The 115,619-nt window shown below is 34.9% G+C and overlaps 4 protein-coding genes and 1 long non-coding RNA gene across 7 annotated transcripts; 2 read left to right on the top strand and 3 right to left on the bottom strand.

The window, feature by feature from the left end:
• Positions 1-26,721: 26,721 nt before the first annotated feature.
• Positions 26,722-38,673, bottom strand: LOC138706044 (protein lethal(2)essential for life-like). 2 transcript variants are annotated; one of them, XM_069834949.1, is made up of 3 exons: positions 38,520-38,673; positions 32,460-32,669; positions 26,722-28,019 (listed from the first exon to the last, which is right to left on the bottom strand). In XM_069834949.1, the coding sequence occupies exons 2-3, from the start codon at positions 32,667-32,669 to the stop codon at positions 27,696-27,698; spliced, it is 534 nt and encodes a 177-aa protein (XP_069691050.1). In that variant the 5' UTR covers positions 38,520-38,673; the 3' UTR covers positions 26,722-27,695. The 2 variants fall into 2 exon arrangements, with proteins under 2 accessions (XP_069691050.1, XP_069691049.1); XM_069834948.1 differs by lacking the exon at positions 38,520-38,673 and adding an exon at positions 35,192-35,328.
• A 263-nt stretch (positions 38,674-38,936) lies between these two features.
• Positions 38,937-42,661, top strand: LOC138706043 (protein lethal(2)essential for life-like). 2 transcript variants are annotated; one of them, XM_069834947.1, is made up of 3 exons: positions 38,937-39,143; positions 39,766-39,984; positions 42,138-42,661. In XM_069834947.1, the coding sequence occupies exons 2-3, from the start codon at positions 39,766-39,768 to the stop codon at positions 42,465-42,467; spliced, it is 549 nt and encodes a 182-aa protein (XP_069691048.1). In that variant the 5' UTR covers positions 38,937-39,143; the 3' UTR covers positions 42,468-42,661. The 2 variants fall into 2 exon arrangements, with proteins under 2 accessions (XP_069691048.1, XP_069691047.1); XM_069834946.1 differs by having other exon boundaries at positions 38,937-39,148.
• Positions 42,662-46,408: 3,747 nt separating this feature from the next.
• LOC138706042 (uncharacterized) lies at positions 46,409-47,173 on the top strand. Its single transcript, XR_011333881.1, has 2 exons — positions 46,409-46,818; positions 46,907-47,173. It is a non-coding gene; the product is annotated as an uncharacterized lncRNA (long non-coding RNA).
• A 938-nt stretch (positions 47,174-48,111) lies between these two features.
• On the bottom strand, positions 48,112-111,224 carry LOC138706040 (periodic tryptophan protein 1 homolog). Its single transcript, XM_069834943.1, has 10 exons — positions 110,768-111,224; positions 107,244-107,302; positions 69,860-70,161; positions 65,363-65,470; positions 61,783-61,957; positions 58,953-59,111; positions 58,067-58,175; positions 56,553-56,643; positions 53,776-54,009; positions 48,112-48,449 (listed from the first exon to the last, which is right to left on the bottom strand). Exons 1-10 carry the CDS (start codon positions 110,855-110,857, stop codon positions 48,199-48,201), a joined length of 1,578 nt encoding a protein of 525 aa, XP_069691044.1. The 5' UTR covers positions 110,858-111,224; the 3' UTR covers positions 48,112-48,198.
• Positions 87,166-91,087, bottom strand: RYBP (ring and YY1 binding protein). The gene has a single exon (XM_069834945.1). It carries the CDS (start codon positions 88,850-88,852, stop codon positions 88,307-88,309), a length of 546 nt encoding a protein of 181 aa, XP_069691046.1. The 5' UTR covers positions 88,853-91,087; the 3' UTR covers positions 87,166-88,306.
• Positions 111,225-115,619: the final 4,395 nt, after the last annotated feature.

Here is a 115,619-nt window from a genome sequence, read left to right as displayed (position 1 = left end):
TTGGGCTCTCCGGACTTAACCGAAATTCACCGCAAGGGTTAAATATCAATTCTATCAGGGTTTTTGACCCGATCAGAGACCGGGAAATTCCAATTAGCCTTTGTTCCCCTAAGTGAGCTTATTGGGAATTAAATCAATGGCTTTCCCAAAATAAGCTATGAAATGTTTCATATAAAACAATTTTTATCTCGAAAAGGGAGCAAAAACGAACGAAATTGTATTACACTTTTTGTTTGAAATATCTCAAAGAATAACCCCTTAAATTAATGACATTACTTACGGTTCATTCTGTGTATGTATGTATGTATGTATGTATGTATGTATGTATGTATGTATGTATGTATGTATGTATGTTCAGAGACTACAATATTATTAGGTAGTTACACAAACGACAAACACCGGTACCATTACGAAGACTTGCCCAAGACTTAAGTCACATTGCATCCATTGTTTCGAGAAATCAAATCTATGCAAATTTGGTAATAAATAAAATAAATACCCTAATTGAATTTATACAATTTTTCTTTAATACCATCTTTAACGTTGTAACCATTTTTGACGACGGCTTATCAACATTACATAGGCCTAAAGAAAATATTATTTTCAACTTGTAGTCCATCGTGGACTTACTCTTAGAATAGTTTGCATTCATAGATTACAATACCGGTACTTAATCAATACAATAATAAAAACATAAGTAATTGACACATGGCCTATATTAGTTTAACACTAAATTTAGGTTCTATTGTACCTACTACAATAGCACATTACCGTCATTTTAAATAGCACAGAGAAATTATAAAATAAAATATAGGCCTATAGCTACCTTACTTTCTTTCTGAAAAGCTAAATCAACTCACTTAGACCTACTAGGCCCACTACTATAACGGACGTATAATATTGATTTTCACACACTTTCCAAGACCAAAACAGAGCAAGTAGGAGGCAAGGACATGAAACGATTCCAGATTCGCAAGACTACCCTATTGGTTATCTCGACAACGGACTCTGTCTATTCTATATCCTACTTCATCGCTTTGAGCAACGGGCGTCAAAAGAGTATATTACATCCACTTGAATAATGGCGTTTTCTGTGGTACCTACAGACAAAATTTTCAATAGATACCAACGGACAAAGAGGGTTAGAAATATGAACAGATGTTGGTTGGGTGCCTTTTAGTATTTTTTTAAGTTGTTCTCTATACTTAAGGGAGAATAAGCTGAAAGAGTTCGTTACAAGGAACAAAAAATAGCATTGCATAAAAAAGCGGCTGTTACGGATTTAGGCCCTTATAATATAATTTTGTGTAATTAAGCCCTAATTCTGAAGCTCCATAAATAGAGAAGTTATTTGTAATCTTGGCCCAAATGCACAAAACAATTATAGCGCAAATAATATGCATTGATTGTACAGTATTTAACACTCGTGGAAAGAAAAAATTGCCGGCTTAGAGAAGTCTTTATGGCGGTTATGTAGTACATTAATTTGTACGTAAATTGTAAATCATGCTATCGTTGTGGTTCCGTTTACTATTTTCCTTTCCACCCTGTTGTGCCGTTAGGCTATCTGTTTCTGATTTAGACAATAAAATAACTGCAGTGCTGTAATTGGACCGGTACGGGACGGTACGCTGTACCGTTTAAAATAAAAACTCGCTGTTACAGACGGAGCAAGGACGAATTAGATTTTAATACTTACAAAGTTTTAAGAAATAAATGTAATCAAGCAGTAAGAAATGCTAAATTACGCCATGCACATTCCCTTATTATACCTTCGGTCAGTGCGAAAGAATTGTGGCGTAACCTTAATAACCTGGGTCTAACAAAAGCAAAGCCTCGGGTAGATAACATCAACTTGTCACTCAATAGCCTAAATGAACATTTCGTCACTGCTCCACCTGAACCATTACATAAAAAAGAGACTCTTGAATTTCTCAGATCTTGCCCCCAACCTGTATGGGATAAATTCTTCTTTAAATACATTAACCCGACTGACGTAATGAAGACGCTGCGATGTATGAAATCTAAAGCCCAAGGTGTAGACAATATAAATATCACTCTCCTGTATAAAATAATAGATGTGATTCTGCCGACCGTCACCCATATATTCAATGCATCTATTATGACTGGGTCCTACCCCTCACTCTGGAAAATGGCATTAGTGAAACCTTTACCTAAATCTAACACACCTTCTACAGTAAACCAATACAGACCGATATCAATTCTTCCCACTCTTTCAAAAGCATTAGAACATATTGTACACGGACAACTTACGAACTATCTCGACGAACACAAACTCCTCGATGACTATCAATCGGGTTTTAGGCATGGACACAGCACTACTACAGCCCTACTTAAAGTGACCGAGGACATCCGTGAAGCTATGGATAGGGGTGAAGTAACGGCACTAACTCTTCTCGATTTCAGCAATGCCTTTGGTTCTGTTGATATCGACTTGCTTCTTGCAAAGATGAAAACTTTGCACCTATCAGACAATACCCTGAGCTGGATGGACTCCTACCTACGGGACCGCCAACAGTGTGTTTCACTTGATAATCAATTCTCCCAATGGCGATACACAAAGGCGGGAGTGCCGCAGGGCTCCGTATTAGGACCACTACTTTTCTCTATCTACATTAATGACGTATCAAAGAACTTACAGTATTGCCGATATCACCTCTATGCCGACGACCTACAACTTTACATACATTCCAGACCCAATACGATCAATGAATCGATTGACAAGTTAAATTGTGACCTAGCCACTGTCTCCACTTGGGCGGCCAATTTCGGACTCGCACTTAACCCAAGTAAGACTCAAGCCATAATTATTGGACATAAGCGTGTAGTTAACTCCCTTAATAACAGTAATCTTTCAGTTGTTACCCTTAACAACACGCTAATCCCTTATTCATCTGTCGTAAAAAATCTTGGCTTCTTTTTTGATAATAATCTAAGTTGGAATTTTCAAGTTAAAGAAACGATAAAGAAAATCTGTTCCTCCTTTCACTCTTTGAGTCGCTTGAGAAACTTCTTGCCCCAGCAACTAAAACTTACCCTAGTACAAACCCTAGTAATGCCGCACTTCGATTATTGTGACGTTTTGTTAAGTGATCTAAGTTCTGAACTGTCAGTCAAGTTACAGCGAGCTCAGAATATGTGCATCAGATACGTGTGCAACATCCGACGATATGATCACATATCACCGTCCTTCGCAAGTCTCTCGTGGCTCCGACTTAAAGAACGCAGAACTTTACACTCTTTGTCTTTACTCTTTCGAATTCTGCACACCTCAACACCAAATTACCTTTCGTCTCGTTTCTCTTATCTATACTCTAACCACGACGTAAATACCAGATCACTTATCTGTGGCACGCTAAATATACCTCTTCATAGAACATCTTGTTATTCCTCATCTTTTACAATATCCACCTCGCGTCAATGGAATTCCTTGTCACAAAGTATTAGGGGCTGCAAGACAACAAACACCTTTAAGAACAGCTTAAAAGATAACCTTATTAGCATTTCACTCCAATCATACTGATTTAAAATATTACTGACTACACTGTTGCTTTTTTTCTTTAGACATCATCCTGATTGTGCTGCATTTTCAAAATTGTCTCATAATAATCTCTTTCTATTATCTAATATAATTTGAAATATATTAACATTCTATGTATTTTAGTTTAATTCTGCTACCCAGTTTATTTCAGTGTTTAATTAATAGTTCATAGTATTTTGTTGTTTAATTCGTAAATAACTCTTGTATACATGTAACTCTCATCTAAATCAATTTGTTGAATTCTTTGTAAGTTCATGCATATGTATATACACTTTTTGCTGGTTGTGTGGAAGAGAAGGCCTTACGGCCTTAACTCTGCCAGCTAAAATAAATCATTATTATTATTATTATTATTAATATATTAATTAATGTATGTTTAAATAGTCTTTTAATATACTTTGAAATGGAGGATATTAGCTATTTGAAAAACATTTTGATTTTGATATCTGGCATAAAAGTAGAGACTGGCATCTCGTATCCTTTGCTTAAATGCTTGCCCATTCGTTGTTTTATCGAAAACCATCGTCTGGCACTTCAGGAGTAGGCTAGTTGTGATTTGTTAATTTCAAGCTTGCATGCCACCATGTTTATTTCTCAGTGTTTGTTTATTTGACTATGTATGTTTATTTGCTCATAACTATTTGTTTACTTGTCTATATTTATTTGTGCTAACTTTGTTTGTGCATGTGTGAGTGTATGTGTGCGTGTGTATATTATCGAACCTGACGATGTCATATCCAAGCCTTGTACACTGGTTTCTGACAAATAAATATTATTATTATTATTATTATTATTATTATTACAGTATTATTATTATTATTATTATTATTATTATTATTTCTATAAGTAATTAACATTAACTTTATGGCATGGAGCCTCAAGAAATCTGCTACATTGATTCGCTAATTTCAAAACGTGCGTAGATATCCTTTCGCATAACACTAATTTTATTATGTGTCGCCTCAAAAACTCTGTTGCACTGATTCGCTAATTTTGAAACTCACTTAGATGTAATGCTAGCAGTTTGCTAGAGGAGGGAAATATTGTTACTTTTCGTGTTTTCATTAATCTTGAGTCCAGTTACGTATTATAGATTCTATTCCAATTTCAACTAAAGAAAGTGAATGAGCATTACTGTAATTAACGGTATGTATGTATGTATGTATGTATGTATGTATGTATGTATGTATGTATGCATGCATTTATTAACACTACAATTGGGTATACACCGGGTGGCAGTGATATATAATATACAATAATTACAATTACATGAAATAAAATAAAAGTAAATAAAATAAAATAAAATAAACGTAAATCTATAAATAGTAGATGCAATAAACCTAGGACTATAAATAAAAACTATTCTATAATAACGCCTACGATAAGTAAAAGTAAATCTAACTTACAAGTACTTCTATTTCACCCAACTATTGCCAATTTAAATAATTACATATCACCTTAATTAATTACATACCAACTTAATTACATATCATCTTAATTAATTACATATCACCTTAATGTATTTACATATCAACTAAATTACATATCATCATAATTATTTACATATCAACTTAATTAATTATATATCAACTCAATTACATGACACAACTTAAATAATTACACTGCACCTCCAATTACATTTTCAGTCTAATTTTCTCAACCTTTCCTTAAATGTATTTATTTTAAGAGGACCACTCTGAAAGATTGCCGCAGGTAAGCTGTTCCAGTCTACTATTGTGCGGTTAACAAAGGAAAATTTTTCCACGTCCGTTCTTTGTTTTCTACATTTAAACTTCCTAATATGATCAGCCCTTGTTGTGCACATGGTGACAATGTAGACGCCTCTTGTGTTCTAAAGTTCTAATAGGCACTTATAAAGCAAACATCGAGCGACATTACGACACAATGTCATAATGATTATCACGAAATCATAGGTAAACATGAACATATCCAATGTAATTGTAAACGGAAATGTATACAGTAGAAAATAAGGATAAAAATATAATTGGTTTTTCGGGACTGGACGGAGCAAAGCAATTAAAACATAAAAAACTAAATTCAAAAATAATAGTTCCGGTCATAGTGAGTAGTCTTATCGATCACTGTTCTCACTAGTCGTATTATTTAAATAACTACATATTTGTGGCTGATTGAAGGTTCATTGCAGAAGTAAAATGCCTTAGATAAGACACTGAATTGCAGGGCATAGCAGTGGCGTAACCAGACTAATTATTTTGGGTGGGCCAGATATGTAGGGTTTTAGAAAGTACGTGACCCATCTCCTGACAACGCCGCTGCCGTCAACTCTATTGAAACTCATTCTCGGAAATCTTATTTAATTACATGCAAAATTGAGGGGCTGGGTACAAGAAGGGCATTTTAGAGTATGTGCCCTTTTTGAGTAAAACGCTTTATTGTGTTCTCTGATCTGTTATGCATATGATCATCAAGTTGTAGTTCAATACTGTGATCATAGAGGTCAGGAGTACCCAAAATGTAAAGGCTTGCATAGGTAACATTATTACGGTTTGAATTTTCAACATCAATTTTCTCAAAACTTGCATTTGAGAAAAGTGCCTTTCTTGCACCCAACCCCTCAATTATGATAAACAATCATGCAAGGCATACCTATAAAAACAAGGTGAACTGGAGCTGTCAAGATTTCCTAGCAACGAATCAGTCGAATCTGTCGATCGCTGATGATGGGTTCTTCAACAAATCCCAACTTTTCTCCCTCTCAAAGGATAGAATTGCTAGATTACAAAGCCTTGTGCTTGACATGATTGTCGAATTTTTCTTCGTTTCAGAGCTTTGAAAAGTTTTATATCATTGCCTTAATGAAGGACGAACATTTACTAATATCCATTTTTGGAGACTGAGGTGCTTCCGATAATGAATTTGCAAGAGCAAGAATATCGTCTAAACATACCAAATAAAATAAGGTGTCAAATTTTTCTAGCTGATGTAACAATTCAGTAGCCTCCACGGCTTGCTTCTTTCTATCGCTGCCAGACAATTTTAGGCCCAAGCCAACACAGTTAAATTGGCTCTTGAAGAAATGAACGCATTTACCTTAATGCTATCGACTGTAATTATTGCTTTGGATCAATGGTTTAGTTTTAATGTTGAGTATTTTCCATTAAAAAACGCAAACATTCGCATATTTTTTGGATGGGCCTGGGCCCACCTGGCCCACCCGCTGGCTACGCCACAGGGGCATAGTTGAGGATAAAAAACTAATATTTTCACTGTCAATATAGACAACATTACATATAAATTGTGTAAAATAAACATAAACGTGGCAAATACTGAAAGACACTGCAATACCAAAAGACACAGAAAGTGTGTTGAACGTAATCAATAGAATCAGTATCATCACAATCTGAAAACTATGAAGATAATAACTCGATGTTTAGCATGGATTTGTGTAGCCTACCATGATGTTCAGTGCCAACATCCCAATTAATAAATGAATAATCTACATTTTAGGGAATTTCTAGAGAAGTACATAGAAAATTAGTGGGTTTTCAGTGGTGAGCGACATGCAATATCCTAATGAAACACGAAAAAAATATCAGACAATAGGACAGTACTATATCAATCACCAAAAATGTCATGTGCCATTGAAAGAATTTCTTACAATATAAAATCATTTCAAGTTCCGTCATTTACGAATGCACATTATTATTATTCACTGCAAAAATGAACATTACTGCTCAAGCACGTGTTTACTATAGTCCCGACGCTGTTATTTTCGGCGTGACTCCGCCACTTTACTTACATCTTAGAAAGTGAAGGCTCTATAAAGTCTAGGTAGATAGTATTGTTTGCCATTTTTGTTCTTACGTTGCCGAGCTACCATACGAGGAATCTATTTGCCACATCATTGAACATTATCATGTCGTAGCTCCTATGATAATAAACCAAACACATTGTAATTCAGCAAATAATTGAGCGGCAAATAACGTCTTCATGTGCTTTCTGCGAAAGAGCTAAAATGGCGGGCGATTATATTAAGTATTTATAGAGCCTTAAGAAATGAATCAGCGAATCACAAAACGCACACGTTTAAATGAAGCCGACCTGCAACGCGATTGGCTGCCGGAAATTAGAGCGACGGGACTATAGTATAGCTTCAGAATGTCGGGAGTAGACTGCACTCCACGAACACGCAGCGACGACCTGTTTGTTTCTATCTTTATCCGTTGCATTACCTGTGTTCGGCCTACTATATACCCGATGTGCCTTTAACTTCAGTATTTAGGTAGCTGGAATCAGGGGCGTATTTTGCGGACTACCGGGGCTACCGGCGGTAGCCCAAGGAAATTACAAAAGAAAAAGTTTATAATATAACATAATGTAATAATTTTGTATTATTAGTTTTACCATAGTAATTAAAATTAAAGTAATTATTAGATTTATATGCGCTCTCTGCTCTCGAAAAGAAACAAGTTGTCAAGGCGGCATCGCTGGAGAAACCGCTTGCTACGTGAGGTAGCCTGTGATAACGTACCGCGCACGCTGTCTTGTCGCACAACTGCCCGTCCCCCCCGCTCCCTTCTGTTTCTATCGTGCAGTGTACGCGGGCGAGTTGCCGCTCTCGTGATCGGTTTCTTCGAAGGCGCGAAGCAGCAATACGCTTAGTACGCTAGCAATTGAATGTGATTATGTTCTTGCAGTGCATTATTTTAAATCTGTGATTACTTCGAGTGTTTAAGAGTTATATTAATTGTGAATTATTAAGTTTTTAATTTCCCAATTAAGTGATATTGTGAAAAATATGGCAGAACAAGTTTCTGGAGAGGTTTGTGTTGAAAATGACTGTGTAATAGAAGGTTTATTAAAAGTGACTTTTAACCGTCGTACATAACAACGAGAAAGTTGAAATTGTGAAAATGGAAAGACCAACTCCTGAGTTAAATTTGTCCATGAACGTAAAAGAAAAACAGCGAGAGCACACACGCCATTTCACTTCAACATCATATGGTAAGTGGAATTGGTTGTGTGGTACTTCTAAACTGTCTAAACTATTTTGTTGGCCATGTTTGTTATTTAGCCGCGAAATTAATGTGTGGTCAAAAGAGGGGTTTTCTAATATGAACTCCCTTCGAACGGCAGTCCTAGAATACGACAAATCAAAAGCTCATATTTGTAGTAGCATGAACTTTGCAAACTTTGGGAAGACAAGAATTGATTTACAGCTAGATAAGCAAAAAGCTCTACACATCAACCAACACAATGCTCTTGTGAAAAAAAATCGGGAGATTTTACTGCATCTTATTAACGCAGTCTGCTTTCTAGGAAAACAAGAATTGGCTTTTCGGGGTCATAACGAGAGTGTGGAATCAGACAATATAGGAAATTATATTGAATACTTAAGTTCCTTAAGTGAATTTGACCATTTACTGGCCAATAATCTTGAGAGTTCAACAGTATTTTGTGGTACTTCTCTCGCAATTCAGAATGACTTAATATTTGCTATAAGTGGGGTTATGATAAAGAACATAAAACCTTTTGTGGCCATTGTTGTTGATGAAACAAGTTACTGCTCTAATCAGAGTCAATTGTCCACTGTTTTAAGATACGTCGACAGTACTGCCAATGTTCAAGAACGGTTTGTAGGATTCACAAATGTCAGTTCGGACAAAACTGCTGCTGCTTTGTTTCAGCATGTGGAAGGTGTTATAGCAGAATACAATGTCGGCAATAAGTTAATTGCACAGACATACGATGGTGCTTCAGTTATGGCGGGAAATATTAATGGCTTAAAAACAAAAGTTCAAGAAAAGTATCCTCAAGCACTATTTGTCCATTGTTACAGCCATGTTCTCAATTTAGTTTTGCAACAAACTACTTCATCCATTCCAGAATACCGCATTTTTTTTTCAAAACACTGTCGGGTTTAGCTGCATTTTTCTCATCATCTCCTAAAAGATCAGAAAACTCAAGAATTTATGAACAAGAAACTCCCAAAAGTAGCACCAACTAGATTGAATTTTACATCTCGGCTTGTAAATACAGTAAAGGAATACAGAGAAAAACGGACTGCTTTCTTTAAAAATATCATTTGTAATGAATGACTCTGAAGAAAACTGGGATGATGCTGTAAATGTGCAGGCTCAAGGATATTTGAATTTTTTCACACAGTTTCAGAATATATTTCTTTTTGAAGTCTATGCTAGAGTGTTCGCACATACAGATGTGCTCTACAATATTCTTAGACAAAAAGTCTAGACATAGCATACTACTTGCAAGAGGTATCAAAGTTAAAAAAAATACTATATCCGAGTTCAGACGTAGTGGGTTTCCGTCCATATGGAGTAATATGGAAAATGAAAATTCTTCAGCCAATACAATGGAACCACCATTAAAGCGAAGAAAAGGAGATGATGAATTGAAATACAGGCAGCTGTACTACAGCATACTAGATCGTATGCACATGGAAATTACTGACAGATTTTCAGATTATGAAAAGCTTCAGTTCAAACATCTTCTAGATTCTCAAAAATGTTCTGCTTATAGAGAAAACTTCCCGAATGAGGCACTAAACAAATTATTTCAGTCCTATAACAGTCACTTTGATCAAGTACGTTTGAAAAATGAATTAAGTGTAATATATTCAGCAGAAGTCTTTGATTTTTCGAACAAACCTATCCATGAAATATTATCTGCCATATATGAAAACCAGCTGAACCAAGTTATTCCTGAAGTCCTTAAATTGGCAACATTAATTGTGACAATACCAGCTACGTCAGCATCGGTAGAAAGAACATTTTCTGCGTTGAAGAGAGTAAAATCCTGCTGTACTGTAGATCAACCCATACACAAGAACGTTTATCCGGCTTGGCACTGATGTCCATTGAAAAGTCATTTCTACAGAAACTTTGCAAGTGGCCCAACTATAATTTCAAGGACGAAGTCATCAACGTATTTTCGTCCCAATCAAGACGTCTGGAATTCACATAAATATGTAAGGAATTTTATTATAGGGATTTAAAAATATATTTTGTGTAATAATAGGGTCAGTGGTAGCCCAAACCCTTTAACCAGTATACGCCACTGGCTGGAATACAAAGCCTAATTATTGATTATACACATATCACTATTCCACTAAAACCTTCCGAAGAGCTTTTTTCTCAAGCTTTGGGTGTTGCAATTTTGTCTTGTTTTGGCAAGAGGGTCATCAATTAATGCATTTTTATTATTATTCAGATTATTTGTTTTTATGTGAAGCCATTTTACTTGCAAAAACTCATAAAATCGTAAAAATTCATTCATTTTCGTAAGCTTCCTCTACTTCGTTGCACTTGACAAACTGATATAAAATATGATATACTATTTTTATCTTCGTATATTAAGATTAGTTTGTAGCTAGAAATAATATAACATTATTTGAGAAAGCTGCAGCACAACCTTAGCACAGCACTTAATACACATAAATGGAAGGTGACACCAAACGAGGGTGAGTCAGATCTAGAAACTTTTCACAGCATTGGATTGGATGCCATGTGTGCAGCACACTTGAGAAAGTTTCAGTGTGGTACATTTTACTCCGTGATAGAACTATAATAGCACAATATCTTCACAAAACGGTCTAATATCATCTAAACTTTCATTCATTAAATTGTACGTTTCTCAATGACAGAAACAAATAAACCGGTATTTTTTCGAATAGGGTTTATCGTCCCCTTTAAAATGGTGTGTCTGAAGATAGGAGTGCAATTTGAAACCCAAAAGTGGCGTGGGAGTGAAGGGTGGGACAAAAAATTCGATCAGCAGTGATTTTGAACGTCCCTCTCGAAAACTAAATGTATTTTTCTTCAAAATTGTGTCACCTGCACTTCTAAAATTATTCAAGCAGAGATGTTTTGAAAAAAAAAACACACGGTATGATAGAGTATTGAATATAGTGTCATTAATGTTCTAGGATGGTCTACCGCTGTGGAGTAATGGTTAGCGCGTCTGACCGTGAAACGAGCGGGCCTAGGTTCAAATCCTGATTTGGATAAGCTACTTGGGTGGAGATTTTCCGGGGTTTTCTCTCAACCAATTGAAGCAGAATTACTGGGTAACTTCCGGCGTTGAACCTCGGATTTATTTCGTCATTATTAATTCATATATCACATCATCATCATCATCATCAATACAATAGCCCGGGTTAAGTTCACGATTTGGCGTGCTGTACTTGTACAAGAGCGTGGCCGTTGAGCTATCCAACCATTCACAGAACAGAAGTGGTAAGCACAATAAGCCTTAGGCTGCAGTGTAAACCTTCGAGTCCCTTAGTCAAGGTAGTCGTAGTCTAGCCAAGCGGCCCAGATTCGATTCCCGGCAAACGATCTCGTAAATAATGAGACTGGAAAATAAGCATCGTTGTAAAAGAGTGTTTTTAAAATTGCTTAATCACTAAACTGAAAGATATTCCGTAGCGAAGCTCTTAAAGGATTTTGAGGCTTAGCCTACCCAAAAAAATTGAGTTATTTCTAGTAACAGTAGTTCTTAGCTCTATAAGTTCGTAATAATAATAATAATAATAATAATAATAATAATAATAATAATAATAATAATAATGTATCGTAACACTTGGTTGCACTACGATCCTTCCATATATTAAGTTCACTGTTGGCAGTCATTCCAGTATGGAGAGAGCAGTGCGAGCCGCGAGACTTGTGGCAAAAGCCTCTAAACTTTAGAAGCAGACATGCCCAGGCGAGGCAAACGAGGTGCAACAATAATATTGTAGAACCTCAGAATACTAAGCAGGCACAGGCATAAATGATATTCTACATCACTGTCGCACCTCCTATGAAGGCTAGAGATGCCCCGGCTGGGCATGTCTAGTCTAAAGGCTATGACCTTGACTCGCAAGCTTGAGGGGGACCGGGGAGCGGGTATCGATTCGCTACATCTCCGTACGAAACGAGGCTAGCCTTTCGTCACAATATTATATTGCACTATATTGGTGTTCTCTGAAAATGCTGCGTTGTTGAGTTTAATTTAATCAAAAGTCATGCGTGTGTGTGTTTCACATATTAATTGTGCGTAAAATGGCTCATACTGAGAGAACATTGAGGTCATTATTTGTGGAATTGAAAGCGAAACCGTTTTCAAGTTAGACGTATGAAACAAAATGTGCTTACAAAGATAGAAGATCGACGCCACATTTACATATTAAAGTAACGGATGGAGGAAGACAAAATAGAAATTTTCCAGTTTCATGGTATAAGAAATATTCTTGGCTAACAAGGTGTTCTGAGACAAATAAATTACATTATTTTACCTTTATTCTGTTTGGGGGTGAAAATGATAGGTCATCATCTTCTTGTGTGGTCTGCCACAAAAAAAAAAAAATTGATAGAAATGCCGATAAACATCTGCTCTATAAAGAGATAAAGTGAGCAGATTTTTTCAATCTATCCAGTATTTACGCCGTAGCTTCGCCACTGGCAGGCGTTTAACATAACAATGATAGGAGGTATGCCGAGATCATGAAAAATTATCTTACTATCAATTTTCGCTATACGCAGGTGTGGCTATGTTACAAGTAAATGATTTCGAATATGAATATAATATGAATACAGCATTTTTCATGAATCTTAGGCAGTTCCTTAATGCCAGCTATTGCGAATATTGTTAAAGATGACGAGTGAATATTTGTATTACGCCCGTAGCAGCTCCAACTGGGTCTGGCAAGAAAGGGATACAAACGCTAGAATTAGGGGGGTATATAAGAGTTTTGCGTACATTCCATGCCCACAGATTTGTCTCTCGAAAAGTAAATCGGATGTAGCCTACTATAAAAAAAATACACAACTCTGAGTGATGAACCATAAAAATGAAACTTAGGCTCCACTCATAAAGGCAGCCATTCCCACCCCTAACTTTCTACAACCGTCAGAGCCGTTAATTCCTAACGGACAAGTTGAACGACTGTGAGACTCACTCCGAACTAGTAGTAGTAAAGCTTCTCCACACCTGGACAAGTCAGCTCAGAAAGCGGATCCCTTCTTTTGTCTCGTATATGCGAGTTCTCCCTTTTCCCATGGGTCTTTTACAACACAAGAAGAGGAATGCGCTTAAATGATATTCTATTATAATCACACCGACGAGGGTGACTCTACCTGGCCCGACATTGTACTTCCAAATAACATAACCACCGAAATTCTAACCCATATGTATTAAAACTCAATAGTGATTGGAAGGTAGAGTAAAAATATCACTGGTGACGTGATGAGAAATAAGCGAAAACCTCATTGGAATTTATGATTGCACACAGAGCTAAGAGATTCAGTACATTAGAAACAATTCTTAACTCATTGATTCTGGTTCACGTTAACACTTTGTTTAAAAAACTTAAAAGTGTTAAAATTTTCATAAAAGGTTATGTACCTTAGACGGCCCGTTTCGACGCCGGTTCTGCGTCACCTTCAGTGTCCTACGAACTACTGATGTTCATGTTGATCTTGCATACTGTCATTTACATTCGTCAGTTGTAGGGGTGGAGGTGTGTTGTTCCTATGGTGGGGGGATGGTTGTTTGTGTGCTATGTGTCATGATATCGAATATTGTGTGGGTATTGAACTGTAATTGTGTATTAAGTATATGTTGTGGGTGTGTTATTGTATGTTTGTATATTTCGTATTGTTCTAAGATTTTTGACTGTGGACTTCTTTGTGTGATGTGTAGAATTTTCATATCTGTTTCTATATTATTGTAGTTAGTCATGATTATTGTTGATAATATGTTCTACGTAATTTGATGTTATGTATTATTTGGTTATAACTTTAATGTGTTCTTTATATCTTGTTTGAAAGGTTCTTCCTGTCTGTCCTATGTAAAAATGTGGGTAACTTTTGCATTTTAGTTTGTAAACCCCAGTTGAATTATATTTATTTGACTGTTTGATGTGATTATTTAGATATTTCTGTGTTGTGTTATTTGTTTTATATGCTATCTTGTATTTTAGTTTTCTGAATGAAGTTGCAATTTTGTAAGTATTGGTATTGTGATATGTTAATGTTATGTATTCATTCTCACGCGGTGTTTGTGTTGGTTTGTTCTGTTCCAGATTTTCACTTTTCTACTTTCTCATTCGACAGAGGTGCCGAAAAAATCTATAGCCAAATTTTCGCGAAAATACACTTCTTCAGCATCCTCGATAACGAAAATGTGGTTGTGGCTTTGTCATCTATTTGTCTGTCCGTGTATAGCGAATTCTGCTCACCGTCGGATGGATTTTGGTCATATTCAGTATCATTCACGGCAAAATTAAATGTTTGAAATAAAGCTTCTACATTATAAAAAAAATAAGGCAGGAAAATGCTATCTATGCTTCATTTTAAAAGTAAATCTGTACGAATTATACTTTTGTGATTGAAACGTCCAGTTTTATCTTGTCTTTTTCTGCATTTTTAAATATAAATGCCTAATTTACAAAATGAAGCTTTTTTTGCCTTTATTTGATTATTTATTAATCTATTATTAAAAATTGCCTACAGGTATATTTTAATTTATTTATATAACCGCTACAATGAAAGTGACTTCACCGAATGCATATTATTGTCTTTCAGTCAGTTCATATTCTCTTTGCAACAATGAGTGCTGCCGTGCAAAAATGTATAACAGTAAGCATTTTAATTATCGCTTGTGTTTATTTGACAAGGCAACAATTAGTACAGGTCTAACGTTATTTTTAACGGTTATTTTTCTTTCAGTTTTCACTGTGCGACGTTGTTGTAGCTAACTAAATATTTCATATCGCAACATATTAGTACAGGACATCACTTTATTTTTACCAACATTTTTTACATTAACCTGGCTATACCTACAGGAGTTTGGAGTTGCTAGTGCATTATATAAACAAATCATTTTACTAGCTATAGGAGGAGCGAAAAGTAGTGTATCCATTTATGTTACAGGGAAATACAGTATTACTATTTTCAATTTGATCATTACTTTTACAGTATTTTATATAAAAAAATAGTAGAATAGTAACAATTTTTTTTCACTAACTCAACTCTTCAGGCGGTTATATTCATTATGTAATGTCTACTTTATTCAGCATATTACTAACCTAATTTATTCCTGAGAATTTTGTGAGCACTTCCGTAAGAAACCCCAATTTCTACAGCTAACTTCTTGACTGACTTATTAGGACCTCGCTGCACCCTTTCTACAGCATCTTCTGTCACCTTTGTTGGCCATATTACACTTTTCTTCCTTTCTGTACATTCTGTTGCTCTAAATTTACCTACCAGATTAATGACATTTCTACGAAAATATTCCGTAATGATATAATCAGGAAATTGTGAAAAAAAAAATTTGTTCACGTTCGGTTATATGTAATTCCAGTTTCCATCATCGTCCTTCATACCTACAAACAGTAAAACAAAACTCTTGTTTAAATAATGCTGTTAAGTACCGCACCATATTATAGGGTACCGTACTTTCGGTAACTCTAATCTTCACTTTTCAGTCCACACAGATAAATTGAGTTATGCTACACACGATACCTGTGTAAAAATAAACTTCAATAATATAAGCTCTTTCTTCTATAGAAAATCCAACATATTTCTGAAACACACTGTACTCTGTATTGTTTATTTCACTGCTAGCAACAGCGGCCGTAAGTTTGTGTGACTGACGTTAGCAAGGACATTAGTGAAAGGGGTGGGAGTCAAGTACATTTAGAAACGCAGGTACAATAAAAATTGAAGTAAAAATAAAATGATGTCCCCGTACAACCAAACACAAACATGCACTTTCCAAGGCTACGGGGAAGAAGATTTCTTTGCTTCCAACAGTAATTGCAACATCGAGTCGAAAATCTCAATTTGCATTCGACTTACGTAAAGCTTTTCTTGCTGCCGAAATCCCTCTGTGGAAAGTGCAAGGTTGTGGGTCCAGTGCAAGTTTTTTGTAATTGCCTTTTATTGTGTATTTCAGCTATTTATAATGCCTTTTTCCCTGCCTATTTTAGCTATTTATGATGCATTTTTGCCTGCCTATTTTAATGATTCATAATGCCTAAACTTCCGGTCTCTGCTCATGAGCAACCCCTTGCGGTGGTTGAGTGGTCAGACCTTCAGTCTGTCACGCAGGCGGACCGCGTTCGAATTCGAGTCCCGGTCAGGCCTGGGAATTTTTCATTGAAAAAAAATCCACAGTCACACTGGCGGACGAAATCGCAGTTGGGGGTTTTCTCGGAGTTGTCCCTTTTCCCCATATTAGGCATCTACAACATTTCTTCATTTCGTCATCATTCCATATCGTTTTCCGAACACCGACTGGCGACGCACGGACGCAGCTGGCCTAGGGACGTGGGGGGGGGGGTTGCCTGCTCGAAACCTGGGTACGCAGCGAACCTTAGTGTAGTCAGTCGGTGTGGGTTTGTGAATGCACCTAGATTGAGGGTTAGCGTAACAGATCGTAAAAGGTCGCAGTGCTGGGTCATAGTGCCCTCCTCCCTAAAATTCCATTCCATTCCACACTCATGTGTATAATATTATACATCCCTACTCAAACATTGATAAAAGCAGTGGGTGTGTAAATAGTCACAGACATCAGAGGCGTACCCTGAACTCAACTTACGTAACAAGATAACCAGATATATCAGTACTACTTAGTCACTCCGATGTCCCATTCAACACGTTTCAGTAAAAACTTAAATTAAACAACAAAGTAAAGGACACGTTCATTAAAATCATCACTACATAGAACACACACTTTTTACTTTCTCATTATACGAAGTAGGCCTAAAAGACTAAATATTGTGATCCTATAAAAATAGATTTCTTGGTTTTCCCCGAAATACAAGTTTACGGTACCCATGGTAACGAAAATGTGGGCTGTCTCTCTCTAAAGAGGTTTTTCCCAACCTACTGGATGAATTTTTATTCATATTTAATATCTACGAGTCAATTTATCCGGAAATTACTCATGAAATATTGTATTATAATTTTAGTAAAAAATTAATAGTCCTTTATTTTAAGTCAAAAACAGGAAATAACGATTAACTCGAAATCAGCTCAAAGATTTCTACTTCCAATTTTGTTTCTTGCATAACATGAAGTGACAATGGAATGAGCTGGGGAGTATGTTAAATCCCAAAGTTTCAGATTAATATTAGGCTATACACAGAATTATTTATACTTTCCACTGCGAATTTCGTGAGAGTGCGTAAATTCCCTACACCACACCAAGCTAACAGTAAACCAGATATAGTCGCTATTGTTAGTGAAAAGCTCGTAATTGTAACAGGATTATATCGCTTGTCAAACATATTTGATACCGAACCACTTTGAAAAGCTGAGTTTCATAAATATAAAATAGTGATTACAATATGAGTAAACCTGAGTTGTTTTATATACATTTATTCATAATTAGTTACAAGTATGTACTCGTATTTGCTTAAACATTATAATGCATAAAAAGTCTAATAGCTTATTTTTGATAGTATTTAAGTAATTTGTTTGCAATTAATTACAAGTATTTACTTAAATCTATAAAAAGTCAAATGTTTTATTTCTGGTCTTGTAAGTAAGTAATTTGTTTACAATTTTATTAATTAATTACAAGTTTTTACTTAGGCGTATAAAATAAGTAAAATGTTTATTTTTGGTACTGTAAGTAACTAATATATTTACAATTAACTACAAGTACTTACTTAGGCCTAAATGTAAAAAAAAGCAAAATGTTTTATTTTTGGCATTATAAGTAAGTAATTTGTTCAGTGGCGCAGCCAGAATTTGGTTCTGGGGAGGGGGTTTGATTTTTTTTTCAAAAACTATTTTCATTAGGCCTACTTATAATTACAGTTTGAATGAAACAGAACTTCTCATTGGACTAAATTGATCCCCACTAAAGCTAACAGAAAACTATTTGCTGCTGAGTCCACATGACCACAACCATGCAGTTACGCACAAGTGCAATGCGTCATCACGACAATGCCAGTACCATAAAAAAGTCCTTTTGAAATTTATCTTTCACAACACGTATAGCTTATTTTGCTGATTCGTAAACATGAAATACAATTTTTTCTAGTTGCAGTGTATTTCCTCGCATTTTACCTTCAGAACATACTTACTTACAAATGGCTTTTAAGGAACCCGAAGGTTCATTGCCGCCCTCACATAAGCCCGCCATCGGTCCTTATCCTGTGCAAGATTAATCCAGTCTCTATCATCATATCCCACCTCCCTCAAATCCATTTTAATATTATCCTCCCATCTACGTCTCGGCCTCCCTAAAGGTCTTTTTCCCCTCCGGTCTCCCAACTAACACTCTATATGCATTTCTGGATTCGCCCATACGTTCTACATGCCCTGCCCATCTCAAACATCTGGATTTAATGTTCCTAATTATGTCAGGTGAAGAATACAATGCGTGCAGTTCTGCGTTGTGTAACTTTCTCCATTCTCCTGTAACTTCATCCTGCTTAGCCCCAAATATTTTCCTAAGCACCTTATTCTCAAACACCCTTAACCTATGTTCCTCTCTCAGAGTGAGAGTCGAAGTTTCACAACCATACAGAACAACTGGTAATGTAACTGTTTTATAAATTCTAACTTTCAGATTTTTGGACAGCAGACTGGATGATAAGAGCTTCTCAACCGAATAATAACATGCATTTCCCATATTTATTCTGAGTTTAATTTCCTCCCGAGTGTCATTTATATTTGTTACTGTTGCTCCAAGATACTGTATTTGAATTTTTCCACCTCTTCGAAGGATAAATCTCCAATTTGTGATAGTGCATCTCCCTGCTTTAGCCCGCAGTGAATTGGAAAAGCATCAGATAGAAACTGACCTATACGGACTCTGCTGTATGTTTCACTGAGACACATTTTAATTAATCGAATTAGTTTCTTGGGAATACCAAATTCAATAAGAATGTCATATAATACTTCCCTCTTAACAGAGTCATATGCCTTTTTGAAATCTATGAATAACTGATGTACTGTACCCTTATACTCCCATTTTTTTCTCCATTATCTCAGTAGGTTTAATTTCATCGCACTTCTTCTTTTAATTAAGGTACGGTACATTCAGAATTCAACATGCTTGGTTTGACAACACTGTACGGTGTACGCTAGCATGGTCTATCTTATAGTTTAAATAAATTTTCTTTTACAGTTTTAAATAAGTGTGTGTATTTTAATCGTTTAAGATTTTATACACATGAACTTTGAAATAATCAAAAGTAACAGAGAACAAGGTATGGAAGTTTACAGTGAAACAGAGATGATAAAATAGAACATATTAAACGTTGATATAACAGGGTATCATGTTTATGAAAACATTTCAGCATATCTAATAATCCATGGCGCTACAACCCGTGAAGGGCCTAGACCGATCAGCCGGCTGCTGGCTTCACGCCCACATGCCGAAGCAGAGGTGGACGATCATCCAACCAGAATGGAGGTATCGTGTGGTTAGCACGATGATCCCCCCAACCGTTATAGCTGGTATTCGCAACCGGATTTCGCTACCTATCGTAGCTCCCCAAGTGCATCACGATGCTGGGTGGGCACCGGTCCCATTTCAGCATATCTAATTAAAAAAAATTCATACAGCATTGAAAAGAAAAGTAACAGGTGGTTTATATACAAAACCCTTAAGCTGGGCACCCACTTGGGCCAGGCTAGGCTCTGTGCGAAGCGAATCGAATAATATTTATTTCACCAGAGAAACTTACAGGTAATAAAATTACATGTAATCAAATGGCAGACCGCCTTGCCTACTGGAGCGACGCGACGCGAAGATTCGTCCTGGCGATCCAGGCGGAGTCCCTTCACTCGCTTCCCGACCCCGTCGCGTTTCTTCTCCTCGCTCGAATGTAGGAGAAGAGAAGAGATAAAATTTCCATCTTCGTCACCATTCCGACACTTTCGGGTCTTCGTCGAATAATTTCCTCTACATTACCACTCGCCAAAGAATGTACCACATGCCACATGCACGCATTTTAGTATAGCCTTGTCCAGTGGAAGTCTTCCTCACTATTTCATGCATTAATTTATTATTTAGTACTGTATGTAACAATATTTATACCCGCTTGAATCTGTCATAGGGAACAAAGATTTAGAAACCACTGTGTAAATAGTTGTATTTTATTTACCCTCTGTGAACTTCATTTCAAATATTTTTTATAACTTTTCTCCCATTGTATATTTCATCCAATGGAAAAAAAGAGTGTATATTTCTTTAACTTGTATTTTTGAAGATTCTGGATGTCTTGCTTCGTATTTTCAGTCTTGAAGTGGTTCTTGGATGTTAGTGTCACTTTTGGCATGTGTACATTTCGCGTATTGGTTTTGTGAATATGCATAAGTGAATATCTGTAATAGTACTGTCTTTTTATGAATTCCTTAAAAAATAAATAAATGGAGATATTTTTTCAAAATTATTAAAGTGACATTGAGACGGAATGTTAAATTTAATCGATAATGTACAGTCTTAGACACAAAAAATGACCGATCTTCTGTAGCGTAAAATTTGTCTAAGTTCACTTCGGGCAGCGCCTGGTCCACACGACTAGGGAAAGATTAGTTATTTTGCACCTAATTTTACTCCTTGAATATATCTATAAATGGACAGAAAAAGAAACAAACAAAACAAAGGAAAAACAGAGCGGTGTCGTGCATAAGAAATATCTCAAGCGTAAACCTAAACTCCCACGGAATCAACCGAAGTCTTCCGAAGAAGATTTACCGTATGGTAACAGATTATTTTTTTCTAAGCTTGTACATTCATTTTTAGAGTAGGCTATTATTTTAAATATGAACTATGCAATTTAGTTTCTGCTAAAATGCTTCGCATAGAAATTACGAATAATATATATATATATATATATATATATATATATATATATATATATATTGTATTTAAGTCGGTCAGTTAAATAAATATTTGTTCATATGATACTTTTAAAATATAGAGTGCTTATACTATTAGCAAGGCATTACAGTTATTCTAACCAGAATACCGGTTTCATATTGTTCAGATTTTATTTCAGGTATGTTGTTCATATTTAACAAATCAGTAGCTCACATCATGGTTATTTAATAAAGGTTGCGCTTCGCGTCGCCGCGCTCCAGGGAGCGGACAACCCAGAAATGACGCTTCGCCTCGCCTAAGTGAGCGCCCAGCTTTAAAGTTGATTAGAGCCGAAATTAAATAGAATAATTTTTTCTGAAATTCATCCATTCAGACAGGCAATTTATAGGAAACATGTAAAATGCCTCCTTCTATTCCTTTTTCAATCCAATAGGCCTTATAATAACATGCTTCATGAATGAGAAGTGTAAATATGGCCAGCTATTAACGACGAGAGGATAACAAGCCCTATTTTAAAAGAACTGTTAATGACCAAGTGTGTACGGTATTTTGATCCCTTTTTTGGCGTGTTAACATGAAGTAACGGAGTAAACGAAATTTTAACTGATTAGTTTAATGATATTTTACATTAATTTTTGTGGCCTATCGAATAAGCGACACTGCGCTGACTCCATAACTAGTGTAAGGGATAGCGTCCGCCTATTGCCGAATTTGCCGTTTTACGGCCGGAAGTAAATTGTTCACCCGGTATTGATAAATTACGACATACACTGTATTTTATAGGAACAATTGCAAGGATGACTTCTCACTAATACGTAACATTCGATTACGGAAGATAAGCCACAAATACAGACCAGAAGGGCAAATACGACCAGAATGTCCTATGAATAAAGGACTTCTGGAAGCGGAACGAAATAATTTGTTCCCAACCTTGAAATGCAGCCAATGATGATGCAATAGTACACACAATAATGCTGTCTTCCTGCTTTATTTCCATTCAACTGCCAATTTCTTTAATGTCACGCACTTTCTACCAGAAAGTTGGAGAGTAGGCCTACTGTGCGAGTTCTTTATCACTGTCTTTGAGCTACGTCTTTCGTATCAAGCTTATGTGGTTTATCTCGGTCTCAAATCAGACTTGTGTTCATCATAATACATGATGGGATGACGACAAATAAAGGGTGTTTCAGAACTCTATGAAATAAATTTAAAGGGTTGTAGAGGGATCCTAGATAAGTATTTTGAGGTAGGAAACTTGGAGTCTGAGGGTTCAAACTTGCACGTAAAGGCGTGAAATATTTTTTGGACCAGAACGGCACAGATTGAACCTGCACGTGTCACAGCGATACATCTGGAAATGTCGCTTCTATTGTACTTTTCCTGACAATTTCTAATGTGGACATGTGTTTTCTCCTGCTTTGTTTTGCGCTGTTTCTTGCTAGCACCTCGAATTTTCAAATACGTTTCTGTTTGAGCTTTTATTAAGACATCTATGGCTAAGTGGATTGATTTATAAAAATTATCTTTAAGATATTTATGATAAACTGCTACGTTAGTTGTGCTTGGAATATCAGAATTTAAGAAAAGCCCACAGTCCAGGAAAAAAGGTACTTTTTTCGGCTATGTAAGTTTCTAGAATTTAGTCACAAAAACTGCTTTAATGTAGTGCGCTTTCAAAAACATCTAAAACTTTCGAAACAATGCCCTTTCAAAACCATGTAAAACTTTCGAAATATCGACTTTGTGCGCTTTCGATGCGTACTCCTTTCTATCCTAGTAAAAATTTTCTGCCGAGTTTTGTTATTTTGACGACGTCCCAAAAGAGGAATAAGACGTTGGGATTTTCTGGCATAGTAGCAGTAATAATTATGATGATGATGATGATGATGATAATAATAATAATAATAATAATAATAATAATAATAATAATAATAACAACAACAACAACACTGCGATTGGACAAGATAAGTAAGTTTGGGGCCAAACATTCCATGAAGGAACAAGCCCAAACAGACGAGTGCTGCTTTTATATCCACATGCCTCAGCAGAAGTAAATGTTCATCCAACCAGTAGCTTACGGGAATCGCGAGGATCGACCCCATCTGTTATCGCTAGCTTTCGAAACCGGATTTCGCTATCTATTGTAACTGCCAAAATTAATCATGATGATTGTTGTGCACCGATCCCTTACAGTGAATACAAAAATGGAAAGAATGCTATTAACAAACCTTGTACTTGAGATTGATTAGTAACCCGAAATTATTAAAAACGAAGTCCACAAAATCAGGAAGCTGCATAGAACACAAATATAAAACTAAATGGGAGTTCTTCCAGATCTAAAATGTACAATCACAAATAAAAGTGCATTAATTATAAATAGTCCCTTTTCAAAACCTAATACGGTAAATAGTTTAACATATCTTGGATATTATACGTGAAATAGTTGCACTTTGGTATAGAAACAGATAGACCTATATAGTTGTTAAAAATCTCAATGTTACTACAAGACTTTCTGTTTGTGATACGGACTTTGCCATTAATACGTCTTACTTTCGTATTAAAGACGTTAATTTTTTCAATAGATAATCGAAATCATTCTCTGAGATTCTTATAAAAGTTTATAGCATTCTTGGTCTTTCCTATACAACTCGTGAAGCCTACGTAAGGCACCAAGAACTATGAAAGTTGCCTGTAACGAGTTGCGCTTTATACAGTAAATGGCGTGTTGTGTGTAAACGTTAAATGAAACTTTTATGTAGTCATGCCATTTTTTCAAGTTATGCAACTCGAATTTATGCAAAATGTGCAATTATTGGCTTAGGTGTAAACACGATGTGCAAAATTTGTTGTGCAATTAAAAATTACAAGTTTCATGTTTGTCGTGGTAACAAGATTTCAAAACATCAGATAAAATTACTAAACATTAACCTGGTAAAGTTTAAAACTTTCTGAATCGGTAAATACCTAGATTTCCGTTACTTTTAATCCACAATATTTATCTTTCCATATAGCAATCGCTATCCATACATTCTTTATTCTTCTATTTTTTTAAGGCAGCACTAACCAAAAACTTCTCATTTGACATTCCGAGTAGAACTGTTGTGTAACTCATTTTATATGTGAACGAAAGTAGTCACGCAAAAGTTTGTTTCAAATACTGTATGCTATTAGGGCCTACTATCAGCTTCTCCTTTAAATGCCAGTAACTAGTTACTGAAACATATTACACTATAACATTTAAGTAACTTCAGAGTTTAGACGTATCTTAAACGTATAGCTATTTATAACTCTTTCTCCACTGATTACAATATTCTATCTGAATTTAAAGCAATATTTTACACCAAGTATAACTCTTACCTTACATATTCTGTAAAGCTGACTTCACAAAATCAGGATGAAAATTTCCGCATTCATATCCAATATGTAAACACATAATGAAAAGGTCGCAGAACGCTAACTGAAGTTGACGTAAGTTATCTAACCTGATCCACTTCCAGTTTCAATTTTGTTGCGCATAAAAAAAATCATAAAGTGATCACCTCACGCGATCATCATTGCCCTTGGAGCAAGTTACTTCAAGGTATTTCCATCAATCGATATAACAGATTTGATAATCGATATTTTTCATCAGATTAATGTTTTATAGCGGTCTAGTATATACAGTCACGAAGCTTGAGTTGTGAGGGTGCTAGGAACAATAGACTGTGCAGGTAGGCTACTATTTCGCATTGTCTGTAGTGAGGCGATCCTAGCAACTATCTATGGATGCATATTTACTACGCATTGATCTTTGTGACTGTACAGTTGTGGCAAAAAAAAAAAACCGGACCGACGGAATAATCAATCTATGGATGCATATTTACTACGCATTGAGCTTCGTGACTGTATAGTAGTGGCAAAAAAAACCGGACCGACTGGATAATCAAAGTCCCCGAAATGAGCCACTGCGCATGCCACGCTCGCATTCACAAGATAGCGAGTAATCTATTGAAATTGTTGTAGTTTTGACTGCTGACGTAGCCCATTTCGAAAGCCATTAGAAATAAGCTAGTAAAATTCATGTTCTGGGAATAATAAGTTAATTAAATAGTAAAATATCGCTGCAATCGAAAAGTATTGGGAATAAATTTGAATGAACAAAAAAAAGTTTCATTTCCAGGCAGGATTCGAATCACGAAAGTCTTAGTTACCAGTCTATCGTGCTCTGAAGTGAACAAGGCTCTGAAATCAGCTACAAGGGTCGGTCCGTTTTTTCTTGCCACTACTGTATATACAAGACTGGTTTTATACTCTCCGACCATCTGTATTGCTCATACGCACGAGTGGATCTCACCCTTGGTTCTCTTCACTGTGCATGCGCGGTATGTGACGAGGTTCGCGGATTACTTGAGATCGTGGGGCCGCGGATCTTAAATCATCGAAATCTTTTCACAAATTTCTCGGCCTCCCGTCACTTAGGTATCCCTTCAACTAATCCACTGACCTTGTAAAAGACTCAGACAGCTTCGGAGCAGACGAATACTAGACATTACGCTAATATGCACAGACAGTGCATGCGCAATGAAGAGAGCCGAGGGTGAGATTTATTCACTCGTCATACGCTGCCAACATTACTAGTCTATTCAAAATACTGTACTATTAGTATTCCTGGTATGAGCCTAGCCTAATAAATATTAATAAAAGCTTCAACAATAGTTTTAAAAAGATTTGTATTCATTCAAAAGGACAAAGTACCGATAAAACATTGTTCAGATCGCTTGCTGAAGTGACTCAGGAAGCCAAGAAGCTGAAACTGACAACTTGCACTTTGTTACATTTATTAAGTTTCAATCAGAGTGTTTTTAAAATGTTAATATTATCTGCGCAGATAATTTATAGAAATACAAACTTCAATTTTAAACGTTAAGCGGAATTTGAACATTCACTTTTCTAAGTTCTAACTATATAAAAGTTGCGTGAGAAAATTTTTTCGTGACAAAGTGTAAGTAAACAAAGGTGCAACTATTGTTCTATTCCTAGTTATGTGCAAGGATTGGTAATAACTGGTGGAATGTACTGCAGAGGAGGCAAGGCCTGTCCTGCGAACTTGTGCCGTGGCTATATCGCCAGTGGGTATAAAAGGGAAAAGTAGGTTTTAGTCCGAGATGAACTTCCATGTTGATACCTATAATATTAAAAAACTGATAGTTCATTCTTTCCCCACTCTCACAGCTCACATGCCAGGTCTCGCCTTATCTGTAGTAAGCATCTTCTCTACATTTCATTTCAACCCACGAATAGGAAGTTAGGAACAGAAACAAAGTTTCTAAAATTATTAACACAAGTTGCAGGGTATACAAATGCTTTATTTTTCTGGAGATAAGCTTACATTCTCGTGTTCTAGTAAGTTTGGCTTACAGTCTTTGTGAGCTATATTTCAGTCTTATGTTTATCAGTCTTTGAAAAATTAAATTTACTATTGAGAATACTAATGTAACGGGAGTATTTTTTTTTTTTTTTAATCTTTGTACGCTGTTTGTGTATATAAATCCATGAAAGTTTACGTGTTGTGCTTTCCAGTACAGGAATTGCACGAACAAGAAAGAGTTATTTGTTATAAAGTTTTGCGTGATCTGTTCTCCAGTATAGATGTGGATAAGAAGGTGCATATTAATGTTCATGTTACAGTTTATGAAAAGGTGGGAAAAATTAGCAACATGGTGAAAAAATTGAATCGATACAATTGGAGAGTTAAATTCCTCGAATAATAATTATACTAAAATCACTTCATTACAATGCAATCAATAGTTACGGGGTATATTACTTTAAAGAACATTTTCCAGGAACAATATAGTAACTCCATGCAAAAAAAATTTACGTCACTCGAATGCCTTTTCATTGCCTAACAGTACCGTTAATCTTACCAGAGAACCACAAATCCTCTGTATTTTCTTGCCATTTATCTTTCGCAAGCCATGAAATTTAACAAATTGACAATATGAAACCTTAACCCCTGGTCAACACTTCAGCATGCACACTATTAACCTGTCTAAATATTTATGTAGCACAATGGACAGAGATGCGAAAGAAATTAGAATTCATATAGTGAAATCTAGTACTATCAGATTCATCCTAGTTTTCTATATTACAGAAAGGCTGAAAAGTTGCGATAGACCTATGTATCTCTATTTTAATATTTATCGCAATGTAGACATTATATAATACAAAATGTTACGATTCTTTGCACCCGACTGTCCAATTATAGCAAGGCTTAATACTGAGTTGAAAAATACAGGGGTTAAGAGTCACAATAACTCTGTTACTGCTCCATCTTCTCCTGATTTTCTGCGGCCTTTACAGCTGGAGTATTTGTCTGAGTTATTGGAATGACACGTTCGGTTCCAGAAGATGGAGGCAGGGCCTTCTTTGGTGCAGTGATTGTAAGAACTCCATCAGAAGACAGTTCTGACTTAACTGTTTCAGGTTCACACTCAGCAGGCAGCTTGTAGCGACGTTGAAAATTACGTGATATGTATCCATGCTCGTCTTGACGCTCCTCATGCTTTCCTTCAATTACAACGAAGTTGTCTACAGTTTTCACCGTGATTTCCTCAGGAGTGAATTGTTGCACATCCAAGTTAACCTGTGAACATTTAAATTTGTACAATGGAGCTATAAATTCAACTTTCCTGGAAATCTGACAAATCCCGAAGCGTTTTTTTAAGACACTCCATTCATTCTATCCATTTCTTACATCATGTAAAATTTGTCAAAGATGTGTATCAGTTTTCTTTAGGATTAAGGCTGCTGCAAGGTTAAGGTTCCTAGTTTCATTGCAATTTTACCATAACTTAACACTATCTTAAAAATAGGTTATGTAAGGACTGTATCAACTACACTTATCTAAGCACAACTGAGTTTGTTATAGCGGAATTCGAACCTATTCCCTGAAATCTTTGGGGCAAGTCCAACACCATTCCACTCAATCCGTAACCCGAAAGTATTATATCGCACCCTTAAAATAATACTGTCGAAACTACCAAAAGTTAGTTTTGAATAAACTCAAGATAAACATTTCAAAGTCCTATAAAAACTCAAGATTACCAAGTATCAGTATGAGTCTTTCAGACTGCACTTCAAGCTTAGAGAGATACGACAGTTCTGTTTGATAGAAGATTAAAAAGATTACAAAACTGCCTGTAACTCAAAATTTAATTTTTGGGAATTATGACAGTATTATTCTAGGGGTGCGATAATTATGTACTTCCGGATTATATGCATTTCAAAGACGCTATAAAAGTCGTCTTCCTCTTTTACCCGGAATTGCAAGAAATATGGCTACAAAGCATTTGAGACTGAAGATTCCTTTCTGGAACTATTAAACCGCTACACTAGTCTATGAAGTATGAAACATGGAAAAATATAATATTTTTTCCAGTGTTTAAATATTTGATCATGGTTTTTCCCATAACCTCTAAGTTCCACTTCTCCCAAACGATATCCTATACGCCAGCAATAAATTGGCAGAAACGCCTAGGATTGCGAAATGAGTAAGACTTCAAGAGAAACTACATGATTGCAAATAAAGAGTATTTTTGTTTTAATTATATGTAATTATAAGTATGAACTTAATTGAAAGAGATCCAACAGTCAACCTCACACTACAACAACCGTACTCAGTTTGTAACTGGCATATAGTAGCTGCATTGGCAAATCAAAATGAATTGACAGTTTGTCATTACTAGGAACGGATTAGACGTTCCTAATGGTGAAACGTCCATTGAAACTAAGGTTTAAAGACTTGGAAATTAAGACAGTGGCGCTGTGATAGCTCGCCGCCTCTTTTTTTTTTTTTTTTTGGTCCATAAGTTTCTAAAGTTTAAGGAGCCCCCAGAAATAAGTGCTGCCCACTCCCCGAAATTTTAGACAATTTCGAATGGAACAGTCAATATCAGCACAGGTATACAAAAGTAAGAGACACAAAAGAAATTTAAAAGATCATACAAAATCTTAAAACCGTCCGAAGCTTTTCATGTTGAAATATGACTGTCCCTTCCGCCAAAACACGATGTTATCAGAATAAAGAACAGGTTCTTTAGCATAGAAACTCAAGTTACATACTGTAATCTAAGTTATTAGAATGCAATGTAAATTTATGAAGTCTTGCCACATCTACTGAATAATCCTGATCTCATTCCATCGGTAACGAAAGATTCCAGAGTCTCTCCGATAATTATGCCATGAAAACCCAATAAGAGGTTCAGACCGACAACTATACCCTTTTTCATAAGAGTTTATGGAGGGCGCGACTTTTTATCCGCCCAGAACACGAAGTATACGTGCTTAAGCAACGCTGTACAGTTTTGTTAAGACTCAATTTATCGCTGTTAGCAGTGGTAATTTAAATATTACCTGTGCCCAGACAAAATACTGTAACCATGAAGATTAGACACGTGAACTAAGCCGCGTAGGAAGCATTATTCTGCTTAGATACGCGCGCCGAACCCCGTATCGCAACCACGTCGTGCGCCATAGTTACGCACGGTGGTTGCGCAGTAAACTTTTTCAAACCGCGCCGGAGTCCGTAATACTGGTGACAAAAGTCACTAATCGCGATCGGAGTTGCAGTGTATCACCGTCCTATTTCGGTAATCACGGCCTATCCTTCCTTGGCCCTGCGGCCCATCTATTGAGAAACGCGAATAGAACCCGGAGCCCCAAGCCCTTAGAACCTAGATCAGCATCGGGAACCCGTATACTTGCCATAGGTATAGTGGCATCATTTTGAAACGCACCTTATTTGCGTAAATACTGCGATTTAAAAGACGGGGGGATAGCCAAGTCACACAAGGCCAAGGAATGTGACATGGTTAGAGTGCGTTAGATGATTGAACAGATAATACTACAGTGGGCATATTACATACCGTTATGAACTAAAATCTCGCCTGCATTTTCCTTTTGTTTCAACAAGGTCTAATTTGCTTATCGCTTCGCTAGTGGTTTCTTGTCCCCCATGGCCATTATAGCTTTTTTCGTAAAATTGATAAACAATGTTAAAGCAGTATACAATTTTATGGCAGCTGAGGTTTTTTTTTTTTTTTTTTCGTAGAACTACTTTCTCTGAACTAAAAATACAACGCCACCGTGGTAATAATTATGTACTTAACGCTTTGACGAAGACTGCCCCGAAATTTGATTTTGTCGGTTTCAATTATATTCCCTCAATCACATATTTCTCCTTTATTTCATTGTAATAACCTGATATACCTTACTAAACCTGTATTTTATTTTAGTGAATTCAAAAGACCGTCGTTAACTCCGTAAACCTTGCACTTTAAACATTTCTTAAAGAATATAATCACGAATTTTACTAGCGACATTTCGATGTCTTTTTTCCCCCCACGTATTTCGGTATGCCCGTCACTGATGGCCAGCATAGTCAACGCTGCTGTGCGGTCCGCCTTATGCAGTTGTTCCGAGAGCTGAAATGAAGGGGAAGTGAAGTGTTGGAATGAAAGAGGGAAATGAGTACTCTGAGAAAACCCCCTCTACAATATTCTGTTTTTTCCATCAAATTCCAAGCAGACCTAACCAGGGATCGAACTCGGACCGTCTGAATGGAAGGCCAGCGTACTAGCACTGTAGCCACACACGCGGCACGAATAGGTATTAGACGTCGAAGTTCTATGCACGTCCACACTTACTGCGACTTGAGCCCGCTGGATCCTTTGATGTTACGCAGAAAAAACCGACAAACAATTTAACGCGGCGCACCTCGGTCCGTAACGCTCAGATTACGCTCCGAAGTTACGAAGTACCGCTGTTGCGGTAAGAGGTTCGATTGCAAGACTGGAAGCGGCTTTACAGGACTATAGAACATACACAGACTCAAGGTCTGGAGCACAGTCTAGTATATACAGTCACGAAGCTCAATACGTAGTAAATATGCATCCATAGATAGTTGCTAACCACTAGGATCGCTAATATCGCCTCATTACGACAGTATTGTTCCTAGTACATTCACAACTTAAGCTTCGTGACTGTTGTGGTCTGGAGTTTGTTTGAAGAACACTAAAGCCTCGTTCACACTTTTCAAGTAACTTGAATTCAAGTTTCAAGTGAAGTTGGATCCCTTTGTACTTTTTACTTGACTTGAAAGGACACTTGAAAAGTGTGAACGTCATTTTATAACGAATTCAAGGAGAAAAGCGCGGGAATTTAAATTAACAGCTGTTTTAAGAGCGTTAAATTAACAGCCGATTGTTTTTCTGTTCTACTGGGAATGTAAAAATAATAGGAAACAGTAGTAAGTGAAATAATGACCACATATTTGAGTTTCTGAAGTTTTATAAAATTCACGAAGGCCTGCGGATTATAGAAACTGCAGTTTCGTAACAGAAATGCAAAGGAAGCTGCCAAGGAAGGAAGAGTTCATTGAAGAACTGAACAGCAGAGATTTTAACGTGGACACATGAGATAGCCTATGAAAGACAAAAAAACAAACTGTAGTTAGAGAAGAGTGAGGAAGATAAGAGGGATTAAAAAGAGAAGAGCATTGCTTGAAGGGATGACGTTTATCGCCGAAACTGGCATGGTTCAATGTGATTGATAGATTTTTGGGGAACTGTAACAGCTTCAAGATAATCATTTTTATTATGGTAGATCAGACTTGCTTATATTTTATTATATTTACTTAAGAATTATTAAATCTGCTTTAAGATTTCATTTATTCTTACTAATCCAATTCCTAATCCATACTAAACGCTTCTTCCATTTCTTCATTATATTTATCATTTCCCTGGCGGAGGCTTGCTACTACAGAAATTCCTAATTGCACAACATCCATCGACGCCATTTTATCCTACTTGAAAACAAAATACCTTGAATATGTTTGAACTGAGACTTGAATTTAGTTACTTGAAATCACGTGACTTGAATTCAAGTTATTTGAAAAGTGTGAACGAGGCACAAGGGAAAAATGTTTGAAATTTATTTTCTTGTCTTCAGTAGTAATCGACTGTGGGGAGGAAGAAGATCCCTAGGAATTGAGTGCAGGTTATGTATAAATACTTTTTGTACTTACCTTAAAACTTTCTTTGTCATTCTTGACGTTGGAAACTCCGCTCCTGCGAGTATGCTGGTGACGCCACGGGCGGTAATATCCAAGTCTCAAAGGTCCTACCATGGAATTGAGTGGGTGTACAAGATCGTCAGTCAGCATTCCAAGGCCGAAGTGCTGGTCGAACAGTTGACCAGGGCGGATGTCGTCCAAAAGGAAAGGCATCAACGACATCTGTAACAAAGTTTCCTCTCAATACGACTAATCTAATGTTTTCGCAATCTATTGCACTATATATACACCGGGTGTTTCAAACATCCATATCAGTTTTTTCCTCCAAATTATATTTTTGTTATTTTATTGGGTTATTTTACGACGCTGTATCAACATCTCAGGTTATTTAGCGTCTGAATGATATGAATGTAATAATGCCGGTGAAATGAGTCCGGGGTCCAGCACCGATAGTTACCCAGCATTTGCTCATATTGGGTTGAGGGAAAACCCCGGAAAAAACCTCAACCAGGTAACTTGTCCCGACCGGGATCCAAATTATATGATACTGGTTGTTCATAAAAAAATTGATTACCAAAATATATGCAAAGAATCGATTGCTAGTAGTACCATTTTCCGTAACAAACCGGAAGCATGGGTATATGTGGTCAACTTCGAAATTTCAAATGAGAACATGTCATTAAAGGTACCATTGGAAACTACGTTTAAAAAGAAAACTTACTGAAACTCGATTTCAGGTATGTTCGAGAAGTTTTTGTGACCTATTACAAACCTACGTCAGAGGACTATTCCCAGAAATTCCGAGTGAATACGTCGGAACTTGAAAATGGGCAATTTTTGCAATTAAAATTTAGCTTCTGAAAATAATTTTGGGCTACCCTAATTTTGCATATGGCTATAGATTACGCAGTAGTCGTCCCAATAATTTCTTCGAATATGCGTTTTTAATTACCGAATTGATGCGAATCAGATAGGAGCTGTTCCTTCGTAAAATGAGATCGCAGAAGCATTTCATGGGAAATTAAAGAACAGGAAACGTTCATCATACAAGTAAAATGCAATCCCTATTGAAAATTCCATAGTTTGACATACCATGTTGAGGAAAGATTCAGTTAATCTAAAACCTTAAATCGGCCAATTCTGTCTGCTATGGATAGAGTGGTCAAAATTTATAATCAATATAGGTCAACAGTTAAATAGTTCGCTCAGTTATGTCCAATATTAAAACGCTTGCATTTTCAAAGAATGCCGTAAAATTAACAACTTTCAGACAATTTAATGTCTAACTAAATCTAAACTAAATCATTAATAGCAATTAAATACATTCAAAGGCTCTATACATATGCATTTGCTAGGAATTTTCTTCAGTGTATAAAAAGTGTATTTAGAATAGTCAAAAACCAAGACACCGAGCGAGTTGGCTCAGACGGTAGCATTTGAGACTCATTCGGGAGATCCCGGGTTGAAACCCGTGGCCGACCAATCTGACTAGGGTTTTTCATGATTTCTGCCCCCCCCCCCCCCAGTCATAAAGGCAAAGATCGGATTGGAAATTTACATTCCCATGACTCATCGCCTCAATCACCAATATCATGAAACATTAATCAAAATCTATAATCAGTCACAAAGTCATCTACAACATATAATAGAAAAGGAATTCAACAAAGTAACAACGGCCTACTGGTATATCCACAGATTCTAAACACACGGTATGACCAGATTTTAAAGCGTGTATAAACAAGGCCTTTCCAACATAATATTTTGAAAAATGTACCCAACACTTTCCTGAACGGTATATTCTCAACTATTAAGTTTTAAGTACACATCTACACTCACTATCGATTAAGGTTTATAGGGAAAATTTGCAATAGATATCGATAATCGTAAGATAGTGTCGTGGAATCCTGCAAATCCGGTCTTTACAATTCAATCCGGTTCAATCCTACAACAATGCTGCAGATTACAGTGTTTGAATTTGTCACGACGTTGCGAAATGTTTGACATAGATCGTTTTAGTCAATTTAAATTCTAAACAACGAATTTTGTCCAAGTAAATTACCAGCAGAATAACCTGTGGAAATCAGTATCAGGATTTTTACAATTCGAAACTCAAAAAATTAAACGCTATTTAACATTCCGTACTCACAGCGTTTTGAAATCCAGTATTCTTTCAGACCAGTAAAACGTCGAACGTATACGTGGCATTTCAACTGATATTCCACTCTATTTATAGACAAAAGAATTTTACTATCTGCCGAGTATCGTTTGCTAATTACCGGTATAGCCTCAGGGCAAGAGAACGTAAAAAATTAGTTAAGCGTAATTTTATTCATCATTTGTGTTCTGAAATTCGTAGACTAGACACCGAACGTAAATATATCAAACATGGAGGATATAAAACGTTAAGGTCAAAGAAAGGTTAATAGATGAACTCTGAAATCTCAGCGGAAGTGAAGATCCTGTAAATCGACCCGAAGCTTCGCCTTACAGTACACTACCAGATAGGAGATTAACGTAGAAAAATATTTAATCTCCAGGGTAAGTAAAGGTCTATTTCAATAATGAATTTGATGTCAGATTTCTTGAATTCAGTTAACATTTCATCCTGAAGAATTATTACTTTCAAATTTTTTATGCACCTTCAACGCTAATCAAAATTTCTCAAGTTCAGTTTTCAATAATTTAATAAATATGCAACAAAATCATTTCTAAATCCACTATTACATCAAGACTCGATAACTCACCTTTACAAATAAATTAGTAGCAAAATGGCAAAAGAATACTTGGCGCTTAGTAAGGCTCAGCAAATTTCCAACCTTCCTTCCTGGAGTTGAGAGCGAGAATGATGGACGCCAAAACGAGAAACAACCCTCGGCTCACAACGCGACAACAGCGCCTCTACAGTCTCGATTTTCCAGAATGTCATCGAAAGTTCCAGATCTTTCTCTTTGTATTATATAATATACAATAGACACGTTTATATATTACGCACTGTCACGCAATTTTATTTTGGATTCTTTTAAATGTTTACGTAAAATGATTGTTCATCCTTCTTAAGAAATGGAAATGTAATACCTCTACCAATGACAAATTGCAACATCAAGAGGGTTGTTATTCTTAACGAAGTGCGCATTTAAAATTTTTTATTACTTCACGTACTTATGAACAAGAAATAAACTACCTCTAGAAAAACACCCGAAATTAATTTATTTTTCATTTACTTAGATTAGTAAATTAGTGGACTAGTAAAGCACTAACTGTTAAACTAGACGTGTTACACATGGCTAGCAAACTCGCTGACTCCCATCTGTTGTGTTTTGAAAACAAAGTCTTTTCAAACTAAATATGAAATGAAACATGATCACCTACTAGTGTCCTACAATGTTTGAACATGAGAGAGGCAACAAAGATAGTAAAAACTTAATCTTATTTCATATGAAAAACTAATCGCAAGAAATGGGCTAAAATGCTTGTGATTAAAATGAGCAAAGGACTGTAAATATGTTTGTAACAAGGTGGAACAAACACGACAGGCCTCCTTCTGCAGAGCGAACATCGGCGAATATCGAACTTCGCTGTACTCGACAAACTTGAACCGAACATAGCGTCTGTAATGCACGACGCTTATCAGTACACAAGAAGCTTTAGGAAATACATGAATCTTATAATTAGTGTAATGACACAAAATATATTTAAATAGGCCTAGTGAATTAGAAATAAAGAAAACCCTAGAACTAGATGATTAAGATGCAACTTTAACGCCGCTTGAAAACCAAGATAGTGGGTTCAAATCTCACGTAGGATACAATCGTCCTCCGTAGTATAGTGGTTTTTACGTTAGTCGATAGATCCGAAGTTCGCAGGGTTCAAATTCGGCTGAAGACGATGACTTCTTGGATGGTTCGAATCCCAATTAGGAGGCAATAGGTAGTATAGCGGTTACCATGCTAGCCGATAGCTCGAACTCTGTGCTTGATAGAGGGTCCTTCTTGCATAATCCATACTATTATATAACCATGTAGTATGCCAATAATTTTCGTCAATTTGATATCCTGTATTGACTTAGATGAAAGTACTCACCCTATGTCACGGGAGTCTCACCGTATTTCCGTCCAGTGTAGATTTAAAAATAAAGATATATGCTTACAATTAGGGAAAAATTTGCTGGAGTATGAACATTTCTAGAAATTTGAAATAGTCTATATGACAGAAAAAATGGAATTCAAAGACACTGCTTAATCGCTAGTAAAACATCGCATAACGAGAAAAGTTTAATTTTACTTTTCGTAGTAGAGATATGGAACACCAAACATCTAACGAGGATCTTTTGGGAATCGAATAATGAATGAGCTCTCCCATGATATGCGCTTATTGTACTAGGACTAGTAAACCCGTTAGCGAATAGCAAGTTTGTAACTTCTTTTGGTAGTAGGTATCTAGAGATATGTAGTAACAAGAATTTAATGAGGACCTCTGGATAATTACAATGAATTACCTAATTAACTCTTCCACGAGAAACATTTAGCACTGATTAACGGAGAACTATGGGCTAGTAGGATATTACTGTAATTAGTTAACTAGTTTATACACTTTGCTAGTTATGTAGCATGTAGGCATGTAGTCATTAATAAAACGACCGTAACTAGTTTTTAATATAAACGTCACAAAAAAGGCGAGTACAGTTCAAATGTGTTTTCCTTTAATTGTAGAAATTTTGGATAACACATCAGCACAAATTTCATAACGATCTTCTGGAAATCTAACACTAGTCTCTTTTATGAACATTTATTAGCTGAACTGGTGAACTATCCGGTGAATTTTATAGAGTATATAATTATTCAAACGAGTATTTATTAATAATTTTAAAGTGGGACTACTGTAGTAACTAGACAACGACTTCACTAGTTATGTAGCCACTAATAAAATGACTACTAGTTTCTAATGAAAATGACACAGAAAAGCGGGCAAAGTTAACATATTATACAGATTAGCACAGATTTCATAACGATGTTTTGGAAATCTAACACCAGTCTCTTTCATGAAAACGTAGTAGTGAACTAGTGAACTAACCGGCAAATTTAATATCGTATCATTCATAATTATTGTCCAAGCGAGTAAAATTTATTACAGATAACAGTTTCAGTTTCATGAAAAAAAAAAAAAAAATTATTCAAATCCCTGTAAGAATATTTTAGCTAATTTCAACATTAAAATCTTTTTAAATTTCTGTTTATCCTTGCATATATCTTGAAAACTATTTTCAACAGCAAGAGTTCTCAAATTATAATTGTTCTGAAATCGAAGGACTACAGCTAGCTGAGTACTAACGTTCGAACACAGTAAGGTACACTATTTAAATAATTGTTGCACTTTCCTAAGAGACGCATAATTTAATAAACGGGGAGAGGGGGAAATAAATTTCCAGAATAAATGTCGAGGACGTCTAATACGCGGTCATTTTTCTGTAGAAAAGAATATACCGTGACAATCTGCAGCTTAGAGTAGATATTAATGCAAGGTTACTGATCGGAAGCGTAGAAAATAGATTTAATGAAATCTTTTACAGCGAAATTAATCACAAGTAACAAATTGCTTTATGAACTAATTATCGTGTAATTTGTAACTGATAATGCAAGAGGCATCATTTATAAAAGTAGGCCTGTTTATAAGCTTAATAAAAAGTTCCGAGACGACATAATTATAACTATAATTATATACTCAGTCATGATATTTCGGAATCATTTATATTGTTGAACAAGTTATTTTCTGTTTATACCAAAATATTGTAATTTTTTAAATGTTGTAAACTTAATTTTGAGCGATATGTACCTATTGGCAAATCCAGTTATGGGACCTATTCTAACCATATAAAATTCAAAAAGTAATATATTGACTAGAAATGCAGAAATTAAATTGAACGAAATCTTTACAGAAAATCGAATTAAAAGGAAGAATTCGCTTCTTGCACTGTTAATGAAAATGTAACTGATAAACCAAATTAAATGATACGAATAAACAAACATTCATAAAATAAAATTGGAAACAAATTCTAGCTTCATAATTTCTACTTACTTTGAATTGGTTTGTATTCACAGATTTATCCCAGAAAAAACTGTTGTTCCAAACAATTGTAACTTAATGGCGCACGTACTCTGTGTCCGCTCTGTTACGACAATCAAACCTTCCCGCTCCGCCAAGCGACTCTGCTTATATACTTCGTACTACTTTTCCCATTATAACGTCTTTGCTTTTCCCCAAAGTTCGAGTGCTTTCGCGTTATGCAGACTTCTGACTTTGCGATAAAGACCGAACTATCTCGAATTCTACCGCGCATGACCGCTTTGGCACAGAACGTTCGAGTTTCGTGCTCAGACTTCAGACCATATAATTATATCTGTGCTTCTGACTTGGCGATAATAGCCGAACTATCTCGAACTCTACTGCGCATGACAAACAATTTGGCACAGAACCTTCTAGTGAGCTAGCGTGAGTCAATACGTGGTGGTTTCGAGAATCTTTGGTTGGATCGTGCGTAGAACTATATAGAAAGCGGTAGAAGCGCTGTTGGAGGGCTATATAAAGACTTCGCCTGGAAATACCGGCAACAGTCATTAGCAATAATAGAAGAGAGGTAACAGAAGTTACAAGTGATTATAATACAAGTTCCTGGATATTGTGAAACTTGTGTTCAGTGAGGTAGGGTAAGTATAAGATTTTAGGATGTTGTATTATTTTGCCATTTTATTTCAATAGGAAAACCGTGTTTTCAAAGTCGTATGAAAATAAGTTAACTTAGTCGAAATTGAAGGTAATATTTTTCGAAGCAATTATAATGTGAATTTCTTAATCACCTAGAAAGAATTGTCTACTTTGTTATTTTTATTCACAGCTTTCAGTAATATTTCTGAAACTTTGTTTTCAAGATGTGTCTGATTCCATTGTTAATTTTTTTTTACTATTAAGTATATTTAAACTAAAAACGTGCGTTAATACATGAAAGTCCTTGTTGAAAAAAAAAAACGTTATATAATTTGGAATCTCATTTAATACGTACATTCATTAAAACATAACTTGACAAAGTTCCAAACAAAAACCATGACATCACAACAATACTTAACACATTGCTATTGAATTAATTGAATGACTTTTTTTTTTAAAAGATGGAGGTGTGGAAATAAATTAATAGGAATCTGGGATTATATTATTTTCAAATGAGAGTTCTTGATCTGAAAGATCTAGATAGAGCCAATTACGTCACTGTTCTTTCGTTCAGAACTTTGAGCTAAACCCTGAAACTTTGTATGTTTCTTACTTTCAGATGTCTCTGATTCCATTGCTATTCAGTGACGTTTTGGATGACCTGAGAAGGCCTGTAAGTCTGTTCGATCAACATTTTGGTAGGGGAATGTTTCCTGAAGACCTCTTAAGTCCTTCAATTATTGCCCCTCTTCGTATTGGTTATTATAGACCGTGGAGGAATCTGTCTGCTCACAGCAGTGGAATGTCCAACATTCAGAACACTAAGGATGGTTTCAAGGTAAGAATGGCTTTTTTTTATACATAATCTAAACTAGTACTTCTTTATCTTAAAATGGTATAGATACGGAATTAAAAAATGAGCCTAGTCTTGGTACAGGGTTGCCAGATCTTAGTTATACCAAGGCAGGACATCTTTTCTTCATCATATACAGTACTTGTTTTGTAAAAAAAAAAAAAATAAATAAATAAAATTATCCATCTACATGCAGTTAAAGTGACTAATATGAATCTCAAAATTGCAGTTTTAATAAAAGAACATATTGTAGGTACAGGTTTTCATGTACAAAACAATATTTATCTGGCTAACTTGGAGCCAAATAAATATTGTTTTGTACTAGTACATCAGGTTTCTCTCGCATCTTTCTGAAGGGCTTGTGGAAATAATATGTTATGCCAAATTATTAACGTAATGACTTAATTTCCCAAGCTGTTTATTACTGATTGTGATTGTAAAAGCACAACTTCCAAAAGATGGCATCACATGTCACAAAATACATTAAATTTCAATGTTTATTAATTGATTACAATGGCATAAAATTTATTCATATTTATTTTGTGATTTCGCATATTAGTGCTCCAAACCCACCATTTGACATACAGTATACATTTTCAGAGTTTATATACATAATCATCCCTGGACTTTAGCATTTTCAACAAGCTTTTTTCCGTTTTCTGTACCACGAATGTCTCTTTTTAAATGTTTGGAAATATCATATTCACCACTGAATTCTCTGTCACAAGCCTTACACTTGCCAAAATATTCGTTTTTTTCCAATGTGCAAACCTATACCTATTGTTAAGAAAATTAATTTAGATTTAATGTAATTATTTAGACCTACAAGAAAAAGTTAATAGGTAATGAGAAAACTATACAAGTGATGTTAATTTTCTGAAGGAGGGACGTTTTGTGTCCCGCCTCGAATCGAAGTGGAACTTGGGATTTTTATATGAAAATTGGGACATCTGGCAACTGTCTTGGTAGCAGTCGTCCTCTTTGCAAGACTGTCCACAAGTAGCATACATTTAGGTGCTTGTTTAGTGCACATGCACAGTGTTGTATCTGGAACTTGGTAAAAATTAGGTGGTCCAAATCTTGTTTCTGGGTCTGTACAACAAAATTTGAGTAATTGCACACTTATTCTCCTCTTCATGTGGTTGATTCAATCCGCTCCTGATTTGTATAACTTCTCTTTCCATTTCTTTTGCTATTTTCAAAATAACTTCAAACTTTTCACGAAATTAGATTTATTTAAATCTTGATGTTGATGACTGCAAGAATAATTGAATCTCTCATTACAGAAAGGGCATGAGCATGAGCCAATTTTTCGTGTGAAAATATATTTTCATTGAAACATATAGTTTAAAGATGCATCTGTCATTCTTCATAAGTGATTCAGTCACGTATTTTTATCCACTGATTTACGGCTTGTAAATTTCCAGTTCTTGCAGAAAAGTTAAGTGACTTGTGCGCTATCAGTAGGGAAGTATGAATGACGAAACAGAACTGATGCTCCTGTTAGTCTTAAAATATAAACAATCATATTTAATTCTGAGCAGGTTGTACTCTAATTACTGTTTCATATATTACAGATCCAAAATTATAAGCCATTATCATATACAAAATCCCTAAAATGTAAGTTATTTGATCCTTTTTTTTTTTTTACATTTTCCTTTGCTCAAAAATAAATAAATAAATAAATAAATAAACCTTTTAAAATTAAAATTACACTATGCAAACTATTCTCACCTAGTATGTTCATTAATATTTTGTACAAATATCAATGTTACTTAGTTAACTTTAGAAACAGTTTCTTGCTGTTGCAATAAAGTTTACTTTTTATGATGTGTGCTTTTTCTGAAATGACAGGTTCAATGGATCAATAATTCATTAATTAGTAAATAGTACAGGCTCGTCATTGGTCTGTATTAGCTTCGTAAATATATTCAACTTCCAAGAATGGAAGTGACTCTCAAAACATCGCTATTTAGGAAACCGGTGATGAGAACAATGTGTTACAGGCTTGGCATTAGAAATACCCTTTCTTAGCACTTAGTGCAATTTGAACTTCGTAGTTTGATTTCTTTACATGTGAATTTCACGTATTTCTTATTCTGTAGAGACTAAACCAAACTTCCTATTTTCTTTTGTAGGTGAATCTTGATGTACAGCAATTCAAACCTGAAGAGCTCACAGTAAAGATGGTGGACAACTTTGTTGTAGTAGACGGAAAGCATGAAGAGAGACAGGATGAGCATGGCTTCATTTCTAGACAATTCCAGCGTCGCTACCTATTGCCTTCTGATGTAGACCCAAGCACAGTCGTATCACAGATATCATCTGATGGTGTACTTACTATTTCAGCACCAAAGCAAGCTTTGCCAGAAGGCAAAAACGAAAGGATTGTTCCAATTACTCAGACACAGGCACCTGCAGTAACACAAGTTGAAACAAAAACTGATGAAAGTAATACCCAACAATAAATGTGAATCACTGACTTTTCATCTGTATTAATGTATTTCCTATGTATGCCTTTCTCACTAATACATAATGTAGATTAGTTCTAATTCAGAACATTGACTGATTTATCACCATTAATGTGTTCATTAATCATTAATATTATTTGTACATGTTAAATTCTGCACACTATTGTTTCAATAAAGTTGTAGCTTAGGAATTTGTTTTTATTTTGTATGTGGAACTCCTTCCCTGGGGAATTTGGAGAGTTTGAAAGGGGGGGGGGGAGTTGACGGAAATGTGAAATATGACACAATTTTTTAATTTTTCATCCTTGCCTTGCTAAACTGCGCAATATTTGAAACAAATTTCTGACTTAGAATTGTAACTTGAGATGCATCTGAAAGACTCTATAACTGATTTTATGTATCACTTTAAGTTTCTAGAAGTAGTCTCTATTAAAACTTCGCTAAACATTTTGGCACAATTTAACTTTTCACTTGAATCTAAATTTATTCAGATTGAATAAGAGTCTGCTAGACCTGTTGGTTATGAGATGTAAGGCACACTCCACTTTGGTGGCGTGGTCAGAAAGTTCTTGGATTGTAATCCTGCCTCAGGCATGGATGAATGTCCATTGTTAATATTTTGTCCTTCATGTAGGTCCATACACACTGATCACACCAGACTAGGAAAAAAAAAAAAAAAAATATATATATATATGTGTCTCTCTCTCCCCCTCCCCTACAGACATTGGTATGTAAGATCAATAACAGGGGATCAAACAACCAATGGGGGGGGGAGAAAAAAAAAAAAAAAAAAAAAAAAAAAAAAAAAAAAAGGCCTTAATGCTGGAACCTGCTATGTCACATTTACATGTTTATGGTTGTTTGAATGATGTGCACTAATTTGTTCAACTCAATACAAATAAAGAAAACTGTATTAAACAATTTCTAGGGAATGGCAGCCCATTCCTCTCTGAGAGCCATATGAGAAGAGATACTGATGTGGAATGGGCTGTATATTGTAATTCCTTCTCGCTCTCTCTTTTCTTAATTTATGAAATCTGTATTGAAACATAGCACAATTATTAAAGTAATTACCGATTTATAATGAGACTTGAAGTACTGTATAGTGAAAGCAGATCACTGAAGGGAAAGTAGTCAACCCTATTATTATCATCATAAAAATGCTCATTCTGTAACTTTGCCGGGCTGATAAGTATGAGGTGTATGAGGAAATTGGGTGCCTTTCCGCTGATGGATCAACTCGAAGAGCAGATATCATTGTTATAGACCGAAAAAAAAAAAAAATTGTACTCATTTTAGATCCCATAGTCCATTTTGAGAACAGCGAGGAACAACCTAGAGAAGTCTGCAAAGAAAAACGGGCAATTTATCTGCCATGCTGCAGTGATTTGGGGACCAAATATAACATCAACACATGGGACGTGTTGGGGCTAGAGGCACAATCCCACAGCAGTCCTTAGAAGTCTTCCGAAAATTAAGTTCCTGACAGCACCCTGGACATGATATCCTCCACTGCACTGAAGTCATCGATTTGCATAATTAATCATTTATATTCTTTATAAAATGTAATTTGTCTTGTAGGCTAAATTGTTTGTTGTATTTCCAATAAATTTTTCAATGATAGCCTACCTAACTAGGATTTCTATTAAAGAAAAAATTGAATTAAATATAAATATTCTTTTAGAATTGATTAGGAGGCCGATTATTAAACCCTGTTGGGATGGCTATCAAATATCTGACTGAATAGTTCTGCCATCCCACTTATCATTTAAAATGTGGCAAGAAGCTATTCATGAAAATACATCTGCGACTCTTACCCATATAATAGTAAAGTTTCATAAGAAAAGTCTATTTTGCTCTATCTCCATAGTAATTAGGATTACAAATGGAGGCATAATTTTATAGAGAGCGATTTTATATTAAAAATTGAGTATTTCTTCGATTTGTTTCCATAATGACTATGATTGTTAATTTTAAAGTTACTGATATAGCAGTGGCTGTTCATGCCTAAAACGACAAGGGATTCACTATTTTTATATTACACAGTTTTCCAACAATTTAAACAATATCTTATTTCTGAAAAATTAAAAAAATAATACAGTTCTTTAAAGCAGATAATTACCTTGAAATGAGGCTACTGCTGCTGATGATGATGATGATGATCAATTGTCTTTGAAAGAACATTGCGATTTTTCCTATGTTATCATTCTGCCTGAAAGCTGAGCTAAGCTGTTGCCCAATTTCTGTTCTTCCAAGGACTGATAAATCTAGGCAAGCATTCTTAGTGAGCAATAGATTCCTCATGTTTCTTAATTTTTTGTGTCAAATGGCTTAAATCTGATACACCAATGCATGTCTAGCTCGTATCTTTACCCTTAGCAAACAGCAGGCATGGGAAACAAAATAAGTTATTTGTAGATTCACAACCGCAAATCCAGCTGTTTCTTTAACATATTTTTACATTAAAAACCCTGCAAAACCTCGGCTTGTTTGTGCTTGCTTTAAATCGAGTTGAGGTAATGGCTTTCCAGGCTTCTTTATTTTACACTTATCTTCCAAGATCAAACTGAAAAATTTGTTTACAAAAGATATTGAACACTATTCATTTTGGATAACTTTCAGAACACTACCCTTACGCTCTACCTCCACCACACCTACCTTGTACCCAGCAACTTTCCATTCAGACTCCTCCCTCTCTTGCGTTCTCTCACCTCTTTTCGCTCCACATGAGACTTCAACTTGAAAATGAACACTGGTCACACTCACAGGTGAATATATTAAGACTAAAACAACAAGAACGACTAAATGGACATTTAAAGGATTGTAATCAATCAATCTTCTTAATGTATCCAGCTGTTTGCTGACAACATAAAGTCCACTATAGTCTATTCAGTTGTTGTTTTTCACGAGAAATGAGGGGTATTATAAAAAATGAGGCTAAAAAAAAAGGATTGTAAGAAACCACTAACAAATACAACAATCAATAACACACGTACATGTGTTAAAAGCATGATCTCAGCTACAGATTGAAGTTAATTTTCGATTTGGAACACAAGTTTCCACCAGAGCGTGTTGGATGTCTCACGAATTACAATTGCGCTGGTCCAAGGAGTAGCGCATCCACACGTTTGTCCTGCAACAAATAACCTTGCGTCTTGCTCCACATACAAGTCCAGAAGTTGGCTCGGCGAGGTTCAGAGGAGAAATTGTACTTAGGAAGGAGTCATAAGCCTGTATTCTTATGTGTGTGTGATCTCTGCAGTTTATAGGTTATCATACAACAAAAATACATCAGAATCACAGGTAAACTTATTAAAGATGAGAAAGAAACAAAGAATGATAGTGTAAATTATAAATACATTTATTTAAACAATTAATTATTTTTCCTTGTTTTCCTGGAAGTTCTCTGAACCATTGAACGCATAGGATGCACTATAGATATAATGTCTAATCCACCTCATTTATCACTTTAAATTAAAAAATAATAAAAAAAGAGATGTTCGAGTAATCACCATTTTCCAAAAAAGACTCATTCCCCATTTTTTGTAAACATAATTGTATTTTATATGCATCATGCCTGAATGAAATCACTCTTACATAGATATTAGATATAAAAAAAAGGAAACCAGTAGTTGGGAGAAATTGAGGTGGTGGCTGAAAGTGAGGCATATAGGACTATGGGCCCTTCTTCTGGAGAATACAAAACTGAATTCTTTAATCTGTAATTGTACAAAATTTTCATCTCATTATGATCATCTGTGAAGTTGGTGTGTCTACGGTGAAATATGAAAGTGAGGTTAAGTGTGACGGATCAGAAGACAAGCTTCAAAGCAAAACAATAGACTACAGGCTGCATTGTGAGTTTTATGAAGAGTTTTCAGTAAATAAATGTAAGTTTACCTTAAACCTTTTAATAATTGCTCCTGGAGATAATTTAAATAGGCATTCAAAGTGTTCTCCAAAACAAGGGCCTGTAACACATTTCTCATTTACATGAAATTTCAGAAATAAAAAGGATTGTAAGCTTTTTTTATTAAAATGTAGTTTTAAAAAAAAGTTATAGTCTCTTAAAACAGCATTCAATTAGCAGTTAAATCAGTTAGCATGTATTATGTCGTGATCAAAAACTTCAAATGCTTGTTTCTCAAAACACAATTTCAGAGTACAGCATTTCTTCTCACTACCGTCTCAATTGCTGTACACCAACAGACATACAAAAATCCACTATCTTTGTATTAGGGATACTGAAAACATGTATTTCCATGGGAACATCGTAATCGATTTTTTCCAGCATCTCAAACTTATATTCTTTATGTGTTCGCGTAGGCTTCTGTGGCTGGTGTACATGGTGTGTGGATAAGCTTCAGGGCTTCTACCGCATTGTCTTGGTGTTGGTGGCTGACGTTTCGACCGCTGTGTTGTGGTCATCTTCAGAGCAGTTGTTGCTTCCCTCTGCTGCTCTGAAGATGACCACAACACAGCGGTCGAAACGTCAGCCACCAACACCAAGACAATGCGGTAGAAGCCTTGAAGCTTATCCACACACCTTATATTCTTTATATTTCATATGAGAAAGTAAAAAGAACGACATATATACAATTGAAGGGTTTAGAGCCATAGCGGGCCAAGCGCCATTTATTAAAAACGGAGAAAGCTAGTGTTAAAGTTAAGTAAATACCATAATTTAATGAAGATTGACATATCATTTAATTTTAATGTGCATACTTTATCTTACTTGCTATATGTTTCATTAAATTATGGTAATCACTTAATTTTAACTCTTGTTTTCTCCATTTTTAATAAATGGCGCTTGGCCCACTATGGTTCTGAATCCTCCAATTATTACAAATGGATGCTTACTGGCTCCCCATGTAGGAAGCACTCTTCAGAACTGATAAATAATCTATAATAATTGTTTAATTAATTCTCTCTCTTTTTTTTTTTTAATGCTCTAAAATGGAAAAGAATTGGACATGTTTATGGTAGATCAGGAATGTGAATGTTGCAACACATCTAGAAACTGAGGTATACCTTAATCAACATGAGTGCAAAGAATCAAAACTACTTAACCACACACTTTTCGTGGAGGTACACTATGGAAGAAAAATAAGTATTATCAAATAGTGTAGTGGTTTTCAAATTGTGCAAACAGCAGAGGGAAGCTGGCCAATTTAAATTTTGATCAGTTTGCAAATCTGTGGCTCTTTTTGACTAGTTTTGATATCCATTTTCAATTTGTACACTTAACATTTATATTTTGGTGGTTGTGCGGTAGTTGCATGTAAGACCAAAGAGATCTTAAATTTACATGTTCTTACCTCCCTACCAGACGTTCCCACAATAATTACAATGATATCAGTTACTAAAATTTTACAATGGAGTAATGGCAAGACTTGACATAAAATTTTGTCTTTATGTACATTTTCATGACCAAGATGCTATTTTACATGCAGTAAATCACTGTGTCTTCCCATTTCACAGATTAGTTACTCTACTGTTAAACTTGAAGTAGTTTCAATTCCAATGTCTGGTGTACTGACATTCCAATTAATTGCTATCGTTTAGTAATGGATTCCCAAAAATTAATGTAAATCATAATAGGTAACCTCAGTTCCTTAAAAAATTCAATAATTCAAAGCAGTAAATTTATAAACTTATATTGAATTCAAAACAAAATCCACCATTCAAGATATTATATTATGATGATGAGGACAATGTTTCAACCGAGTTACTTCTTCTTTTTAAATTTCTTTTTCTTGCCTCCAAATGCTTTCTCCTTGTTTTTCAGACCACTTGACTGAAAGTTCTTCATCGTCACTGTGGAGGTGCTGGGCTGAGGCTGATCACTGGTGTCTAGGGACAGGGATTCAAACATGGCATCAGCTGTCTCCATTGCGCTGCTTTCTTCAGCTGATTCCACCTCTTCCTCTTCAGACTTTATGGCTTGCATAAGTTCCCTATTTGCAAATCTATGTTTAACTGAAATGATAAATCAGTAAATATAAGGATAAAAACAAAGTAATGGAGACCTTCACATGCATACTTTTAAGCATGCGCCAGGAAAGAAAGGAAAGAATTTAGAATTGATGAGCTGCAGAAACATAAGATTTACATACTTATGTCCCAAGTCAAAGTATTTTAGTACGTGGTATCTTGAGGTCTTTCATGATGAATTAAAGTGTTATGCAAAATAGTATATCAACACTTTCTTACTTTTGTGGGAATGATGAAATGTTAAAATTGTGAATTCACTTGAATTGTACTTTTTGTGTCCAATTCTTTGCTGAATGCAGTTTAGGGTATATTCAACATTTTGGCAATTGTATGTAACTTGAAGTACTGCAAGGGAATCTGTGCACTCCCATGGCAACAGAGTGAGCATTGATATCTACTTTTGAAAAGCTTAAAACTGTATTTATATTCTGATAAATAGATTTATTTTACCTACAACTGTGTTAGTATTGCTATAGTAACTGTGTTAGGTTAGAGCAGTGGTCGTCAGCACTCACTGAAATGGGTTACGGATAAGCAGTGCATGGCAACATGCACTCTCATGTAGGAGAAAGCATACCTGTTAGCAGCCATGAATGCACGTTGGTGCTGTAAGAGACCTGCGGGTAAAATACGCTAGCCCGAGAGTGCAGTGTTCTGATGATTGTTGGGTTAAAGCTTCAGATCAGTACTTACATTTATTTTTTGGTACCATGTGGTTAAACTATACGTCCTAGAATAATCACACTGTAGTGGGTAGGAATGATTATTCTAAGTCATATAGTTAAACCACATGGTACAAAAAAAAATAAATGTAAGTACTGATCTGAAGTTCTAATCTTAGTTACTACTTTATATGCTAAAATGCAACAAATATAAATTATAAACCACGTGTTTAGCAGAAGAATATATATCCAAACGAAATATCTCAAAATTAAAATGAAATATAAACACTGATCTAAGCTTAAAACTAGCTCAGCTTCTTATATTAGCATTGACACATGTACACACAAGACGAAGTTAATCATATTCAAGAATTAATTAAAACAAATATGAAGGATCTGAATATGGTTTATTTTTCTTATGTCATGTTTGTTATTCTTATTCTTGGACTTATTTCACCTTCAAGTCATGTACATAATATTCTTAAACAAATAAACACGGTATGAAGTCCAATTTATTATTTCAACAAAATATCCAATCTATTATGTTGGATAAACAATTTTTACTGAGCAATATATGGGGCGCTCAAAGTACAAGGGAATCAAGTCAGAAAAATAGACTCTTCAGAAAATTAAACTTAAAGTCTTTTATGTATAGTTAATTACCCATTAAAGGTGAGTGCACCATTGCAGAGATTGTGAGGACATGATTCTTTTATGCTCTGAAAGTAGCCTCATCTATGGTATGTACAGACGAAATATTTCCCAATTGACCAAGAGTGGACTTGATTCCCTTGTGCTCTAAACGCCCCATATGATCAAAATTTAGAGCATTGGTATCACAGATATTTAATAACATTCAGCAGATCATGTCAACTTTGAACTGTTAAGTTGTTTTTAGCTATTCGAAAGTATATTTCTATCATATTGTATCTGCATATGTCATCGTAATCATATCTACATCATGGTTGGTTGTTGGTTGGTTGATATACTGTATGATGTAAAGCAATTGATGTCATTCGTTCTCTTGAACTCCAATATTTATCAAGATGACTGGAAAACTGAGTAAAAGTTGGACTTTGAAGAAGATTATCTTGATCCATATCTTCATTAACATTACACAAAGGGCATGAGGAGATTCTGTAAAACCAATTCTGTGCAAATGTTTATTGAGGCTATAGTGTTACATAACGTGAAAAAAGTTTTAATATTAGCATATATGAAGGACTGAAAGCAAAATTTCAAAATATAGCTAAATGTGTCAGCAAATATAAATGTATCGCTTTACAGTTTTCTTTAGTTTAGCATGAAAACATAAGCAAAAACATAAAGAGATAGTGTTCGAAAACAAAGTGTTAAGGATTTTTGGCCCAATTTTTAACTCAACTTAAAATATGTGAAAAATTCGAAGTAACAACGCCATCCATGAATTATACAATAGACCTCCAATCACAAAAGTAAAGTAGTAAATGCCAAAAGATTACATGTCATGCGCATGGATGTTAGGAGAAACAGTACTGCAAAGAAATTATATTCAAACACTTTCAAAAGAAAAGATCTCCAGGAAGACCAAGAAGTAAATGGAAGGATGAGATTGCAAAAGAATGCCTGAAGATGGGGGTTGGCAATTGGAAAGATCTTGCCACGGACAGAACAGAGTGTATCATTTTGTGAGATTGTCATACAGTCAACATGCTTCATAATGTCTAATTGATTGATTCGTTCACCTCTCTGAGGTGTATGGATGTGAGATCCCTATCGGTTGTTGCATCACAGATTTAATTTTCCTACAACCCCACAAAAGTAAGAAACTGCTGATACAGCCTACTCTTTTGCATCAGACAATCATCATGAAAGACTTCAGTGTTCCATGTGCTAAATATTTCTTTTGCTCATGACAAAACACAATTAAGAAAGTTAAACATTTCGAATGTGAAGTTCCAAGCATAAAAACCGAATTTTATTTCACATAAAAACACATATTTTACCAAAAAATTATGTAAATACATATTTCCTGGAAATCTAATAAATCATTCCGAATGTGAAGTTTCAAGCGTAAAAGCCAAATTTCATTTCACATAAAAATACATATTCCCACATAGAAAGTATGTAAATACGTATTTTCAGGAAATCTATTATAAACACATAAATCTTGGAGTTTTCACTTAAAAGAGCAATTTTTTGTAACATTTATCAAGTAAAAATAATTATTAGTAACACAGCTACGATGGAACAGGACTCACAGAAACAGGTATCATCAGAACTAAAGATATAACCTAAAAGTTTTGTTTTTTTAAAGCATCATCAGACAACAACAAATTATTAAGATATAATGCTTTGAAGTCCACTGAAAAAGAAACCATTAATAGTCACAAATTACCTTTAAAATGATCCTGTAAACTTCTAGATAAATCACTTTCAACAATTACCAGCAGCCATTGTGACTTTTATGTCACATGACAGCTGTTACAGATTTGCCAAACAAATTTTATTCTGTTTCTTGTAGTTTCATGTATTTATTATCAAAATCAATACAAAATCTTTCTTATTTGAAAATTTGCACAAGGTATTCATTCAGTAGCAGCTCGTAGTTAAAGGCTCTTAGGTGGAGCCGCCCCTATAAAAATCTCATACAAAAATCTTGACATTTGTTTGTGTTTAATAGTAGAATAAAGATTTTCAATAGAGGAGAAACATCAAAATTTTATTGGCTCGTTCGTTAATAACAGTCAATACATTTGGAACTGTTGGTACCGATAGAGAATGGAGAATGGAGAAAATTACACAACGCAGAACTGCACGCATTGTATTCTTCACCTGACATAATTAGGAACATTAAATCCAGACATTTGAGATGGGCAGGACATGTAGCACGTATGGGCGAATCTAGAAATGCATATAGAGTGTTAGTTGGGAGACCGGAGGGAAAAAGACCTTTGGGGAGGCCGAGACGTAGATGGGAGGATAATATTAAAATGGATTTGAGGGAGGTGGGATATGATGATAGAGACTGGATTAATCTTGCACAGGATAGGGACCGATGGCGGGCTTATGTGAGGGCAGCAATGAACCTTCGGGTTCCTTAAAAGCCATTTGTAAGTAAGTAAGGTACCGACAGATGTTTTTGAGATTGATTACAGCCTATAGCCTAGTAATAACAGAGGCTCAATCTTTTGCTGTCTCTTCCGCACAATAGAAACAGGACAGGGTGGGTTCCTAGTGGAGTCTGGGTAATAAGTGTACAGCTAAGGCTTAAGTCATTGCCAACATTTTCTAGCTCTGTGTTTTAAGAAACTCTCTTGGAGAAGAGAAAAGAAACAATGACACTCCATTCTTCAGGTTACATGTCTGCTCTCTCATTCATTTTATGGTAGGTCATAGACCTAATTGGCATTTTATAATAACACTTCAATGATAAGATGAAGGAGTCATTTAGTTATTCGTTGACACAACTGATATCCCTAGGATCCCATAAAGTGAAAGTTTTTCAAACCTCCATCAGGGAAGGAAAACAACACAATGGAAATTCTAACACGGGAATTAGTAATTGGCTTGTTCTTCGTAATACGAGTATTGGTACTGTATGTGGTTGTGAACTTGTGATTGTGAGAACTGTTTGAGAACAATGAATTGTGTGTGTAATATATCGAAAGAGAGAAGGGCCGATTTCGTCTACAAGCAAATGAATTAAGGTAAGTCAAGTGCCCATTATATATATTATAACGTATTGTTAAAAATTCCCAGTTACGGAAATACACGAACAAACAAACAGAAATAAATAAACAAATACTCATGCTAGAGGCCCTGAAAATTTCCCATTTCTGCCTAGAGCCTTTCTTAATTTTAAAACGAGCCGCGACTGTATTCATTGTACATTGCAACTCAGGACTCATAAACTGAACTAAAAGAAGCATGCAAAAAAAATCATAGCATATGCTGAGTACTGATAATTTTAATAAAATAAAAAGCATACTACAATATCAAATTCCATACTTTAGCTTGCTTCTCATGTGCACTTTATTCTTAAATAGTTAATTGTCATAAACTGATTTACTAATTTATTTTACAACTAAAATTATTATCTAATTATAATACTGTTAGGTCATATTTTTTATGTTATAGTGCATATTTCTGGAATTTTTAGGTCATAACTGCATATTTTGGAGATTTTTAGGTCATAAAAAACCCAGCCCTACTTATCAGCAATATAACAGAAAGTTACTTGAACAATGGGAAAGTAGGATGGGGAAAAGAGACTGAAATATGATGCACTGCTATTTATGTAATTTTATATCATACATATGATTAATAAAATTTACCGATTTTACACCTTTGTTCCTATGAAATATAAAATACAATCTACTAGAAGCCCAGAATTAATTTACTGTAAATCTTGAAAATTTTGAATGGGATAGCATACAACTGTTATACGTTGTGTATATCATAATTATGCTACAGAAAAGAACTCTCAACGCGAAAGTGAAAGAACTTTACAAAACTGATATTCACTGTGACAGTGATGATTTTTTCAGGGACCATACTTTCCACTGCTTTATGTCTGAATCTGCAGTATATTGGTTCGCATTATATCAGACTTTTACTATATTTACAATGGGAATTTTCGTAATAAATAAGTGCAAGCAACTTCTCACCTCCGGAGTATTCCATAAGATCCACAACACAAAAATTGTGATTCTTGTTGTCACCACCAATACAGGCAACAAAGGGTAAGTCTGGACAGGCATCCAGACACAAGAGAGTTCCCAGTTTCTGTTTGTGCTCGTATACCAATGAAGGAGATCCATCTAAGATGTCCCATGTTTTCTGACTTCCATCTGCTCCAGTAGTCATCAGTAATCCTGGGCACTGTGAGCTCAGAGCGAGTCCTAGGGACACACACATACAAATATGAGCCTTTTAAACTACAGCAGTGAGATCATATGGCAATAAAGAAGCAATAAGAGTTGCAAGAGAATCAATGATAACTGAGTGGCTAAGGCTAAAGTGTCAGCTTTTCATGGTGGAGACTCAAGTGCAAGTCCCAATGTGTACAGGTACTTGTGGTAGACAAAGATTGTGCAAAAACAGCTTTTCTTTGATTTCTCTCATTTCCTCTGCTCTTAATTAAAAATTTATCCATTCATATTCATCACCATCATCATCGTTGTCGTCACTACCTGTCCCTGATACTTTAAGACAGATCATGTTATTGATTACAATTAAATGTTGTGTGTCATGTTCACACACAAAACAGCATACAGCATGTTACTTTTCATGTTGCACCACCCTAAAGCTGCAAAAGTTGGGACAGAAGGTTGCTAGATTGTTCATACCACCACTGCTCAAACACATCCATGTATCCAATAGCTGCTTATACTGCCTGTTTATTCAATGGTCAAACATGTAATATGAATAGGAAAAAATTGTTGCTAGATTGCAGCTCCTAACAGCCTTTGAAGTCGTTTGTAGATATAGGTCTTATGCTTTATGTTTGTATTAAAATATTACTTTGTTTCGCGACTCTAATAGCTTCGTTAATCCATTATATTGTTTGCTCTTAAACAATAGGAAATACAACTAGACATGTATAAACAATATATAAAATATGAAAGCCAATGAGTTGCTCAGTTACAAAAGCACCTATGTGACAGAATTAAAAACAGTTTTCAAACTAAAATTGCAAATGAACGACTATGAGGACATTTTATGGAACTTGTAAGGTTAATTAATTATTTCTGTTCTTAAAAATAGTTGTAGGAGACCATAATCAGGGTGTCAGTTCGAAGCTATTCTGTAATGCACAAGTCGTCAAACTTCATTGTCTGTTGGTGTGTGGATAAGCTTCAGGGCTTCTACCGCATTGTCTTGGTGTTGGTGGCTGACGTTTCGACCGACTGCTGTGTTGTGGTCATCTTCAGAGCAGTTCAACTTTCAGTGTAAACAACAGACAATGAAGTGTTCGCGTAGGCTTCCGCGCCTGGTGTACATGGTGTGTGGATAAGCTTCAGGGCTTCTACCGCGTTGTCTTGGTGTTGGTGGATGACGTTTCGACCGGCTCTGAAGATGACCACAACACAGCGGTCAGTCAAAACGTCAGCCACCAACACCAAGACAATGCGGTAGAAGCCCTGAAGCGAACACTTCATTGTCTGTTGTTTACACTGAAAGCTCAGTCATCAGAGAGTCAAGCCATTGGCCCTTGCATGAATGATTGCCTATCAACCACAACACTCAAACAAGTGTAATGCCATGCCGTGCGAGAAAGGATACAGATTGATTAATGAAAAGTGTTTTAGTACCCTCTATCTATGATATTCGTCTGTAACATAAGTTCTGTCTGAATCACTCTGTATTGCAAAAGTGAAAGTATAAAATATATTTTTAACTAGCCGTACCCGTGCGCTCCGCTGCACCCGTTACAAATAAATATAAAGTAATTACATAATTAAAATAGGACATTTGATCCAGGAAACATTCGTGTTTGATATAATGATAAATCGTTTATTATGTTACTTAATTTAAATTGTATTTGCATAATTAAAATGCGATCATTTTGATCCAGAGACCACTCATTTGGTCATGAAAATTATTTTAGGAAATACAGGAAACGAATGTACAGAATAGCCTATCAAGTTTTCTGTGCATAAGAAGCTATTTTAATCTTACCTGTCCTCGATTCACTCAGAAGTTACTGTAATAACATTATAGCATTATGTCCATCTAGAGAAACTACACTTTCCAATGGTGAATCAATAATTAATTATACAAATCGGTTAATTTAGCTTCTGATATTACTTCAAACACAGCAACATTATCTGTAGGCTATCTTTCATAGCTTTCGATTGTTGCTGTCCAAGGCCCCTTATAGACGAAGTCATTTAATTCATTACACGACCTTAGATGGCAGTTATTTTAATTTTAAAATTCATTTATCTCATTAAATATCAGTCCTATCAAAATTTTTCAAGGAATAAAACTTATTGGAAATTATTTTTAAAGAAACTTTTGTTATGAAACATTTTTCACAAAAATCAATAATAAGCGAGATATTTCGATTTATTTAATTCAGGCCCCCTTATAACCCCCCTTTTAAATAATGTATTTTGAATGCCATATAGCCTAAAATCTAAGTTACAACGAACTTAATTTATATTCCAATTTTCATCAAAATCCGTTCAGCCATTATCGCGTGAAAAGGTAACAAACATACAGACAGACAGACAGACATACAAACAAAAATGTCAAAAAAGCGATTTTCGGTTTCAGGGTGGTTAATTGTATATGTTAGGACCAATTATTTTTGGAAAATCGAAAATTACCAGAAAAATTTCGGCTACAAATTTATTATTAGTATAGATGAAAACTTCAATGGGCAAAGAAAACTTAACGAAGTGCTAATTAAGACTGCAATAATCGCACATATCAGTACCTGTTATTTCTTTAGAGTGAGCACTAAGCTCCCAAAGTGGCGCATCAGTACGACAGTCAATGTGGTGGATGCTGCCAGTGCTGGTACCGACCTGTGAAAGCAAAACAGTATATCAGGATGAACGTGAAGAAATAAGACCGTAATAGCTACATTATTCTGATGCAGTTCCTTTATAAAACTGAAATTCTACTTATAAAAGAAAAATGTTTATTTCCTATATTAACAAAAAATGTCTGTGAGAAGAAGTGTTACACTTGCAATTTAGAATAACTATACATTTAGCAGCATTTATTTAATCATTAAGAATTTACTGATTCGATCCCTCGAGTCAAATCAAGATACAAAATAGGAAATTTATCTGAAATATGAGTATCAATCTTCTGAGACATTTCTAAGATAACTTACTGCACAATAATTTTACTAACCAAGTAAACACTAACGTAACTAGTAGCTAGTGTTTCATTTCGAAACATAAACAAATTCGAGCAATGATTTCGTAACAAGAACAACATGTACAACAGCAGCAGGGTATTTTTGGAAACAACACTCAATTTACAGTTGGACTGTATGTGAAGCGATATTCCTGATGATGTCATTCTTATGTTAATATGTTTCCAAAGCTAGAGTATTAAAAATTTGTGAATGATTGATAAATGAATGAATAGAATACACAGATAAATATACGAACACATACGAAGATAACTAGGTAAGTAAATAAAACACTTTCAAAAGCAGTCATATACTAAACACTAATCAATACACGCAAACAAGCATTAACTAAGTTTTATATTAAAATTACCCTTTCCTCTATCACCAAAGCTTTTATCTTCACACCTACGTTTTATTGAAAGAAATAAATTGAATGTAAAATCTATAAGGTACAAACTGTCCTCATGAACACAAGAGAGTGAAATAAAGACATTCCTCTTGCTTTGAGTGTTCGAATCTACTGTATTTTAATTATGGAAATAACCTTTTAATTCAGAACTAGTAACTACAATTTCCTCTGATTGAGGTTCTGGCTGATATGTATATCTATTATCAGACAGTACATCTCACTTGACGAACGCCTCGTGAGTGATGTCTTAATGGTGTCGCTTAAGAGATTCAAACCTGTCTCCGAACAGTTGACTAAACAACAATAACCACCATAAAAAGCATGTTGTATTATGATATACATATGTAATAAATTTAATATCACAGAAACTACATGCGTGAGTTAGCTCACCGACAAAATCAATTTAACAATTTGCATACTTTTCATGAATTATTAACAATTAAAATTAGCGAAAAGATATTTTTATTGATTTAACACCTGCTCGAATTTATGCGTAGTTTGCTTATACCCAACTTTTTAAATGTTCCTTTCGGAAACATTTTGTGGCAGTTCTCATATGGTTTAAAACTTGCAACAATACTCACAGTGAAGTGTAATGAAAAACTGATTAAGTAATAAAAGCCTGTATAATATTCAGGTGAAAAACTGGCAAGAAATAAATTTTTCACAATCTTACAAGGAAGTTGAAAGGGCTGAAATGATTCCACTGGACCCGCTCTACCTCTCCAGGCACTGTCCAGTCTCGGTGGGCATCTTCCACTCGGCAGTCAAATACACGTGCCACTCTGTATGCAATTGACACACAGGAAGATCAGATCAATACACATAGGCCAGTTTTCATTATATTAAGAATTAGATATGGTAATGGATAACGCAGATGTATTCATTCTATAACCAATATCAATTAATAGGAGATTCAATATTCTGAATTTCACTTACAATCGTAAAGTCAAGAACAAAGGTTGCTTTGTCATTAATTACCACATATTTTCCCACTTATTCAGCATAGCAATCACACAAAATTTGATTGACGAATGTGAAAGGCATTATGCTTTTCAATTTTTCCTGGTATCATTGAAAGAAGTTTCATACTATCATCTAGATTTTGGTCTTACACCAAGGCTGTTAAAGCCTGCTAAGCTTTGTGCAAATCAGGATAGAAAAAAAGGGGGAAAAAGGGAAAGACATTACTGTTTAATTTAATGATACTTCAACTGCAGAAATTATTTGCCACAAGTGATTATGTTCTTAGTTCTTCATAAACTCCACTTGCACTCATCAAAATTTAAAATCTATACCATGTTTGCCTGGAATGGCTAAAAACAACAAGGAATCTGAAATGTATCGACAGCACTACTGTGCAGATAGCCTATTTGGAAGAAAGAAAAAAGGAAAGAATGGAGGAACAAGAAAATGAGAACAAATTAAGAAAAAATAAAGAAAGGAATGGCAGAATGCAGGTAGAAAGAGAGAAAAGAGAGAGGAAAGAGGGCACATCATAAGCTTCTTGTGTGTAATACATCAAATGTTTAAAAATATTAACTGTTCAACTGTGTACTGACCTGTCACAAGAGCCCACAAGTAGAGTTTGGCCTTCAAATGGATGCCACTGAAGAGTCTGTACCTTTTCCTGAAACGATGTCAGAGAGGAAGCAAACTTTCTAGAGTCCAAGTCCCACAATAGTACTGTCTGGTCAGCAGAACCACTTGCTATAATGTGACTGTAACATAAGAAGTGTAATTCTGTATGAAAAACAGTTGTAAAAATTCACCATAATGGAGAACTGATTAATTTTTGCATGTGAAATGGAGTGTTCCGTGAAAACTTGCACACCTGAACTGTTTAGAATTTGAATTTACTTCTCCAGTATCAAAAGTCAATACTCTAGTCATTTGCCTTATAACAAAATGTATTTAGCATTCGAAACACAAGTTTGATAAATAACAATGTTGTATTCTACAGCAGGTAAAGTTAATTACAAAAATGAAGTAATGAAATTGAGAACAGAATTATTGTGTGGAATATGTAAGTTTTTACTTCAATTTCCTATTTCTGATCACAAGATGTAACAATTTTATAATCCTTGATTATATTACTGCACGCAGAACTCGACTTTCCATTTACTTCTTTGTATATAAACTTTACTTATAGAGAACACTAAAACAAAATTCATTTACTTGAAAGTAAAAATATTTTTTGAAGTTCTTTCATGGGGGAAAAAAAAAAAAAAAACTAATGTATAAAAATAAATAAATAAATCAACAAAAACAAATAAAATATCTGCTCTTATTATCTCAGAAAACTAAAAGATTTCTATATCATAAAATCTAAATACAGTACTTCAAAAGACCTGTCTTTACAAATACATGCATTTATATGACATTTTAGTTTCCCTGTATCTTATCAATGGCAACTATAATGAAAAAAGTTTTATGAAAAATATAAAATTTTAGCATTAATATTTAAGACTGAAAAGGTAAAAGAAAATTCTTGCGTCTGAATGTTTGAAAATTAAAACTAGACTGGAATGGATTTCTTGAGTGACAAAAATACTAATATCACTTTACTAAGAAGAAAGTAAATAGTAAATGTGAATATAATTTGCAGCATAGCCCTTATGTGTATTTACGAATAAAGATATAGGCCTATGTGATCAAAATTTAAGTAAGAGCTGTTTAAAATTACCCATACTAGTACAATGGCATGGACAAATGTTTCTACCCAAAGGAAACACATAAGAATTTAACTATGACAATGACAATACACTGTGTCTGGCTGGTAACTTTAACATTACAAGCATTTATAACTTTCGTTGTATGAGATTCCAAAATTGAAAATACTTGTATATATGATAATACCTGTAGCAGTTTATGAAAATACTCTGCCGTGGCCTCCAATGTCAATGGCAACAATGATCAAAATAATAATAAAGATCATTTGCGACCTGACATGATGTTGGTGAATACAGGTTGGACAATCTGCCGTGCCACTGGAGGTGCATACAAGGTGTAAAAAAGGTAAAGGTAAAGGTATCCCCGTAACATGCCATGAAGGCACTTGGGGGGCATGGAGGTAGAGCCCCATGCTTTCCATGACCTCAGCACTAGAATGAGGTGGTGTGGTCGGCACCACGCTCTGACTGCCTTTTACCCCCGGGAAAGACCCGGTACTCAATTTTATAGGAGGCTGAGTGAACCTCGGGGCCGTTCTGAAAGTTTGGCAACGAGAAAAAATCCTGTCACCACCTGGGAAGGTGTGTTAAAAAAATATCAAACCTTAATTTTTCCCACATAAATAAATGAAGCATGGGAGGCATCCTTCGGTGGAGATGTGTAGGTGACATTCATGCATATGTGTGAATTTTTTCCCATCCACAGTTGGTCTATAAGTGAAGAAGGGTAGTGAGCACCTGTCAGATTGTCAAATGATGAAATGACTTGAGCAGCAATATTGAATCAAATTTTGCCAAAAACTTGGCGAAACCCAAGTGGAAACTATTCACAAGATTCAACAGGTTTTCAGGGACGATGCCATGAGCATCTCATGGATAAGATGGTCGCACATCAGTGGATAGTGAACCACATTCTGGTAGACACTCAACAAACCGAAATGACTGTCAGAGACCAAGTGCGGACTTTGGACATGCAGGATCATCGTATCACAGTTCAAGAACTTGCGAACGAGATGGGGGTAAGCATTGGATCAGTACATTCAATTTTGACTGGATCTGTGGGCAGCGACAACTTGGCAGCTCCATCACGATAATGCACCTGCCCATTCTTCGCATCTGATTCAAACTTTCTTTACCAGACACAGCATTCCTGTGATTTGTCAGGCTCCCTATTCCTGCGATATTGCTCCGTGTGATTTTTGGTTATTTCCCAAGTTGAAAATGCTGCTGAAAGAGACCCAATTTGAATCAAGAGAAGATAATATGCAGAACACGATGGCCAGGCTGAACACCATTCCAAAAGATGTGTTCCAGAAGTACTTCCACAATAGTGGGACCACTGAGATAAGTGTGTGCATTACCAAGGGGACTACACTGAAGGAGATTAGAGTAAATGTAATGTATATGAATAAATGTATTTTTGCCACCAAAGGTCGATATTTTTTGAACACACCTCGTATATCAAAACTGTTTGAATGTGAAATACAATGCAAGAGTTTCTGTATCAGACATCAGTTCTTTCATTAAATTATGGTTACTTTGAAATATGCGCTCTGTTATTATGTTAAAACTATAAGGCAGATGCAGTGTATTTACCAAACACAGTCTGACCTATGCCATGTAAATGAAGATATTTTAAAGTAAAACCAAACAGCTGAGGTAGACCAATTGATTAACATCTAGAAAGGCTAATGTAAGAACATGAAACTATATTTCTTACGTCATATTAGAATTCCAGGAAAGATCGAGCACTGCATCACGATGACCATACTTGGAAATGCCTTTCTTTTTGTTACCCCTGTGTCCAAGCTTGAAGGCAGGTTCCAAACAGTCCACGATGTCAATGTCCCAAACATCTATGACTGGTGACATACTGCCAATGGCGCACAAGTTACCTATAACACAGAGGTTCAGCATATTTTTATGCAAATTTCTATATATATTAGATATATTACTGTTCCATTTTGAGCATCTTAATGTTTCTGAATAGTTCCAGAACAGAGCACTTGTTTTGCTAAAACAGTTTATACTGTAGTTAATACAAATTTCTAGGCTTACTCCTCACTTCAACTTTATGAAACTTAAAACACGAGAAGAGAAATATTCCTTTTATTTTCTTGTATGACAGGATGTGAGTGATTTATATATTAAGAAAAATCTGCTCCCAAATAAAGGACACACAAAGAGCTCAAAGAAATTTTCACATCCCCATATTCTGTAAGGAATAAGAAGAAATTGTGTGAAACTTTAATAAGTTAATTGTTCTAGATAAAATAAATATTTGGATGCAATATGCAAATAACTGTAAAGACCAAAGTATTGGATACTAACTCTTTCACATTTAATAAATTATACAAATTATTTTGGAAAGATCATATTAACACTGTAGTAGAAAAAGTCCAAAAGAGATGTTGTTGTTGCTGAGCAATGCCAAGGATCTTGAATTTCTTCCATTCTCCTGTGAGCGTCCCAATAGTATTCGGTGAGCTGTGATTGTAAATCAGCATCTATTTTCTTTATTGCTGGGCATTGTAGCAAATGTTCTTTATCCATGATGGAGTACTGATTTATACAGAGGGTGCACTGCAGACGCTGGTACATTAATTCAATGTAGATGAGACGCGAGACAATCATTTTTAAAAATGGCCAGAAAGTCAGCCTTCTCATTACCTACTATTCCACAGTGTGAAGGTATACATTGAAAAACTACCTCTTTACGAAGCCCTTGTAGCATTTTAAGAGCAGAAAGAATTTCTCTTACTCGTCTGTTTCCTGGAGGACTTTATGTTAGTTGTTAAATTTATGTATGTGATGAAAAAGTTGTTTCAGGGCAGTATTGATTGCTTCTAATTCACCATCATAATGAGCAGACAGTTTTCCAAGAGATATGTAAAAGCTAAAACTGTCACTGTAGATTCCTGCTCCAGCTTTACTGTGTTCATCAAGCAGAGATCTATCTGTATAAATATGAAGCTATTCAGATTTTGATATCTTGTACATATGGTTTCAATAGCTAATGATTTTAATACTGATTGGTCAATGTCATGTTTTGCAGTGATGTATTGTATCAGATCATTTTCACATTTAATTTCAGGCTGAGAGAGTGGGTTTACTGGGAGTAGAAGCTTTTATATATTATCAGTTGCTTGTACATTGTATTTACTTTGTAATTTATAAATATCCTGGAAGAAGCCAGATTGTATTTTGAGTTTCCATTCAGAATTTTTATAGTTCCTCTAAAAATCATTGTTTGGAATTCGTTTTAATTTCTCAAATAAAATAAGACTTTGTTTCTCAATTTCGTTTTTAATAGGAATATTGTTAGTACTTATTTTCATGGCTGTGATGGGGGTAGATTTAACACCACCTGTAATTATCCTCATAGCTTGATTCTGGACCATTTCTATATCATTAAGTCGTATTGGTGTCGTAGATGTAAGAACTTCACTGCAATATATTAAAACTGGTTTGACATAAGTCTTATATGTTGTATTTAGTGTATGTACTGAACAACCCCATTTACTTCCAGCTAGTCTTATCACTGCCAGTCTATTTTGCACTTTCTTTGTAACATTTTCAATATGCTTTTTCCATGTAAGTTTTGAGTCCATTGTCACACATTATACATTATACAAAACCATAAAATTTGAGTTCAGTGAAGCCAAGTGACTGAGGCCTGGCCTCACTTGCCTCAGTCAATCAACTTCCACTGAACATCACCTACATTTCTCCATGGAAACTGCAGCAAGTGATACTTCACCTCTTAAAGAAATGTAGCATGTGTTTGAAACAAGAACAGAGACAGTCTTTTTTTATTTGGATCAGTAAATGATGTTTTAATTGCTTATATTTAGTAATATTTTAGATTAATAGTTTGTGGTGTGTCGAATTACTGTGCAGTGTGCCACCAATAGCAATTAGTTCAGCCAAGAGTCAGGTTGCCGTATTGTGGTTTCTCTACAATGTATTCATACAGTGTGTTAACAATAAAAATTAATATAATGCATTGGTTTGTAAACTGTGTTTTACAGTTTCCAAGGGACCTATGGGAACATTTCTGTAATGGATAGTTCGAATTTATTTACGTTAATTAAAGAAAATTACAACGTTTTTTCATTGTTAATACATTGGCTATGACTTAGAATACAATTATTCTAGGTAAGAAATCCCTGGGTATTCATAATGCATATGGCCATCAGTTTAAGGCAATGACATATCAGGAAATCTCTCCATGTAGACATCTTTTGAGGATGTGTCTGATTAAACAAGAAGACACGTCTAAATTGTTACTAAATACTTCAAATTTCAATATTATAAAGGACATGTTTTTATTTATGGACCATGCATTATTGACTATAATGATTTACTCAACAAGGCAGAATACTGATGCAGTGATTTCAAAAGTCTTAGGTTCAGCAACAATATTTTGGGCACGTAACTAATTTTATAAAATGTATCCCAAAACATTTTTTCAAGTCAGTATATTTAAAAATTGTGAAGTTCTACAATATATAATAATCCGTAGCGCTACAGCCCATGAAGGGCTTAGACCGACCAGCCGGCTGCTGGCCTCACACCCACATGGCGAAGCAGAGGTGGACGATCATCCAACCAGAATGGAGGTATCGTGTGGTTAGCACGATCCTCCCAGCCATTACAGCTGGTATTCGCAACCGGATTTCACTACCTATCGTAGCTCCCCAAGTGCATCACGATGCTGGGTGGGCAACAGTCCCATACACCGGCCGAAATTTCATGAGCAAATTTATTTCCCCATGAGGACTCAAACCAGCGCGCATTGCGTAACGCGAGTCCTAGGCAAGATGCCTTAGACCGTGACACCATGGCGCGGGACTCTACAATATATATGTACCAGTGAATATTAAAAATATTCAAGGAAACATTTTTTGTTAGTACGTTACTGATAGTTTATTTTTATTTTTCCTAAAAAGTTTCCATAACTATGGAACAATATGTGTAATTTATCTCGATTTACATCATTCTTGCTCTTGTTTGTGTGCTTTGAATGGCAAGGCATAATAAAGCAGAAGTACAGAGAGTACAGCGTCATCTTTCTGCATAATCCTCACGAAAAAACAGTGAGAAATTGTTCCTGTTACTTATCCCTTGGCTTCAGACCATTTCCATCAATGTGAGAACTTACAAAAATAAAATGAAGAAATGTCTAGATACAATTACAGTATGAAGTCCTGAATAAGTTCACCACTAACATAATTAATTTTTGGTCCTCAGTCAGTGAAATTCATCCTAATAAAGTAATAAACAGAAAGAAATATTACCTGGCTTCCTTTCAATGGGGTCATGGTTCAGCCATTCAATGCATAATGGATAAGCAGGGAGCAGCAAGTCATGATGCACGTACAAAGTACCTTCTTCTTCATTGTAAACTGAAATAAAATTAACACATTTAAAATTCAAATGGTATGACTAAAATAAGTTAAACTAATCTATCCATTTTATTGGGCCGAATATATTCCATTTTGTGTATTCTGAAAGCTTCTGTGTATGTAATTAAATTGTTAAATTTTAAATTATGGTTTATTTAATGACGCCTGCAACTGCAGAGGTTATATCAGTGTCGCCGGTGTGCTGGAATTTTGTCCCGCAGAAGTTCTTTTACATGCCAGTATATCTACTGACATGAGCCTGTCGCATTTAAACACACTTAAATGCCATCGACCTCAGCCGGGATCGAACCCACAACCTCGAGCACAGAAAGCCAGCGCTATACCAACTATGCTACCGAGGGAGACATTAAATTGTTAAATGTCTAAATACATTAAACTGAGAAATTTATCACCAGAATGATCTAACTCATCCTGAATATAGAGCAAACATAGACTAAATAGAAAAAATTGACTTCTGTAGAAATTTTTATAACTTTTATATTTTCTTTACTGAAATATTATTGAAGCATTAAGATATTGACACAAAAATACATGTTTTATTTATTGATTTATAGTTTTGAAAATTTTAATAAAACCATAAATACTTATTACATGGTGTAGTTTATTGAGCCTCTTAATTCTGTCCAGCTTATTTACCCGACAATTCCTATTATACTCAAATCCTGGATACAAGCACTAGTTTTAATGATAAAGAACAGAATATAATATTGTACTATTGCAAGGTTACATCATTATATACCACTATCAGTCTGTTGCGTAGTACTAAACATTTTAAACATGACAAATGGCAAGTTATATCATGATTATAGAGTTCTGGTGTCTTAGAAAATTGTAAAGCTTTTCTGCCTTTCTACCTTTATTGACTCTGCTTCTTTTCAGATTACTTACACACTATGATTACCTCAGTACACATTTAGGCATACAGTAATTGGTATTGAAGAATCTCCTACATGTCCTGTCTGTAATCTTAATGAAGATATGGATCGAGATCATCTTATTTACTGTCCAAATTTTTACTTAATTTCGCAGTTTTCCTGCTGAATATTGGAGTACAAGAGAGTAAATTACATCATTGTCAAATGTTCAATATCAGATACCAACCAATCAATTTGACAAATGTTTATAATTAGTACACATCATACATACTAAAGTATCTTGGAAACTGTAGTCTCGTAAAAAAAAAAAAAAAAGTGAACATTTTTCTTGCACAGGTATAGTTTCATCAAAAGACTTAAGTGTGAAGAATGTGACTGACGAAAAGAAAATAACTGGTTTTGTTTTGATGAAGATATTCAAATTCTACTTCACAGCCACGCAAGAAAACCTATCCATGATAATGATTTTGCAACATAACTGAAGAAGCTTAACAGTTACGAAGTGCTGGGAACTACCACCTGTTTCTACTGGAGTGTCAAAATTATATTATATTTATAGTCTTGAGTGATTTTCTGAGAAAATACTGTTCAGCAGATTTACAAATTCGTAACCCGTCTTTTTTGGAATATAAACTTTGTGTACATCGAAAACACAATAATTTTATGTGCTCTCATAGAAAATGTAATGGTATAATCATTAGCTGATCCAAAATGACGTAACTCTATTGGCTATTAATAAAAATACTCATTTTGCTCTTCTTCTGTGTGTCTGTATCAGTATTTACTATCTACAGGCAATGTCTCTAAAAAAACTAAAAAATTTATATTTAATGAAAAATTCGAAGAGCTACAAAAACTAAAAAACTCAAGGGGCCAGAGACAAGACAAGTATCTGCCATCCAGTAATCAACTAATGAACATAATTATCAGACAGGATGAGATGCTGCAAGATCAGTGCGAGTTTCCATAGTTGTTGTTAATAAGCTTTTCTTTAATTAGAATTTGCCACCTATCATAGCTGCACAACTTTCCAAACATAAGGCTGGGTGGACCCTGTTCCAGATTTTATATTCTTTAAAAATTTCTTAGGTATACTCAGGAATCGAACCCGGGATCTCCTGGCTAATAAATAATATACAGAAAACTGTACATTATAGGGAATAATGTAACAAATATTATATAAAATATATTATGAAGATCAGTGTACCCTTATAGTTGATACTCAGACTGTCACTAATAAGATTAAACATACATATTAATTACCTCGTGTGAATGCAAAAATGTTTAAGAAACTGAATCAGCACTTTCTTGTACTGTAAATATTTTAAGATAATAAAATTATGTTGCGTACTGTCCTGTATTTTCTGTTCTATGTGCCTCATGCTTGTAGTAAATTTTCTCCTGTCAGCAAATGCATAATTTAAACAGCGGCGAAGCTCTATAGAGGCTTTTGAGGTTTAGCCTATCCAAAAAATTTGAGTTATTATTCCTAGCAACAGTAGTTCTATAAGTTCGTAATAATGATGTACTGTAACACATGGTTGTACTCTGATCCTTCCATATATTAAGTTCACTGTTGGCAGTCATGCCAGCAGTGCGAACTGCAAGGTTTGTAATTTAAAGTCTCTAAAGGCATGGCTACGACCTTAATTCACAATATATATTATTTTAATGTACCGAAGTACATATGATATTTCCATGCAGATATTCTGCGTCATCATACGATGAAAGAGTAATGGAACAGAGAAAAATTCCCTCTGGCGCCAGGATTTGAACCCGGGTTTTCAGCTCTACGTGCTGATGCTTTATTCACTAAGCCACACCGGATACCACCCCGGCGTCAGAATCGTCTCATATTAAGCTCCAACTCTTGGGTTCCCTCTAGTGGCCGCCCTCTGCACTACGTCATAGATGTTTATGAATGTAGGACCGAAGTCCACACATGTGCTGAGGTGCACTCGTTGTGAGTGACTAGTTGGCGGGATCCGACGGAATAAGAGCCGTCTTAAATCACGAAGTGATTTACGCATATCATATATATTATTTTAATGTACCGAAGTACATATGATATTTCCATGCAGATATTCTGCGTCATCATACGATGAAAGAGTAATGGAATGGAGAAAAATTCCCTCCGGGCCGGGATTTGAACCCGGGTTTTCAGCTCTACAGTACATGCTGATGCTTTATCACCCCGGCATCGGACAGAATCGTCTCAGATTAAGCTCCAACTCTTGGATTCCTTCTAGTGGCTGCCCTCTGCACTACGTCTTAGATGTCTATGAATGTAGGACCAAAGTCCACACATGTGCTGAGGTGCACTCGTTATGAGTGACTAGTTGGCCAGGATCCGAAGGAATAAGCACCGTCTTAAATCATCGTACTCTTTCATCTTAATTCACAAGCTGGAAGAAGGATCGGGGAGGGGGTATCGATTTGCTATATCTCCATATGAAAAGAGGCTAGACTTCCATCATAATATTATGTCACGCTATATTGGTGTTTCTGAAAGGTCTGCATTGTTGAGTTCAGTTTAATCAAAAGTGCAGGTGTGTGTATGTGTGTTTTGCATATTAATTTTGCGTAAAATGGCTTATACTGAGAGAACACTGAAGTCATTATTTGTATAATTAAAAGAGAAATCATTTTCAAGTTTGACATATGAAACAAAATGGGCTTACAAACATAAGAGATAAACATATTACATATTACCTAGGTAAAATAACGGTTGGAAGAAGACAAAATAGAAATTTTCAATTTTCATGGTATAAGAAATATCCTTGGCTAACAGGGTGTTCTGAGATATTAAGTTATACTGTTTTACATGTATTCTGTTTGGGGGTGAAAATGAGTGGTCACCTTCTTCTTGTGAGGTCTGTGTCAAAAATTTTTTGTAGAAAACCCGAGAAACATCTGCTCTATAAAAAGATCCAAGTTAAGCAGATTTTTACAGCCTTCCCAGTATTTACACCTTCATTTCCACACTGAATTAAAAAAAAAAGCACACACGCACATGCATTCACAAAAAAAAAAAATAGTCAGACATTGTACAAACATGGCAAAAAGACAGAAAAGAAGACTTTTAATGTCTCTAACACCAAGAAATGGAACAATTCTTCACGGAAGCTGCCTATAGCCTTCAAATTTCGTTATTATTCAATAAGTAGGTTACATTACTTATTTTTACTTTAGTTTATTGAATCCTTATTAACATTTCTATGGTGAGGACATATTTAAAAGATAACAGATTATCTACCTTTCATAAAAACAGCAAGAGTAACAACAAAGTAACTTTCTTCACAGGTACGAATTACCAATAAATTTTGCAGTTGCTCTCTCCATTAGGAAACAGTTCTTTTCCATGCTTCAAATCTGTGAAATATTTATACTCTTTAAAAACAAGCATGTTAACTAATCTAGTTAGGACTCAGCTCATACTGTTTCTGAAAAGAGTTAGACTTAGTTTGTGAATGCATATGAATAAAATACTCACCATACACTTCCAGGATGCTAGCATCAACTTCCACGTGACCAACAAGGATTAAGTTGTCTCTGGGATTGATTTTATCATCTTCTTTCTCGCTGTCATCATCACTTTCATTCTCATTTTGATTCAATGTCACATATGGATCACCACTTTCATTGGAATACACAGCCAAATTGCCAATACCTAACAAAGCATCTGGTTTGGTATCTTCTTCATCATACTTATCGAAATTATACTCATCAGATACACTGGTCACTGGATTCTCTGGTGTTCCAGTATTTTCATTGTCCTCTTCTTCCTCCACAGTACTGTAAACAAGGAATTGACAGAATTAGAATAATCTTTGCATACAACACAAACTTTATACATAATCAATAGTAATAGTAATAATAATTGAGATAAAAGTGAATAATGTAATATTTTCCAGGTCCTGCACTATGTTACCTTTTTACTTTCTTATTTCACAAAGAATAAAATATCATGATGCTGCAAAATTTTCATAATTTTAAAAGGAATACACATTTTCAGCATCCTTCACATAGAAAAAGTGACTCTTGGTAGGCTATCTGCATATAGATTTTCCTCCTGAACTATTAGACAGATTCATATTTAACATGTAAAGCTGTCCAAAAAAAAAAAAAAAAAAAAAAAAAAAAAAAAAAAAAAAAAAAGCTGCACTCTTGAATAGCGAATATTTTCTAAGTCCACTTTGGATAACGGTGATGTTACATAATGCATAAAGATGTTTAAGCAGGAGTCATTCACATCTGCATCTCGTACAGGAGCGTAAGTGTGTTCACTAAATGATTCGAAGATTGTGAGTTCGAGACTTGTTCAAGTCATCATTTTATTTTGTTATCGTTCTTTAGTAATATAAATAATATTCAAGTTATCATTTGTTCTGTTATCATTCTTTACCATTACAAATAATATTCAAGTTATCATTTGTATTCTGTTATTGTTCTTTAGCGATATATATAATATTCAAGTTATCATTTATATTGTTATCGTTCTTTAGTGATATAAATAATATTCAAGATATTGTTTATACTCTATTATCATTCTTTAGCATTATAAGTAACATTCAAGTTATTTTATTTTGATATCTATCTTTAGTGATATAAATAATATTCAAGTTATCGTTTATATTCTGTTATCATTCTTTAGCATTATAAATAATATTTGTTAACATTTTATTTTGTTGTTCTTTAGCAATATAAGTAATATTCAAGTTATCATTTTTATTCTGTTATCGTTATTTAGTGATATAAATAATATTCAAGTTATCATTTGTATTTTGTTATCGTTCTTTAGCAATATACATAATATTTAAGTTATCATTTTATTTTATCATTCGTTATCAATATAAATAATATTCAAGTTTTCATTTATATTCTCTTATCATTCTTTAGTGATATAAGTTTAGATTTAAAACAATATAGTTGCATAATACTAGTGTTAGTTTTTCCTTCTTATATTATTACATTATACTATCCTGTAACACAATAAAATGAAAAGGAGTAACCAGGATTTGAACCTGAGACGATATCTAAATTCAGATATTCTTCCGACTGAACTACAGCGCACAAGTAAAGAAGCATATGTGGAAAAATTGGCCCAATCCCCCTCCAAGACGTCCTGATGATTTGTGGAAGCTCGTCCAGGATGTCTAGGTTGTTTATGGATTTTGTGATGGCAATGCATTGGCTGCTGTTAAGGAATATAAATGACATTTTCCCAACTAAAGGGTTCCATCTAGCTGTTTATCAGAGAACAATGAACGTAAGAGCTGCTATCAATCAAAGAACCAGACATTCAGTACACAAACAGGCAGCAGTACTTAACCTGTTAAAAGCTCAGTGTATCGGATTTTGCTGGAGGACAATTTTCTGCGAGAAATTTCTTGCCTTTGTGAGCGAGCAACTGAATACCATTTGTTGATATGCAGGGAAAACCCAAATAAGCAGTCTTAGACAGATGCAGCAACTTTATCGGAGTGTAGGAATGATCAGTGACAAACTCTTATTTGTTAAAAGCTACACAGATCCTATAACGAAGTTGAGACATGGCAAGGATGTACCGCCATCAAATAAGTGCTGTTTTGTACAGTTTAGGAGAGGACCCCAAAGGCTAGGAGAAGGAAAACCATGGATAGATCAGGTTCTGTACGCTGGGTTAAAGTAACTGGTAAAGAAAAAGAAACCCAAAAATCAAATGACCTGGTCCTCCAGGCTGTAAGTTGAAGAGACTAACAACCTCACTTCAGAAAATAGTCTTGTTCACAACCTATGAATAATGAATTTTGATGAAAGATTAGGGCAAAGAGCTGGTACACAAAAAAGAACAATATTTATTTGACGTGGAGGAGGACTTGAGAAGGATGGAAATCAAGAGATGAAGAACTAGAGCAAAAGATAGAGAAGTGAGTGAGTGATGTTGGGTGAAGCACATTTTGTCTAGCTATGTTAAACAAGACATGAAATACAGGAGTGACACTAATCCTTGTCAATTCCATGACAAACCTCTGCAGTCAAAGAATTACTGTATAGTGCAGAATTTCAGCTTTCAGGATCATTGTTCCTTTTATTTTTATGCAGAAAAATGGACATCCAATTAATATAACATCTGACCATTATGTCCATGACGACTGAGTTCGTGTTCCCAGAATTACACAAGCGTGACACTGATCAGGAAGAGAAAAAGGAACTGGTTGGGTCACTGACTGAGAAGAAACTGCCTTCTGAAGGATGTATTGGAAGGAATGGTGAACGGGAAAAGAGTTCGTGGCGGAAGAAGATATCAGATGATAGATGACATTAAGATATATGGATCATATACGGAGACTAAGAGGAAGGCAGAAAATAGGAGAGACTGGAGAATGCTGGGTTTGCAGTGAAAGACCTGCCCTTGGGCAGAACACAATGAACGAATGAATGACACTGATCCTGCTACAGTTTATTTTCAATAAGATGGAGCCACAGTGCGTACCATTCAACAGTTGGACACTTTTAAGGGAAGGTGTTTCAGCAATGATTAATTTTCCTATTTAGAGACATTTCTTGGTAGGCCTGATCAGCAGATATCAGCTTGTGATTTTTTATGTGCGAATTTTTTAACAGTAAAGTACTTCAAATATTATCTAGTTGACTCAAACACTCACAAAAAGAGAATTGTGGATGAAATAAATACTAGATCAGAAACTACACTTTTGCAAGTAATGGTAAACGTGGTCAATCAAGTGTGCGAATGTATAAACTTTGATGTGCATTTGAATGTTTTTTTTTTTCTTTCAAGTAGTAACAATTTTGTTTTGTAACAAATGATACATATCCATATTGCAGTTCACACATTGTAAATAAATTTAATAAATAGCATTGAACACATAATGAACATTTGAAAATGGTAGGCAAATGCTAATTAACTTTGTAATACATTCCATACAAATTCCTTCCTTTTTCAAATAACCTGTTGTAGTCAGCCAGATCAATAAAGATTAAGTTGTACTAAAATTAATTGATTCTACAGAAATTCACCCACCCTAGTGACTGCTAATCCTTCATATGGGTAATTTTGTGTCAGGGACAACAAAACTCGGAAAGAAATTGCAATGAAAAATAAAAATAATTCTGTATTCTCCACTTTTGATTTATTTGATTTAGAGGAAACTGGCAATTTTTTAATGTTAATTTCAAATAAAGAGCATTAATTTGTACTACTGTATTTCTTTATGGATTTCATCTCTAACATTCCCAAATAAATTAATTGATGGATAGTAAAAAGGAACAAAATCCATTCACTAGTTTAGAAGAACTCACTGTACACAGTCAGCTTACGCAGACTAACTTTTGGATGTCAGGGATGCTCAAATGGTATGTCTGTGAAACTCTTGGAATCAATTTTTTTTTCCAGTGCCATGAAGTAACAATAAAGCTAGTGCTCAATACAAAGAAAATCTCATATCGGAAATGAAAATTTAATAACATTTTTTTTCTGAAGTGTCATCAGTTACTCACATGAAGTTTCTTTTATTAAGAACACCGATTGTTTAATCCACTTCAAGTTCATACAGGAAATAGTCTTGTAAGTTAATATTTAGCACATAATTTTCTTTTTGAAATTGCGAACAAGTAAAAAAAAAAATATATATATATATATAATGGAGAAAAAGAGAAGAAAATTTTGGGAATATTATATACAGGAGAGAATGTTTTTTAGAGAAAAAAAGGTCACTAGTGTGCACAGTATTGTTTATAGACTACACACTTTGGAAACTAGACAGACCAAGAAACCAAGAAACAAACTGCATAAACCTCAAAAGCATATAATTCTGAACAAAATTTATACTTCAAGGGTTTATAAATAAATTTTACAAGTTCCAGCTCTTGGGCACATCTCATTCCTGCATTTGTGAGGATTAAGGAGACAAACATTAAATATTAACAGGTACCATAGTCTTAAATGTGTCAAGGAAGGTATATCCTGTCCCAATAGGGAGACATAAATTTCCACTTTTCTGCTGGGAACTGAACTCAAAGTCACCGAATTTTTAACTAGAAATGTTACTGCCTGGACAGATATTATTTTACTACTCAGTAAAATTATACACAAATAAATACAGTAATTTATGAATTTAGTTTATAGATGTTAATTACAGGATTACAAAGTTAATTGTTGCAAAATTTCTCTAGATCTGCAATTTTCTTCCCTTTCTAATGAAAATCTAATAGCAATAATTCATATGTAGAAGACTCTTCAAACTAGATGAATGTAAAATACATAAATCAGCAACAAAAATCACAATTTCGCGACTACAAGCCTAGTAACAAATAACAAAGGACAGTACAAAGAGGAGAGATTAAAAGGGTATGAGAATAGAAATGAGAATCAGAAGAGTGTGACACTTCAATTCAGCATTTTAAGTTTCGAAAAATAATTTTTCGTTGCTTGCTAGTAATATCGAAGATAAAAAAAGTGTAATTTACAATAAATAAATTGTTAATTACTTAAAATACCGAACTTATGCCTGTAACAGCTGCATTTTTCTCTCCTAAATAAGTATGACTATATTTCAGGGTGTGGCATTGCACAGGAAAAGAACATTAAAACAGATTAACAAAACACACATTATTACAGTATATACCATTATATTGTTGGATCTTTCGTTAAGTAACTTATGGATTGCAGTTAACTTAAAAATAAAAAAAAAAAGAACAAAAATCTAATAATAGTGGTATGTCAAAATAACGAAGAAAATCGCGAACTTATTTTTCTTGTTAGGTAAGGAAACACAACAGTGATAACCAATGGAATGGAAAAGTTTCATATTATAACTTCAATCAAGAAAAAATAAACTATTCCAAAGTGAAACATTTGTCTGCAGTTCTAACACGCAGTTTGTTGCATGAATACAGGTAGTCTTTATCAGCAAGTACCATAATGGTGATGAGTCTTTCAAATCCTTGTGATCCCAGTCAGATTTTCTAGGCATCAGTCTCTCGTCAGACTGGTTTGTCATTATCTTCTCCTACATACTGATTGTCCATTGGTTTTCTCTCTATACTTAGTTTTATCTTTGATTTATACCTTTTTATGTTAACACTTTAAGATCCTTCCCATGTAAGCTCTACTCTTCTCTTAATATCATCAATCCATATCTTTCGCTGCTTTCCCTGCCTTCTGGATTCTTTCTATCTGGCCAATCATCAATCCATATCTTTCGCTGCTTTCCCTGCCTTCTGGATTCTTTCTATCTGGCCAATCATTAAATTTTTGCACAGTGGTTCTGCCGAATGTACATATGTCAAACATATTCCTACTTCATTTTCATCATCTTTATTTTGATGAGTAGAAACAATTACTCCTCCTTCCTTCTGTCTATGAAACTCACAGCATTCTTCTCCAGACCCCATAATTCGAAGGCATGAAAAGTTTTTCCTCCAATACTTTCATGAAGACCAGATCCTGTGCATGTATGTTGTGGCAGGATAAACCATAGACTGCAGAAATTTTGTTTTCGTTTTTTGCAACACATCTCTGTCCATAATTTTATTGAGTTCATTGACAATTCTTGCAGATGTCATCTTTTTCAGTCTTTTGTGGATAGTCTACTTTTTGTTACTTTTAATTCAGGAAATTGAAGTTGTCTGATATTTTCACGTCTGTTCCATTTGTTCTAAAGTTAAGGTTGTCTCTGTCGTCATTATTTTGGTTTTCTCTAAGTTCAGTTCCAACCCTTCTTTTGCAATCTGTTTCACTTTTTCCAGCAGACTCTTAATCTTTGTCTTTTCTGCTAGTAACTTCATAACATATTTCAGACTGTTTACAGTTTTTCCTGCTATTAATCCTGCTTCATCATCCAACTCGGCTTCCTTATTTATAAGTTCACAATAGAAGCTGAGTAGCCATGGTGACAGAATGATTCCCTGGCTCATTTCTTTTCCTATGCTGAACAGTTCAGGATTCCTGAAGTCCGCCTTACAATAGCTTTTGAATTTTGTAGATTCAATAAGAAAATTATCAAGTGCTTAGGTATGCCCACTGTCCTCAATAAGTTCCAACATTCTCACAGGCTAAGTACAGTGATATCCTGATTTTAAGGAGTTAAGTTTTTCTTAACATTTTTCTTGTAAAATGTAGAGCGGCTATTATATACGTAAATATTAGAGAGCAAAACTTTTGTAAGAACATGATGATTCCAACTAACAAATTACTCTAGGTATGTAAAGTGGTCAAAGAGATGCTGTGTTAAAGCTTTCAGACAACATATTGCCTTTGTTAACAGTCATCAGATCATCAGAAACACTAAACGAAAGTTTAATTATTAGTTCATAGTAGAATAATCAACATAACTACCATGCATATACAAATCATGCCATTATTTTCCATTTTATATATATTTCTGCAATCTACAAATTGCCTGCCAACTACTATTTTTATCTTACCTTTGCTTTTAGCAGGGTTTAAGCTCAACTAAAATTATCTCTAGTAGTATTGGCTAAACCATGCTAAAATGTTAGCCAAATTACATATTTCCACTAGCCAAATTCAATATGAAAAGGTAACTGGGATAGTCTCTTTGTTGCTGAAACCTGTAAAAAATTTACAATATCGGAAAAATTGTACAATACTAAAACGATATTCACACCAATAATTTTTAAATAATTATGTATCACACTCACCTTTTCTCAAAATTATACTTTCTTACAATCATTGTAAACTTTCCTCTTTCATGATGTTGCAACTTTCTGCACCAAACTGGGGAACATTTGGTGAATAGGTCACTTAAACCCTGCTGTCAAGCATCAGTAACACCCTTCTGCTCCACTGTAAAATTACTACCACATCTCATACTATCAACACATATCTTGTAATTTCAACTTCCATCAGATCACATGTCAGGTACTGAGCAACATTTAACATCCACAGTATCATACATTAAAGTCCTATTCATACACTCAAAACATTCAGCATTCTTCAAGTTTTAATCCATACATATACACCGACCAGCACAGAAAAAAAAAGTGTAACACATTAAAATTGCAATTAAACATAGACACGAAGGTTTGTTTTCGATCTTTGGTGAAGAGTTGTGGCTGTGTGTGTGCCAAGGTCAGTTTTCTGAGTTAGGAACAAGGCAAATGACATCAAGTGAGGATAAGTGGCGCAAGTGCGTAGCTGCAACAATGCCTAAGAAAATCGAGCCATTTTGGGAAGCCTACATTACTGTCTTTTACAACACCAACCACAGGCACAAAAGAAAGGAAAGAAACGAACCCAGGACTTGCGACAAGTCGAACTCCAAACATTGTGAGGAACGTGAATGCTTGATCTCTGGCAGTAACCCAGCACACTGAGATTTGAACTATGGAAAAGTCGCATGAACAGTGTCTACAAATTGTTGCCTGGACACATTGCAGAAAATTGCATAAAATGCAGGAAATTATCTGAGAACCACATGGCAGGAGAAAGATGAAAATTTGTGGTCGCTTTAGGTGAGGTATATGTTTATCTTAATCACAGTAACAAATCAAGTGCAATTTACTACCATCTGAGGGATGAAAAAAATTTCGAGAAATGGTATTCTGAACGCAGGGAAATTTTTTCAAACAGAATTATGATTGTTGTATTCAGTTATAATGGAAAGTTTATCTGCCATGTTGCTAAAAACGCCATAGTCAAGTCTTTGTACTATCAAACTGAAGTTGTTCTGACCCCAATTTACTGCAATGACATTCCAGCTCTATATGGTAGACATAAATAGTCTGGATATATCGAGATAAAGTATTGAGTCATACTTCTGGTTCAACCTTCACACCATACATTCCAGTTAAATTCCTGTGAAGCTGCCTGATGTTGTCCCCATAGATTTTTGTGGATTTGAACTCCTGGACTAGGAATCAGACATCCCCATACTATGGACGACATATCGAAAGCCTGTAAGGAGGAGTGTGAGAAGACAGACATAGCTATACTACGAGAATGTTTTCTTGACTGGAAGTTGAGGTGCATAGGTATAGCCAGAATAAAGGGACATCAAATAGAGCATGACAGATGATGGAGACTTGGCTTTTCCAAAGGTAAAAACCCAAGCAAATCTGGTTATCAAAGATCAGAAACAACCCTTCATAAATGAGTTATTGTAGTGGCACTGCAATATTATGTTTTGATGTACAAAACTAATTATTAGTAAAACTACCATTTCACTTGTAATTTACCTTAATACTCGAGTATGTCAACATTAAGAATGGTTTGTAGAATTGAATTACAAACATATTTACACACGGTTCTGATACAAAGTGTACTTTAACCCCACTTGTCACTAATAATGGATATTATCACCTCTTACTATAATTACTCTATGCACCCACCAAGGTAGCAATCCAAACAATACCGTCACAAGTTGTAATGCTGAAACTGTGCCCGAGAATATCCAATATAATATGCTCAATGAGGTTGGTGTCAGATCTGCACACCAGTGGATTCAAGGTTCATATCCCCGTTTTACCATCATATTATGAGTGACACAGGTTGCTGCACAAGGCTGAGTCTGAGCAATATCATAATTCAGAACAAAATCTTTGCCAATGAATAAGACAGCACCATCACCTCTTAAATGTATCAGTACAATTTAAAGCCCATTATCAACGAAAATAGTTCCGTATGTATCTTGGGAGTCAATGCCATGTCACATCATCAATTGCCATTCTATCAGAGAAATCATATTCTCCTGGCTTTCTCCACACTCTCTCTCTTCTAACTGTGTTATTTGAAGCTGAATTAGAAGTCATCTATGAAGAGAACTGTGGTCCAGTTCTGATGTTGCAGCACAAATTGCGGAAATGATGCTTGATGTTATCAGTCCAGCTGCTTACTGCTGCAGATCTTCTTGCTATAAGATTAGCTTCCTTCAGTTTTGACGTAAAACTAAGTATTTTTTCTCACTTAGATAAGTGGTAGGGAGGGGGTTACTTGGAAATTGACCATCACATAAAAATGCACTCACTTTGTCCCTGTATTTCCTTTGTTTTCCTTATTTTCCCCTTCTCCTCCTAATATTGATCTTGATATCCTTGTATTTCCCTTCTTTATTTTGTCTTTCCCTTGTATTCTCATTGTTCTCCTTATCTTCCTCTGGCTAATAGTGGTGGCTGAGATTAGTGGCTCATGCATCGACATGGTTACCATAAGCAATTTGGATGGCTTGCAATGCAGCCATCTCATATCATCGCCCTATTCTTCTCATGTATGATTCCACTGAATCTGCAGTGCCGTGATTTGCCACTCAATAAATGATGATTGCATATACAACCTTGTTTCATTTCTCGCACTGTCCACACATGTTCTATGTAAATATATGCAGCATAGTAAAGCTTTGCACCTGTCAACAAGTTTTGTGTAAAGATATGCAACATAGTAAAGCTGCGCACCTAGTCTTATACAGCCATAAATCTGACGACCCTTGCAGATTTACTTCTCATACTTCTCCTGTCTCTTGTAGTATGTGCCAAGCTCCCAAAACTGACGAGCAGTTCATTGGGACACTTTTGGGAGATGAATTGAAAGTAGTAATCACTTTACAAAATGCTATATCCCTCCTCCATCAACATGGTGTCTTTAGGGTTTTGAGAATCTTTACTTACGGGAATAACATAAATTAAAGTTCTGAAAAATCTGCAAGTTTGCTAGGAAGGACACCAGGTAATGATAATCCACAAATACAGTCACCACAAAACTGTAAACCTATAGCCTACTCTGTTTTTCATATGGAAGGAAGCTTCCCACTGAAATTTCAAATGGTCTGAACCCCTCCACTTTGAGGCATGGTTACTGTGCAAGACATTTTAGAAGTTGACGAAAACAAATTCAAGTAAAGGAATATATGAACTCAAAATACTCAACACAGCAACACAATAATCGTCCACCGAACGACAATGACAATTCACGTGTATTATTGAGAAGAACAACAATGTACTCCTAATTTCAACTAATGTTCACAAAGCACTATGTACAAAACAAAACTGACAGTTCTCAATTCACAGTTCGTTCACCTTGGCTAGTTCTTCTAGCTCACTCAAGTTCATGGTACATCGAACCCAAGCCTTCAGATACAGTTCACGGCACTTCGAACCCAAGACTTCTGGATGTGTTGCCTTTGCCTGACGCTGCCACAGTTGTGGACCTACTCAAGTTCACTGCACGTCGAACTCAGGTTCATCTCGCTCCAAGGCTTGAAGACTAGCTAGCTCTCTCACACCCGATAAACTAAACTAACTCGAAGGCTGCTCGCGCTTTTATTTATTAAATCACACGTTCTCGTATGTTCTGTGTCACGAAGCCTCCAAGTTTCCACAACATTCTACTTCCAGACGTTTCCTTACGTCAGTCCCCTCCACTCCACTCCAGGCCCACAGCTCTCTCTCCCTTGCCTTGTTCCTCCTCTCTCTGTGTCGCGTCCCAGCGCCCACTGAAGCTTGAGCCTCGCCTCCTGCACCTTCCTTCCCGCTGGATGCTCGCGTACACTCCCGACGCAGCCAGTATGTTCCGGCCTGCCACCACAATACCTTATTTCTTAGTATTGAAACCTATTACTGTCCATTTCTTCATAGTAATCTTTAGTTGATTTTGACTACAAAACTAACATTCACAAATCCATTTTCACCTCCAGCATGTAGAATAATGATCCTGGATCCCTTTCCAGCTGGTATGACATTTTCAAGTTTTCTTTTACTTCATCCACCATCCATATCTTTTCTTGGGTCACACTTACATTTATCCAGGTTTCATCTAAAAAATATTGTATGTCTTCCTAATTCCCTAATTTTTTTTACTCTTCTTATTGTCCTCGTTTCTTTTGTATAGGAATCCAAAAGCTTTTAGTGCCTACTTTCTGCAATGAGGAATGTGAAATTTCAATTTGTAATGTGTCACGAGTTTCCAGAAAAATATTATCTAAAGTGGGTGTAAAACATTCTTACAAAACAAGTACTGTCTGTCTTAAGCTACAGTTTGTTTACGGCAATCACCAGATGCACATTGCCGGCGATTATAAATGCTGGCGATGATTGTCAGGAAGTGGTTTCTTTATCAGCGTACATTGCTGTCAATTCTCATTTGTTTTGCTGCCATAACTCGATTCAATATTTCTACATGGCCTTTTCTAAATATCGATTACTGAACACGTCTCTGCAGAGATATGCATCCTGAATTTGCTTCAGAAATAACCTCCAGTGATCTGCGTCGTGTCCAACAATCTATGTTGACGATCATTGCTGTAAAGAAACCTTGCACATTCATTTTAACTGCTAGCAATTCCAGGCAATAATCGCCGTAAACAAACCGCAGCTTTAAAGCTTCCTGATTAGATGTGTCCAACATTGTAATGGGAGAGTCACGAATTTGGAAGTACTTTTAAGTTTTTTTTCCAATTTTTTTTCCTTCATGTAACTATACAACTTACCACACTTTTAGGCACACTCATCAACTTTAAGTGTTCCTTCCAAAACATGACTAAAGGAAATGATCTTCCATTCCTTGCATTGTTATATTTGCTCTGGAAATACATATAAACACGACATATGACTTCTTTGGTATCAGAGTGTATATTATTTCCTCTACAACCAATTAAATAGAAAGTAATTACTACACATACCAACACCAGTGCACCAATCACAGTATCCATCATCCTTAATGAAAAACAATTGTGAATGACATGTTTAAAAACTGAACTTAACTAGATTACAAGCAAGTCTAGACTAAGGGAGGATAACAAGGAACCTTCACATGTTGTAGGAACATCCTGTTAAACAGGTAATCCCTCGTTAGTGATTGACAAGGTTTGCCCTACAGTTTAAACTCAACAATGGCAAGCTTTCATCTGTATAAAAACAGAGTATAAAGGTCTTACTGTCGTGAAGTAACAAAAAATCGCAAAATGTGCAGCAGAAAACACGGGAAAACAAAAGCATGGTTGTATTTTACATTAAATTATCATCATAATGAATACAGATCAACTATTTTACTTCAAAATTAACTGCTAATGTAATTAAATATGCTTTATGCGGTTGTTCTAATGATTCAGTTTGAAGACAGTGTTTCACTTTCTTTTGCCAGTCAAAGTATTTTAATCTTGCATGTAATTTATAAGTGATGAGAGATTTTATGATCCTCTTTTCTTGGAACTATTAAACACATTCTTCCCCATTAATCAGAAATTAATGACAAAGTCTTGATGAAAAAGAGAGAACACAGACAAGATCCTCATGTGAACTGCAAAGAATATTGAAGTAAAGTAAATCAGGTAAGTAAGTATTTAACATACTGTAGTAGATACGCAAGTAGTGGATTGGTCTGTCAGTTGAGTGGGCAGTCCACTGATCATATCATTTGGAATTACCAAAGGAATGTAGTGTTTGAATCCATATGAAAAATATGTAGTCTACATAGCAACCAACCAAGTTACTTACACGTCTGTTAAGTTGTTACATTGTGAAAAGAGTTTCAGTAGTTATTCTACTAACATAACCTTCAATGTTACCATTTTGTAACTTTAAACTTTCATAAAAAGCTGTTACTCCACAATACATCAGAGATTCTCCACCTATACTTAATAGGATCTATACATATGAACACAAAATAATGTATATGCATTTCATATTAGTGAAAGAAAACAAGTGGGGAAAGTGTAATTTGTACATAATTCATATGCATAAATCAAGACATACCAGTATAGAAAGGTATGTACTTTTATTGAAAATGTATTTAATGGCTATTTTAGTGAAGTTGATTTTTATTTGCCTGTGACAGTATTTTGTTAAAGACACGCAAACATTTCTTTCTTAGCTAGAGGTTCTTTATAGATATAGGCCATATGCATTTTCAGTAGACTATATGTAAACATTCACGCAGACGTAACTTTATATTTACAATACAATGGTCGAGAATGTATCATACCTGAGATGATATATCCTGCTTCTGGTTAATAGATCTTCTTTAGCTGTTATGCAGCTCGTGAAATTACCACTTTAGAAAATTTTTCCTTCATTTTTTAAATGTTCATTTCAACATGTTTTATAGGTCTTTAACATGGCGTAAAAACACGTTTTCATATGGTTTTCCACTTTATAATTAAGTTCAAATCACATATGCCTACTTCGAATGAAATGGTATTGTCAACAATATTCATAATAATTAATTAAAAAATTAACACACTAGTCTAAAAATCAAATGTATATTTTTATTATTTTGAAAACTGAACTTGACAGTATCTAATGATTCATGTGTCATGGTGACATAGTTCTAGCTGAAAAGTAAACCAATACAGCAAAGCTTCGACTATTGTCATTTCTACTAATCACTATTCACTATTTAATACCATTACATTTGATTATTGTTCAAATTATACTAATCGTCATTTTTTTCCAGATGAAGTACTGGTACATTTCTCCTGAATGACTAACAATCTCAAGCAAACTTGAGCATTCAGTCATGCATTAAAATGTTTTGCAATGTTGTGAATTTCACAGTTGGATCTGGAATTTCAAAAAAGGGTGCTACAAATGTGAATAGGCCTACAACAAAGAGATGTAGAAGAGTTGATCGTTTAAAAGTTAGATTAAATATTATCAGTGGTTTTGAGGCAGGTAAACGGATACAATCTGTACATGAAAATTGCCAGTGCCCGTAACAAGTGAAGTAATAATAAAAACTCGAAGACATTATGGTGAAAATGGAGGATTTACCATCGAAACATGAGATTCTGTGTTTATTGAATTTTACAGCACTTATTTTTCCGTTTTTGTTTATTTTTTACTGGATTATTTAACAATGCTGCATGAATAGTGAGGTTATCTATTATCAATAAGATTAGTAGGGATATGGTACTTGGCAAAATTAATCTGAAAAGTTGCCTTGAGATTGCTTAATATTCACTTTACAGTTGGGGGAAAACCCAATAGGTAATCAGCCCAAGCAAAATTCGAACTTTTTCTCAAGTGGATTTTCTGAGAAAATTCTATAAGAAATGTAATAGTGTTAAATGATGCTATTTCTTCTAATACATAATTTTATTTTTTTATGTTATTTTACAACGCTGTATCAACATCTCAGGTTATTTAGCATCTGAATGAAATGAAGGTGATACTGCCGGTGAAATGAGACCGGGGTCCAGCACTGAAAGTTACCCAGCATTTGCTCGTATTGGGTTGAGGGAAAACCCCAGAAAAAACCTCAACCAGGTAACTTGCCCCAATCGGGATTCGAACCCAGGCCACCTGGTTTCACAGCCAGACTTGCTGACAGTTACTCCACAGGTGTGGACCATAATTTTATTCAAAGCTGCAAGTTAAAAGGCAATATTTATATGTGGTCAGACTTTATTTTCTGGAATGAATTGCTGCTATAACATAGGTTTAAAAATTTATCACCATTTCAACAACCATCAATTTTGTGGAACAAATTAATGACAATAATCGAAACTCTATTATATTAAAAGGCTTTTGTAACTGATATTAAAGGAAGTTATGGAACTTGTTCCATTTACACAATCTGAAAATCAGAAAAATCTCCACGATATAAAAATAGAAATAATAATAAAATGATACTTTCGAAGACAATGTCTTTGCAGACAGCTGTTTCAAAATACTGGCTAATGAACAAGAAAATTCAACATTATGTGCTAATGTTAATATTAATTTACCATCTGCTACACTTACAAATCCATTTCCAAGGGTGGTTGATCATTTATAATCCAGCACAAATGGCAATGGATTCATGACCAACAGTGTTTTTAGTCCTTTAAGTTATCTCTTCCTAGTGCTAATATAAATGTTCAAACCTGTAGGTACATTATTCTATGCTACTGAGTTCTTAAAGAATTTGGAAGCATTTAATGCTGATGAAAGGCAGGAAAGGGTAAAATATTGCTTTGAGATTTTCCAGTGTTTTCAGAAAGGTGAAAAAAATGTTTAAGTTTTTTGGGGACATAAGTCACTATGTGGAGAGAAAAAAAAAATGGGTTCACCACTTCGATTCTGGGGGCAAGAAATATTTAAAAAAAGTTCCAAGAGTAGAAATTAGCTCAGAAAGTTACAGGATCAATTTTTTTGGCAGCAGAAGGGCTCATCATGAGTGATTTTCTCGAACATGGTATCACAATCAATACTGAATATTATTCTAACCTTCTAAGATGACTAACAGAAGTACTGACATTGAAGAGGCAAGATAAGCTAAACAAGGAAGTCGTAAAAATAAGATTATTTTACCACTGTGAGCATTAAAAAAAAACCTGCTAAATCCCTATATGAGCAATACAAATTTCATAAATTTTACCTATTAAACACTGAAAAATGCTAGATCTAGCGGGGAAACCACTAAATTGGCAACACTGTCTGTGGAAATGCAGTCTGCTCAACAAAAGCAATAGGAGCTGTCACCACTAAAAATTGTACTGTAACTAACACACAGAAACAATGAAGTGTCATTTAGGAGTGTCATGTAAGTTACTAAAAATCAGAGCCCTACTGTTGTGTCATCTACCATATTTACTTACTTTGCTCCGCCAGACTATTTCCCACTTTCAAACCTTGAAGAGAACTTGAAAAGAAGGGAATTACAGAGTGATAATAATGCGAAAGAAGCAGTAAATGACTGTTTAAAACAAAAACTTCCGAATTTGATATAAAAGATAGAAAAAATATTTCTGTGATGAGCTAATAACTTATCAATCTTCCCTCTCTATCTCTCTCTCTCCCTGTACATATCTGATTTCTGAATGACAGGTCCATATGCCAAAGAGTTTCTTCCATATAAATGAGTAATAAAACAATATTTTCACTTCACAAGAATTTATAATCACTTGTATACAGTTGATCATACATTAATACAGTTAATATAGTCTACATTAAAAATCCTGCTACCCTAAAGAAATGTACATTTGAATAATTAAAACCGAGTGAGGAGTGCAATTACAAAATCAGTAACTACCCAATATTCACCTCTTTTCTCCGTATATTAAAATAAAATTATTTAATATATTTCAATTGAAAAGTAATGCTACATTATTGTAAATGCAAATAAAAAGCACTTTTAATTAAAAGGTAATGTATTACCAAGGAAAGCTTGTTATTACTACCGAATTTATAACATAAAATATATTTTAACTGTTTAAACTCAACAGATGACAAGGCCAAATTTTGATTAAACAAGTTTTTATGTATGACAATGAACTCATATAGCAATTCGAAATAAAACACGTGGATATCATATGACGTAACTCTGGAAATAATTTAATATATAAACAATGGCAACATATTATGATTTTATCATATTAAAACAGTATTTACAATGATTGATTATTTAATATAAGACAGATAAGTCCGAATTATTATTGTAGATATAAGAATCGAACTCGTTTTCATTGTACTAAGAACTTGATGGCTTGATTTCTTCTTAAAATACTACTCCACGTTTCTAACACAGACATAAGCGCCAACTTTATAGAACAAAAATATTGAGAGGAATGGGCAAGCCTTTCCTAATAGAAAAAAAATGATTGAAGAGAACTAATTTGCCTTTTTAAAATAATGTCTGACACATTCACTGGCGCATTACTAAGGAGTTTGGAGGAAAAAGAAATGAATGAACACAGGAGAGAAGGAGACAAATTACAAAATTAATATGTGGAGAAGGGGGGATATAAGTACCTCTCATCTTAATAAATTGGTAATAAAAACAAAGAGTTTACTGAATATTTTCCTGCTCCTATTTTCTACTCACTACAAAAAATGACATTCTTCTGTTCTCACATGGACAAAAAGAAAAAAAAAAAAGATAAAAGGAAAGGATGAAAAATTATATAGGAAACTATAAATACAGCTTATGTTTCAACCCTTGTAAATCACATCCTAGTACTTAAAATAAGAACAGGCTATCCACACACACATACGATACTTCAGACTACAACAAAACTGCTATCTCTCTCACACACATTCTCTCTTCAAACACTCATTCCTAAAGTGAAATTAAAAAAATTTTTGAAAAAGAGTACTATGTAAAATAGTTTTTTTAAAGGATATTAATTCAATTAATATTTACTATACATTTGTCTGAAGAAGAACAATGGTCAAACTCCTTCACTTGCAAACATACATTCTAACCGTTTAAATATATTTATAGTTGACAAATCTTAAGGTAGTTGGCATACTTTGTATATCCTTACTTGCGAAACTGGCTTTTTTATTAGACACACACACTCACCAGCATGAAAACTACAGACAGACTAGTTGAACTAGGGCCATCTCAGAAATATCTCCTTTGTTCAAGTATAACAATTAGATAAATAATGTGCATCGGTGATGTGGCATGGATTTCAGGTACAGAATTTTAATTACATAAGCTGATATAAAATATAAATAACTACAGATCTGAACAGCAGTAGTTTCTCACATGTTACACACGAACCCTATTAGTAGTTACGAAGTTGATAATGCACTCCCCACTCAAAATGCTGAAAAACAGCATACTATACAGTCCTGTAAAATGTCATTAATTGGCAGTGTAATTGGGTATATATTCATTTCTTTACCAGGCCAAAAATGTAATGGAAGCAAAAACACAGTGCAAGATTCCAAGAAACTTGTACATATAAAACTCTTAACAATAAACTTTGAGCACAATTGGACTGTGACAACATATCACTCCAAGAATGCAGACAGAAATGTCACATACGTCTTAATTTCACTAGTCACCCTACCCAATGTTCGAATGAGGTATGACTGCTATGGATCACACTAAACAACTCGAAGTGTTCACCTAGTGCACATAAAAAATGCGTACTCACAATATCATAAGAGACACACTCACGACCCGTTTTAAAAAGGGTACTGTCAATACAATTAAAACTTACAAATCAACTTGTATTAGCAATATAAGTTAAAAAAAAAAAAACTTTACTTATGACTACGAACTTCGAGAATCAGTTCCAACATCCCCACTCCTGGCATCAACACTTGATTCTGATTGGCTTCCATTTTCAGAGGATGCACTACTCAAACGACCGGACTGGTCAGACACTGATTTCTTAGACTTAGGTTTATATTCTGTCACCACCACTGTAACATTGTTCACTGTCACTTCCCATGTCTGAGCTGTGCTTCTATCAACATTCTTTAACCGGGGAGGGTGTCTGGATTTTTTCCCTGCCTTAGTTCCTTGTGTACTATTCTTCTTCTCTGGTCTCTCCTTGCCACCCCCTTCCTTCACAGCCCCCTCTTTGCCCCCACCCTCTTTCTTGTTCTTTGCAGGTGTTGGGTTGTACTGCTGAGCAGCGATCTGAGGACTGATCCGTGGCTTGCGGGTCGAGGTTCCTTTACGAACGTCACACATCAGGCATTTAAACGCTTCCTCTGTGTTCCTGTAAGTGCACACGCTGCAATCCCAGTCGTTGTCCTCGAGAACTTTAGCCGGGCGTTTAGTCCTTCTGTTTGGACTTTTCTTCTGGTCCATCTCTTCTATTCCAACCGCCTACCTCGAGAGGTCTGTGTGGAGTGTTTTGTGATGTGTAATGTTAAATCCCGCCTGTCACAACAAGGGGACATAATTACTGATTCTGTCATTGCTCCAATCATTTCTAAGTCAAATACGACACCCTGCACTTTCTTAATCTATGACAAAAAAGCTGGGATTCCTGCTAAAAAAACTTGAGCTGAAGTGGGACCAGCCAGCCAGAGATGATTTATAAAATTTGTTAAGTATGTAATTGTAAAATGTGTGCAAGTCATAAAATGATTAGTCAATTCTAGCTCTCACTTCTATTTGCATTTTCATACAAACCCTACCACATTATCAAATCAAATCCCTTGATTTTTATAAAATTTACATGTTTTTTGAATATAAAAAGGGAGCTTGTTTCTCGTAAAGATGATATTGCATGAAGTGATTAGGCTCGAATAAAAATTATTATTTACTCGAAATAAATTAATTGTTGATTGTTCGTTTGTAATCTTGTTACTTAAGTTAATCTTTAAGCAATACACAATATAAAAATTGCATCAATCTTCCTTTACAATTTATAAATACCTCGAGTTTTAATACAAGCTATATTTACGATCATCAACATCACCATCACCACCACCACTTGTATATTTTGGATTTAAATTTACTACATATTGACACAAAGGCTGTTTGCAGCAAGTAACAAAACTTGCAAATCACTGTTTCAATTAGTGTTATAAACGGACCATTAGGTGCTCTACTTGCAAAAATTTGCAGCAAAGACTTCTTCCATCAGGAATCAACTCTGGCTGACCCTATTCTTAACAGTATGACTCAGTTGTACGGGTGCTGGTTGCAGTCTTTGGGAATGAGAATATGGATGAGGGTGAGATCCATTAGGTATTTATGAATGTCAAATTGTGAAAGAAAGACTCATCACAAATTGAGGAAGGCCATATTAGTTGTTTATACAAACAAAACCAAGCAGGTTCCATAAAGTAACACCTAACCCAAATCTAAACCATTCATAATGATGGTCCATGTTTCATGTACCTTAAACAATGACATTTTTAATAACCTATTGCATCCCACTCTCATACTTAATTTCTGTCTCCAGCAATGACATCTGTCTGCAAAACAGAGATCTCTGTAAGGAGACGAACAACTAGCTAGTAATTTTACTTAGATTGGTATTCCTTTAATGCTGTGCATCTACAATATGGGACCCTCGTTTTATTTCACTTGAATGTGTTTGGACAACTTAAACTGTATCCTTCGTTGATTCGGCCTTAGAAATGTTTTGTTTCTGAGTCAACAGAGTTGTCAATCTCTTCCCATTTCTTTATCATGTACTGTATGTATTAATATATTTGCTATGTACCCATATATAATAATAGATTATGTTCAGACTTGCTAACTTATTAACAGAGGCCAATGTCCAAAGTCTTTTTAGCTAATCCTTCAACAGCTAAGGAAATAGTCAAAAGAAAATCTCTTCCCATTGATGAATGATATGAGCTTCTTGAATTGGTGTCTTACAGTAATTTTATTTGTTAAATAACGACAAAACAGAAATCTTCAACTAGGGCTTGGAGGAAAGTAAAATTACATTAAAAAAAAATGCATGATGCATAAGTGTGCCATTGATGCTTGAGCCTTGTTATTGGAATTTATACAAGGAGCATCCAGAAAGTAAGTTTCCTGAAGCCGTTTAGAGAAAGAAAACAAAAAGTTCAACTCTGTCAACTCAAATAGAATGAGAGAGGGAACAAAGGTAGGAATTCAGTATGGTGATTCTGGCTTTCAGATAAGATAATCAATGCATCATTTTCAAAATTTTCTTCAACTGATTGCTACCACTGCCACCAAGATTGTGTGAGAAGATCTTATTACCATTGTGCCTGCCAATGCTATTACTCAGGTGTGTGGTAGGTAATCTTAACAATTCTTGAAGTTGAGAGCAAATGTGATTTTCTGATTTCAAAACATACACTCGTTAATTTTATATTTAGAGTTCATCATTTCCCAATAAATTTATTTGTATATAACTAAATAATTATAATATCTCACTCAGTCTATGAAAATGTTGTTGTTGACCAATGCTAAGGATCATGGATTTATTCCTGCGGGCATCCCAGTAGTATTTGGTGAGCTGTGATGGTAAATCAGCATCTATTTTCTTTATTGCTGGGCACGGTCTATGAATATAGGATGCAACTAAATTCTAGATTTCCTATTAAATTCTTCAGATTAAGAGACTAGACACTAAAATACATACAAAAAAAGAGTCGCAGAAGATAACCATGTATAAGAGGGGTTTATTCTATAAGCTTCAGCGCATTGCCAGTTAAAAGGCAATATTTATATGTGGTCAGACTTTATTTTCTGGAATGAATTGCTGCTATAACATAGGTTTAAAAATTTATCACCATTTCAACAACCATCAATTTTGTGGAACAAATTAATGACAATAATCGAAACTCTATTATATTAAAAGGCTTTTGTAACTGATATTAAAGGAAGTTATGGAACTTGTTCCATTTACACAATCTGAAAATCAGAAAAATCTCCACGATATAAAAATAGAAATAATAATAAAATGATACTTTCGAAGACAATGTCTTTGCAGACAGCTGTTTCAAAATACTGGCTAATGAACAAGAAAATTCAACATTATGTGCTAATGTTAATATTAATTTACCATCTGCTACACTTACAAATCCATTTCCAAGGGTGGTTGATCATTTATAATCCAGCACAAATGGCAATGGATTCATGACCAACAGTGTTTTTAGTCCTTTAAGTTATCTCTTCCTAGTGCTAATATAAATGTTCAAACCTGTAGGTACATTATTCTATGCTACTGAGTTCTTAAAGAATTTGGAAGCATTTAATGCTGATGAAAGGCAGGAAAGGGTAAAATATTGCTTTGAGATTTTCCAGTGTTTTCAGAAAGGTGAAAAAAATGTTTAAGTTTTTTGGGGACATAAGTCACTATGTGGAGAGAAAAAAAAAATGGGTTCACCACTTCGATTCTGGGGGCAAGAAATATTTAAAAAAAGTTCCAAGAGTAGAAATTAGCTCAGAAAGTTACAGGATCAATTTTTTTGGCAGCAGAAGGGCTCATCATGAGTGATTTTCTCGAACATGGTATCACAATCAATACTGAATATTATTCTAACCTTCTAAGATGACTAACAGAAGTACTGACATTGAAGAGGCAAGATAAGCTAAACAAGGAAGTCGTAAAAATAAGATTATTTTACCACTGTGAGCATTAAAAAAAAACCTGCTAAATCCCTATATGAGCAATACAAATTTCATAAATTTTACCTATTAAACACTGAAAAATGCTAGATCTAGCGGGGAAACCACTAAATTGGCAACACTGTCTGTGGAAATGCAGTCTGCTCAACAAAAGCAATAGGAGCTGTCACCACTAAAAATTGTACTGTAACTAACACACAGAAACAATGAAGTGTCATTTAGGAGTGTCATGTAAGTTACTAAAAATCAGAGCCCTACTGTTGTGTCATCTACCATATTTACTTACTTTGCTCCGCCAGACTATTTCCCACTTTCAAACCTTGAAGAGAACTTGAAAAGAAGGGAATTACAGAGTGATAATAATGCGAAAGAAGCAGTAAATGACTGTTTAAAACAAAAACTTCCGAATTTGATATAAAAGATAGAAAAAATATTTCTGTGATGAGCTAATAACTTATCAATCTTCCCTCTCTATCTCTCTCTCTCCCTGTACATATCTGATTTCTGAATGACAGGTCCATATGCCAAAGAGTTTCTTCCATATAAATGAGTAATAAAACAATATTTTCACTTCACAAGAATTTATAATCACTTGTATACAGTTGATCATACATTAATACAGTTAATATAGTCTACATTAAAAATCCTGCTACCCTAAAGAAATGTACATTTGAATAATTAAAACCGAGTGAGGAGTGCAATTACAAAATCAGTAACTACCCAATATTCACCTCTTTTCTCCGTATATTAAAATAAAATTATTTAATATATTTCAATTGAAAAGTAATGCTACATTATTGTAAATGCAAATAAAAAGCACTTTTAATTAAAAGGTAATGTATTACCAAGGAAAGCTTGTTATTACTACCGAATTTATAACATAAAATATATTTTAACTGTTTAAACTCAACAGATGACAAGGCCAAATTTTGATTAAACAAGTTTTTATGTATGACAATGAACTCATATAGCAATTCGAAATAAAACACGTGGATATCATATGACGTAACTCTGGAAATAATTTAATATATAAACAATGGCAACATATTATGATTTTATCATATTAAAACAGTATTTACAATGATTGATTATTTAATATAAGACAGATAAGTCCGAATTATTATTGTAGATATAAGAATCGAACTCGTTTTCATTGTACTAAGAACTTGATGGCTTGATTTCTTCTTAAAATACTACTCCACGTTTCTAACACAGACATAAGCGCCAACTTTATAGAACAAAAATATTGAGAGGAATGGGCAAGCCTTTCCTAATAGAAAAAAAATGATTGAAGAGAACTAATTTGCCTTTTTAAAATAATGTCTGACACATTCACTGGCGCATTACTAAGGAGTTTGGAGGAAAAAGAAATGAATGAACACAGGAGAGAAGGAGACAAATTACAAAATTAATATGTGGAGAAGGGGGGATATAAGTACCTCTCATCTTAATAAATTGGTAATAAAAACAAAGAGTTTACTGAATATTTTCCTGCTCCTATTTTCTACTCACTACAAAAAATGACATTCTTCTGTTCTCACATGGACAAAAAGAAAAAAAAAAAAGATAAAAGGAAAGGATGAAAAATTATATAGGAAACTATAAATACAGCTTATGTTTCAACCCTTGTAAATCACATCCTAGTACTTAAAATAAGAACAGGCTATCCACACACACATACGATACTTCAGACTACAACAAAACTGCTATCTCTCTCACACACATTCTCTCTTCAAACACTCATTCCTAAAGTGAAATTAAAAAAATTTTTGAAAAAGAGTACTATGTAAAATAGTTTTTTTAAAGGATATTAATTCAATTAATATTTACTATACATTTGTCTGAAGAAGAACAATGGTCAAACTCCTTCACTTGCAAACATACATTCTAACCGTTTAAATATATTTATAGTTGACAAATCTTAAGGTAGTTGGCATACTTTGTATATCCTTACTTGCGAAACTGGCTTTTTTATTAGACACACACACTCACCAGCATGAAAACTACAGACAGACTAGTTGAACTAGGGCCATCTCAGAAATATCTCCTTTGTTCAAGTATAACAATTAGATAAATAATGTGCATCGGTGATGTGGCATGGATTTCAGGTACAGAATTTTAATTACATAAGCTGATATAAAATATAAATAACTACAGATCTGAACAGCAGTAGTTTCTCACATGTTACACACGAACCCTATTAGTAGTTACGAAGTTGATAATGCACTCCCCACTCAAAATGCTGAAAAACAGCATACTATACAGTCCTGTAAAATGTCATTAATTGGCAGTGTAATTGGGTATATATTCATTTCTTTACCAGGCCAAAAATGTAATGGAAGCAAAAACACAGTGCAAGATTCCAAGAAACTTGTACATATAAAACTCTTAACAATAAACTTTGAGCACAATTGGACTGTGACAACATATCACTCCAAGAATGCAGACAGAAATGTCACATACGTCTTAATTTCACTAGTCACCCTACCCAATGTTCGAATGAGGTATGACTGCTATGGATCACACTAAACAACTCGAAGTGTTCACCTAGTGCACATAAAAAATGCGTACTCACAATATCATAAGAGACACACTCACGACCCGTTTTAAAAAGGGTACTGTCAATACAATTAAAACTTACAAATCAACTTGTATTAGCAATATAAGTTAAAAAAAAAAAAACTTTACTTATGACTACGAACTTCGAGAATCAGTTCCAACATCCCCACTCCTGGCATCAACACTTGATTCTGATTGGCTTCCATTTTCAGAGGATGCACTACTCAAACGACCGGACTGGTCAGACACTGATTTCTTAGACTTAGGTTTATATTCTGTCACCACCACTGTAACATTGTTCACTGTCACTTCCCATGTCTGAGCTGTGCTTCTATCAACATTCTTTAACCGGGGAGGGTGTCTGGATTTTTTCCCTGCCTTAGTTCCTTGTGTACTATTCTTCTTCTCTGGTCTCTCCTTGCCACCCCCTTCCTTCACAGCCCCCTCTTTGCCCCCACCCTCTTTCTTGTTCTTTGCAGGTGTTGGGTTGTACTGCTGAGCAGCGATCTGAGGACTGATCCGTGGCTTGCGGGTCGAGGTTCCTTTACGAACGTCACACATCAGGCATTTAAACGCTTCCTCTGTGTTCCTGTAAGTGCACACGCTGCAATCCCAGTCGTTGTCCTCGAGAACTTTAGCCGGGCGTTTAGTCCTTCTGTTTGGACTTTTCTTCTGGTCCATCTCTTCTATTCCAACCGCCTACCTCGAGAGGTCTGTGTGGAGTGTTTTGTGATGTGTAATGTTAAATCCCGCCTGTCACAACAAGGGGACATAATTACTGATTCTGTCATTGCTCCAATCATTTCTAAGTCAAATACGACACCCTGCACTTTCTTAATCTATGACAAAAAAGCTGGGATTCCTGCTAAAAAAACTTGAGCTGAAGTGGGACCAGCCAGCCAGAGATGATTTATAAAATTTGTTAAGTATGTAATTGTAAAATGTGTGCAAGTCATAAAATGATTAGTCAATTCTAGCTCTCACTTCTATTTGCATTTTCATACAAACCCTACCACATTATCAAATCAAATCCCTTGATTTTTATAAAATTTACATGTTTTTTGAATATAAAAAGGGAGCTTGTTTCTCGTAAAGATGATATTGCATGAAGTGATTAGGCTCGAATAAAAATTATTATTTACTCGAAATAAATTAATTGTTGATTGTTCGTTTGTAATCTTGTTACTTAAGTTAATCTTTAAGCAATACACAATATAAAAATTGCATCAATCTTCCTTTACAATTTATAAATACCTCGAGTTTTAATACAAGCTATATTTACGATCATCAACATCACCATCACCACCACCACTTGTATATTTTGGATTTAAATTTACTACATATTGACACAAAGGCTGTTTGCAGCAAGTAACAAAACTTGCAAATCACTGTTTCAATTAGTGTTATAAACGGACCATTAGGTGCTCTACTTGCAAAAATTTGCAGCAAAGACTTCTTCCATCAGGAATCAACTCTGGCTGACCCTATTCTTAACAGTATGACTCAGTTGTACGGGTGCTGGTTGCAGTCTTTGGGAATGAGAATATGGATGAGGGTGAGATCCATTAGGTATTTATGAATGTCAAATTGTGAAAGAAAGACTCATCACAAATTGAGGAAGGCCATATTAGTTGTTTATACAAACAAAACCAAGCAGGTTCCATAAAGTAACACCTAACCCAAATCTAAACCATTCATAATGATGGTCCATGTTTCATGTACCTTAAACAATGACATTTTTAATAACCTATTGCATCCCACTCTCATACTTAATTTCTGTCTCCAGCAATGACATCTGTCTGCAAAACAGAGATCTCTGTAAGGAGACGAACAACTAGCTAGTAATTTTACTTAGATTGGTATTCCTTTAATGCTGTGCATCTACAATATGGGACCCTCGTTTTATTTCACTTGAATGTGTTTGGACAACTTAAACTGTATCCTTCGTTGATTCGGCCTTAGAAATGTTTTGTTTCTGAGTCAACAGAGTTGTCAATCTCTTCCCATTTCTTTATCATGTACTGTATGTATTAATATATTTGCTATGTACCCATATATAATAATAGATTATGTTCAGACTTGCTAACTTATTAACAGAGGCCAATGTCCAAAGTCTTTTTAGCTAATCCTTCAACAGCTAAGGAAATAGTCAAAAGAAAATCTCTTCCCATTGATGAATGATATGAGCTTCTTGAATTGGTGTCTTACAGTAATTTTATTTGTTAAATAACGACAAAACAGAAATCTTCAACTAGGGCTTGGAGGAAAGTAAAATTACATTAAAAAAAAATGCATGATGCATAAGTGTGCCATTGATGCTTGAGCCTTGTTATTGGAATTTATACAAGGAGCATCCAGAAAGTAAGTTTCCTGAAGCCGTTTAGAGAAAGAAAACAAAAAGTTCAACTCTGTCAACTCAAATAGAATGAGAGAGGGAACAAAGGTAGGAATTCAGTATGGTGATTCTGGCTTTCAGATAAGATAATCAATGCATCATTTTCAAAATTTTCTTCAACTGATTGCTACCACTGCCACCAAGATTGTGTGAGAAGATCTTATTACCATTGTGCCTGCCAATGCTATTACTCAGGTGTGTGGTAGGTAATCTTAACAATTCTTGAAGTTGAGAGCAAATGTGATTTTCTGATTTCAAAACATACACTCGTTAATTTTATATTTAGAGTTCATCATTTCCCAATAAATTTATTTGTATATAACTAAATAATTATAATATCTCACTCAGTCTATGAAAATGTTGTTGTTGACCAATGCTAAGGATCATGGATTTATTCCTGCGGGCATCCCAGTAGTATTTGGTGAGCTGTGATGGTAAATCAGCATCTATTTTCTTTATTGCTGGGCACGGTCTATGAATATAGGATGCAACTAAATTCTAGATTTCCTATTAAATTCTTCAGATTAAGAGACTAGACACTAAAATACATACAAAAAAAGAGTCGCAGAAGATAACCATGTATAAGAGGGGTTTATTCTATAAGCTTCAGCGCATTGCCAATTAGACAGGGATGCTGAGGTCACTGATGCAAGTCGAGTACCTACAGAGTGGTGCAGGGAAACGGGAAATTCTGAATTAACGTAAATGGCACAAACATAGTACAAACATTATGTACTAACGGAAGTGCATGTACTTAATATGCCATTTATGTTGCCATTATTACACAATGTCACTTGTCATGTTACTTCTTGAAGATGACATCGGAAAGATGTGCTCCATTTCAGCATACATATTCTGATAGCCTGGTGTGGAAACTCTGGAATGCTCGGTGTATCATGTCTCAAGGAATGCCAATGATTTCGTTTTCAGTCCTCTGTTTTAGTTCAGCGATGCTTGCAGGACATGTTCGGTACACATTGCTTTTAAGATGTCTCCACAGGAATAAATTGCAAACACTGAGATCAGGGGGTCTTGCAGACCATGGAATATCACTGTTACGTGACATGATGTGCCATCCAAACAATTGGCGAACGGCTTCCATTGACTGTCGAGCAGTATGTTGCTATGTTTGAAACATTCTTTGCAAAGAGCAGGGCTGGGCATCGGGAGCAGAACCAGACTCTAAACGGGGACACTTAATAGTCATTTGTTACTGAATCAACGCTGCGGGGTGTTCGGCAGGGAAGAAAGGGGATGAAGAGAAATCATATGGCTCCCCGTGAGAGAGTAGAATCCGCTCTTGCTTCCCAGCCCTGGCATAGAGACTGCACGATCTGAACATCAAAAACATGTGGTTTCAGCAGGATGGAGCCATGTCACAGAACACAAGATAGAAAAGGAGAATTCATATTTTTCACGCAAAACCAGAGAGAAATAACTTACGCTTATATTTGTAAACTCCACCGCCAACATTATCGTTGCCACCAACCAAATTGTAACCAGTGTTTGGATCTGTGCTAGACACTACATCCCATAAGAATTATAAAGGAACTAGTGGCTTGTGCAGCAAATGCTGCAAACTAAGTTCATTAGATGTTCAAATAAACATTTTGCAGATTTATTTTCAATGAAGAATACACAGACATTTTGAAAGTTATTTGCTTCCATAATAATGAAACATACTAACTCTGAGTGGTTTTTTATGCCAGATACTTTTTCTTGAACCAATCCACCTTCAGTTTTTGAGTTTCAACGCGAAAACCAAGTAACAATGTCAGGAAGAACAGTGGGTTTTTTTATGTGGGAGTAAAGCAATAGCTATTTCAGCTCATTGCAGATTGAAGGTGAAAATTAAAAAAATGTCAGGTTTGCTATGCTTTCGAACAATAGACATAGCATCTTGGTATAGCTGCTGCATGTTTCGTAAACTACCTTGAAATTTGTAGAGGGTAAAATAATTTTATCCTGCTAAGAGATCTTGCTGAAATGATCGGGAGACTACAAAATCTTGTAGGCTTCTTATTTTATTAGGAAGTAATACCTTTTGTTCTTTCCATAGAATCTCTAATTTTTGCGCTCTCTCAAGCCAATACTGAAGAGAATCACGCACAGAAATATCTCCACCACACCACCATTAAATATATGAAAAAAGACCCAATCCCACTTGATTAATAACTATAAAAATATTTATTAAGTAAATTATAGAAATGAAGATTTAATTTACGATATTCTCTACATCTACTTATATACCCCAAAACGTTTTACTTTCATATCAATAGACCTATAGCATTAATATGTATAATTACCGGTAATGAAAAATAGTCACATCAAGGGATTAACTATAGCCCAATAATATTTCATTTCTAATGGTAATAATGTCATCAAATCACCTCAAGTTTTGTAGTTTTTAATACCCAATACACAGCTGTACTCAGAAAATTACACATCACAGAATCAGACCTGTAAATAATTTTAATAACTCTTGAAATTTTTAATAAACAATTAAATTTGAGCTCTAAATATGTCAGCAATCTTGCAGATCATGGCCTTTGTGTAATATTGTTTACTGTAGTGTATGTTTTGTTTTATTCTGAAAAATTTCATAACTGACAACAGATGGATTTTGGAAAATAGGAAAAGATGTAGGAAAATTGACATTTCACTGAACATTACTATTTTTCTGAAAAACTTTGGGTTCCAAGCTTCAAAATGAGGGGTCTTTATTCAAAACCATTCAGCCGTTTTCCCGTAATTTCTATTACCAGTTCGAATTATATATATATAGATGTGCGTGCAATGTTCATTTTCTCTCGTTCATTTCAGCATCTGAAATGTGCCAGGCACAGTTCGTCGCTCTCTTTTTGAAATGCTTGGGTAGTTGTCTCCACTAAATAAGCATTTTACGTCAAATTTTCATATAAGGAATTATTCGTATTTTTGATCCAGGAGTACACTCACGCGTTTTCCAAACATACTTATGACTCACCCTGTATAGAATCACAGAAAATTTGTATCAGAATACTGAGAAATATAAATTAATATAATAAAATATTCTGCCTAGACTGTAATTAGTTTTCTTCGAAAGAAACAATGGTGAGGAATGGGAGGAAGAAGAAAATGAAATACTTAAGCAACAAATGCTATTAAAGCAAACCTACAATTATTAATCTTTTCATAGTCCAAAAATCAACAAATACTGAGGGTGAGAATTTGATAAATATTAGTTATTACTGCTGTTAACCTAGAGACTTTCAAAAGATCCTTTGACCCTGTACACACAATTCATATGTACATAGAGGCCTAACTATTTGCAGAGATATTTTCTAGTACTGATGTGATTTGAGAGAAAAATAAGATAACACTGAAACGTGAACAAGTGAATAACTTTTGATGGAGGGGGAGGGGAGACGTGAGATCCCTTACACATATAAAGATGCTTATGTACAATTAAACAGTTACAAAAATCCTTTCAGAAAATCGAGAAAAAGGATAGGCCTAAAGAAAACCAGGACACAATGGCAGTGGAATGAACAATTTCGTTTTGAAATAGAAAAGACCAATTTGATTTGATCCCTGATAGTAATGATGATGGTAATGATTCTACTGACCAAGAAAATCAACTATGGCAGCTTCATATTGTCTACAGGAAATAGTAAAGTATCTGCACATACTTGTAATTTGTCCATTATGTAAACTGAATGAAGCAATGGACCGAAAATACTTCACTAAATGACTCATAATTTATAATGCTTTAATTCATTCTCAACTTACGTGGTTGTATTATTCTTCAATATAAGATAAATTACATTACCTCACTACACACACACACACACGCTTAAAACAGAGCTGAAGTAACTTACAAAAACAGCTAGAACTGCACAAGTATATTACTGTCACACTTATCAACAAAATGTTATCCCCTTTTCCCTCAACAAGCTAATTATTGTTAGATAAGCAATCAGAACAGGAAGTGAAGTCTCTTTGTTTCAGTATGAACACCAACCTGTCCTTTGAAAATAGAGAATTTCTGAAGAATTTAACACAGTACTATTTTCACCAGTAGATACCGAAGTGACATTTCAGATCTTTCTCCCAAAATGACCTTGAAGGAAGTGTTTTTAAGTGGATTATTTTACGACGCTGTATCAACATCTCAGGTTATTAGCATCTAAATGAAATGAAGGTGATAATATTGGTGAAATGAGTCCGGAATCCAGCACTGATAGTTACCCAGCATTTGTTCATATTGGGTTGAGGGAAAAACCCGGATAAAACCACAACCAGGTAACTTGTCCCAACCAGGATTCGAACCCAGGTCATCTGGTTTAGGGATCAGATGCACTAACCATCACTACACAGGTGTTTGATGGAAGTTCAAAGCTGTCTTTTCTAAATGAATAATGTGAAGTACTTAGCACTATTTTTCAGCCAGAACACACCAGAATAAGTTTTCACAATAATATTCTCCAAATTCTTCTTCGTGGAACAACAGTACATTGCCTTACGATTACTATAATTGACAGATGTTAACCAAATTTAAATATTATTAACTGATTCCTCTGTAAAACTGCAATGCAGAAAACTAAACAGAAGGAAACAGCTACAATGCGAAATTGTTCCATTATACTGAAGAATAAGAAAGAAAATAAAGCAAGCCAGTTAAGTCCTTCATTTGAGCGATAATGATAAGTTTCAACTCTTACATTTAAAATTTCATAGGACACTTCTGAATTCAAATTTAATTAAGGGGTTTAAAATTTCAGGAGAATTTGATTTGATGATATTAAGAAAAAACATTAAGATATTTGTTACCTTGAAATGAGAATTTTGTTCAAAATTATAGGTTTTGATAATTTATAATTTCTTGCTCTTTCTAGTTTTCAAAATTCGTAAACAATATTGAGTATTAGGGACACACAATTTACCTTAATGTAACACTAAATATTTTCTTCACGTTTACTTTTATGCAGTTACATTTTCAAAAAGAAAAGCACCCAATCGATATATTACTGTTTGCCAATGATCAGTTCTTATCGCTAAAACAAAAGATGCTCTACAAAAAGCTGTTTATAATCTACAAATAATACAACAGAGGAAACAAAAATTATGGCCTTTTTAGGATAAGATCCAATTCCAAGTAAAATCATGATAAATAATAAACTAAATGAACGTGTCAATTCATTTAACTATTCAGGCTATAATTTATCTTGTATTACTGATGAAGATATGGCAAGCAAAATATCTAAATTTATAAAAATCACTGAAGTAATCAATACCGTCTACAAACCCTACCAAGTTCAAAAACATAGCCTATGAGGCTAAAAGTCTATAAAACACTAGCTCGACCAGTTCTAACTTATGGTGGTGAGGCATAGACAATCAAAAAAGCTGATGAGAATAGGCTAATAACAGCTGAAATGAGGTTTATGAGATGGATAGCAGAATACTCATTGCTCAAACACCATAAAAATGAAGATGTACTGAAAGAACTAAAAATAGATCCTATAATTCATTTTGTTCAACATTACAGACTTCAGTGCAAGAAACATGTCAAAAAAAAAGGATAGCACTAGATGGCCTAGACAAATTCTTGCCTATGTACCAAGAGGAAGGAGAAATTTGGGACAACCACGAAAATGCTGGCATGAGAACATAATGGATCCACTAAGGTCTAAATTTGGGACAACCATGAAAATGCTGGTATGAGACCATAACGGATCCACTAGCAGTGCTGTCATGGTGGCCATATGGGACCATCGATTGTATGGGAACCTAGAATCTTTTAAAGAACCGTATGGGGAAGAGAAATTTTTGCCTATATGGAGCCATACAGTGTATGGGTGCCTAAATTTTGTACATGGAGATTATATTTTTACATGGAGATCTGTACTGATGTTAGATCATCTCTTGCAGTTCCTAATAAATCTTCTTTGATGTTCATAAACATAAACTGTCCACCTCTAACAGTGCTGGAATCCAGAACCATATATAAAAGATGGTATTTTTCCAGAAAAGCTACCCAAAGGAGGCAGTTTTCTTTTGCTTCACTGGTTTCTGTGTGATGTATATAGTGATAAACATATGCTTTTAGTTTGCAGCCACAAATACTTTCAACATAAAAATTGTTTAATACCCTAGATCATATATGTAACAGATAGGTCGGCCTTATAGGCTTTGACGTTAACAACTTTTGTGAGGTTTACTATGCTGCCATCTAGTTGTTACATAAGGAGTCACGTCATAATTCCCATTTGAATTGCATTAGCGACTGTACTGCCATCTCGTGTTCATTTACGGCGGACGAGTGGTGATCCTGGCAGTTGTTCTCTTCAAAGTGCTGCCGATTTTAACATAGCGATGAGTTATCTGTTACATATATGATCTAGGTTAATACTTACCTGTTTATTCTATTGTACTGTTGTAGGTTAACACTTCCCCACTACTTGTTACTAATTACCAACATGACATGTGAGAGGTCCAGGACATATTAGGGAAATGACCTATTTATTTTCCCCAGTATTGCATCCTGAACCTGTAATATTTGTAACAAGTTGAGGGGACTGCAATATTGCATTAGAATATATTGTACAGGTCAGTTACTAAGCGATTTTTATGTTGAAAAGTATTTGTGGCTGCAGATTAAAACTACTTGTTTATCATTGCATACATCTAACAGAAGCCAGTGAAGCAGTGGGAAATTGTCTTTCTTTGATGTAGTTATTTATTTATTACTTCGCATAGAAACATCTCTCAAATGACGGTCAGAGGGATAGAAAGAGAGGGGGTAAAATATATTTCAGGGCAGAAAATAAGGGGGGGGGGGCGTATGGTCAAGGGAAAAAATTACCATGACAGCACTGTCCACTAGGGTCCAACACGTGAAGGACAAGATGATGATGATGATGATGATGATGACAATATTCAGAACTAAAGAAACCTGTAATAACTGCCTAATCAATGACAATGAACAATTAAACAGAAAAACAAATGTTAAATTTTTACCAATGATCAGTTATTTATGTTTCATACTATAAAATGTATCTCTCACAATTTTCTGAGTTTCCAAACATTCTCCACATAATTAGATACACAGTGGAATAAAGGAAACCAATTTACAATAATCCAATAAAAAGCTAGTGTTAAAACACTTCGTCACTCTTCTTCCCTGATTATGTTCTAATTTCTTAAACACAAAACTCTTCAGTAGCTTAGGTGGTTCAGTGGAATTTTGAAAACGATTGGATAATAAATACATATCATCAGATGACTAAAAGTATTACCTTCATGTTATCACTACATGAATACAATGTAACTGAATTTCTAAAGTGCCTAGAGAGGGAAGGGGTGAATCACAATGTGAATTACAGTAATATGAAAAGTTCTATTTGGCATTTTTAATTTGCCTGTAACAATCAGACTGAGGACGAATTTTGCAAGTTGTTCTTGTTGCTATGTGACATAAGAAATTACAATTGCCTAGTAATGTTATTAATAATTTTTCATGCACTTAATTATAAAAATTGTATTATGTGATATTGTAATTAAATTCTTCAATATAGTAATATTTTTTTTCTCTTCTCTTAAAGGTCTGCACACACCGACACGGGACGTGGGAGCGGTAGCGAATGCGAAACTGACGCGAATTATTGTAACTACAGCGGGATATGAATCCACTCACACCGCAGCGACACAATCCCGCCTAGGTGGTGGGACTGCAGCGTTCTACTCGCAGTTCGCTGCAAGCAGCATTTTCCCGCATCCTGCATTTATTTTGGCAATGGCGACTGAACAGTTCATAGAGTGCGTTAGGAGCGTTGCTTACTAGATTATGCAAGCTGGCGCATAGGAGCGTTATTACAATTTCTGCCGCTAGGTTCGCCTCGCAATGATGAATAGTTTCATTACTAAGCATTGTGTATCGTAAAAATTCTTTGATTAATTTTGCATTACTCATCGAATACGAAGATTATAAACATGCCAAGCATATTACAGTCTTATTTGAGATTTATTGATGACCTGTTAAATAATAGTATGCAAGTTTTCAGTGTGATTTAATGGAATTTACAATTTTGTTTCTCGTAAGTCTGGATTTGTTACATTAATAATTTTTCTTTCAAACTACATTCTTCGTCTGGTTCATTTAGTGTGGCAAGTTGATTGTTTTCAGTTCCGTGTTTTTACTTCACATTTCGTTCCCTCCAATTCGTTTTAATTGTGAAAGTGAACTACCGGTGTCTTCTACTTTCAGACATTATTATTATTATTATTATTATTATTATTATTATTATTATTATACAGTAGTTATTGATGTAATAATAATACTAACGATTTACGTAAAATGTTATTCAAGCAAGAAAAAACAAGAACTGATATTGCAAAAGAAACTATAATATAATGCAATAATTATCAACAAGTGTAATAAAATAAATATGTTAGCATTTTAACATACGTAATCAAGACAACCATGGATTAAATACCACTGTATTAGAGTATGCGTGCTAAAGAAAACTCTACAAATTTTTCACAATTAGTGAAAGCAAAACTTTATACTAACAAGATGGACATCTTTGCAAAATATTGAGCGACATGAACAACAGCACCTCTAGCAGCTTGACCTTGCGGAGAGTGCTCTGCATGTGCCATTAAGATTCAGCTACTCTGTAATTAATTTCAATTTATTCATAGTGTTTATGGTAGTGTAGTAATGTAGTGTGTACAAAGAAAATCCGAAGTATGCCTGGAAAGTATTATGCAGTAATCAGGAAATACAGAAGGATTCCCGATCTTTCTTTCGATTTCTGAAGAACAAGCCATAGTATCTTGCCACTTTTTTAACGATTTTAAATAATAATTATTACAATGAAATATATAATTTATATTTAACCCTATAGTTTCCATGTAACTCTGTAATTTTCCCATTTAGTTAACTTTTTCTGCTAATTTAGATCTTCCTTGCAGTAAAAAACAAATGAAAAGTTAATATTTTGTTATTTTCCCACTTATGCCATAATGCATTGACAAATTGGATGAAATGCAGCAAGGTCACAGCACTCATATTTTCTATAAAGAGTACTGTACTGGAAATATGTGCTTCCAAACACCAATGCTGTTGCACTATACTTTGTAATTTCAGGAGTGTATAATTCACAGTTTGAGTTTTTAGAGAGCAACAGGAACAATGTAAAAGTAAAGTTGAAACAATGCATCCAAATTCCTACATGTGTAAGTGTTATTTGTTGTTTGAATGTTTTTACTGACAAATGTGTCAATGTAACTAAATCAAAAGTCACTCAAAAAGGAAAAGGAAGAAAGAACACAAAAAAGTGCATCAAAGAATTCGAAAGCTAAAAGAGTAATGCATGATTAATGTTATGCATTAGAATCAATAAAGTGAAGAAGAATTGTGTAACTTTTGCTTTTTAATAATTTTTTCTCTTCAAAATGATTTTCCTCTTACATTTAAGCTAAATACTGAACAAAATGTGATCTTACGAACTCTAATTTACTCATCTAGTCCCGTAAATTAAATGAAGAGTTTGAATTCCCATCTGAGAGCCGCCAGGTGCGTCATATGTAAGATGTTTCCCTGTTATATCGTGCGAAATACTGTAAGATGTCCGTCTTGTTGGTAATATTGTATGAAAAAGAGAATTTCTGTTCTCTTAACCGGAGTTTCGGTTAACCAAAGTTCTACTGTGGCAGCAAGAGTGTAGTAGTATGAACGAACCTATACTCATCTTCGGCAACTGCAAGAAGCAGAAGTACTTCTTCATAAGAACCTTATTCGCGACTGCATCCTGCTTTGGTGTGAATTCAACGACGAATTTTCGCAGCGATTGTGGAACTACAAGTTTTGCTGTCGCTCCCGCGTCCCGCATTGGTGTGCGCAGACCTTAAATTTTGCCGTCATAGTAAGTTATTTAATCTATAAATCTAAATATGGCTCTCTACAAGAATATAATTTCCTTAATATCAAGAAAAGTAACCAAATGAAGTCCTTGTGTTCATCATAAATCCAATAACATTTATTTATTATAAAGCTGCAATGAATATATTTTGAATGTTTGAAAGCATAGAGTATAATATACATACAGCTTTGTATGAAACAGTTACCAGTAGCTATATGATCTATTCATATCTGTAAGTTATGTCTCACATTTCTATGAAAATATTTCCACCTACCTAAGTTCACTTTTTGTTTGACTAATTATATCTTGCAGTTCCTCTTTTGACAACTCAATCTGAAAAAAAAGAAAAAAATAGGCCTGTGTAAATAAAATTATAACTGCCGAATGACCGTAGAATAATGAATTTATTAGGATTATAGATGTTAAGATCAGTCCATATGAAATTTTAAACACTCTTTTAATTAACACTAACAACAATTTCACAAAAATGAATAAATGCTTAACACGGGGGGGGGGGGGGGGGAAGAAGTTTTATTTCAATTACAGTAGAATTTCTCTTATCCAGCACCAAAGGGACCAAGCTAGTTCTGGATACGAGATTTTGCCGGATAATTGAATAAACACCTTTATATACAAAAAAAGTTCGTATTTCATGGTGCCAAATGTTGAAACTGCATCCATGTGAAGCTTATTTCTCTATCACGTGCTCATAACTGAATAAACATAAAATCTGTGTGAATTTTCCTTAATAAAACACAACACAAATAATACACTAATTGTACATTAGAATATTCGGATAAATTTCAGAACAAGGATTCCTTCCTTTCCCTCTTACTTCAAAATTGCAACCTTGTGCACACAAAATAAATTATTGGCACTGAAAAGTGTCTTTTCGTAAGCATGATGATGCGTATTTGACAACCACAGACAAATCTGCTCTTTTTAGTACTTTAAGATATAATTGTCAGTGAGGAATCCATATACTGAAATTTTCCCGAATATTCACTGATAATTAAAGTTCATGCGAACTTCCTAATGTGACAATACTGATGGCCCGAACATAAGTAAATAAACATAAAAACTGTGTGGATTTTGTTTATTAAAAAATATCACATACAACATAAATAATACACTAATTTTAGGTTCAAATATTCACTGAAAAAGAAAGTGCGTGCGAACTTCTAAATGTGGCAAAACTGAAGGTCCAGACTGTGACAATGTGGCAGATTTAAACTTTTTTTGGTCCAGTCAAAAGTGCCGTTGTTTTGATATTGCCGGTTACGAGGGATTTTACTGTACATTAAGATATCATACTAGCAAATCATAGAACAATAATGCAAAAGAATATAAGCAGAATGGAAACTATGGATGATGATATTGTCAGGCTTGTTCCAGTTTTGCAAATATTAATATAATTTTAAAATATTTATTATAATGTACAGTATTTCTCCAGTTCCGTTTTGGTCTCCAATAATTCTTTTACCTGTAACTAGTGTGTAAGGTAGCTATTTGTAATGAAACTGTCTGAATCTGTTCTCGGGAAGTCTTCTTCACAATTTTTTTTTCCCAAGTTTTAATTTTATTTACAATACAAATACAAATACGAGGGTTGTAAATAAAGTAGTGGCAACGTAGGCTGTACGAACATATTACTGAACTTACATGGAAAATACATTTACATCTCTTCAATATAGTCACCAGCGTGTTCCTGTATCTTTTGCCAAATCTGTAGTAACAGTTCAATGCCGTTAGAGAGGGTGTTTCTGTTGATCTCTCTTATAGACTGCCCTACTGCATGTATCACTGATGCAATATCTGGAAACCTCTCGTCTCTAAGTGATTTTTTCAACTGTGGAAACAAGTCGCAGTCATAAGGACTCATGTCAGGAGAATATGGAGGATGCATCTCTGGAGCAATGCAACCACTGCTCCTGCGACATGACAACTAACAATTATCATGCAAGATGAAAGGTGAATTGTCTCTCAGGAAATGTGGACATTAATGCCGCATAGCTGGACATAAGTTGTGTTCGAGAAAATGTTGGTAGTACGCTGCATTGACATTTTGGTCTTTAGGCACTGCATGGCTAATGATAACACCTTCACTGTAGTATGTCACTATCAGCATGACTTTTACCCTAGAGGGTGATGTGATCCTTTGTTGGATCTGTCAGGTTATGAAGAACCCAGCCAGCATGCTGCAATTTTTCTCATGTGGAGATTTTTTTCAGGATGTGCCACACAGTTTGATGACCGAGTTCAAACTCAATAGATAATTCTCGTACAGTCCAGCGATGGTCAACAGCAAGGAGACCTCACACTAACTCCACTTGTTCGTCACAAATGGATGGACGACCTGTGGGAGTCACATGTGCTGTCTCACTTCGACCCGTATGAAATGCAGAGACCCATCTTGCAACCATCCGATGAAACACCAACAAATGAAATTATAGATCCAATAGATAATAGGCCTACTACATTTCAAGCTGTATAAGTGAAATCTATAGGCAATTTAAAGATTCTAAATCCATTGCACTTATCTGCCAAAATAGTAAATTAATAATAATAATAATAATAATAATAATAATAATAATAATAATCATAAAATAAAAATTATTCCAAATACCACTAGCTTCAAGTAACCCTCGATGACATTGGCGTGCATATCTACAACAGGCTACATCGATTTTTATCCATGATCGCTGCTCAAGTTTAGTAAACATGCTTTAGAGCAGATAAAAATAGCGCTCTACATTTAACAACGCACAATAACATCTCTGTTGTTATAAACTTAAGATATAAAAAAAAAAAGCAGATTAGGTCTGCATTCGATTTCAAATTGCACTAATGGTATTTACATGTACACAGCCATCACAATCGCCACAACAGCCAGTTTTATGTTGATATCTTTGTCATTTTGATCCAAAGCGAAACATAACAGATCACAGCTTTGTTAGCTGAATTAATCAAAAATAACCTGAAGTGACATAATTAATAACGAAGATATTACGAACGTTGTGACCTTCATAAAATTAACACTAACAGCCTCCAAAATTAATATTCAACTCAATTAGACCTGTTGTATTCAGAATGCCATAATATAACTCACATGTTCAAATAACATCAAATAAGCTTATCTGTAGCTACATCCTACTTCAGAAATAGGTTTTCGTAGATATATACTAATGTGGAATGTAAAATAAACCACTTGGGTTGTGATGTTTAGAGCTAGTAGCATTAAAATACAAGGTCCAGTGATACGAATTAAGAATACTTACTTGTCATAACTGGAGTCGTCTTTATCCATTTATGCTAACTTAGGTGGGTGTTAATTCATTAAAATAACAGAAACCGTGTTTATACACAGTCCTTTTCAAGAATTTCGTAAAATTGTCCACATTATAGTTACTTTTTGTTAATATGTCGTAATATCCTAATTTTATTTTTTATTTCATGTATCGTAGTCCACAGATCTTAAATTATCATTAAAGCTTTAAGATGTGGGACAAGTGAAGAGTTACACACTTTTTTTTGAAAAGATGAGGTGAGTTAATACTGCTATTCGTTAATCACTAAACATATTGCAATATGTACAGCACATAGGCCTAAGTAGATACTACCATAACTACAACATAGCCTAAATAGAAACATCTTACTCAAATTCATTGTGCTACGTAAAAATAATTCTATGGCTTGACCATAATAAAATTAACACTTACAATAAACAAATTAGTCAAATATAATAAAACTGATTCAATTAATTAATTATGTATTTTTAAAAACATCCATGCGGCTAACCTTCTCTGGAATTTCTTTCGCAACTCCTTTTTTCACCCATTTCACACATGGTATAAAATTAACAGACGGAGGAACATCTTCATAGTCCATTTTTAAACTGGTAGAGTTACTGTTGCAAATGCGAATTTCGTAAACATAAACGTCTACACGCCAGCTGAGAAAACACTATTTCCATTTATACCATATACCAATCATTCATACCACCAAACTCTTCTCCAGAAAAGATCTATTCGTGCAAATTTACAACCCAAACCCAGGGCAACCAACGCATCTCACACCAATATGATTTTATATCGAAATTAACGTCGATATACTCAATTTTAAACTCTAAATAGATTAAAATTAATTTACAACGTAAATAATACTCTTAACTGTAAATTATTAACAAATTGTATAATTATTGTGGTTGTTTCAGTGTTATCGATTGATCCCTAAAAAGAATACAAAACCAAATCGTCTGGTTTGGCTACCCTGATTTACCAGGGTGCCGTGCGTTGTACGAACTCATTTGAACCAGATATTATTATATAGTTCGATTACAATGTTGTAGGTGACGCTACAGTGTATATATCTTCTGCCATCTTTTGACGATAGCATGTACTATTTCGCGTATGACCGGAACTTTTGAAATTTATTTTAGATCAAGAGGGCTATTTTGTTCTAGACTCAGTCCCACTAAAAAATGAGTAGTTTAAACGTTCAATGAAACAGGTGGGGGGGGGGGGAAGGTACGAAAAACTGTAATATTCATTCATATTCTACACAATGTTATATTTAAAAAATATATATAAGGCACCGACATACCTCCTTCATGTAATTGTAAACATTAGCAATAATCTCCCAGCTTTGACTGTGCAGTGTTTTTTCCTTTCAATTTGAAAATTGAAGGAAGCATAATGAATTAATTACCGGTTATTAGCACAACTACAAACTAGTAACACTCGCATCTGCGTCACACAAGAATATTCCGACACTGACGTAGTATGAGCAAACGAAAGGAGATTGTTTTGGTACAGTCACATGTGTGGCGGGGGATTTACTATGTAAGCGAGATTGGCAAGGCTCGCTGCTTGGATATGACCATTAAGGTCATTCTTCAAAATTCCTTGAGAGACCTGCACTTGCCTGCTGTTACGGAGCAGCATTCGTGTGTGGGTTCAATTCCTGCTTGAGCTGATTACCTGGTTGGGTTATTTCTGAGGTTTTCTCCAACCATAAGGCGAATGTCAGATAATCTACGGCGAATTCTCGGCCTCATCTCGGCAAATAACATTTTGCAAACGCCAATTCCATCGACGCTAAATAACCTAGTAGTTCATACAGCGTTGTTAAAGACACTAATTTTAAAAAATGCAAAAAAAAAAAAAAACATACAAACTATAGTTCCATTTTCAAGAAAGGTATTTAACAGAGAACTGATTTGTATTGCTCAAATTCTTTACTTGCTAAACAAATAAAATAAAGTGAAAATTAAAAAACACTTCCGTCAAAGATGATGGTGACAAGCCGCAACATAAATGCCACAATAAATGAACATGCAAATCAATTGGGTCGCGAACGACATTTGAGTTCTTAAGGCAGTGGCTCCCAAAGTGTGGGTGGCGACCCTTGGGGTCATGTAAAGAGTTCAGAGGGGTCGCGAGATTTTTTGCAAAATAAGACAAAAACGTCCTATTAATATATTTATTTTGTATTTATGAACATAAAAAAAAACACCGTTTCAGTAGCTTCTCAAATCTAGAGGTTGGAAATATTATTATAAGAAATTTGAGAGCTTTTACAAGATCGAGATACTATTGCATTCCTTTGATCCAAAACTAGTATGCTCTGCGGAAAAAAAAATCTAGTTTCAACATTCCAACAGTAGGTACATATTTCAACGAGTTTTCCCTTCACATAATTTATACATACATTGAAATTTCCCTTCACATAATTTATACATACATTGAAATTTCAGCCACTTTAACGCAACTGTCTAAAAACGGATTGATTATCCATCTGTGACTGTCGTAATTGTTTTGAGTTTCAAATCATCTTACAATAGCACAGTTCACCGATGATATAGCTATGCTCAGCAGAGATCCTACTGTCGAGCACGTAACTACATGTTTACAAAACTATGTAAGCCTACATGAAATTGAGGTGCTGGAGAAATTTTACGAATCCCTCTAAGTAAACCATCAGTCATCAGTCTAGAGCCCGGATTTGTATACACAATGAAATAGTAAAATATACATGTAAATATGCACGAAAAATATAGAAAATATGCATCATAATATGCAAAAACAAATAAACTAGTATTTGTTTTGTGGGTAATCTTACCTTTCGTGGCTGTTACAGTAGATAAGAAAAGTTGTCCTGAGGTTTTCTTGTGTGAAGCTCCTACGTCAGTCAGTGAAGGTTTTACACAATGAAAATGTCCTTTCCATATCGCATGTCACAAGTGCATGTGAAAAACATCACAACTCTTCTTCAGTGAATTCCTTTCCTCTTACAGTTTTCTCACCATTACCAAACAGCGTTTTGCTAATTTGGCAGATTGTTCTGTAACCAGGATTTTTATTTAATACCTGACTAAGCTTATTGAATGCAATTCTAGCAATACCGTGAGTTTCTGAAGACAATAAATTTGAAATTTGATCTATCAGAGAAAGTGAATACTTACTACTTATGGCTTTTAAGGAACCTGGAGGTTCATTGCCGCCCTCACATAAGCCCGCCATCGATCCCTATCCTGAGCAAGATTAATTCAGTCTCTAACCATCATATCCCACCTTCCTCAAATCAATTTTAATATTATTCTCTAATCTACGTCTCAGCCTCTCCAAAGGTCTTTTTCCCTCCAGCCTCCCAACTAACATTCTATATGCATTTCTGGATTTGCCCATATGTACTACATGCCCTGCACATCTCAAACGTGATTTAATATTTCTAATTATGTCCAAAAAATTATTTCGAGCTTTCAAACTTGTTTCAATTTGAAGTAATAAAATTTAGGAAAGCGCTTATGAATATACTGGATCTTTTTCTCGATGCCATTTTCAGAAAAAACATTCCTGAGCTATTTCAATGATAGCTGCATCTTCCGCATTTAAGGAATCTAACATTGTTTCCACTTCATTGAAATGTTTCGCACAGTATGACACAGCCTCTAACAACGTACCCCAGTGAGTTAAAACTAAAGAGGTAAAGGCAAAGTTGCAAATAGTCACGAAATTTGTTTAACTAAGTGGCGCCTTCACTGGGAATCGAGTCCAGAAGAGGGATACAAAGGAGAAGAGTTCGGCAGGCACTGTGGATCGAATCCCGACATAGCACAGTTGGTTAAGAGCACTCAGCACCCCAAGCTGACGGTCCTGGGTTCGATTCCCAATCTGAAAACGAATTTTCTCCATTAACAGCAATAACGTTATCTATGCTGCATTGCTCCAAATGAGGCTCGAGGAAACTTGAATGTTCTGGTTGAGAATGAAGAGTGATAAAAATTAAGTTTTGGGAAAATACATATTATCATCATATTATGTGTTATAACAAGACTTTTCAACATACAAAATTGCATTTGCTCTTACTAAAACAAATGACGATCGTTCATGCACTTAGCGTACTGAAATTATTTTGAATACAATGTGAGTTTTCTTGTATCTCAATCCATATTGAATATGATTCGATCCTACTTTTTAGGTCTACCGGTATCGATTTTGAGACACAAATCGTTCTGAATGCCCGTTTTCATTAAGGTTTCAATACAGTAAGCATATTCAAATTGATTTTAATACTACATGAAAACGCAGTAATGATTACGTTTACTTACAACTTACAAATGGCTTTTAAGGAACCGGTAGGTTCATTGCCACCCTCACATAAGTCCGCCATCGGTCTCTATCCTGTGCAAGATTAATCCAATCTCTATCATCATATCCCACCTCCCTCATATCCATTTTAATATTATCCTCCCATCTACGTCTCGGCCTCCCCAAAGGTCTCTTTCCCTCTGGCCTCCCAACTAACACTGTATAAGCATTTCTGGATTCGCCCATACGTGCCACATGCCCTATCCATCTCAAACGTTTGGATTTAATGTTCCTAATTATGTCAGATGAAGAATATAAAGCATGCAGTTCTGCATTGTGTAACTTCCTCCATTCTCCTGTAACGTCTAGCCCCAAATATTTTCCTAAGAAACTTATTCTCAAACACCCTTAATCTCTGTTCCTCTCTCAAAGTGAGAGTTAAAGTTTCACAACCATACAGAACAACTGGTAATATAACTGTTTTATAAATTCTAACTTTCAGATTTTTTGACAGCAGACTAGACGACAAAAGCTTCTCAACCGAATAATAACAGGCATTTCCCATATTTATTCTGCATTTAATTTCCTCCCGGGTGTCATTTATATTTGTTACTATTGCTTCAAGATATCTGAATTTCTCCATCTCTTCAAAGGATAAATCTCCAATTTTTATGTTTCCATTTCGTACAATATTCTGGTCAGACATAATCATATACTTTGTCTTTTCTGGATTTACTTCCAAACCTATCACTTTACTTGCTTCAAGTAAAATTTGCGTGTTTTCCCTAATCGTTTGTGGATTTCCTCCTAACATATTCACTTCATCTGCATACACAAGAAGCTGATGTAACCCGTTCAATTCCAAACCCTGTCTGTTATTCTGAACTTTCCTAATGGCATATTCTAGAGCGAAGTTAAAAAGTAAAGGTGATAGTGCATCTCCTTGCTTTAGTCCTTAGTGAACTGGTACATCATAATAATTTTAAAGAAGCTTTTTCAAACCAACTAATTTCAGTACTTATAATTTATCTTATTATATAAGATTAAAAAAACTAGATGTT

Source organism: Periplaneta americana, chromosome 9, assembly GCF_040183065.1.
Source record: "Periplaneta americana isolate PAMFEO1 chromosome 9, P.americana_PAMFEO1_priV1, whole genome shotgun sequence".
NCBI classification, from domain to species: Eukaryota; Metazoa; Arthropoda; class Insecta; order Blattodea; family Blattidae; genus Periplaneta; species Periplaneta americana.
Note: the sequence above shows the minus strand (reverse complement) of the source record. Positions and strands in the feature narration are given on the sequence as shown.

Excerpts from the sequence above, each read along its gene's own strand:
- LOC138706044 (XM_069834949.1), bottom strand. The coding sequence starts at position 32,669 with ATGTCGTTGATGCCTTTCCTTTTGGACGACATCCGCCCTGGTCAACTG. Across the intron at positions 28,020-32,459 it reads ATGACAAAGAAAGTTTTAAG|GTTAACTTGGATGTGCAACA; the intron begins GTAAGTACAAAA and ends AAATGTTCACAG.
- RYBP (XM_069834945.1), bottom strand. The coding sequence starts at position 88,852 with ATGGACCAGAAGAAAAGTCCAAACAGAAGGACTAAACGCCCGGCTAAA.
- LOC138706043 (XM_069834947.1), top strand. The coding sequence starts at position 39,766 with ATGTCTCTGATTCCATTGCTATTCAGTGACGTTTTGGATGACCTGAGA. Across the intron at positions 39,985-42,137 it reads ACACTAAGGATGGTTTCAAG|GTGAATCTTGATGTACAGCA; the intron begins GTAAGAATGGCT and ends TTTCTTTTGTAG.
- LOC138706040 (XM_069834943.1), bottom strand. The coding sequence starts at position 110,857 with ATGGACTATGAAGATGTTCCTCCGTCTGTTAATTTTATACCATGTGTG. Across the intron at positions 61,958-65,362 it reads CCCCATTGAAAGGAAGCCAG|GTAACTTGTGCGCCATTGGC; the intron begins GTAATATTTCTT and ends TCTGTGTTATAG. Across the intron at positions 58,176-58,952 it reads CTTGTGGGCTCTTGTGACAG|AGTGGCACGTGTATTTGACT; the intron begins GTCAGTACACAG and ends AATTGCATACAG.